The sequence below is a fragment of the Xyrauchen texanus genome, chromosome 34 (genome assembly GCF_025860055.1).
Source record: "Xyrauchen texanus isolate HMW12.3.18 chromosome 34, RBS_HiC_50CHRs, whole genome shotgun sequence".
NCBI lineage: Eukaryota > Metazoa > Chordata > Actinopteri > Cypriniformes > Catostomidae > Xyrauchen > Xyrauchen texanus.
In genome coordinates this window covers 22,214,311-22,358,489 of record NC_068309.1, presented here as the reverse complement: position 1 = coordinate 22,358,489, position 144,179 = coordinate 22,214,311, and the positions used below count along the sequence as shown (strand labels likewise).

The following is a 144,179-nucleotide window of genomic DNA, read 5'->3' as shown; positions in this document are numbered from 1 at the left end:
AAAGTGGCATTCGACTGATCACAAAGTCTAGTCAAGGACATAACTGACTTTTTTATTTGGAAAAAGTCATTTTTTTATCAAATCTAGACAGGCCCCATTTCCAGCAGCCATCACTCCAACACCTTATCCTTGAGTAATCATGCTAAATTACTAATTTGGTTCTAGAAAATCACTTGTCATTATATCAAACACTGCTGAAAGCTATTTGGTTTGTTAAATGAAGCTTAACATTGTCTTTGTGTTTGTTTATGAGTTGCAACAGTATGCGATAGTCTGGCATGTCTTAAGGTCAATATTAGGTCAAAAAAGAAAGCTTTCTCTAGAAACTCATCTGTCAATCATTGTTTTGAGGAACAAAGGCTGTACAATGCCTGAAATTGCCAAAACACTGAAGATTTCATACAAAGGTGTACACTACCATCTTCAAAGAAAAAGGACAACTGGTTCTAACATGGACAGAAAGAGATGTGGAAGGCCATATGTACAACTACAGAGGATACAGTGGGTATGGAAAGTATTCAGACCCCCTTACATTTTTCACTCTTTGTTATATTGCAGCCATTTGCTAAAATCATTTAAGTTCATTTTTTTCCTTATTATTGTACACATAGCACCCCATATTGACAGAAAAACACAGAATTGTTGACATTTTTGCACATTTATTAAAAAAGAAAAACTGAAATATCACATGGTCCTAAGTATTCAGACCCTTTGTTCAGTATTTAGTAGAAGCACCCTTTTGATCTAATACAGCCATGAGTCTTTTTGGGAAAGATGCAACACATCTGGATTTTCACATCTGGATTTGGGTATCCTCTGCCATTCCTCCTTGCAGATCCTCTCCAGTTCTGTCAGGTTGGATGGTAAACGTTGGTGGACAGCCATTTTCAGGTCTCTCCAGAGATGCTCAATTGGGTTTAAGTCAGGGCTCTGGCTGGGCCATTCAAGAACAGTCACGGAGTTGTTGTGAAGCCACTCCTTCCTTATTTTAGCAGTGTGCTTAGGGTCATTGTCTTGTTGGAAGGTGAACCTTCGGCCCAGTCTGAGGTCTAGAGCACTCTGGAGAAGGTTTTCGTCCAGGATATCCCTGTACTTGGCCGCATTCATCTTTCCCTCGATTGCAACCAGTCGTCCTGTCCCCGCAGCTGAAAAACACCCCCACAGCATGATGCTGCCACCACCACCATGCTTCACTGTTGAGACTGTATTGGACAGGTGATGAGCAGTGCCTGGTTTTCTCCACACATACCGCTTAGAATTAAGGCCAAAAAGTTCTATCTTGGTCTCATCAGACCAGAGAATCTTATTTATCACCATCTTGGAGTCCTTCAGGTGTTTTTTAGCAAATTCCATGCGGGCTTTCATGTGTCTTGCACTGAGGAGAGGCTTCCGTCGGGCCACTCTGCCATAAAGCCCTGACTGGTGGATGGCTGCAGTGATGGTTGACTTACTACAACTTTCTCCCATCTCCCAACTGCATCTCTGGAGCTCAGCCACAGTAATCTTTGGGTTCTTCTTTACCTCTCTCACCAAGGTTCTTCTCCCCCGATAGCTCAGTTTGGCCAGACGGCCAGCTCTAGGAAGGGTTCTGGTCGTCCCAAACGTCTTCCATTTAAGGATTATGGAGGCCACTGTGCTCTTATGAACCTTAAGGGCAGCAGAAATTTTTTTGTAACCTTGGCCAGATCTGTGCCTTGCCACAATTCTGTCTCTGAGCTCTTCAGGCAGTTCCTTTGACCTCATGATTCTCATTTTCTCTGACATGCACTGTGAGCTGTAAGGTCTTATATAGACAGGTGTGTGGCTTTCCTAATCAAGTCCAATCAGTATAATCAAACACAGCTGGACTCAATTGAAGGTGTAGAACCATCTCAAGGATGATCAGAAGAAATGGACAGCACCTGAGTTAAATATATGAGTGTCACAGCAAAGGGTCTGAATACTTAGGACCATGTGATATTTCAGTTTTTCTTTTTTAATAAATGTGCAAAAATGTCAACAATTCTGTGTTTTTCTGTCAATATGGGGTGCTGTGTGTACATTAATGAGGAAAAAAAATGAACTTAAATGATTTTAGCAAATGGCTGCAATATAACAAAGAGTGAAAAATTTAAGGGGGTCTGAATACTTTCCGTACCCACTGTATGTACATCAGAGTCTCTAGTTTGAGAAATAGAGGCCTCACATGTCTTCATCTGACAGCTTCATTGAATTCTACCCACTCAACACCAGTTTCATGTACAACATGTCATGACGTCCTTGATGAAAACCTGCTCCAGAGCGCTCTGAACCTCAGACTGGGGCGAGGGTTCATCTTCCAACAGGACAACGACCCTAAGCACACAGCTAAGATAACAAAGGAGTGGCTATGGGACAACTCTGTGAATGTCCTTGAGTGGCCCAGCCAGAGCCCTGACTTGAACCTGATTGAACATCTCTGGAGAGATCTGAAAATGGCTGTCCACCGACAGTCCCCATCCAACCGGATGAGCTTTAGAGGTCCTGCAAAGAAGAATGGCAGAAACTGCCCAAAAATAGGTGTGTCAAGCTTGTAGCATCATACTCAAAAAGACTTGAGGCTGTAATTGGTGCCAAATGTGCTTCAACAAAGTATTGAGCAAAGACTGTGAATATTATGTACATGTGATTTATTTTTTAATTTTTCGTTTTTAGTAAATTTGCAAAGATTTCAAACAAACTCCTTTCACGTTGTCATTATGGGGTATTGTTAGCAGAATTTTGAGGGAAATAATTAATTTAATCCATTTTAGAATAAGGCTGTAACATAACAAAATGTGGAAAAAGTGAAGCGCTGTATATACTTTCCGGGTGCACTGTGTATATATATATATATATATATATATATGCGACAAAAAAAAATTCGACACAAGTAGCTCTCAGCCACCTTTGTTTTTTCAAAAAGTGGCTCACAGAGTAAAAAGGTTTGGAGACACCGGGTCTAAATGAACCGATGCTGGATCCAACGAGTCGACCTGTAAGATTCAGGTTTGGAGTCAACCAGTAGGGGGCGCGAACTCACTGGCGACTCGAAGTTCCGTAAACCCTCCCCCACTCTCACAAGAAGCGAGACGGGCTTCGTCATCGTCAATTATCTGCGAGCTAATCAGCTGCTTCTCAACGGTTTCGTTTTGAAGGTGAGTTTTGACGAACAAACGTCTCAAGCATATCTTTTAAGAGCATTTTCTGTGTTATTTATCTATCCAGTGTGTTAATTGTGCTGTTTGAATGACCGAATCAGCTAATGTGCTCACTCAGCCGTCTGCTAGTCACTTATGTTGAACGTCTTTCTCGCATGAATCAAATATACCGTAATTTAAGCACACACGTATTTTATACGATGCGATTCCTTTTCTTAGCATCCGTAGATTTAGTTGCTTGTTCTTTGGGATTGTAAACCCCTTCCTCTCTGAAGTGCTTCAATCAGTTCCTTGATCGTGGGACTAATCGATACTAGCGTTAGCAAGATAGCAAGTCAGCAAGTCCTATTTAGATGCGTGGGTCAGTTTGACTCTAAATTAGACATTTTCATCGGCGATTCATCCCTCGTTGTCAACGTTGTAATATCAAATCAGAAACTAAACTTTAAACCATGTGTGACATCGTCGAATTTTAGGCTATGCGTCACAGCATTTCGAAAGGGAAAGTACGGTGTTCATCGTATTATTTTTTTACTATTAAGGACGGATCTCTTGACGTTTAAAATATCCCCGTGATTTTTAAATGTTAGGCCATTTATAGATATTATTCAGAGTATTGTCATGGTTAAAATTTGCACGGGAATGAAAAACGAGGCTGTGAAAAATAAACTTACTCAACGAAAAAAGTAAATTAGCTGATAATCTATTCAGACCATCCAAGTTTTTTTCTTCATCAAAACAGAATTTAAGATTTTTAGGATTTCATTTCAGGCCTCCTCTAAACAATGCAAGTGAATGCACTCCATTTTTTGACAGTCTAAAATGCATATTTAGGGTGCATCAAAATAATCCACACGACTCCAGTCGATAAAGTTCTAAGGAACCCATACGATTGATTATTTTGAGAAACAACAAAATACTTAAATGCGTTTTAATTACAAATGTTCGCTTGGGTACATCTGTGACATGCGCTCATGAGAGGAATGACATAAAAATAATTTGTTTGTGTTCAGAAGAACTTTATTTGTCGACTGGAGTCATGTGGATTATTTTGATGCACCCTAAATATGCATTTTGGACTGTCAGAAAATGGAGTACATTCACTTGCATTGTTCAAAGGAGGAGGCCTGAAATGAAATCCTAAAAATCAAAAATTCTCTTTTGATGAAGAAAAAAAGTGATGGGGAGTAAATTATCAGCACATTTTCATATTTGGGTGAACTATTCCTATGCATTCTTTAAAGGTCCTACATCGCATCTAGTTTTAAGAACTTGTTTTCAGATGTATTTTTTTTTTACTTAATTTTCTGGCCGTATGTTTTAGCTGTGTTTTGTCATCTGAATGGCCAACTTAACCAAACAACCCTTTTGAAGAGACTGTATGTCCCTCACTGCCTCGTTTTCATTCCCGCTAAAAATTACATATGGCACTTCTCTGAATAAGGTCCATTGCAACAGGGAAGTTGTAGTTTCTCCAGCATGCATTTTGTTATGTAATTCTAGGTTTAAAGTTGATTTGTATACATTTTTCCTAATTTGAATATTGTTTTTCCTCAGAAACTTCCAGACCTTCCACGTGCAAATCGACCAAAGACCGATTTTAAAGAACAAACAATACTGCCTTTCTTCCCGTCCAAAATGGTGAAGATATTTGTTGGCAACGTAGCCTCAGCGACCACTGAAGATGAGCTCCGTGCTTTGTTTGAGAAGTATGGTGCTGTGTCCGACTGTGATATTCTGAAAAACTATGGCTTTGTGCACATGGATGAAGAAGAGTCAGCGCAGAAGGCTGTCTCTGCTTTACACAAGCATGATCTCCATGGCTCCAACATCACTGTAGAATATGCCACCACCAAGGTACGCAATGCCACCAAGATCTACGTGGGCAATGTTCCTGAAGGTGTCACCGCTGCTAAAATCAAGGAGCTCTTCCAGCCGTATGGCAAGGTGGTGGAATGTGATATCGTGAAGAATTATGCATTTGTTCATATGCAGAGAGAAAGTGATGCTCTGGATGCCATTTCAGAGCTTAACCACTCTAAAGTGGAGGGCCAAAAGATCTTTGTTTCACTCTCTCGCAGTAACCCTTCCAGAAATGGCCGGGGGGAGGACTATTTTCCTCCTCCCCCACATCACTATCCACCTCACCCACACCACCATCCTCACTTTCTCCCACCACGGCCCCCACCCCGTGACTACTATCCGCCTCGTGGCCGACTACCACCCCCTCCTCTCCCACCACCGCCAGCCCGCGCCCTGTACGAGCACGACGTGTATGAGAGGGGGCTTCGCCATGACCCGTACCCTGCCGCCTCCCCTCGTTTTTACGATCGGGATCAATATGACCGACGCCCACCGCCTCCCCAACGACCGATCACTCCTCCCCTCGCTCCTCGCTACTACCGTGACCGCAGCCCTCTTGGCGGTCGCCGCTCTCTTCTGCCTCCGCCTCCCCCTCCACCCTCTTCTGCCAGCTATGGCCGCAGTTTTGCCCGCAATGGCGCTGGCTCTGGGCCCCCTCCCCATTCCGCCTCTGCTTCCTCCCACTATCAGCGCTACTCTATTGGCTCAGGCTTTGATAAGGATGATTATTTGGAGGACAAGTACAGCAATGGCTTCAGCCGTAGCTACTAAGTGTGCTTTGTCTTGGAAATCTGTCTGTCTCTTTGTATTATTTCAGGAGGCAAGTAGTCTAAGAGGGACATACCTTCAGGGAGTTAGAGATGAATTGTGTAGTCATTTGTGATGGTTGTAGTTATTTTAGGCAACGGGTCAAACAGCTAATACTGTATTCCTTTAATTAATAGATTTCCTCCGCCCAATGAAGGAATGGCAACTAAGGAAGTTACATTTTTCTGTATGTTTATATTATGTCATATACTATATTTACCACCATATCGTTATTAATATTTTCTTAAAAGACCCTTGTTTTTCTTTTAATCACTTAATATTTTTAGTTTACTCTAGCATTCACACCAGTTGAGGTTCTACAACACAAAAGATCGCCTGAATGCTTGAGAAAAACAGTATGCTTAGGTTATAGTTACTTTTTCATTAGGTGATATTTCAACAGAAGTACATAGTTTAAGTGTCCATCCAACACTGAAATTAAGTTGTTCAATGTTTATCTGCGTTGTTTTTTTTTTCTTTCTCTATTTAGGAATGATATTGAAGTGCTATCTCTGCCACCATTTTTTGCATGAGTTAGAGAGGCAACACTGAATATCTTGAAATAAGAGAGTAACCAAATTGTATTGATACTGTCCAATCCTGCATAGCAAAGGTTGTCTTTTTTTTATCCACATTTTTGCTCGAATCTGTTCCCTGGACTACTTTATAGGCAAATTAATTTACTATGTTGCTGTTAGAATATCGATGTGAGATAAATCCAGTGGGAAGGAACAGCGAGGAAATGGGGCAAGAGGTGGTTGTGGGTGGAGCTGTATGCCAACTGACTGATCAACCAATCGCATCCTAACAGCAAACTGAGCACATCTCATCCACCAGCCGCTCAACTTTCGGATTCGCCATCGCATCGTAGGATAAAGCACCACCGGTCAAAGGAAGCTCGGGAAAAACAAATGATCAACCACTCGCTGACAAATAAATTTAAAACAACACTTGATTCATTAGAGCAGTTTCTATACTGTATTTCGAGATTACGTTGAATTTGAAACTAGCTCATTTGCCGATATCGCAGACTCTGACAAAGTAGTTTTTAATGATTATAAAGGCTTATTTTGGCATGACATTACAATGGACGTGCTTATGTTTGAAAATATTACTGAATACTCAACATTGTTTTCTGTCTTGTACTACTGCTGTTTGCCTACGATTTCATTGTTAACGTACAAACATGTTTAAAATGTAAGTCTTTAAGCCTGTTTCTCGACTGTATCCGAAACCGCTATCTTTATTTTATTGTCCTCTCGAGCAACATTGCGGTTGTTTGCAAATTGTTCGAAATATATGCTTGCTTTGATTAAACCTATTAAAACAGTTTCATGTTCTGCTAGTCGTTGTCACCATCTAGCCGCCTGAATAAAATGTCGACTGACTCAGACACACCGTTTTTTTATGTGAAGTTTTTGAGTCTCTTTAATTTCTACCTCATGTCCCTCGTTCACGTTCTCATTCGTATAATACAAATGTCCTGTGACTTGATCACTCATGTGTAAAGTGCCAAATAGATTCGTATAAAACTTCACTCTCCACTTGATCCTATCATATAAAAGGCCAAAAAGCAGTAAATTCGATTTACTGTGTCTTTTGTTCTTCCTCAATGAATGATTGTTTGATTCCCATTTTCAAATGACTAGGAGTGGACCACACATGTTTGTGGCTTAGCAGGATTCGTGAGATAAATGTGAAGGTAAGTAATATTTGAAACTGGATAGTTTGAACTTTTGTTTGCCTTGTTGCATGTAATTTTGTGTGTTCATATACTGGCAGAGCCTGTTTGATTTGTTTTGTTACTGGGGACTTTTTCCAGTGACATAATTATCAGAGGATTTGCATACTGTCTTTGAAACACTATCCTCCTTAGTGCAGGTTTTTGTGCTTTCAGTAGAGCCACATTCACACAAGGTCATACTGTGCAATCAGTTTTTAGAGGAGTTTAACATTTCATGACTCGCATCTCATACCTGAAATTTTCTGTTGCACGTCTTTTTTTTTTTTAAAACCCTTATCAGAATCTTCATTCTTACATTTCAGTTAGTTCATAACTGGTGAACATAAATGTATTTTTGTTCAGAAAGGGAAGATTATCAAGAAAGAATCGCAAACATTTTAAAGTATTATACAAATTATTAAAGGCCACATTTAAATGTGAATATAAAGAAAAGCTCAGAGTCAGCAGCTTAGAGTTGAATGAGTGGTTATTTGAAGAACTCTGACAATATGGAAATTATAAACCTTATTAAAAAATGTGAATGGTCCATTATTAATGTTTATTCAGCTGTTACCATTTGAAAGTGGTATTCAGCCGGTTGCTTTTCATTTAGCTAAATCCAAAATAAGCACCTGGCACCAAAATGGGACAATAAATGGCTTTGAAAGACTCCTGGAAATCATCAGAGCTTTTTAAATTTTAGAATCTTAATTGCTGTACAAGGCACAGAAAAAACTCTTTAGAGATTTTACTTAAGATATGGGTCACTTTTAACCAGGAAACTGTGCAAATGGTGTGCTGATCTTGTCCCTGCAGTGACTGTTGAAATCATTATACCCTTTGGAATAGTCACTACTTTTTGTCTTCCAGCCTGAAATCAAAACCATTTAATAAAATAAATCCCAGCTTTATTTTTTTGACATTTTACTTTACAACATTCAAGCAAGGTAAAAAAGGCAACAGCTCCAAAAATGTATTAAAGATGAGAAACTAGAATAACAGGGTTTGAAAATGTGTCATACCCCTGGATTTAATATTTGGTAGAGCTAACTTTTTCTTTAATATCAGCCATCAGTCTGTTTGGGTATGTCTCTACTAGCTTCACACACCTAGATTGGGGGATATTTGCCCATTCTTCCTTGCAGAAATGTTCAGGTTCAGTCAAGTTGTGGGGTGAGCGCAATGGACTGCTTTTAAGTTCATCCACAGGTTTATTTATGTCAGGTCTTTGACTTGGCCTTTCAAGGACTTTGACCTTCATATTCTTAAGCCACTGCTTTGTTTTTTTACAGTGCGTTTAGGGTCATTGTTGTGCTGAAAGGTGAACCACATGCCCATCATCAGTTGTCGAGCAGAGAGGCACAGATTTCCCTCAAGAATTTGGGTGTACATGGCCTAGTCCAAACTGAAGAGAAACACCCCCACAACATAATACTGCCACCACCATGCTTCAGAGTAGGTATGGTATGATTTGGGTGGTGTGCTGTGTTTGGTTTTCTCCAAATGTAGTGCTTAAAGTTCAGTACAGAAAGTAACATTTTAGTCTCATCTGACCATAAAACATTTTGTCACATGGCATCAGAATCATCTAGTGACAATGACCCTGAATTGGCAGCCCAGAAAACAACACCGTGGCTTAAGAATAGGAAGGTCAAAGTCCGAACCCTGACCTAAATACAATAGAAAACCTGTGGATGGACTTGAAGAGAGCAGTCCATCACCGCTAACCCCAAAATTGGACCGAACTCGAACAATTCTGCAAGGAAGAATGAGCAAATATTCCCTAATCTAGGTGCTCAAAGCTAGTAGAGACATATCCAAACAGACTGATGGCTGTCATTAAAGCAATTAGCTATATTTTTTCAAACTATGTTATTCTATTTTTTCATATTTTATGAACTGTTGTTTGTTTTTCCCCCATTGCTTGAATGATGGAAGGTAAAAATGTGTAAGCAAAGCTGGGGAACATTTTATTTTTTAGGCTATAAGACAAAAAGTGACTATGATCATTTTCTATAGGCACTGTATAATTTACTACTGAAAAATTTAAGGATACTGAACCTCATTTTTCTTGTTTATTTGTGCAATGAAAAAGTGTTTGCATAAAGATATCGTCCAATACTCTTCCCCTTTAATAACAATTACATTTAATCTGGTTTATGAAAAAAAAAATCTAAATATCAGTATTAATACAGGCATAGTGTGACATTGTGTATTAAACTGCATAAAATGTAAGTGTTTGTTTTTCTATTTCCTATGTATAATGTAGTGGAGATTTTTAGATTGTTTTAATTATATTTGTTAAGGGTCATCATTGTAATCATATTTTAAAACGATACCTGTGGGATCAGAAATCATCCCACTTTACCTGTATTTATGCTATTTGCTTGCTAAGACCTTCCCCCAACTTCAACCCTGAAACATTCAATTCCAAAACATTTAGAATGTAACAGTTTGGGGCAGGTAGTCTCCTAATATCTTTTTTGTGGTTTCGGCCTTGGTACTTTGGCGCTGACGTGTCAAAATATGATTTCTTGATTGTTCAGTAGTCCTTTTTGTCTGGTACACATGGCACCATCTCCTGGGAGTGACCCATATCCAATTAACATACTCCGGTTTATATAAATATTGCAATTATATCATCAATTGATAACTTTGTAATCTCATAATTTAGTTTATGTTGTCCATAGGCTCCAGTCCATTTTAGATGTGTATCGGACAACTTTCCAAAAAAGAATACAATGTGATATAGGTCTTATGCCATAACTCATCTAACTGTTACTTGTTTGTGGAAATACTGTCAGTCTTTGCAGTACAGAATTTGAGGATGAAATCCTGTGAAAATACAATTAAAATGTAGAAGCAAATAATACAATAACTTTGTCTAAATAGTTTATTTTGGCATCAATGCACACTAATGTTATTTTCCATGTAAGTTATTCTTGTCTATGTCAATAAAGGCAATATGAATTACTAATTTCCAAGTGTCTTTTTTTTAAGGATTTGTGTACTTTATTGAACTGCGAGTGCATATCAAGAAAGTCGTCATCCTCAACGCACACCCCAGAAAACTAAACCGACCGTTCAAATCACCTTGACGCCCTCCTCTGTCCAAAAGTAGCCATGCAGTCGCAGACCCCATCAACCCAGGTCAGGAGTTCCAGCGGATGTAGGAAGTGCTATGAGAAGTTGTGGCGCCGTCGAGGTTTTTATTTTTTTTTATTTTTTTTTATTGCTTTAATCAATATAACATGACAGTCAAACCAACTGAAAGCACAATAAATAAAAAAATATCAAGAAAACTAACAAAAAGTTACATCGACAATATACATAATTCAAAAGGCTATAAATTATACAATGCATATATTATTAAGATTCAAAAGGGAATATTCAAGGCTTTATAAAAGTTTTACTGATTTTTACTCCTGAGTTGTTGAATATGTCTAATATTTAAATCAGTGGATGCAACGCAGTTTGACTCCAATCAGTCGTTCTACTTGCGTGAGTATTCCGCAAGAAATTCGTAGTTAAGAAATTGGCTTCAAAACAGCTAACAGCTTTTGAACAACAATGTTAGTAAGAAAAAATTTCAATAGAGCGCAATAGTGACCGCTCACTTTTCAGCCGTTTGGGTTTCGGAAGTGTTTTCCCGTTCATTTCGTCAATATAATTTTAACAAAATCCTACATAAAAGAGTTGTGAGACATGAACCAAAGGCAAAAAAAAAAAAAAGTATTTTAATATCAGACGATAAAACAAAGGAGACTGTGTACTTACCGTCTTTCTTGAGGGCACAAACTACAATCCCATGAAGCATTGCGAATGACGTTATTGAATAAAAAACTGGGAATATATAAAACTGTTGATTTTAGGTTGTTGATTATAAATATAGAAACAATATATTTTTATATTGCAAAATATACCGATATGTATAAATATATAAGTAGTTTTTTGTTTATTATTAAACTTCAAACAAACAACGTCAATGTAAATTCAGAACAGCAATAATACATATATGTATATATAGAGAGAGAGAGAGAAACATATAGCCAGGGGGGAAGGCTAACCATTATGTAAATATATTAAAGGACTCATATATAATATATAATATATAAAAAAAAAAACATTTTTTATTGAAGTTTAACAAAACAAATAGTAAGAACATACAAAAACGTCATTAATACAGAATACAACATATTAAACAAACAAAGAGCCAGGGGGAGAATCAAATAAATACATTAAAGATAGAACATAACATAATGGTTTTAGCAGCCTTCTTATTTTTAGAGTCATAGATGGATTTAAGGTATTGTTGTGTCTCCTTACCAAAAGCAACAAAGGAAGGTTTAGAATGACTAAATTTGGCTTTATGAATATGATATTTCCCCAAAATGATCAATAAGTTAATTAGGTATACTTCTTCCTGAGTTTTACCTTTGTTAGCATGGAGACCAAACAGCACATCCCTCCATAACAGAGAGAAATTAGCGAAAAGCTTACCAGCAATGTATCGGGACAAATCTTTCCAAAAAGTGCTGGTGTAGGGACATTGCCAGAACAGGTGTACCATTGTTTCTGGGCACACACCACATAAAGAGCAGTTAACACATATGTCAGGTTTAAACCTAAGGAGTAGGGTGACCACCTGTCCCGCTTTACGTTGTACTGTACAGCAATTTTACCCTTTGTCCCGCCTCACGCAAATTGAGCATCTGTCCCGCTTTTTCATTGGACCCTGCCTAAATACACGGGTGCGTCCATAGGCGTACTGTTAACTTATGTCCAATACTGCAGAGGAGAGCAATAAATGCGGCAGTCGATAGGCTATCGTCGTGTGTCAATCAAACTGTTGACTGGCGCACGAACGCCTCCTCAACATTGTCAACAATCTCAGATTGGAGGGCGCGCTGTTTGGTCGGTTAAGAAGCCATGGCCAGTGCTGCGGCCACGAAAAAGAGAAGATGCACTTTTAATACGAATGGACCACAAGATACTCTTGGTTAAGACCCGTAGATGGTGAAGCAGAGAGAGCTTTTTGTATTTTATGCAAAAGCAGTTTTTCTGTGGGACATGGTGGAGAGTACGATGTGAAGCGACATGGTGCAAGTGAGTACCACAGAAAAAAGCACATCATCAAGAAACATGCAAATCAGTGCAATCGTTTTTCAACAAACCAAATGACCCACAGGCTGACAAAGTTTCGGCAGCAGAAGTGACGAGCATTTATCATGCCGTACATCACACACATTCATATCGCTCTACTGACTGCAGCAATAAGTTAGCCCCAGTAATTTTTCCAGATTCTGAAATAGCGAAGAAAATGTCGTGTGGCCGCACCAAAGCAACATCTATTGTAAGTTACACAGAAATAGTTAAACTTTATATAGGCAAGCCCTAAATATTTTGCACTGTATTGACTAGGCCTTATATTTTGTTGAACTTAAATAGGCTAGGCCTAATATTTTTTGTCTTGTATTTTAAGGTGAATTTTATTCACTGAGAGCATTTTTTTTAGTTCCGTAATGCCTGGTCCTTTTGAAACAGTTGATTAATTTGATAGTCCCAATAAAGAGAGATGGATGGAAATTAGTGTTTTGTCTTTTATAGGCCTATGCCTTAAGCTGTAGAAACTTTGGGTGATATTTTGGGTCAGGTAGTGTCTTAATCTTTTAGTTTAAAGTGGGTTTAAAAAAATTTTCTGGGTAAATTAGATAGACAATATATCTTAAGTTTAAAGTTATTACGTCTGTCCCACATTGTCCCACTTTACCATGCTACTTGTCCCACATTTTGTCTGACTGGAGGTGGTCACCCTACTAAGGAGATATTGCTTAGCAGGATAATAACTATGTACAATTTTAAAGGAGATTTCTCTTACTTTATTCGTAAGCAGGTATTTGTAAGCTAAATTTTTTTTTTATTGAATACAAAATTACACATACAACCAAGGCAAATGTTTTCTTTCTACAGTGCGTAAGAATATCGAATGAAAGGCTCAACACAGTTTAACAAAACAGAAATACAAATTTGAAATCATATCTTACATTAACTTAAGGTTAAAAATAAGAATAACTAAAATAAAAATAAAGTTGAAATTTAAAATTAAAAAACAAAAACAAATAAATAATAATAAAAATAAATAAAAATAAAATTAAAATTAAAATTAAGGGGCAATATCACACCAAATCATATGAAATCAAAAGATCAAGCAGCTTCATCGCACTCCCACCTCTCATTCCATCAAGGGCTCTAGAAAAACACTTTAAATCATTTTTGAACATAACAAGTAGTGGGAGGGATTTAAAAAATCTACATTTATGAATGGGACTCATATATAAGTAGTTTAAGGGCGAAGGTGACGTTTACGTCATTCACTGTGCGCCATGCGGTTCTCTGATTGGTTAAGCTTTCTATGTTGTTCCATGGGAACTGTAGTTGTTTACCATGAATTCCTCTATCAATCACGATTTGTGAACAATGACGTTGAGATAACGCAGATGGATGGCTTCAACGGAAGCATATACTGTCGATGAACAACCTCGTTGCTCACGGTAGGTCTGTCTTTAAACATTTATAAGTTACCGTTTAAAATCAATTCGTCTATGGGATAAATTAATGGGATTTTTAACTCGCTCTAACAGTTGCTTTTAAAAGCATAATTTCTCCATGTTACTTAGGTAAAGTTGGTTTTATATTCGCACATTCGCGGACTTCCGCGTTCAATAACTCGTGAATTAAACGTTGTTGCTACACACAACACCTATCACATATAACTACAGATAAAACACCAGAAGCTACAACATAAATTTCCTCAAAACGATCTTTCCTTCGCACTGGACAAAATACATTGATCTCTATGCGCAGGCTGCTAAGAAGGGACCATCTGCAAAGTGCAAACCCGAAGGAAAGCTCGTGATAAAATATTAAAAACAATGTTCTTTGTGTAGTAACAATATTCAGCTCATGAGATATTGAACGCGGAACTCCGCAAATATGCGAAGCGAATATAAAAAGCAACTTGCAGACTTGATCATGTAGGACCTTCAGGACCACATAGCCTACGTGGACAGCACCATGAACATAGTCAAGTTTAAAAAAAAAACCCAACCAGGGTAAAAATAGTTTCAGGTATATTTGCTGCGTATTCACCTAGACTGCTTTAGTGTACTTTTGTGTAGGCTATTGTACATACAGTATGCAAAAATGTTTTATGTAAAACTTACAGTAATTCACCAAAGGGATTTTTTCATGTTCCAAAGGTTGTAGTATGTTCCTACTGACCAGACTGACTTACTACAGGTGAAATTTTCACAATAACTCCCTTACTGTACTACTGAAGGGTTGGGGTCAGAATCCCCTGTCTCTTCAATTTAATTATATATATCCTTTTTATATATATCCTTTTGAATGATTAATTTATTCTTATTAAAAATTCAACAATCAAGTATGTATCCTAATCATTTCTGTATTCATTTTCTTTTAGGTGCATTCCAGTGTGTGCCCTTGGGTTGTGTTCACATGCAAGGGGCCTTTTGATGATAATTGTCTTGGGATTCAGAGAGCGGCGAGAGAGACTCTGTACTCATGTATTGCATATATATTATATATATATATATATATATGTAAGTAAATCAAAACCAAATAATTTACAAGCTTTTAACTTAATGAGGTGCAATGGCAAGGTATCTAACACCGGAGACGTCCTTGGTGAATCTGCCTCTGGCTGGACATTACTTTACAGTCCTTTTTAAAGTCCATCAACTTTTTGACATGTTCAGAAATCCCCTCCTGGAAACTCCCTCTGCATACATTCAGTCTTTTACAGCCAATTGGTCAAACACAAAATCTTGAACTGTCATTATTTCTTGAAGACCCCTTAGGACTTTTGCATATAAAACTCTTTGTCTCTTTGTCCTCTTTTTCTGGACCTTTCCATCATCGCTGTATCTTCTGTATCTCGTCCGCAACACATAGACGTTAATGATGGCATTTTTCTCCTTTCTTTTGCAAAGCTCTTTCTAATACATTTTCAACTCCTCTCTACTCTGCCACCATCATCTGCTTAATAAATGCTTACAACATTCAGTGTGGTATGTTTTTCTTTATAAACCAGCTTCATAATAAAAATCTTTATAAAACAAGTTGAGGTGTTTTTCTTAATAAATTATTTTCTCAATATATGGTTACAATGATTATTAATACAAGTGTTTTACAGTAAACACTTTCTTAATAAATTGTTTAACAACTACTTATGGTACCTTTCATTATAAAACCACTTTTTATTAGTTACAATTGTGGTTTACTATGACCCATAAATACTTCATATACCAAAAGCCATGATTAGAATACAATAATTGCATATTTCACAACAATATCCACATATCTGCATCTATATATCTGTCTTAGTTGACTTGTATAAGTTTGAGGGTCAATTTATACATAATTTCACCTTATTTTCATTAAGTGAACATCTCATGTGTATTTCTTTAGGGAGTGGAGTAAAGGGGCATATTATCTTTCCTGCTTTCCTGGAGTGAAATGTTTTATCAGCCTGTTAAGGTGGACTGCTCTTCTGATAATGAGCTCAGGCCTTCTTCAGCCTCGAAGAGAACTGTTGTTTGTCAGTGTTCTGTGTGTGTGTGTGTGTGCGTTTGATAGTCTTTGCAGGTTCTGAACTTTGTGATATAGCCTAAAACATTCTTGGACCCTGGAAGAAGGTCACCACGGACTTAAATCTCGGAAATGGACGACAAATATTCAGATTAATGGCGATATACCCACTTATCTATCAAAAATGTATTATTTTTTAGACTTTATGTTGTCTTAGCCAATCAGAAGTAAATGATTATGTAATGCATGTCCTTGTAAAAGGTATACTTGTGTGAGATTTGTTTGTAAGGTAGAGTTGGCTTGCGACCTCCTTGTGACTTTGACGCTGGCTCTACCAATTTAACTGCAAACTCTTCTTCAGTAAAATTTTACTTATCTCATTGAATTTCACGACTCCTGGTCTTCTTTCATCATATTATCTGGTCCTGGGACTTACAACTGTACCCCCCCAAACAGTACAATTATCAAATAATTTTTTCCTGTTCCAATGGCTGTAGTGCTTTCCTAGTGATCAGACTGACTTACTACAGGTGAAATTTTCACAATAACTCCCTTACTGTACGTACAATAAACTAATAAGTTCAAGAAAACATTACTGTCATTCCCCTAAAGTATTTTTTCCTGTTCCAAAGGCTGTAGTGCTTTCCTAGCGATCAGACTGACTTACTACAATGTATTAGGTAAAAGTATGTATTATAACTGCTGTTCCTTGTACAACACATTTCTTTCATTGATTAAAGAAATTCAGATACTTTAGATTAATCATATTTTCAACGTTTAAATAAACAACACCCTTATTGTAATGATTCAAGTTAAGTTTTTGTTATGAAGTCCTGAAGAAGTGGATTCTGGAATACAGGATAACGTATGGAATTCAGAACCATGGACAGCGCCGTTTCCAGCGTGCGAAAAACATGTGTTGTGCCAAATTTCAACCCCGCCAAATTATTACCCTCTATTGGTACGTTTAGGATTAGTTATGGGGAGTGGTTAGGGTTAGGATTAGGCAATTAGGGACTGAGTTCAACGGGGGTGTAATAATTTGGCAAGGGGTCGAAATTCGGCACAACACCGGAAAGGACACGCGCACACACTCATCTTATGTTCAAAAATCATTTCTATAATCACAATTCAGTCACTGCAAAGATTGAAAATTAAAAAAACAACAACAACAAAAAAAATAACATCTTACCTTAAGTTAGAATAGAGTATTATGCCTTGGCTTGACTTCGATGTGAACCCAAAGTGTGTGAGTGATACACTCTGGTTTAGCTATCGCTTGCTTGCTTTAGTATGACTTCTCAGTTTCTTCTGTTTGGCGCACATGGTTAATTTGCATACGTGCAAAGGACTGGTTGGCTCCGCTTGGCAAAAAATAGAACATTTGTGAATAAATGTTTTGCATTCTGAATACCGGACATGGTGAGGTTAAAAACAATTTAGTGACAATAACATTTTATTGAGAAATATTTATATTTTGCTTTTGATGCTTTCAGAGGGTCTCACCCAGCTAACACAAATACGTGACTGTTACATAACTGCAACATTTTTAATAATATGGGAGGACATTAAGTGGTCTAATTTAAGTTGTCCTCATTGGCCCAAAACTATTTTAGGGACTTTTTCAACGACATATGAACGATACAGACTCAAAAATGCAAAAATTACTATAGAACAAAGCACAAACGGCAAAAACAGTATGCAAACAGGTTATACATTTAAATGAACAAGGTTTTCCCCAAAAGCTTGACGTCTTCATTTTGGTGGCCCTAATAACAAAGCAAGAATAAGAAAAGAAAAATGCAAGAATAAGAACAGTTCAGTGTTTTCCAATTGAACATTTAAATACACAAAGCAATTAGCATTGAAAGATTGAATCTGTATAAGCAGACAGTTTTGTTTAAAAATCGCTCATATATTTTTTTAAACATTGTCACAAAGTTATGTTGTGGCAAGTGCATTATTTCCCTTTACAAAATGTTTATAACTTCATGACATGTATCACTATAATCTAGAAAACCTTAGTTTGAAATCATTACTTTTTACATTTAATAATACATATTATTTTGTTTTTCTTCTCCTGCAGTCGTGATTACGATCATTTTTTTTTTTAAACTAGGAAACTAGGCCTATTTATGATTATTGCTGAAGGCAGCATTAAACCTCCAAAATGTCAGGTGGTGGTGCAACTGTCTGAACAAATGAACAGACTAAGAAAACAATTTAACATGGTGTCTTAATAATAAAAAATTTAAAACAGTGCCATCATTTTAGGTTTGAAGCCTTTCATGTTATTGTTTTTTTTTTTTTTTTTTTTTATAAATATCAGTAGTTTTAAATCTATTGAGGTAATTGAGAAACTTTTGTCCAGCAATTTGTATATTCTCAAATATTATTATGAATTTACAAGGTAATAACAGTAAACATGATAATGCATCATCCAGAGGAGCCTAACTGATCTCTTTGGCAGAGTGAAAAAGTTTGTAGAGCTCTCTCAAATACTGATAAAAAATGCTAATTTCAAGTATGGGTAGGTTGGTGGTACACTTTCCATGTCAGGTGGTACAACATAATATTTTTGTTGTACCACCTGACATAAAAACTGAAATTAGTTTAAACACTTTAAAATATCATTTAACATCTGAAAATTGTTTAAACACATTGTCTTCAAGAGTGTTGATGTCATTAGAAGTCTTACCAAGTGAGGCTGGATCCGAACTGGAGCTGCTGTAATCTCTAGTAAAATATGCTGAGCATCTTGAGATACAAACAACCAGACAACAGGAGAAAGATTAGCATTGCTGCTGTTCATATTATTTCAGGCAAAAGATGGTCATGTGCACTTTTTACTATTTCATCACATAGTACAAAATTATGATATGTGTTAATTGAATGCTTAGCTAAAGAGATGTGTCTTTAATCTAGATTTAAATTAGGATAGTGTTTCTGGGCCCCCAAACATGATCAGGGAGGTTATTCTAGAGTTATTCCCATAACATTCTATAGGAAATCATCTGATTTTAATGAGAAATCATGGCCCAACGAGTCGTTATTTTAATTTAGTGCATTTTTATGTCTATGCACAAAAAAGGGGCTGACATTTAAGTGTTTTTTAAGGTTAGCACTGTTATGGAGTTAACAGCTGTCAGATCCAGGACCAGATATGATGAAAGAAGACCAGGAGTTGTGAAATTCAATCAAATAAGTAAAATTTTACTGAAGAAGAGTTTGCAGTTAAATTGGTAGAGCCAGCGTCAAAGTCACGAGGAGGTCGCAAGCCAACTCTACCTTACAAACAAATCTCAAACAAGTATACCTTTTACAAGGACATGCATTACATCTTTGCTACTTCTGATTGGCTAAGACAACATAAAATCTAAACAATTATACATTTATACTTTATTCTTTAGAGACATACACATGAAAGAAGTAAAATTTTGTGAACTATATCATGTAAATCACATAGAGGTTGACCCCTGTAACCTTTACTTGGTCAAGAAAAATCAGACACCATAATGCACTTAAAAATATAATGGTAGAAATGCTGACAACAAAATATGATTAAAACTATATATGAATCACTCTTTGAATATAGTAATGATTATATTGTTGAATATAGTAATGATTATATAACTTGATTCACACTTGTTATAGGAATAATGTAAAAACTCAAAAGGATATATAGATATAGTGAAGAGACAAGGGATTCTGACCCCAACCCTTCAGCACAAAATATAATTAATATTGATTAATTATGATTGATTAAAATGAAACTAAGATTAACTCAGTAAACTACATGCATGCATGAACTAAATAATTTTGATCACACATAGTATTTACATTACAACAGTACATCATCAGACATGCTAATTTACATGGATTCAAAACACACCATAATTTTTCAGACAACAAAGCAAAAGCATTTTTTTTTTTGTGAGACATCTCTTACATTTAAGCAAGCTAACATAAACCCTTCTTCTTAACTCTTACAACGGTTATCTCGTACCACAGATCTGCTCTTATCCTTCTAATCATTACCTTGTCACCCTAGGTAATTAAGTTTAAATGTCATCTTCACTGCCACTTTGACTGGAATCATATGTGTCACATACATGCAAATCATGATGACGCGTTTGGTGTTGAAACGTAGATGACACAGCATTTCTAATCAATTTCATTACACATGGCCACAAACACAAGATCAACAAGAACGAGCAAACTATACAAATTACCATCATCATCGCATTTGTCACATTACTAAAAATACCATTAAACCATCCCCATCCAAAAGAGAATGAATTAGTTTCCCGAGTCTTTGACATGAAGGTCAACTTATGTATCCCTTCTTCAATGACATGGCCTTTTGCATCATTATCTGGAATGTATGTGCAGCACGTTTCTCCCACTATCACACAAACTCCACCTTGTGATGCCGTAAGTTGGTCTAAAACTAAACGATTCTGCAGAACCGTGAGTCTTAGTCCTCTCAGCTCCTCCTTGATGCCTTCCATCATAATATGTGTCGTGTCAATGAAAGAAATCAGTTCATACCTGGTTACCTGTACCTCTTCCATTACTGATGCACAAAGAAAGCCAGCAATTTCTCAGCTATGTTCCAGATGTGATGATTTCTTGGCACTGGGCTGTCTTGCACAATGTTAAGCAGTCCCCTTTTCTTTCGTTTCATAACTTCATGTGGTTGGTGCTGTATGACCATTGCTCCTCCGTGCAGTTGAACTAGAGCACATGTTCCTGTCCAGTTTATAGGCAGAGACACATAGATTGTATACCCACACTGCCAGTATGCATTTTCTAGTATTCCTGTGCCCTCTTCATCTGGTACATGCACAGTTGCACAAGCAGCCTTACATGCATCACGTAGGCTATGGCTTTGTGTGATTTCAAGTATTCGAAAGCCATTACAGCTTGTGTCGAACTCCCAACGGCAATATTAGGTTCAAATAAGCATCTATAACAACGTCGTTGTGTGATAGGATTAGTGTCGTTCTCTTTGTAGATTACGTTGCATTTACACTTTGGTGTTTCCCCTAAAGCATAAGTTCCTGAAACTCTGCTGTAACGTGAGATTAGTTGGTATGTTCCGAACAGTTGCTGCCTTGCCAAACACTCTTTTTGTCACCTTCATTGTTGTCCATTCCTTGTTGTTTAAAAAGAGGATAGTATTGTCGTTATATAAAGCTGCTGCCACAGCCAATGTAGCCATGAAGGTTGATGTGTTGTGATCTTGGTGCGGCCACAAGTCCGCTCCAGCGGTACTGTGCGCGAACTGTGTGCACACGTAGCAGTTCAGAAACCCACTTTTCTTTGCTGTATGGTTGGTTAATCTCCACCACAGGTTCGTAGCATATGGATGAGAAGGGCTGGGATGGTCCATCCAGGACTCAGATAAGCTTGCTAAAAAATCTTCTGCTGTTTCTTGTACTCGTCTCGGTCGCAAAGTATGGTTAACTGAAGCAGTACCATTCATCATCATCCTCACAGGCTCAGGATCAATGCCTTTTTTTGGAGTGAGCAGTAAAACAATCAATAATGACAGAACAACCAGTACGCATGTCGTAGCTCTCAGACCGCAGTGTCCAGGAAGTCTCATAGGATGCCATGGTCGTCGGTGTAGCTCCATATTGCTCCCAGTGGCCTTAATTGATCTGGGTCATTCAAGTCCAGCCCGTGTCACTGCGTGTTCAGCTCACAATACACTGGCTGTGTGTGCTTGTCTTTCCCAGAAATAACGACTTTAATTCCCCCCCAAAGAAAGTATGAATAACAATGGAAAGTTACCACAGGCCTCGATGTGAACTTTGTTTAATCTTATCACAAGTAGCGATAGGGTAAAAATGTTGTCCATCTCCAAACTTTCCCATAAGAAAGTTTGTAATCATCTGCTGGTCAGATGAGGTCAGAAACAATGAGTCTGTGAGACAGAGAGAAGGACAGAGGTTTAGTGAGACAGTATTGAATAGGGATGTGGACGGCATAGTCAGACTTTGACACTATCTCTCACACTGTAGAATGGGGAGGCCTAAAAAAGGCACCAAACCTGTAAGATCAGATCTATGGTCACAGGCTGGAGGGATTGATTCTATGATAAAGACGCTGCAGAAAGCTGATATTTTGAATAGAAACACAGAATATTCCTCAGAGATATGGTCCCAACTTGCCATAGATTTACTTAATGAAGACACACAGAAAAATCGGCATTGGTTATGGGTCGTCTGGACCATCATAACCGCAGAGGCCTGAGAGAACAAGAACATCTGGCTGCAGAAGCACCTTTGGAATCCCAGCATCATACCAATGGGACTGAAGAAATCCAACCCGCAGATCAAGGTAAAATAATTAAATCACAATACTAAAATAAATAAGAAGCTTTTACAGTGTGCTTATTTATTTCAATATTTTATATTATTTGTTTAAGATAACAAAAGTATTAAAAGTTTTTATTCGCTTTGGTACTATTTTCTCAAGATGTACATTTTCCAAACTCTTAGTGCTAATATCACAACAGATCATCAAAAGTGCATTTTTTTTCAAACATTTCATCATGTTTTCAATTGTGTAAGTACAATTCACAAAATCACAAAGTATCCTTTCCACAACACAAAATAAGTGTTTCATCTACATAAATGTTTCATTCACAGTCACTGTCTTTCAGAAAGCTCTTACTATCAAACTTTTGATTTGCATCTCTTCTTGTTTAGTTTACTACATTTGTCTATTATTTAATCCAAATGATCTTAATGGTTAATCAATGAATCATTTGGTACACCTATGCATTTCTATAGATATTGATTCAATACACAGTTTCTATAGAACTTGTTTGCAATTTTTCGATATGGATAACCAAATGAATTATTTTTACATAAGTGATTTATAGATATTAACCACCACAATGTTCAAACTGTGTGCACAAGCATGTGTGTGTGTGTGTGTGTGTGTTTGTGACAGATAGAGAGAGAGAGAGATAGAGAGAGAGAGAGAGAGAGAGAGAGAGAGAGAGAGAGAGAGAGAGAGAGAGAGAGAGAGAGAGAGAGAGAGAGAGATATGGATAAATTTGTCATTTGTGCAAACACTGTAAAGCAGAATAGAGTATAAGGGAGAGGAAACACTCAATGAAAACATCAGATTGATCAGAGATGCATCAGTGGAAGGGAGAGAGATGGAATAAAATGCATTTTACATTACAGTATGTATGCCATGTGATACTGTAAAAATGGTAGTTACATTATTGTAACTCAACCTTCATCTGTAAAGGTCCACTACTGTATAGATTTGGTCAAAGAGTTAAATCATTCACTGTATTGCCAGCAAACTCTGTTAGCAAGGAACCTCATGGCTGTACTTCATCACACCTTTTGATAACACACTGGATAATATTACAAACATTATGGATTCAATTACTTCTAATGTGGCAACTGTAGCCTGTATTACTGTATTGTAATTAATTCAGCAACAATGGTGATTTGAAACATGTATCTTGCATTGTTTGCTGTTGAATGAATCAGTTAAAAGTTTAGTTAAAAGTACTAAATTGAAAGAAGATCATACTGTTTCGGGGATTAAACCAAACATCCTCATGACATACAGTTTTTCTCAATCGATTTGGTACATTTCTCCAAACTCAGGTAACTGCTCTCAAAACAGTTAACACAGCAAACTAAACACACTCTTATGTTGGCGAAACAGTTAAGTATTCACTGCACAATGAAACACAGCATTTTATTCTAGTAATGCATTTATTAAAATTCAATATTAACACCAAAACTAAAAGTGTGTTCTCTGTTGATTTGATAACAAATTCAGCTGAAGATACACAAAGAACTAAATGCAAATACATGTTTTTCCATTAAGTTCTTTAATGATGAGTCCAGGTGTATTACAATGAGTTGTCACCCCACAAAAAAAAAAAAAAAAAAACTGCAAATAAAAAAAAAAAACTGCATTCATTGAATCAATTAATTTATTGATCATGCCTCTCAATTACATCTGGCCAGAGAATTTCATCAACATCACAGCAAATATTTTCACGAGTCATGCATCGTGGGAAAAAACGCCTTGAATGCTGTATCCATCCTTGACATGCTTGTGCCCCAATATCTCCACAGGCCTCTTCCATCGCTTGAAGAAGACTTACTTGGTTGTAAGGGTTGCGGTCATGTACTTTCCATCTCCAAGAGGAGAAGAATTCCTCAATTGGATTCAGGAAAGGAGAATATGGTGGAAGGAACACCATCCTGAAACGTGGTGATTCTCAAACCACTCTCGCACTAGTGCTGAATGGTGGAATTGGACATTGTCCCAAACAACTACAAAATTCCGCACCATTTGCTCCTGATCACCCCTAGTGGAAAGAGGATTTCATTGAGGAGATTTAAAAAAATGTAGGAGCCTTGCTGTGTTGTATGGTCCCAAGACAGCATTGTGTGCCACAACACCAGTTATAGAAATTGTGGCACAGAGAGTGATGTTGCCTCCTCGTTGTCCAGGGACATTGACTGTAGCACTACGCCGATCACATTTCTCCCTCTTCTCCTTTTTTTGTGAAGATTGAAGTCTGCTTCATCAATATACAGGTACTCATAATGAGTTGCACTGCTATCCAACTCCAAGATTCTCTAGAGTAAAAAGAACACAAGGTACAATACAGTAAGTTAGTGTTTTACAGTAATGGCATTGATTGCAGTCAATACTACTGTGAAACTGTTGCTGAAGTTTGAGTTCACACTTTGGCGCAGCAGTATACATAGATATGCCTAAATCTTTTCACTTACAGTAGCATGGAATAGTTTGACACATACTTAAAATTCAGAAAAAATATATCTTTGTTTTGACAATAAAAGTGCAGTAATTGGGTTGCACATACTTGAACAAACTGGAATCGCAACTCCTTCACTCTAAAGGAGTTCCTCTCAAAGGGCACTTTGTATACTTGCTTCATTCGGATTGAATTTCTCCTTAGAACACGATCAATTGTGGAGAGACTGCATTGGTGGATATTGTGGAACAGTTGATTGTCCTGTGTTATCCTTTGCTGAATTTCTTTGAGGCGGAGGGTGTTGTTCTGGACCACCATGTCAACAATGGCATGCTCTTGTTCAATTGAAAGAAGTCTTGTTCGTCCACCTGAATGTTCTCGAACTTCAATTCTGAAAAATGTTTGGACAAGCAGGATCATTTACTGTAGAAATCTAGACCTATGTCAAACAAGACTATATGGACTATCATTGTAGAAGTAGAATGATATAGTTACTTACCGGTTTTCCCTCTGAAATGTGCGGATAATTGAAGCCACTGTGGATCTGTTTATATTGGGCTGAACTCTCTGCCCTGCTTCTCTCAGTGAGAGACCATGATTTATGACGTGGTCAATCAGTGTGGCTCTGATTTCATTTGAAACACGCGTGTACCCTATCCTTCTACCTCTCCTCCCTCCTCTTACACCTTGCCCTCCTCTTACACCTTGCCCTCCTCTTACACCTTGCCTTACACCTCGCCTTACACCTCGCCCTCCTCTTACACCTCGCCCTCCTCTTCCTCTCTGTCCATCTCTTCTTATATGTTCTACTCTTTCTCTTTCCACTATACCATTGCCCTCCAATCTATCCATCTCTTCTCCCTCTACTCCTCTCTCTTCTCCTCTTCCTACATCCTCCGCTCTTCTTTCTCTTTCATCCTCAGCTCTTCTTTCTCTTTCATCCTCAGCCCTTCTTTCTCTTTCTCCTACATCCTCAGCTCTTCTTTCTCCTACATATTCAGCTCTTGCTCCTTCTCCATCTCCTCTTCCTCTTCTTTTCCCTCTACCCTGTCCACCACCTCTCACTCTTACACCTCTTCCTTTTCCACTGCTCATTCTTTTTATTGTCTTTTCTCCTCATTCATATTTGTTCTTCTTCTCTTCCCCTTTTGTAGTTGTTGTAATTAAGACAGCTGTGTGAACAATTAGGAAATTGGCTTTTTCTGTGTTGAGTGGATTATTAACTCATCAGATATCAATTTGGGGTTAATTGAGGACATAAGGTGTGCAACTGACTATTTTACAATTCATAGAGTTTTGTTTGTTGTGTTTTGAAAATGGTACAAAAATGCTTGTGATCTTTGTGAAGACCCATGAAAAAGCTGCAAAAGTTTTTCCTGGTATATTAAAGATTTGGTTGGCTGTATGAACTGCTGTGATAACATTAGGGAATTTTGTGCACAGTGTTTTGAGAAAATTATGCTTTTGATTTGTAATTTGTATGAAATGAAGGAGAATTTACTATCTGTTTAGGACAATTACGAAGTGTACAGATCACTGTGTTAAATGTTTTGAGAGCAGTTACCCGAGTTTGGAGAAATGTACCAAATCGATTGAGAAAAACTGTATTACAATAATCTTGTGTTTGAAACAATGATTATGTGGACTGAAAAGTGTATAACTGTAATGAAAGCATGAGATCAGGTTTTGAAAGAATGACTAGCTGTGTTACAAGTGTGATCAGTTTGGATATTTGTACTAAGAGTTTTGAAAATGTTCACCTTGTGAAAATAGTACCCAAGCGAATAAAAAACTGTAATTAAATATAGAAATGAAAGATGACAAATAACAAGGTTCTGTTTGGTCCTAATAGGGATACACTGAATTTTTGTCCGAAAGAGAAAAAAGTCCAAAAATATAAACTGCAACTATGACGCCCCACTTATTTTAATATAGGGATATTTTCTCTTTCATTTTTCTGTTACTTTAAATAAAAGTGTGGTTATTTTATATTATTGCCTTTTTTTTTTTTTATTGAGATTCAGTAAAATTATTGCTTTCAATTTAAAAGTATAATAATAATAATAATAATACTAATACAATTCTAAAAAAAAATTGAAAATAAGAAATTAATAAATATATATATTTGTTTTTTTGGTTGTTTGTTTTTTAAGGACCAACATTTTTATTTCGGTGCATATATTTATTCATTCCTAATATTTTCTTTATTCATAATAAATAAAATATTTTTTCAGTCATTTTCCATTTATAAATGAAATGATTGGTAAAATTTGCACATAACAAAACATTTATTGTATTGGAAAAATGTATTAATTGATTAAAGTGATCTACCACAGATACAGAAGTGACAGATGTGGAAACTCAGTTTGACACAGAGATTTTGAAAAGAGAGACAGACTTCGACTCACAACCTATTTACCAAGAGCCAGATACTGGCTCGGAGGGTCTAGAGAGTACACCTGAGCCCACAAAGGTACAGGAAGGAGAGCCTGGAGTAAATGTTCAGAGACAATGTCCAGAGGTACCAAAACAATTTGTTATCTCTATGAAAAGAAAAATGTGGAATGGGATGAAGCCACGAATATGGTCCTCAAAATTAAGACCACCTTGGACAGACCATGTGTATGACAGCTTTAAAGAACAAAATCCATGTTGTACTCTCTCATTTAAATATCAACATGCCAAGACTCCCTGGAGCAAAAACAAAAAACTTCCATATTTACATATAAAGGCAGTCTGCACATTTTCAACTTGCCCAGCCAAATACACTTTCACAATGCAAAATAATCCTGCTGCACTGGGAAAATGTGATGTGAAAATGTTAGTCCAACAAACTGGAGCTATACACCACAAACTTTCAGAGAAAAAGGCTTGGCCAGCAACCAGACTAAAAAGAGGGAAAATAGCAAAGGCCCTAACGCATGGACCCAGTCAGTGTTTTTACAGCGCACTACAATCAACACCAAACGAGCAGCTCCTGGCTGGGAACATGACGGAATCTCTCAATAAAAAAGTGTTGAAAGTTATAGGCTCAGAAATGAGGAAAAAGGAGTCCATTCACTCCAATGTCATGATGGAAATATACTTAATGCAGACATTGCTCAAGGAATGTGACACAAAATACTTCAAGGTACCAGGCTACGTACAGCTTTTCAGTATGAATCCGTTCATTGTTCATTCAGTACACCGAGCTTGGCATCAGCATTCTTGTGCATCATTTGCGAAGTAAGTCTCCTGTGTCCCTCTATCTTGATGCCACTGGAGGAGTTGTGTCAAAAATACCGGAACAGCCGAGCGTGTGCTGTACTATGCACTCGTTCTTCCAGGGAACGCTAGAGATGCTCCACCTCTTCCCATCTGTGAAATGCTCTCTAACAATCACTCAATACCACCAATCACATTCTGGCTCATGCAATTTACATTGCATTTGTCAAAATACACACAAATAAATGTTCACCAGGTCGAGACTGATTACAGCTGGGCTTTAATACAAAGTGTAATGCTTGCTTTCAACAAAGAGCACATCAGCTCTTACCTCGACAGAGCATACAAGTTCTGCATTGGGAAAACATCATGGGATGAAATGAAGTCATATACTGTCTTGCACATTTGCTCTGCACACATTTTGAAAGCTGTCAGACAGGCAATCTCTAGGCAAACAGATGACAAAGGACTAAGAGACTTTGCCACGTATGCTTTCGCAAGACTCCAAAATGCCAACAACATGACTGAATCAAGAATTGTGTTCCATGCATTTTGTGGCCTGCTCACAACCCCACAAAACACAAACCTTGTCAAAGAAAGTCTGTGTGTTTTGGAGAGTGTCATTTCAAGATCCAAAGAGGATACACTGGAAGAAACTTCCCAATCTGAAGACTGGGAAATGTGTGAAAGTGAAGAGAGAAGACATGCAATGACCATCATTGGCAGATCACCATTCACTGCTTTCTTCCAGCAGATCATGAAAGAGCTGAAGGAAGAAGAGGAAGGTGATGAGACATGTTTGGCCAAAGAGGACAACCCATACTTTTGTCCGGGCATCCTCACTGTCCTCTTTGATACCTACCTTGCCATTTTTCCTCTTTGGAGTGGCTTGCTGTTGGGAGACCTGACTACCGGTAGGTATGAATCTTGTGAACAGGATTTGGTGACAACATTGACACTACCAAAAACAAGAGATACCAATTGTCACATAGAAAGGTGGTTTGGAATTGTCCAACATTCCATAATGCATAAAGAACAAAATGTCAAACCAGGAACCTTCATAAGAAAAATGCATCAGTCTCTGCAAACAAGATATACAGAGCACATCATTCTGCATAACCTTCCTCAAAAGCTGTTGCTCCAGCCTGAGCCACCTCTGAACCTTGATCAGTGTAAAGAAACTTGGATGAAGAAGAAGGAAGAACGTTTCCCAAACACCAAATCCAAATTCTTTTCTGTTCCTCAGAGAATGCCTGTTCCACAAAAAAAGAAAAGAAGGATCCACAAAGATAAGCCAAAAAGCCACAAACAGTCAAGTCCTGAGCCAATGCAGCTTCCTGCAGAGGCACTCCCTGTAGAGGAAGAGGTAATTAAGTTAGTACAACAAATGAAACTATTTATTGTATATATTCAGCTAACTTATTATTGACTATATGAAGTGTGTAACATTCACAGATTGACATGTTATGGACAAAACCGCACAATGAACTGGTTGTAGCCATTGTGAAGTCTGACGATCAGAATCTGGAGTTCCTGTTACATCACGAGGAGTTCCTAACACTGAAGCCGCATGACTGGTTATTTGGAGAGGTACACATATCATAACAAAAATATCTAGTAAATAAAAAATTGTACTATATATACATTTATAAACTATAAAAAATGTTGTACCTAAGAAAAAGTAAATGCCAGATACTAAATGTTTTTTTCTCAATGTACGTACTAATTTAAATAAATTGAATAATTGCAATGATTTATCTTTTTTTTTTCCCAGACGATCGAGTGCTATTTAAGAGCTGTACTTAATGCAAAGGGTGCAAATATCTACCAGCTAAGCCATTACACCACAGGTGTCATTTTAAATGGCCCAGAAGACCAGGTCATATGACAAGGTTTGAAAAAAGTGAGTGCAACTACTTATGATTCTGCATTTTTATATGTATATGTATTTTACAGTACACAAATACGTTTATTTACATTTCTGATATATAGGTCAACTTTGAGCAATATGATGGGGTCATCTCTGTTGTAAATATCAGACACATGCACTGGAGGTTTGTGGTAAGTAAAAATATATTATAAGTAAAAAATACAATTATTGTGTTGTATGACTATTACAGATAAACACTGATACACCCATATATAAATGTTTGACCTTTTCACAGACATTTAATTGAATGACTAATTATTATTTTTTTATATATATATATTTAGTATCTACATGCTACAACTAACACCATTTTCATACTTGACCCTCAACGTGGTAGTAATGAAATGAAACTTGCCACACAAGCATGCAAAAAATTTGTGTATGTTATGTTGTTTAAAAAATCTGTAACCTTTTTCGATCTACAACACTAATATTGGAATATTAGCATATGGATGTTGCTGAAGACCACCACAACCCCACACACTGTATTTTTCCTACAACAGGGAATATTTCAGGAAGAGAGGAAACCAGCATGGAAGAAAAGACTGGGTGGACACTATGTGGAAGCCTGGGACAATACACCATTCGTTCCAGGAGGATGCTTTCAGCTGTGGTGTCTTTGTGATGCAGGTAAATGGAGGGAAAAATAACACTGTTCTCACATTTTCCCATATGAGACTAGTAATGTTCTCCGCTCTCCTTCTAGATGGCCAAGCTGGTGGTGGAACACTTTCCAAAAATTCCTGAGAGCATCAACATAATACCCAGCAAAGAGGAGATGTGCCACATCAGGAAAAATGTTGCCAAAACAATTTTGCAGGCATCAGGTATTGGCAAACTATTTTGAAAGAACAGTTTATTTCCAGAGACAGAGTGATGGAGTATAATTATCTACATTATCATAATCGCAGTGTCGAGAGATGAGTATTGCTCTGTATGTGGACAAAAAGACACTAAGAAAAAAAAAAAGGCCAAAAGGACCAAACAGAGGAGCTCTGCACCTGGGTATTCTTTATGTCATTATTGCCTATTTGTTGAAAGTGAAAAGAAATTGAAGAGAAAATGAGTTTTCACAAATACATTTCATAATTACAACAGTTTCTGAATAAATCTAACAATGTCCTATTTTTCGTCCAGGTTCAGTGTGAATTATGCCAGAGGTGGTTTCATGTCCAGTGCCTCGAAATTAATCTGCCACCAAAAGAGGAACCATGGATTTGTGGTTTGTGTTTGTAAGCTATTCATTTAGAGGAGCTCATGCTAAAAGTGTGTTTAAATTGTAAAAAATATGTATGTATTTGATGAAGCAGAAAAAATACATACGTATATATATTTTCTTGCTTATGTTTTATCAATTTTGCTTATGCTTTATCATTTAATCATTTGTATATTAAATATCATTTAACCAAATCTAATCACTCATATTGTAAGAAACATTACTATTAGGTTGATATGTTTACCATTATTATCATTTGAAATGTATGCTTGCTGCTTTTCTTTTATTCATTTGTATGCCTCAAATGATTTAGAAGTCTGTAAGTGTCCATAGACAGACCACAAATGCTTGAATGTCTCAGAATAAAGTGACGAATGTTCTCTTAGCTAAACCTCTTGTAGAAGGGACATGTTGTGCAGTTCTGTATTGTGTATTGTATTAAGATGAACATAAAAAAAAACAACTTTCTGACTGACACTTTTAGGGTAACAGACAATGTGTGTATGCCTCACCCCACTTGTCCTGGCAAATTATCTCCGCCCCATAATTCCCTTTATAAAACAGACAATATAATTTTCCTTCAATGACTTAATATCAACAAAATATCTCAACATTGCTGATTCCAGATTCATTTCTGGAAGCCGGGCTAAATTAGCAAGCACTGTTACTGCATTCAGATATCAGATACAGACATTAAAGAATACATGAAAAGAACATTTCAGTAATTACACTGGTAACTTCTATAACAAAGTAAAATCTCACAAGCCTAGAGAAGTCATTCAACTCATGTGATATTTAGAAAGAAAAATATTGATGAATACCTTGATAAGTCACTTATTACATTTACATTGAAGCAGCAGTTTATTCCAAAATCCACACCCAAAATAAACATCATGTTTGCTGTCATGTTTTCTGAGTACTTGTCAATAATCTGATGGATTCAGTACCACGGACAGTAATATTTCTGCAGGACTGTAAACAACAATCAATGTACATGAATTGTGTTATTGTTAGAGTTCCATGTTAAACACAGATGTCATACAACAGGAAAACATAAAATAGAGTTTAGCCATTCTTTTTATTCAACACCTGGAGAACACTGTTACACAGTCTTTATCACAGATAAAAACAGAAAAACAGAGGTGAATAAAACAGCAAGACATGGGCTGTAGTATGTTCTGTAGAGTCCAGACAAGATGATCCAACTTGATTTGTAGCAGTCGTCTCGATGCTTTTCAAAACCTTTTGAAATAAATCATATGCCATTATTAAAACCACCACACTTACACAGTTCTTTTTCATTTTTTTTTTCTCAAATAAATAAATAAATATAAACGGTTGTAAAATGAAGCAATTAACTATGTTCAGGAGATTAAACATGATTTTCCTTTCTACAGTCTGGAAGTTCTACAGTTCTACAGTTGTTACCAAATTACAGTTCATGTACAGATTCATTCATTATTATTTCATAAACACATTTTTAAACACCATCATTATAATGCAGGTTTTGTTGCTAAAGGACATTCTATAGCATCAGAACACATAATGTGAGAGATATTTGCCAGTAGGCTACATCTGCAGTTGGCTAAAATGTAGTTGTCTGTTTGCACACGATGAAAAAAATATTAACTTTTTAGACGGTCCCTATCTTGGTTACGACACACATTGAATATTCATCTCTAAAGTACATGCTTAAAAATATACTTGTCCATTTTGATCGATTGTAAAAAATGTTGTAGTTCACAACCTTTGTTGTCAATATCATGTAGCTGCTTCGAATCTGAAAAAAAAAAAAAAAATAGCTTTATTGACTATTTAATTGAAAAAGTTCTTTAACGCGAATGTGCGAATGTGCGAATATAAAACCAACTTTACCTAAGTCTCCAACTTTACTGTTTTTCAGGACAGAAGCGTTTTAATATTTTTAAAACGATGCGCTGCCTGTTACCGTCAGTAACGCTGATGTCAGGAGTACAGATGCCACTCTTGGGATTGCAACATAAAAACTAAATGGTATTTACCTGCTGAACCAGTCTGTCAACACAGCCCTTCAAGCAGGATACCGTGCATTTGACACAGGTGCAGTCTATGGAAATGAGGCACGTCTTGGTCAAGTCCTTGGAGAGCTGTTGCCCAACCATAGCCTTAGCCACGAAGATGTGTTTATCATCAGCAAGCTTGCCCCTTCAGACTATGGGCCCAGGGCAAAAGAGGGTTGCCTGAGCAGTCTGGAACAACTAGGCTGTGAATAAATTGACCTTTATCTGGTGCATTGGCCGGGGGTAGAGGGTCTTGACCCAGGGGATTCTCATCATTCAGAGTATCGGGTACAGAGCTGGGCAGCCCTAGAGGAATTCTATGCCATCGGGAGATTCAAGGCCTTAGGAGTCTCTAACTACAGTACACTGCAGAGCACATTAGGGAGCTGCTCATGACATGCCATGTGCCCCCAACAGTCCTTCAAATGGAATCACTCTGAAATTGATGCCATGTGCCCCCAGTAGTCCTTCAACTGTTGTCAGACTGAATGCCTGTCTCCATACATCCCTCAGTTCCAGCTTTGGTTGACTCCGTGCCAACCAAAGCTGGAAATGAGGGATGTATGTATGGATATAGGCATTCACTTCCAGGCCTACTCCTCTCTGGGTAAAGGAGCTTTCTTGAGTGAGCCAGAGGTAATGGCAATAGCTGAGGTCGGAATCCTGCCCAGGTTATGCTCTGGTGGGCTGTGCTTTAAGGCATGTCAGTTTTGCCTTGTTCTTCACATCCATGCAGAGTAAAGGAGGATGGCCAGGTGTTTGACTTTGAGCTAAAGCGATATAATGTGGCTGGATGCTCTTAATTGTGGAACAAAGTTTTGTAAAAGAGATTAGTAATATATCTTAAGGTGAAACAACATGCTATAGGGCCAAATCTATGATGTAAGCATAAATTCTACTTCTAAATAAAGATGATTACATTATTAGATGCTTGGAATCATTTAATCCAATGGTTAAATAATAGAACACAATCTTCAGCCAGAAAATCAAATAATAACAAATAATAGAAAAAAGATAAAAGTTGATCATTTTAAAAAGTATTTAAACAGCTCATCAGTTATCCAATCTATGTTAAGAAGTATAAATATGTACAAGGAACTTAAAAATGAATGAAAACACGTCAAGTATCAGGCTAAAGGGATGAAAACAACACTTGTCCATCTGTACAACACCTGTCCATCTGGCAGACATTGATTGTTGTTTCACAGACAAGGCTATTCAGACAGGCTGCACACAGCCTGCAGTTGGAATATGAAGGAATCGAAATGCAACAGATACAACAGACAACTTTACAATCCAGAAATATGTACAAAGGCAGTGATGAATTACAAAGCTTTGAAAGTATCAAATAAATATCAAGTTCTTCATGGTAGCATATCCACATCACCACAACAGTTTGGCATTAGAAAACAAACAAACCTGAGATGTACTCTAGCATATATAAACAAATGAACTGAAACAGCTATACCCGTATTATTGTTACCATCACAAATCTGTACTTCACAACTATCTGATGTCACAGTCCTTGAATTATTTGTACATTTCGCAAGCAATCACTCCTGCCTTTAGTCAAACAAAAATGCTTGACTAATTTGCATCTATATATCACATCTATATATATTAATCTATAAAATACATCATAGAACTAATTTCTTTACCAACTATTAATTTTAAATAACATGTATCAATAAATAGTTTTTTAATAGAGGTTTACTTTATAATCAGTACAGAAAGATTGTCCAATGAATTGTTTAATTTTAAGAGAGATTGTCAATTTGAACACTGACTATTAATTAAAAATATGTTATTGCAGTAGTACAGATTGACATATTTTGTTGCTTCATCTAGAAAAAAACTGTCGGAATCTACTTTTGCGCAAGTTTGCTTGAGCACATGGATTACTAAAAGGCCAAGATGGTGATCAGACCAGCCTTCATCTAGCACTGTTGCTTTACTTTGAGAGCAGCTCTCTCTTTTAACTTCATTCTGGTGTGTCATTAAAGCACGGAAGAAGACTTTGTCATTCTCTGCTTTCCTCTTTGGGACTCCAAAGAAATGAAAACCATCCTCGGTAGGTCTGTTTGTAAGCTCCTCTCCCACTGCTGTGCACTCTCTTCACCTCCTAGAAGCAATGAAACATCTTAAATAAAGCCATTATTCCATAAATCCAGCATGTATATATTTCAAGTTCACAAGCTTATACCCTCACACATTACATCTACATAGAATGTAATTCTGTTCACAGCTAGTTTTCTTTAAAGTAACGTATAACGATCACTCACCCCTTTGTCGAGCCATGTGTCAAATTCATCACTCATTCTCCTCAGTTGTCGTCCGTACTTCTTTGCTTTCCATAGTGCAGCAGGAGCGGATTGTGAACGACCCCTGAATGGAACTCCATCTCCAGCTCCTCCATTGTCTTCTGCTGATGCTCCGTCCTGGGGCTCTGTGTCCTGCCAGCGGCTGACTGTATACACCTGAGACTCTGAATAGAGCCGCACACGCCCTGCAAAAGCACATGGTATACTTAAGAACCTGGTGACAAAGATGTTGTCCTTTTGTTAACAGTAAAATGTAGGTCAAAATGTAAGTCAATTTCTCAACACTGTGACTATTTACAGTGTTATTTCCTGTTGTAATGCATATAGTGTGGTTTAGGGAGTGTGACAGAAGTTCTTACCTTGAGGAGCACTGTTTGGCAAGGTTTGCTCCTGATTTTGTGCTTGGCTCTTGATTGTCTCTCCTGGATTTGATTTATTTTTGCCATGCAAAGTGCAAAAATCATCTTGTTGGCGATGCAATTTGTTGTCCATTGTGAGAGCTGGAAAAAAATAACGTTTAAAGCTATTAAAGGAATATTCTGGGTTATTAATACAATTACTATTTAATTACCTATTTTTAAACACGATAAACAATCGTATTTTATCTAATTACACAATGAGGACTCATCGACATTATAGACATTAGTTTTATCGTCTGTTAATGCCTGATCTTTTGTAAAGCTGCTTTGAAACGATGTGTGTTGTGAAAGGCGCTATACAAATAAAATTGACTTGACTTGACAATACAAATTAAGCTAAATCAACATAATTTGTGGAATAATGTTGATTACATCGTCCCTCCTTTTCTAAAAAAAAAAAAGTGAGTTTACTGTGAGGCACATGGAAGGGCCAATTTTTGGAGGGTTCAAAGTCAAAAATGTGAAGCGTATCATTTTATATGAATTCTTTTGTTAAAACTTATGTATTATTTGAGCTGTTAAATGTAGGATTATTTTGGTCATGTTAGGGTTTGTTTACATTACATCGTCATGACAACGAAGTTGTAAAATTGGCATAAATTTACACAGAAAAGGTTAGTAAGTGATTTTATCACACTAAGATCATGTTAACACACATTGTTTAAGTCTTGTGGCTTTATTTTTTTAAAACAGTATTTTAATGTTTATGGATTGACCCCATTCACTTCCATTGTAAGAGCCTCACTGTAACCTCGATTTTTGATTTTTTTTTTTTTTTTTTAAAGAGAAGATGGGAAAAGTAAAAAAACAAAATTGTGGTAATCAACATTATGCCACAAATGCTGTCGATTGAGCATAACGTATTGAACTCGGAACATTCCTGGTATGTTGGACTTGCAAGGTGCTTAATTTAAAACCATGTTGATCAAATGAATGGTCTAATACTTTTTATTATTATAAAGACAACATTTAGAAAGTTTTCTTAATGATAAAAAGTAGTGTTAATGATGAGATTTTTTGTTTTGTTTTTGTAGACCTAACTAATGTGAGATTAAAGTAAAGCAATAACAATCCACGAACATCCACTAGTGTTTAAATATACATACCGGTGGATCTAGACGAATTCCAGGACAATAGATTTTAACGTGTTCCTCTCCCTGAACTCAAGTTGATACTTGTGATATCACTTGATCGTTCTTCCGTCTTATCTCCTGTACAATTAAGAGTACCTTCTCCAGTTCACAACAAATATTGATTGCCTGCATGGCATGTGACACACCCAAATAACAACAAAAGCTGTAAGTGCCAGTTCATGTCAGTTTCATATTTCTATTATTAGGTCACGTTCATCCGAAAACGTAGTTATCCAAAAATAATAAAAAATATATTCCGTTTTCCGTGACATTTAGTCGGAGTGATTGTACTGACGCAGCAAGCAGTAATGTGCCTAATTTATGTCCAGTTGTTTTCGCCACTGTGTGAATGATCTCATTTCGGCTCGGATATTGTTGTTGTCAATGACCGTTTACAGTAGTGGTTCACTCCTCAGCCAATCAGGCGGCATTCGCCTTCTTAGTTTAGCCAATCACAGCCCGCTGCTAGGGTGTTTTGAGCGCTCTGTGATGTAACGTCACTGTTGCGATACGGAGTCTTTGCTGTCCGGTAATTTGTTTACTTAATCTGGGCCCAGTCTCGCGGAGTCTGTTTCGGAGAATTTACAAAGAAAACATTCTGTTTAACTTATTTTGCATTGAGTGCCTTTCAAACTAGTGTAATTTAGGTGGTGCTGTTGTGCACGCAATGTCCGTATCCGTATCAGCACAGGGAGTTTCTGTTTTGCTCAAATTATTGTAAAATTATTACGTTGAGTTTTTGTCGCATATGTTACAAAATGCGTAATGTCTCAGTTTGAACTGTAGATGGCAGAAAATCTCCACGTACTACGGGTATTTTTAGGAGTTGGAAATATCTTTGCTTATGACTCATGTCTGCAGCACATACACATTTATAGGTTAATAGGACCTCCAAATAATGCCGCCCCCCCCCCCACACACCATGTATTTAAGCTTTTGTGTCTTGATATTTAGTTTGAAATCAAATAAACCATTATCTTTTATTTAGATCTAAGAACTAAATTATAGTCATATTCAATTATCTTGGTTCAATATTTGAATAGAGCTTAGTGTGTTGTCATGAGTGTAACAGCCTACACTGTTAAAAAAGTAGAAAGCTAGTTATACTTAAAGGGATAGTTCACCCAAAAATGTAAATCCTCTCATTATTTACTCACCTTCATGCCATCCTAGATTTGTATGACGTTCTTCTGCAGAACACAAACTACGATTTTTTGAATAATATTTCCGCTCTGTAGGTCTATACAATGCAAGTGAATGTTGACCTATGAAGCATATGAAGCTCCAAAAATCACATTTAAAGCAGCATAAAAGTAATCCATATGACTCCAGTGGTTAAATGCAGTTCTTCAGAAGTGAAATAAAGCTGCATTTTTACTTTCATAAAGTGAAAAGATTTTTGGTAAAAAAAAAAAAAAAAACGTAATATTGATCTGTTTCTCCAAAGAAAAAGGAACTCTTTCCGGTGAAGAAATAAAGTCATACACATCTGGGATGGCATGAGGGTAAGTAAATTATAAGAGAATTTTCATTTTTGGGTGAACTATTCCTTTAAAGATATGATGTTAATTTTTTCTTTCCCTTGACTTCTAAAATAAAGGTTTACTTTGTGAGACACTCCTTTGTTATTACATATTAACATATTACTGTGTTTAACACATTTATTTCTCTGCCAAATGTATCTTATTGTTTATGAATGTCTGAGTATGTTTCTTGTAAAACAGACCCTAAGATGTATACATATCCAAATGACCGTTCAGGTGTGCTTAAGTGAAATTTTGGTACATTAATAATAATAAATTGTGTGGATTAGGCTCCCTTTTAGGGTTGTAGCAAAGTAATGTAATGCAATCTTTTCACACTTTTCACATAACTGGGTTTAAGAGGAAGTAAACGCATAGTAGGGTAAAGCAAATATAATTCTTGCTTACCCTTTTGCTCAACAGCAAAATAAAAAAAATCAGCAATTATGCTTTCACAGCTTTGCAAAAGATGATACAAATATACAGTACTGGATAACAGCAGTAATAAGATTACTGTTGGAACTGTCATTCCCTCAGCAGCTGTGTTATAAGCCTCATTGCAGCTGTGGTAACTGATTTTTATTATTTTTTACTTATTCCAGGAGAATATAATACAATGTTATAAATATACAAGTTTGCTACATTTACGTTGTTAAAGAAGGTGGAAACGTGCCATAACAGGTCTGTGAAAAGGGTCAATAGAGAGCACTTGCATTGAATTTGGGGATGCAACAGAGTAATAAATTGTTTAATCTCAATTAGGGTAAATAATGTCTTAGAATTGTGTACAAGATCTTGGTAACAAATATGGTTCCTTTCTGGCAGCTGTTATGGTTTATTAGAGGTTGTGGTGAATACAGGTTTGGGGTGGTATCATCATTACAACATCATGAAGGGTCCTCTATCTAGAACTTCAGTTTATAGCACATTTAGAAAATTAGTTGTTGTGAATTCCCACCATTAGGATCCAGGGACTTTGCCTTCAGATAGCCAGTCAAATAGTTGTATGATCTGTTATGTATACCAGTAGAGTAATGAAGAAGTATGGTAGCGCTTTTCAATAGGTGATAGGCATGGTCAAATTAAACAGTATATGTACTTTATGTAACTTTATGTAACTTAAATATACACATTACTGTGCAAAAGTTTTAGGCACTTGTGAAAAATATTGCATAGTGAAGATGTTTTAAAAAATAATGCAATAAATAGTTTTTATTTATCAATTAATATCATACAAAGTCCTGTAAACATAAAAAAGCTAAATCAATATTTGGTGTGGCCACCTTTGTCTTTTAAACAGCCCCATTACTCCTAGGTACCACCTGGACACAGGTTTTCTTGGTTGTTGGCAGATAGGATGTTTCAAGCTTCTTGGAGAATTCACCAAAGTTCTTCTATCTATTTTTCTTCTATCAATTGTCTCAATTGCTTCTGTCTCCATTTAATCTCAGACTGACTCGCTGTTCAATGGAGGGAATGCCATCTCTTGCAGAGCACCCTGTTCTTCTATTCTTTTCTATTTGCAAATGTAATGTTTGAGTCTAAAATATATTTTTCCTATTGACACACTAAAGCTGAAGATATAAATAACCATCTTAAGACAGATGTTTTTGTGAAACATCTTAAGTGCCTAAAAGTTTTATACAGTATTGTGTGTGTGTGTGTGTGTGTGTGTGTTATATATATATAATTACACAAACACTCACTGAGCACTTTATTAGGAGCACTATGGGCCTAATAAAGTGCCCGACATGGTCTTCTGCTTTTGTAGCCCTTCTGCCTCGAGATGCTGTGCATTCTGAGATGCTATTCTGCTCACAACAATTGTACAGAGTGTTTATCTGAGTTAGCATAGCCTTTATTGCCAGCTCGAACCAGTCTGGGCTGTGTTTCCCAAAAGCATACTAGGTAGATTGTGGAAACCATTGGCGTCAATGGTCTCTACGATCAACTTAAGCTTGCGATTCTTTTGGGAAACACAGCCCTGGCCATTCTCCATTGACCTCTCTCATCAACAAGGTATTTCTGTCTGCAGAACTGCCACTCATCTAATCACCACTTTTTTAGGTGATTAGATGCATTTCACTGCTGCCACATGATTGGCTGATTATATAATTGCATGAATAAGGGGATATACAGGTGTAGTTACTAAAATGCTTAATGAGCGTGTGTTTGTGTGTGTGTGTATATACAGTTGAAGTCAGAAGTTTACATACACCTTAGCCAAATACATTTAAACTCAGTTTCACAATTCCTGACATTTAATCACAGAAAACATTCCCTGTCTTAGGTCAGTTAGGATCACTACTTTATATTAAGAATGTGAAATGCTAGAATAATAGTAGAGAGAATTATTTATTTCAGCTTTTATTTCTTTCATCACATTCACAGTGTGTCAGAAGTTTACATACACTATGGTAGCATCGCCTTTATATTGTTTAACTTGGGTCAAAAGTTTTGGGTAGCCTTCCACAAGCTTCTCACAATAAGTTGCTGGAATTTTGGCCCATTCCTCCAGGCAGAACTTGTGTAACTGAGTCAGGTTTGTAGGTCTCGTTGCTCGCACATGCTTTTTCAGTTCTGCCCACAAATTTTCTATCGGATTGAGGTCAGGGATTTGTGATGGCCACTCCAGTACCTTGACTTTGTTGTCCTTAAGCCATTTTGCTACAACTTTGGAGGTATGCTTGGGGTCACTGTTCATTTGGAAGAACCATTTGCAAGTTAACTTCCTGGCTGATGTCTTGAAATGTTGCTTCAGTATATCCACATCATTTTACTTCCACATTTTGTGAAGTGCACCAGTCCCTCCTGCAGCAAAGCACTCCCACATTATGCTGCCACCCCTATGCTTCACAGTTGGGATGGTGTTCATCGGCATGCAAGCCTCACCATTTTTCCTCCAAACGATGATGGTCATTTTGGCCAAACAGTTACATTTTTGTTTCATTAGACCAGAGGACATTTCTCCAAAAATATCTTTGTCCCCATGTGCACAAAAATATCTTTGTACCCAAAGCTGTAGTCTGGCTTTTTAATGGCAGTTTTGGAGCAGTGGCTTCTTCCTTGCTGAGCAGCCTTTCAGTTTATGTCAATATAGGACTTTGATTTACTGGTGATATAGATACGTGTCTAACGGTTTCCTCCATCTTCACAAGGTCCTTTGCTGTTGTTCATCCACACATGTAAAATACATCTACAGGCACACCTCCAATTCAGTACACCTCTTATCAGAAGCTAATTGCCTAGGCTTGGCATCATTTTCTGGAATTTTCCAAGCTGCTTAAAAGCTCAGTTAACTTCGTGTATGTAAATGTCTGTCCCACTGGAATTGTGATTATAATCCGTTAAAAGTGAAACAATCTGTCTGTAAACAATTGTTGGAAAAATAAATCATGTCATGCAAAGTAGATGACAAAATTATGGTTTGCTAATATTCATAATTTGCATTTATGTGCCCGATATGATGCCTCTGCCTGGCAGGGAGACTCAGTCAAACCACGCGCTGTATTGGTGTATAAATGTCCCCTCCCCACTTTTCGCACCCTGTCTCTGCGTTCTGCACAATTCCATTAGAAAAGAAAATACCAGAAAGAAAGTGTTCATTTACATAGGCAATAACGTTTCCCCGTTACTCCGCCCGTCTCCCCCATCCTCGTGTCTTTTGTGTGATGCTGATGCGAGCGAATAGTTAACATCTTCTCTTTCACTCCCTCTGGCTCATCACGTCCATGTGACTATGCTGACTACTCTCCTAATACGTTTGATCTTTCTTTAAAGAAACGCTAGGATTAGGCATTTTTAGATTTCTATATACAGTGTTTGGAATTATGCGTACGAGCTTCAGTTGGTGTTGCCAAACATCTTGAAGATCTTTCGTCAGTCACTTTCTTTTCAAATTTCGTTCGAATGAAACGTAAAAGAACGTGCTCAAGGGTTTAAGTCGCTTTTACTAATGGAGCAAGATTTGTTTTTGTGAAAAATTGGAATAAGACGTTCTGATGTTTCGTCTCGAGCTTTAAACGTTTTATCTCTGCGAGAAACTTTCTTATGCCAGTCTCGCTTCGAGTCCACTACTTTGACTGAATCGTGTATTTTTATGTTAGTTTTGTATTTTAAAATTTGAAATCAAGAGAAGCACCGCTCAGTTCGCGCGCATCACCGCTGCTCCACGGAGAAATGAGCCTCGCGCACCGAGCTGATTCAATGTGAATTCCGAAGATCAAGTCAAGAACGAGTGTCCACCGGAATTCCGACACCGTCTTTGTAAGTACAACGAAATAACTCACCACATTACAATACAAAACGCACGCACTATTATTTTTAATGGATTCAAACCAGGCGAATTGAAAGCAACAAATGACTAAATAGACAGCAGCCTCCACGTTTAGAGGTTACTTGGTGTCAGAATTATATATTCAGAAATAGCACTGAAACGACAGTATCTGTAGTCTTATCTCACTGTCTGCAGCCTCTGCCTCCCGTTCAAGTATATTCAAAATGTGTTCAAGACAAGTTACATAGACATTTCTTGCTTAAGACTATACACTATCTTTCCAGGAAAGTTCTTGTCAAACATCTTACAGCCTATAGCATGAGCTGCCCAACAAGATGAACATCTGTTAAACACAAGCATAGCTACATCTGTCTCTCAGAGCAGGTAAGACTGAACTCACTCTGTGAATGTTTTAGTTTGATGTAGTTTAATAATTTTCATTCAAATGATCAATGCACTTGATATATATTTTGCACTGGCCCCAAATGTGCCACATAGTTTTCATACTGGCTGCGTGCACTTCGCAGGCACAGTTCTCATGGAAACGCTCTCCTTCTCCCTCTATAGAGGCAGCCCACCTGTTTTAGATAAACATAGATTCATTTGATATGGCAATATTATTTAGATGAAACCATCACCTATTAGATGCTTTGGCTTTGACAATAACTATCCCCATGTGGAGCATCGGGTGTAAATATAAGCGCTACATGCAAATGTGTTTTGTTTTTCTCTACATGGTGCAGGTATTTATTTGACACTCGCAGTGTTTATATAATGCATAAGAGAATGCTTTTCCTCATTTTTGAAAATAATTGTGCTGTTTTTTTTATTTTATTTTGGCTTTATTTTTCATTCAACTTAGTTTAAGTATTAAACTTTTTCAGTGTTAAAATACTTCTATGCAGTGACAAATATGAGTAAGCATAGGTAAATTGTCTTGACAACTGTAAACACTGTGTCTCTGTGGTGCTATAAAAATTATTTAGTTTGTTTTGAGTGACCTGCTTATACCCTGACTCTTTAAACAACAGCAGATAAGGGGTGTATTCAGAAAGCTGTTTTGAAAACTTTATTTATTTTTGGGATAGTGCGCAACAGTGCCGGTCCACTTTTCCAGCTGTCAGGGTTCCGGAAGTATTTTTCCCATTCATTTCTTCCATAGATCTGGAAAAATATTTGTAAAGCATGAACAAAATCAACCAGCTCCGAGGTGATTCGCAACATTACAGATTTTTTTTTTTTTAAAGCAAAGAATTATTTGAAATCAGACAGAGACAAAGGTGCAAGTCTGTGTACTTACCGTCTTTCATGAGGGCACAAACTACAATCCATGAAGCATTGCGAATGATGTAATAGAATATAAAACTATGGAAATATATAAAACTATTGATTTTATGTTGTTGATTATTAGTAGAGAAACTAATTAGTTTGCGTTTATTGCAAAACATTCTCATAAACACAAATATATAAGTAGTTTATGAGTGCAATGATATGCACTCGTCTGCGTCATTCAAAGTGCGTCATGGTAGTGGACGGTTGCTTCTGGGCTGATTTTGCAGGCTTTTGTTGGCCGCAGTTCTATGATTGGTTAAGCTTTCTCTGCTGGATAATAGATCTGCAGACGTTCAACAGGAACTCCACTATAAAAGATGATTTTTAAACAATGATGTTGAAATAACACAAACAATGATGTTGAAATAACACAAGCGGATGGCTTCAACAGAAGCATATATGAAGTTAGAGTTGAAAATCAATTAGTCTATGCTAGAAATTAATGGGATTTTTACTTCCAGAACCAGACTGTTGCACTCTTTTCTATTCGATGGTGCTAGTGCTACGGAAATTACATACTTCAGCTTTAACATTCACATAATTTTAAATAAATGGGTTTCAACTGGTTTTTCTTCACTGCAAGCAGAGACCAAGATAGCAGATATAATTTACTTTGGATATCAAGTGGCAACCCAGCATAAATCAAAATTGTAAATTGTTCAGAATTTAACAAATATGTCCTTGGCATCAATTATTACAATTTATTAATACCATGAACTCCACTGACCCAATAATATGCACATTTATTAACATGACATAAAAACTGAAAGTTGGAAATAGGAATTTATAGTAAAATTGACAATTTTGGTTTCAAAATGTTTCTTCAATTTGTAGTCAGCACAAACCATGTTTATCCTTGCTGCAAGTTAACCTATATTTAACATAGAATTATATATTTTTTTTCATGCAACCTTTCCGTGTCCATGGTTGCATATACCTAATTTTGCTAGCTTCTACCATGTGACATTTGTAATTGTGCCAAAATACCGTTGAGTTTCATTGGGCACATGACGTCAACAACAAAAAATATGACAACAAATGTATTTTTTATATATGATAGAAAAAAATAAAAATATTTAAAAGTTAATAAGCTCATTTATTTTACTATCCTATATTTACAATTACCGGTATATGGTTAGTTTCAATTATATTATTTGCATTTAGCATTGTTTTTTCCCTTCTGTCCACAACCCTAACAGAACACAAACAGGTTTCCCACCTGTTGAGAACCCCTGTAATACAGTGCATTCAGAAAGTATTCAGATCCCTTAATTTTCCTCACATCAATCTGCACTCCATACCCCATAATAGCAACTTTTGCAAATTTATTAAAGAGTAAAACCAGAAATATCACATTGACATAAGCCATTCAGACCATTAACTCTTAGTTGAAGCACTTTTGGCAGCGATTACAGCCTCAAGTCTTTTTGGGTATGATGCTACAAGCTTTGCACACCTGGATTTGGGGATTTTCTGCCATTCTCTGCAGATCCTCTCAAGCTCTGTCAGGTTGGATGGGGACCATCGGTGGACAGCCATTTTCATGTCTCTCCAGAGATGTTCAATTGGGTTCAAGTCCAGGCACTGGCTGGGCCACTCAAGGACCTTCACAGAGTTTTCCGTAATCCACTCTTGCATGTGTGCTTAGGGTCTGTTGAAAGTTGATCCTTCAGCCCAGTCTGAGGTCCTGAGCACTCTGGACCAGATTTTCTTTAAGGATATCTCTGTATGTTGCTGCATTCATCTTTGCTTCAACCCTGACTAGTCCCCCAGTCCATGCAGGTTAAAAACACAGCATGATGCTTCCACCACCATACTTCACCGTTGGAATGGTATTGCGCAGGTGATGAGCGGTGCCTGGTTTCCTCCAGACATTACACTTGGAATTGAGGCCATACAGTTCAATCTTAATTTCATCAGACCAGAGAATCTTGTTTCTCTCAGTCCGAGAGTCCTTTAGGTGCTTTTTAGGTGTCTTGCACTGATGAGAGGCTTCTGTCTGCCCTCTTTGCTATAAAGCCCAGAACGGTGGAGTGTTGCACTGATGGTTGTCCTTCTACAAGTTTCTCACATCTCCACACATGATCTCTGGAGCTCAACCAGAGTGACCACCAGGCTCTTGGTCACCTCTCTTACCAAGGCCCTTCTCCTACCATTGCACAGTTTGGTCGGCGGCCAGCTCTAGGAAGACTCCTGGCTGTTCCAAACTTCCATTTAAGAATTATGGAGGCCACTTTTTTTGTAGCATTCCCCAGATCTGTGCCTCAACACAATCCTGTCTCTGAGCTCTGCAGGCAGTTCCTTTGACCTCATGGCTTGGCTTTTGCTCTGATATGCATTTTCAGCTGTGAGACCTTATATAGACAGGTGTGTGACTTTCCAATTCATGTCAAATTCATTGAAGTTGGACTCCAATCAAAGTGTAGAAACATCTCAAAGATGATCCAGAGAAATAGGATGCACCTGAGCTAAATTTCAAGTGTCGTAAGTAAGGGTCTGAATACTTATGTCAGTGTAACATTTCAGTTTTGTCTTTTTAATAAATTTGCAAAGTTATCATAAATCTGGTTTTGCTTTGTCATTATGGGGTATGGAGTGTGGATTGATGTGAGAGGGGAAAAAAAAAGATAATTTAAAGCGTTGTAGCAAAAGGATGCAACATAATGTGAAAAAATGAAGGGGTCTAAATTCTTTCTGAATGACTGTAGATGACTATTTTAACAAACAGGACAAGATGCATTTGTGAGTGTGAGACCTGCATACTGCTCAAATGACAGACAAAATGACATGCATCCTCACCAGGGAAATCAATTATGCCCTTGAATTTCCTTTGCAGTCGAAGTATCTTTCTGTAGATTACATTTCAGACTAATTATCTCAATTTAAATGAAATGGTGATATTTTTGACCAAGTGAGTGGGCCTCATGCTCACTGCAGGTAGGTTTTAGGCACAGCAAGTACATTGAATGAAAGAGAATATTCATTCACTGATTAGAGATATGCATTGAAGCTAGTACTTTACATCATGGTGTGTCATGAGCAAAGTAAGTGGTACAGGCAGTATGCTATTGTTATTTCAACTTATATCAAGCTTATCTTGGTATTGTTGCCACAATTCATAGACTGGTCTAAGAAAAGCTCATGCTCTCTAGTTGTAAACTTTCATGTGAACTCCTGTTGTCAGAGCCCTTGGTATGCTGGCGTTACTTCCTATCCTCTAATGCTTGGAACCATTACTCACAGCTTGAGCTAATCTTAATGTTTCTGGCAAACTGAAAATAATCCCACTCTTGCTAAAGGCGGAATTCAAAGCGGAAAGCAGTTTGATTTAACTTCTGTTCCTTTGTGATTATCTGGCATGTCTGAACATTTGTACTGCCTCTTGCTTCAGAAGATGCATATATTGTTGGCCAAGATTTAGAAGCTCATTGTGCAGAATTTGTTCTAAACATAACTAAGTCCCATTGGCTTTTAAATACTTCTTCTGTGAGTTCTGTCCAGAGCCCTGTGTAGCACAAGATATGTGAATTAGGTTTGGTGCGTTTGTGTGTAATTGTTTGCCTGTATGTGCAAGAATATTGGATATTTAAATTAAACAGGTGGGCAACCTGTTTGTGTTCTGTTAGGGTTGTGGATAGGAGGGGAAAAAACAATGCTAAATGCAAATAATAAAATGCAACTTTCCCTCCTATCCACAACCCTAACAGAACATAAAAAGTTTGCAGCCCACTTGCTGAAAACCCCTGTAATACAGTGCATTCAGAAAGTATTCAGACACCTTTTTCACATTGTTGCATCCTCATGCTAAAATGCTTTAAATAACAATCTTATATGATATAAGTTATATAAAATTGCACAGAAAACAAAGAAACACATTTACAATGTAAATTTTAAGAGGTTAAGAAATTCCCCATGTAAGTTGGGCCTGGGTAGCTCAGCGAGTAAAGACGGCGACTACCACCCCTGGAGTCGCAAGTTCAAATCCAGGGTGTGCTGAGTGACTCCAGCCAGGTCTCCTAAGCAACCAAATTGGTCCATTTGCTAGGGAGGGTAGAGACACAGGGTGTAACCTCCTCGTGGTCGCTATAACGTGGTTCTCGCTCTCTGTGGGGCACATGATGAGTTGTTCGTGGATGCCACGGTGAATAGTGTTAAGCCTCCACATGCACTATGTCTCCGCAGTAGCGCACTCAACAAGCCACTTGATAAGATGCATGGAATGACAGTCTCTGAGGCGGAGGCAACTGAGATTCGTCCTCCGCAAACCGGATTGAGGCGAGTCCCTACGCCACCATGAGGACTTGTAATGCCCCATTGGGAATGGGGCATTACAAATGCCCAAGGAAGCTTTCTCTGTTGAATTTCCCTCAAAATGTTTACTGTCTTAAGGAAAGTGATTTGCTGTATAATGTCTTATTTTGACTGTACATTCCATAATGTCTTGTAACCACTTAAAAATATTTAATGAATGTTTATAAGACATTGCTTTTGTCACTTTACTTAAAAGCATACATGGAGATCAAATTTGATGTTGGTCATGGTATAATGTGTTATACTCTAAGGCATAACTGTCACAGCGTGAACCCCTTTTGTCTTCTTTATGTGTCCAAGGACTCTTTGTTTGAAATGTATTTTTGTCTTTTCATCAAGCCTGTGTTCCTGATTTCATCCCTCATTGTTTCCAGCTGTCTCTCATTTATTCATTAGCCTTTGTGTCTATATATAGCCCTCATATTTGCCTTGGTCTTCATCAGTTCTTGCTAGTTTGTAATCATGTTAGTGTATGAATGATATACAAAGTTTGCCAGCAAATTGCTGTTACATTTAATTTCACTTTTGCTCAAGTGCTTTATTTTCATAATTATTGTTGTTTCTTCTGAGTTCCCAAATAAATAGTTCTGCATTTGGATCCACACTCTCTCATCTTGTCCTTCCCAGTAGTGTGACAATAAATATAAATAGATAAGTATTATAATGTATTGTAATTGTTGTTACAATTATTTATAATGACTTTACAATGCATTGTAAATATAGGCATCAGAGAAAGTGTTACCCAACAAATGCAAATTTAGTTGCTTTCTCATTGTACACTATTCGGGAGTGTATTATAACACGTTTCCTGCAGTGATCAAAAGAGATTTCCGAAGACCTCATAAAAAGTTTATACTAATTGGGCTGTAAAGTATAAATAAAAATGCTAAAATCCTGTGGTCAGGGAGATAATGTGCAACAGAAGATAACTGAACAGCATTCGTAAACACATAGTGTAAAATTGCTCAATAAACCGTGCTGAAGAAGGTCACAAAAACACTGTAGGAATAAACTAATGTTTCTACTGACATCGTATCAATCTTTTGTCTTTTACTAAAGAAAGGAGGAGCTGCATCTCTTGCTTTGGTTTTTCTTGCTATTCATCATCTGCCATAACACAGAGACAGAAAAGTGCCATGGGAGAATTTAAATTGGGAAACCACAGCTTTTCAAAAGAACATCATTGCCTGTTTTAAGTTTGGCAAAATGTTAAGTTGAAAACTAGGATGTATTTACACAGAAATCTCAAGATCTACCCATTCCTAAACACAATGTGGTTGATATAAGGTTGATATTAACCCTGTAAGCTTGGATTCAAAATAAATAATTATCAAAATATGAATAACTACAGTCTTTACCAACACAAAATATGTATACTTTTAAAGCTTAGAGACTGTACTTCACAGTGCATGTAAGCATTATGATTGAAATTTTGCTATTTTGATAATTTATTAATAATTTTGCACTGTACATGTTCTTGTAACCAGTAAAACCATCAAACTGATCAAATAGCCATGTGTTGTTTGTCATTGGAAAACTCTCAAAGAGTAGAATACAACCAGCCTATTTGTTTTATTTGCAGACAAAAAGTGTATGTCTTTGACACAAGTTACATGTAATCTGGTGTTACTTATAAGCCATGTTTTCACTTATAATATCACAAAAAATAAACAGACCGTAAACAAGCCGTTTACAGACAGTAAACAAGCCCACACGATGTAATCAGATGCATAGATCATTACATAATCCACACAAAGCACAATATGCACACAGCACATAATGTGCTATCTGGCCAAAAATGTTAGCTTTCCTCGAGTACGTTGTTCAGCATCATGGAATGCTAAACCAATTGTATTAGGATGCAAATTGCAGCAACCAGAGGTGGAAGTCATCCAAATATGGGCAGAGAGGATTGTTCACTCTAATTACATATGGCCACCAGGAGATGGCACCAATACATAACATAGACTCAATGATGGCTCAAATGACACAGAATGGATCTTGTTACTCATGCCGGCATGCTTAAGATAGATAGCATACATTTAGTCATTGTTGTATTTGCATGTGTAATTAGTTCCTATGTACAATTATTATGTTTTATTTGTTTGTAGAGTCTTTTGTATACTATGAGATGTTTTAGGGCACTAGGATAAATAATATTTGTAACGCTATAACGTTTGACTGCTTTATCGTATAAACAAAAAAGTATACTCCGTTAAAGGTAACATGATTGCGATCAAAACAAAAGCAGTTTTTCAGAGCTAATGTAAGTCTATCATTAATTAATAAGAAAGGCATAATGTAGAGTCAGCTAGTCATTATTGCAATATAAACCCTAAGATGATGATAAGGCCCTCGCTACAAATCGTAGGGGCTTGTATCACCCCGAAGAGTTTTATTTTATCCTGTACATAGCATGGCTACTTAATAAATAAATGGCCATGAAACATTGATTCGAGTTGAAATTATTTTATTATAATTATTATATTATTATTATGTGAGAAGAACATGATTGCAGAGCGATGTGAGAGACATATCTAGCATAGCTACTGTGTGCGGTAAATATTTTGCCTGGGATAATGGTCAATAATACAGTTTGCAGAATGCTGCATTTGATCAATATGATAAAGGTGCACAAGATTTCTCTTGCCACTATATTTGTGATTTTATAGTGTTTGTATATTCTCTGCCCAGCAAATCTTTAATTGATTCACTACTATAATTAGGCTTATGCAAACCATTAAAACCTCAGTCATTATTACTAAGTGTTGTTTGTAAGTGTCTAGGCTAATGCAGCAAGATAAGTCTGCCTTTGATCTACCTCTTTGTTTTCATGTTGCAAGCCCTCATCCAGGAACTTTAATTTAGATTTAATATCTGAATTTTGTTTTGCTAGTAGCTTTTGGGACGCAGAAAATGGGGTTGTAGGGTGTTGTCTCTCTAGAGACACTCTGATGATGATGACTCAACTTTCAAGTAATTATCTGCATTTTATAGTTGTCTCATGAGGCTTTCATTTTTTCTCACTCTATTCCTTCCTTATTTTCCCTTCTTTCCTTTCTTTCTTATGCCTTCCTTAATGCCAAAGCTGGGTCATTTTATAATTGCATTAATCAAAATCAGTGCAACTTATTGGGAGTTTTGGAGATTCCAAAGCAAATATCCCAGTAAGCTCTGTTGGAATCGTGGGCATGTTATTGTGAACCATCCATCAAAGACTGTCTCTCAGTAGCCAATGCACAAATTGACTTTTTGGAGCTTCTTAAAATTACCTTCCCCCCTTAATGTCATTACACTAGGTCCAACAGTATTAAACTTGCTTTGCAATGTTTCTGTGTGGGTGAGCTTCACGAGTCCAGTAGGTGAGAATAGTTTAGTTTGCAGGTCTGTTCTATAATATACAATGCAACAAAGCATAGTCTGCAGCATATTATACAATATATATCATTGTGACAATGTGTGACAATAGATGGGGAAACAGATCTTGTGCTGTTGTCACTGTCCATGGTGCTTAATCCACAGTAATGGAACATATAAAGATATGTATCATATAAAGATGATACATATTTATATCAATATATAATTATACATAGTTCAGGTAATTAAAATGCTTTACATTCTTGTGGCTGAAGAGTTAATCATTGATAAGACAATACAAAAAGCGGCTTTAGAATACAATGTATTGTTTACCACCATATTATTGATCATAAGTCAGTCATTGGCATACAGTTCACAGCAATCCATTTCACAAGTGAATTTGTAAATCAGTTGGAGATTTATTATGAGGGCTTGTTTAAGGGCCCGTCAATTTATACCTGCATCAGACGTCTCTCGTGCGTTGCATCATAAACATAAAATGTTTAGTTCACTGTTTCAAGTTAAATATAGTTTAATACTCAATCTTTAAACACATCTTGAGATCCCTTAGTTCAAGTGTTTTGAACGCAAGAATGTAATGCAAGTTTGCGTTGTTCTGCCTACTGAAGTTTTTTCACTGTGCGTTGCTCATACAGCTGAAATTTCACTAACTGCCCTCTGGAGTAAACAGGTACTGCAAGCTTGCATTTCCCAGGAATCTTCCTTATTATGGTGCGATTAATTGCGTTAATGTTTTTTTACACGTTATTTGTTGTCAAACTAATCACACTGAATTAAAGCGTTAAATCAACAGCCCTAGTTTAAAGTGATGTGAAGATGAATAAATAATGAGAGAATTTTCACTTTTGAGTGAACTATTTCTTTAATATGGTACAAATGAACCTGAAACAATTTTCTTGTTATATGGGGATCAGCTTGTGTTGTTCAAGTGTTTAAACTGCTAATAAATATTCAGGTTTTGTCTTGAAAATCATTGAATAGTTATTTTATCTTCTTTGTGTTTTTTTTTTTTTTTTGCTTGTTTGGGTTTACTCTTTTGTGTTGAGTCTAAGTCCAGAAACATATGTTAAACAAATACAACTATGTAAATTTGAGTGCATGGCCAATGCATGATCTGGCTGAACATGCTAATTGTGCATTCTTGTGTTACTGTGGCTGCAAAGAACCTCTATACTCAAGGGAGTGATAGTCACATTCAGAAATCTGTGCCATTTAAAGTGTGTTATTTTTCAGGTAAGTTACTATAAATAGGTTTACTTTAACTTGCTTTCTCAGCAATATTACATTTACTTTTAATCATTTAGCAGGCACTTTTATCCAAAGCGATTACAAATGAGGAACATAAGCAATTTGTCATACAAAAGTCAACAATATGTGCAGTATCGCACTGCCCAGTTCCAAGAGTAACTAGAGTAAGATAGAAGCTAGCACAGAAGAAAGCGACAAACAAGGAAAGTTTATTTATTTATTATTAAGTAATTAAATGGGAAGTGCCATTTGTGTGGACTGGTTAAGTTTTTTACACCTGGTTACGCCTCGTTGCGATGGGTCCACCAGGTGCTGCTTGTTCATTGACAGCAAAGATCGAGTGGGGACAACAGAGAAATCTCACCTTCGACATGGACAGTTCACTCTAATGTCGACAATAGCATCTCTTGTGGCAACGTTGAGACTGCAACCACTTGACCGCACACTTGAGTTGTGTCATGAATTGTGGTCTGACACATTTTGGAACGCAACAAATCGAAAACACAAAATTGAGCTTGCATATCTAGAAGTGTCTGCATTCACGTAGCACTGAACTGGTTGCTCAATGAAGTTACTGTACTGTAAAAAAAAAAGAAGGCAAAGTCCTTTAGATGAGACGTTAATGTGAGGTCGTGACTCTCTGTGGACATAAAAAAATACCAGGTTACTTCTCTTAAAGAGTAGGGGTTTAACCCCAGTGTCCTGGCCAAATTCCCCCCATGGGCCAATCATGGACTCTGAATAATCCCCATCCATAAATTGGCTCTATCACTCTACTCTCTCCTCTCCATTATAAGCTGGTGTGTGGTGAACGAACTGGGGCTGCCGTCGCTTCATCCAGATGGTTGAGAAGAGTCCCCTATTCACAAAGGACTGCGCTTTGTTTAGTGTCAGAAAAGCGCTAAATAAATGTAACATTCATTCATACTTGCATAGAGTATTTTTTGGTCTTAAGGTTGTGTGAGTTGATTTGGTCTCAAAGTTTTGTTGGACTGCTTCTAACTGTTGAAACAGACCGACAGAGGGTCTGTTTGAATGATAGGTCAGTACCTAATTTGAGACCCATCGGTCAAAAGATCTAGCTGCAGATCTGTGATTTAAGATTGGGTTGGTGGAACATGGGAATTGGTGAACTGTGGTTCATTGATCCCACCTTCAGATTAAAGAGTGAAAATTAAATCCAGCTTTTTGTTCAAGCCCACCATTGTGTTGGACTTACCAAAGGTAGCGCTGTGATATTGTTTTCTATCACTTCATTTTCATTCTTTCATCCTCTTTATTCCCATGGTGGCATTCTTGAGCTTTGCAGATGGAATACAGTGCTTCTTGTGCTCCCCTCTCTATACCACTGCTTGAATGTAAATTAGGATGTGGAATTTATTGTCAGTTTTTGCCCCTACACTTTTCCCCTCTTAGTTTAAATGGTGCTACAATGTGGGAATATTTTCACACATGACTGGGTGCTTCAATGGAATTTCTCACAGTTAATGATGACTACATTAGCAAGCATGCTTCACACCAATGGAAGATAATTCTTTATTGAGAAACAATTTCTGACACACCTTCTTCCTTCACTTTGTCCAGTGAAGATGTCTATATTGTACTGACAAATATCAAATTGTAGTTTAATTTCAAGTTTATTAATGTTTATTGAAAGGAGTGTAAATTGGTACTTAAATGGATAGTCCACCCAAAAATTTAACTTTTACTCACATCATGCCATCCCAGATGTGTCATCCCAGTTTCTATTGCTAAACACAAACAAAGAACTATTCCTTTAATACACTTAAAATGAGATTTTCTGCAAAACATGCAATAAGTAATCCAAAGTAATCAAATTAGATTTACAATAACTAAAGTTTATAAGCTATTTAAAAAAGGGATGGAGCCCTTTTAAATGTCCTACACAAACGTCCTATTTTAATACACACAGATAATAAAACTGTGCTCATTAAGCAAATTTGCAAGGTTTTCACCGCTGGTGTAAAATCAAATTCTAAAAGGAGGCGATAATATGTCTCAAATAGAGATGTTTTTTAAAAGATTTCACTATATTAAATTTCACCACAGATGAAATACCTGTCTATCTTTACACATGAGCTAATTCTTCTTGACACAGTCTTACTTATGTGCAAATAGTGCCAATCAGAACGCTTCTAGCATGCTTGGGCTATGTGTGAATGAGTCCACATTGGCTCGACATTGGTGCTGTGTAATTACACTACTACAAATTGAGAAAGCGAATTAGATACAAAGAAGTGTATGAATATGAATGGCTTTTACGGGGAGATTTGGCAGTAAACAGTGGTATGTTGTGTGTGTGTGTGTGTGTGTGTGTGTGTGTGTGTGTGTGTGTGTGTGTGTGTGTGTGTGTGTGTGTGTGTGTGTGTGTGAGTAAGTAAGTGAGTGAGTGTGAAAGTGTATGCATGATTGATTGTAAATGGAAAAGGGGTCGCCTTTTGGGTGCTTGTACAGTCTATACAGTCTCATCTACAGTGTCACAATGAGACAATGAGCTAGGACTGGAGGAATAAATAGACACAAGTTTTATTTTTGGTTGGCAAATTCTATATGCTGCCTGTTGAGGGTCCACAGCAGGCGACCTTCCCTGAGTGTCCGTGGTTGAAATGAGAAAGATGACAGGAAATTGGATTTAACGAGATTGAAACAGAAAATGCCATTCGCAGATATAGACCTTGAGGCTGTAGCCTAGTTACGTAAGACCAGCTCAGAGAGAACATTGATTTGCCAATGGCTTGTCAATAGCAATAATACATGACAACAAAAGGCAATATGATGACAAAAAATCCAATCAACCATTTATTGCTTATGATGATGGATCTATCTCTTCATAGACTGAGGCAGACATGTCATTAAAAGCTATTAGAACCCTCATCTGGCCCTCCTTAACGTGTAACCCATCTCGCAAAAGCATTTATCACTCCTCACATTGTCTCGCCCATAAGAGCCCGCTCAACTCAATAAGGAGATTTGTTTTGCACCTGCACTGTTAACCAAACCCAGGAGCATTGCATTAAATACACCTCTGATCAAATTTAAAAATGCTGTGTGCATTTTTTATTTTCCTTTTTGATTTGTAACTAGTAGCCCCTGTACAAATATTTTTATTTTTTTTAAAGAGTAAATAGTTGCTTAAATATATGTATGTCCTCATATGTGGACAGTGGGACTTTAAATAATACCAAGCTATAGAAAGTTGCTTATTATGTTTCCAAGAGTGTTGGTTATTCATGTTTTTGAGACATTACAGCTTATTTTCTGTAAAGCTGCTTTGGAACAATGTGTTTTATAAAAAACTATACAACTTAAAATTATTTGACTTAATTTGACTTTTATGTTGCAATGTTTATTCTACTTTGGCAACAAAATCTCTATGTTCTCTCTTTGCACTGTCAAACAAACAAGTGATAGCCAGTGCTGAAGCATTTTACCAATCAGAAATTTGTATAATTATTTACAAATGTTAATCCAGGTGGCGGAGGACAAGTCTCAGTTGCCTCCACTTCTGAGACAGTCAGTCCACGCATCTTGTCACGTGGCTTGCTGTGCATGACACCGTGGAGACTTGCAGCATGTGGAGACTCGTACTACTCTCCACGATCCACACACCACTTTTTCACCCCATTGAGAGCAAGAACCACTAATCACGACCATGAGGAAGTTATCCCACATGACTCTACTGCAACTGGGCCAATTTGGTTGCTTAGGAGACCTGTCTGGAGTCACTTGCGTCTCTAGGGGTGGTAGTCAGCGTCAATGAAGTTTCTTAGCAGATGTAGGTTTGTTGCTTTTTCTCCCAAAGACAGCATCTGCTGAGATCAGTGCCATGTTGCTTTGTCACATGACTCAGTGCTTCAAAAGTTTAACCCTTTAATTACAGTCCAAGGCAAGTTTATTTATATTACACATTTCATACACAATGGCAATTCAAAGTGCTTTACATTTAAATTTGAAAGAAAATAAAAGATACCAAAAAAGAAACGTAGAACATAAAATAAAAATGAATAAAAAGCAATACACACAATACACATAAAGTGATGTCATATATATATATATATATATATATATATATATATATATATATATATATACACACTCACCTAAAGGATTATTAGGAACACCTGTTCAATTTCTCATTAAAGGGTAACTAAACCCTAAACCAACTTTTTTTAGTTAATGATCTGTAAGCATGGGGCTTTATTAGTACTGGTCATTGATTCAAGTAAATATTTTGACATTTGTGTATAAAGTGTTTTAATTCTACAATATATGGTGTAAAAACATCTGAGTGCTGCCCTCTTCAGGTTGAACGGTGGCTACTGCAGTTGAATTTTCCTATTGGCTGTTTGCGATACTTCGTGACGTAAGCGGTGACAGCTGACGTAAGCGGGTTCCAACTCACCACGCCCTTGGTACGAGCTACCACGCCCATGGCAGTATAAAAACCATCTCGTTTCGTCAAAACCACTGTAGCAAGTCAGGAGTTGGAATTGCGAGTATTGAAAACGATCAGGATAGAGTATTTTAGCATCTATTTAGCATAGCATTTATATAGTTATTTAGATTATTTTGTGTAGCCTAGGTAGTTAATTAGCATATTTGTTAGTGTAGTATTGTTAGAAGCATAGTTAGTTAGTAGCATAGTATTGCGTCAGTTAGGATAACTTCAAGTTAGCGTAGATTATCTGTATTTAGTACAGTGGTCAGGATGGTACATAGGTGTAGTGTTGCTGGTTGCAACAGCACTGCTGGACTGTATTGCTTTCCATATAGGCTTGGAAATTAGAGCCAGGGGTTGCACGCCCTTGTTCTGGAAGACCGCAAGTTCCGCCTAGAGCTGGAGGAGTGTGCAAACTGCATTTTACACGGATTGCTTCTCCAACGCAATGGAGGTGGAAATGGGCTTCTCCAAACAGCTCACGGCTGAAAGCTTGACGCAGTGCCAAACGCTGCTCCTCCTGCATGGACTCCACCACCTCAGCGGCGCCTTGAGGTGAGTGATCATATATATTTGAATCACAATTTATGGTTAGGCTAAAGTTAATCCTCTGGGGTTCGACAAACGCTGTCAGCGATGTGGGAGTGTTAAACGTATTGCACCCTTATACATTGTATTACGGTATTGACTACCTGTATAGTTTTATTTGGAGGTATACGGTTTTGTACATGATGACGTTATGCTTTACGTCACATTCTTCTAAGTTGAGAGAACAGCTAACTGATGTTATGTTCAAGTGAAGCTTGCTAAATAAAAATCCTGCTAAAAGGATAAACATCACTGAACAGCGTTTTGTTTGTTTTTCCTGCACGCGAGTGAAGGTGAATGCGCACTCGGATGCTCAACAGGGAGTTAAAACCGCAGTTTGAGCCAGCGGCTCGAATTGATATGGCTCCGGCCCTGTGTCCACAGACAATTCACCCTCCTCCACTTCAGGTGAAGGTGGGGGAGAAAGGTCCTCGACTTCAAAAGACCGCTCCGTGGCAAAGCTACTTGCGTCACTCCAGTTACTCTCCATTTTAGAGTCTGACAGCAGCTGTCAATTAATCTGTCACTACGGGTCTCAGGTGCACGCCACCCCCCCCCCGCTCAGCCCCGCCCTCGGTTCGTCCCCTCTATTCCCGCTGGGGTCTGCCCACTTTTCAAGCATTTTTCAAATATTGCTAGTGGGTGGAGTCAGACTCTGAGCAGGGGTTTAGTTACCCTTTAATGCAATTATCTAATCAACCAATCACATGGCAGTTGCTTCAATGCATTTAGGGGTGTGGTCCTGGTCAAGACAATCTCCTGAACTCCAAACTGAATGTCAGAATGGGAAAGAAAGGTGATTTAAGCAATTTTGAGTGTGGCATGGTTGTTGGTGCCAGACGGGCCGGTCTGAGTATTTCACAATCTGCTCAGTTACTGGGATTTTCACGCACAACCATTTCTAGGGTTTACAAAGAATGGTGTGAAAAGGAAAAACATCCAGTATCGCGGCAGTCCTGTGGGCTGAAAATGCCTTGTTGATGCTAGAGGTCAGAGGAGAATGGGCCGACTGATTCAAGCTGATAGAAGAGCAACTTTGCCTGAAATAACCACTCGCTACAACCGAGGTATGCAGCAAAGCATTTGTGAAGCCACAACACGCACAACCTTGAGGCGGATGGGCTACAGCAGCAGAAGACCCCACCGGGTACCACTCATCTCCACTACAAATAGGAAAAAGAGGCTACAATTTGCAAGAGCTCACCAAAATTGGACAGTTGAAGACTGGAAAAATGTTGCCTGGTCTGATGAGTCTCGATTTCTGTTGAGACATTCAGATGGTAGAGTCAGAATTTGGCGTAAACAGAATGAGAACATGGATCCATCATGCCTTGTTACCACTGTGCAGGCTGGTGGTGGTGGTGTAATGGTGTGGGGGATGTTTTCTTGGCACACTTTAGGCCCCTTAGTGCCAATTGGGCATCGTTTAAATGCCACGGCCTACCTGAGCATTGTTTCTGACCATGTCCATCCCTTTATGGCCACCATGTACCCATCCTCTGATGGCTACTTCCAGCATGATAATGCACCATGTCACAAAGCTCGAATCATTTCAAATTGGTTTCTTGAACATGACAATGAGTTCACTGTACTAAAATGGCCCACACAGTCACCAGATCTCAACCCAATAGAGCATCTTTGGGATGTGGTGGAACGGAGCTTCGTGCCCTGGATGTGCATCCCACAAATCTCCATCAACTGCAAGATGCTATCCTATCAATATGGGCCAACATTTCTAAAGAATGCTTTCAGCACCTTGTTGAATCAATGCCACGTAGAATTAAGGCAGTTCTGAAGGCAAAAGGGGTCAAACACAGTATTAGTATGGTGTTCCTAATAATCCTTTAGGTGAGTGTATATATATATATATATATATATATATATATATATATATATATATATATAAGAATAAAATAGCAGAACAGGTGTTAGAGTGATTTGAACTGAGAGCAGTCAGTTTAAATTAAATGTATTTAAGCGAAGACAAAAACAAATGTCCGAGCAGAAGGACGCGGGGTCACATGAGGTTAAAGGAATAGTTAAACTAAAAATTGACAGTTTTGTCATGGTGACAGTGATGGTCACTGAGGGTGTCATTTTTCCTAACATCTCCTTTTGTGTTCCTGAAAGAAAGAAAGCCAGATAGGTACAACATGAGATTAGAATGGGTAAATTATGGTGGAATTGTTATTTTTGTAGTTCAGAATCGAACAGTGATGTGTTCTCAATCAGTCATCCTAACAAACCCTTCAGAGCTCTTGCTTTATCTGCAGCTCTGCTTATTATGTATTTAAAGCACTGGATGCTTCCCTGTTTGTTTCAGGCCTGTCGACTTCCCTCCTGCCAAAGCTGCCACAAGAGCAATGAATGCTTTATATAGAGCGAAAGGCTACTTGAAAAACTATGAAGTTGTCAGAACCCACCTTAAAGAACATTAATTCAAACAGCGCTATAGAAATTCATATTAAACATATATTTTGAATGAAAGCTTCCTTGCATGTGTAGATTTTCCAACTCCTATTTACCTCTTCCCCACTCCACGTTATATCCACCTTGACACAAAAGGCAAAGAGGGCCACAATAAAATGAAAGGAAAACAAGAACTAATATGATGTCTGTGATCTGGATTTACAACCAGAATAAAAGATCAGCTTATACGTCTCGCATTTTGTTCAGTTATCCATTGTTAAAGATTATGGAGGGCATGTAGAGCGATAAATGTAGCATATTTCATGAATGTTTATGCGTTAAGCTGGACGTTTCGAGAGAGCGCTACATGATTTCAAAATGCAGGGATCTGGGGGTGGGAGAGACTTCATATTTGTGCAGTACACCGGAGAGGAGGCTGACCCATTTAAATGGCAGATTTGACACGTGTGGTGCCTCACAATAGGGTGAGATAGCTGACAAACTACTGGACTGTGTCAGGGAAAAGAGAAATGTGGGCACCCGGAGCAGAGGCACTGATGAGATCTGTTTCCAGCAAGCATATGCAGAGCTGCTGCATAGAAAACAACATCATGCATCCCAATGTGTATGGAATGGTAGAGCTGTGTGTTTTACATGATTATGTAAATGTGGTGTGTTTTTGTGAGTACATGTGCACTTTTTTTGCCTTCTATAGTTTTTATAGTCATCAATACTGATTTAAAGTGTATTTCCCTCCAAAAATAAAAATGTTCTTATATGACTTTCTTAAATGGAACACATAAAGAGCAATTTTAAAGAATGATGCCGCTTAGTCGCTGATCTCCTTTAAGTTCCATGAAGAGTTACTTAACTTGAGGGTGAGTAAACAATGACAGAAGTCCCCATTTTTGGTTGAACTACCCATTTTACTACCCCCCCCATGGAATCTATGAATTACCTTATATTGAGTATACCTAATTTGAGGACTAAATGAACTTTTTTGAATATTATTGAAAATGGATATCCAGAAAGAATTTGTTTCAATTCCCAAGTCCTGTTCCCATTTCAAATGTGGGACAGAAGGACTTTTATCAACACCAGAAAGCAGTTTATAAAACCTACTTAATAGTGATGTACTAGATTGTAATTTTTTTAATTCAACAATCACAGGCGATGGAGTTGCTCTAACGCGTACGGCACTCTTCAACATGTCTAAGTTGAAGATATTGATAATATAATAAATTGTCATTTAAATTATGTTTCTTTTTAAGTTCTGAAAAGTCAGTAAAGGTGTCATTGTATAGATGATAAACATGAGTTAAAGCACTGGAATGGAATGCCCAATTCCCAATGGACTCTTAAGTCCTCATGGTGGCGTAGTGACTCGCTTCAATCCGGGTGGCGGCGGACGAGTCTCAGTTGCCTCTGCGTCTGAGACCATCAATACGCATATCGTATCACTTGGCTCATTGAGCAAGTTACCGCTGAGACATAGAGAGTGTGGAGGCTTCACTCATGTATGATGTCAAATAGAGCAGGAAGGGATGTAGGGTTCTGTAAAAAAAAGAAAAGTATATCATCAGCATAAAGGCTTATCTTATGCATTCCATTTAACGTCAGTACACCTTCAACCCTAGGTCGTATTGCCATTGCTAATGGTTCAATAAAAATGGGAAAAAGTAATGGCGATATAGGACAACCCTGTCTAGTTCCCTTGCGAAGATAAAAAGGTTCAGAAATAACACCATTAATAATTACTGAGGCCTTGGGAGATTGATATAGTGTTCCAATCCATTTAATTAAGTTTTACCAAACCAAAATGTTCTAAAGTTGAGAACAGGAAATTCCAGCACACTTTATTAAATGCTTTCTCTGCATCTATGGTAACAACTACACAGGGTTTTACATTTGGACTAGCCAGTGTAATCAGAATGTACAGTCGCCTTGTGTTATCTGCCGAATTCTTCTTCCTAACAAGTCCTGTTTGGTCAAGGTGAATCAGGGTGCTGATAATTGTCTCCAATCTGACAGCAAGGGCCTTACTAGTTATCTTTACATCACAATTAATTAAGGATATTGGCCTATAACTCGAGTAGAACAGGGGATTTGTATTCGGTTTTAAGAGTAAAGATATAAGGGCAGTGTTCATAATATGTGGGAAGTATCCTTGCTCATATACTTCATTAACCATTCTAAAAAATAATGGAGCAAGTATATTCCAGAATTTACTATAATATTCAATTGGATAACCATCCAAACCAGGTGCCCTACCACTTCCCATACCATCCAAAGCCCATTTCAGCTCTGCAGTTGATTAGGGTGCATCTAAAAAAATCTGCTGTTTATCCAACCGAGGGCATAAATCTACTAATGAACAGTTTTCTTTGGGGAAGAATATAATTAGCTAAAAAATCTTTAAAAACTTTATTGATAACATGAGCTGTATGCATTACTTTACCATCTGCCGTCAGAACACCCTTAATTAAAGATTTGTCTGTGTTATATTTCAGTTGAGCTGCAAAATATTTACCACTTTGCTCCCCATACTCATAGTTCCCCTTCTGTCGCTCTCTCCACGTTGTGTCGGAGAAGCGACACTAGGGGTCTCTCTTGAGCGCCGATATTCACCTCTGATCTTATTGAAAAGGGCCAATGGGAGTTGGCAGTCGGTATTTGCATATCCCGCCCCCGGACATACGGGTATTTAAGCGGCGCAAATACGGGAGTTCATTCAGAAAATTTCTTCGGAGCCGATGGTCTGTCTGCAGTTTGCTGCAAGTTACACGCCACTTAAACGTTCCTGTTTTCCTCTGACGATCTGCATGCTGTTGGATCTTGACGGCGACAACAGCGGCTTTCTCCTTCTCAGTGCATGGCGTGCACTGTTGCCTCTGAGCGCTCGACAGCGCAGACACGCATACACACACACACACTGTGTATTAAAAGAGTTTTTTACTAAAAGAGTAATTTTCTCTAAAAGAGCAAACACAGCGGTGTTGAACGTCCTTTAAGGACGCCGTCTTTTCAAGATGCCTTTCCGCCCCTGTGTCGTTCCTGGATGCAGTAGAGTGCTCTCTGCTTCAGACGGCCACAGGCGCTGTCTCGTGTGTTTGGGCCGCGATCACACTGAGGCGGCGTTGTGGATGGTTCATGTTCTCACTGCGAGAACATGACCATGACCACGTTAGCGGTCGCGGCTCGCTTTCAACAGAAAGCAAGCCACCCCAGCTGCACCCCGCATTGCTCCTTCTTCCCACGGGATTAAGGACGGTGCGGTTGGCGCTGGGGGATTTGGGGCGGCAGCGGTGCAGTTTCACCTCCCGTTCCCGACACGCTCGCTGGTCTCCGCCCACGCCAGCGGCGATAGCGGCTCGCCTCACGGCCCGGCTGTCTATCCTCCCGAGTCCGAAGCAGATGAGCTCGCCGCTGCATCAGAGAGTGCGGTGTCTGATGCTGAGGACTCCCTGGACTGCCGCTCGGGCCAGCAGGCCCAGGCTGAGGCTGACGCTCAGATGTCCGACATGCTTGCCCGGCCGCCTTGAGCGTGGGGTTGGACTGGAACCCTCCATCCTCCCCACAGCCTTCTCGGTTGGATGATTGGTTCCTGGGGCAGCGCGCCGTTCGCGGCCTCACATCCCCCCGGTCCCTTTCTTCCCGGAGGTGCATGATGAGCAGACGTGTACGTGGAGAGCCCCGCTCTCCGCTCGTCTAGGTGCCACCCGCTCCACTCTCTCCACCCTCGACGGCAGAGAGCGCCACGGGTACGACACGATTCCCCAGGTTGATAGGGCAGTTGCGCACCATCTATGCCCCAGTAGCCCTACCTCCTGGCGGGGTCGCCCCGTACTCCCATCCAAGCCCTGTAGGACAACATCCTCGCTTAACGCGAAGGCCTACACTACGGCTGGACGTGCTGCCTCCGCCCTGCATGCAATGGCCCTCCTGCAAGTCCACCAGGCCAAAGCTCTCAGAAACATGCACGGGGGTGGACCTGATCCTAATGTGCTGCAGGAACTGCGCTCAGCGACCGACCTCGCCCTGAGAGCGACGAAGGCCACAGCGCAGGCACTCGGACAGACGATGGCCACCCTAGTGGTCCAGGAACGCCATCTTTGGCTCAACCTGGTCGAGATGCGTGAGGCTGACAAAAACCGCTTCCTGGACGCACCTGTCTCCCAGATTGGCCTTTTCGGTGACACCGTCGAGGACTTCGCCCAACAGTTCTCCGTGGTGAAGAAGCAGACGGAGGCCATTTCGCACATCATGCCCCGCCGAAGACCTGCCACTACGGGCCCTGCCCCGTCTGCCCGCCAAGGGTGTCCCCCTGCGAGGAAACCAGCTCCTGCTCCGCCTCAACCCGGGCCCAGCTCTCAGCCCCAGTGTCGAGCACTCCGCAGGTGGCACACGCCCCCTGTCTCACGAACCCCCTCCAGGACCCGGAAGGCTCCCAAGCGTTCCTGAGACAGCCGACCCAGAGCCGAAGACGTTAGCTCCGGAGGTGGTAAGACCGCTCCGTCCCCCGGTGGAGGGCCGGGAGGAGAATCCTTTGTTTTTTCATTTGCCACACCCGCTGACGGGGGCTGTGGTACCCACATTCTCAATAAAAGAGCTATTTCCTTTGCCTCTGGGTCACCTGGCCCGCAAATGCCGTTCTCACGGCAATGTGCTTTCAGATCACAACAGTCCCGGTACACCGGACGTGGCGATCCCACCTTCTGCCTGCCCACGACTGTCCCCCGGCTGGCCGGTTCAGACGAGTCCAGAGGCGCCCGGAGGTTGAATCCCTCCCGGCCAGGCCTAGTTCCCTCCTGGGATCTCTCGGTAGTCTTGGCAGGACTCCAGAGACCTCCCTTCGAGCCGCTCGAATCAGTTGGACTCAGGGCCCTCTCTCTTAAGACGGCCCTGCTGATCACGCTCGCCTCCATTAAGAGGGTCAGGGACCTGCAAGCGTTCTCTGTCAGCGACACTTGCCTGGAGTTCGGTCCGGCAGATACGTCTGTGATCCTAAGACCGCGACCGGGCTATGTGCCCAAGGTTCCTACCACACCATTCCGAGATCAGGTAGTGAACCTGCAAGTGCTGCCCCGGAGGAGGCAGACCCAGCCCTTTCGTTGCTGTGTCCAGTGCGCCCTCGCGCATTTACCTGGACCGCACACAGAGCACCAGACGCTCTGAGCAGCTCTTTGTCTGCTTTGGGGGACGGCAGAAAGGGAATGCCGTCTCCAAACAGAGGCTCGCCCACTGGGTTGTCGATGCCATCACACTGGCTTATCACACCCAGGTCGTGCCCCTACCCTTACGGGTCCGAGCTCACTCAACAAGGGGTGTTAGCGTCCTCGTGGGCACTGGCCAAGGGCACCTCCCTAGCAGATATCTGTAGAGCCGCGGGTTGGGCAACACCCAACACCTTCGCGAGGTTTTACAACCTCCGCTTTGAGTCGGTTAGCGTCTCGTGTTTTCTCAGGTCCGAGCCCGTAGAACTCGGTAACACGTGAGACCGACCGGCCGGGTGGATCGCTATGCCCAGCGCCTTTTCCTGACGTCAAGGTAAAGTAGTGCGCCTTCTTCCCAGGGCGCTCCACTCCGAAGTCGGGCCCCTGGTCGATTCCTCCCCAGCCCTCCGGGTCCACGGTTCAGCCGGAGGAACTCGCCGACCCAAGCCACTGCGTGGTACCCTGATGGCCACCCCGTACTGGTATAGGGGCTCCACAGGTAAAATAAGAAGGCCTCCTGTTCGGACTCCCCTGTGTGTAATTCCACGGTTCTGTCCCCTTACGAAGGACCCCGTGTCTCCCTCAGGCAGTTACAGCTGCCTCGGTCGCCGTGCTGTAGCAACTCCCCCCTTTCAAGGCTGGATCTACCACCACACCATACTTTCCACACGAGCCCTAAGACGGCCGTGTGACGTGTCTACCACTTTTCCTCTCCAAGAAAAAGGGCAGGTGTGGTCTCCGCGAGGGTCTGGGTAAGACCCCTTCCCTATATGCGTGTAAGGGCCCCGGCCGTGATTGCTCTATGCGAGAAACACAGAGAGAAAAGAGGCCCAGCCAGGCTGGCCTGTTCCCATGTTGGCAAACATAGCCTTGTTCCCTCCCAGGGTAACTAGAAGGACTCGATGTTCTTATGGGGCATTGGGGAAGGGTACGTGCAGCCAGGTACAGACGATGCGTGGCACTGGATGAAATCCCTGCCCGCCTCTGTATCGGGCGGTCCACGTACAAGGTTCAGCGCATGGCAAGATTGGAATGGGTCCTCTAGTGTCGCTTCTCCGACACAACGTGGAGAGAGCGACAGAAGGGGAACGCTTGGTTATGTATGTAACCTCCGTTCCCGAGGGAGGAACGACATGTTGTGTCTTTCCTCCGCCATGTCACTGAACCGAGCCACTGTTGTGGCCGGACCATTTCCGGCTCCTCAGAAAAATCCTGAATTAACTCCCGTATTTGCGCCGCTTAAATACCCGTATGTCCGGGGGCGGGATATGCAAATACTGACTGCCAACTCCCATTGGCCCTTTTCAATAAGATCAGAGGTGAATATCGGCGCTCAAGAGAGACCCCTAGTGTCGCTTCTCCGACACAACGTGTCGTTCCCTCCCTCGGGGAACAGAGGTTACATACGTAACCAAACGTTCTGTTGTCTTAATTGCAATGCAATGAATTCAGACCTTTTATCCATTATTTGCTTCAGCTCTGCTTTTATATTAATAATTTTATTATGTATTGCTTCTGAAGAGTACATTAATAAGGTATCTTCTAATTGTTGTAACTTAACTTCGAGATCTTTTTCCCTTAAGTATTCTTGTTTCTTTCTTCTTGAACAATAAATTATTATTATACCTCTAAGGACCATGTTAGCCGTTTCCCAGAGTAAAACAGAAGAACATCCCTGGGTATCATTTTGTTCCAAACATTTTTCCCATTCTTTACTAATCAAATAAATAAAAGCTTCATTATTCAATAAGGAGTTGTTAAATCAGCATCTAAATGATCTCTCTAGAGGAGTATTTACCGTACATTCAAAGGAATTCAGGCCATGATCCATTATTAACATTGGATATATTTTACAATTAGTCACCTCCAAAAGCATAGGGTTATTAATTAAAAAAAAAAGCAAATGTGCCAGAATGATTTATGTGGACGTGAATAAAATGTGTAATGTTTATCTTTAGGATTAAAAAAAGTGCCAGATGTCCGAAAGACCCAGATCCTCCATATAAAATTGAATTATTTTAATTTAATAGGGGTTTTTTTTTTTCTTGAAGTCTGGGAACGAACTAACATAGGATTCAGAGCTGTGTTGAAGTCCTCACCGATGATCAGAGCAGATTCAGGACATTTCTGTATTTCCTCAAAAACTTTATTAAAAAATGATGGGCTATCCATATATGTAGTGTATATGATTACAATAGTTACATTTCTAGTTCCAATATCTCCATTTACAATAATATATTGAACTTCAGGGTCAACTACACTGTCACAAAGAGAGAAAGGAACAGTTTTATCAATTATACAGCCACACTCCTTTGTTGAGCATTATAGGATGTAAAATAAACCTGGCCAACCCAATCTGATTTAAGTTTTTGGTGTGCTTTAGGTGGTTTTCATTATACTGACTCACTCTTTAAAAAATCCAAAACCCTTAGTTTTTTATCACTGGCATTAATTCCACAGACATTCCATGAAAAGAATGACAATGTTTGCAACATTAGGAATTAGAAATTTGTCCTCAAATAGAAACATTCAACTGAGGAGGGCTGTCTATTGCAACACATACAAATAATATATATTACCATCCAAGCAGAATAGAGTAGAATATAAAATATAAATCTTAATTTTGGGAAAAATTATAGTAATAATAATTATACCTAACACAAATACACACATATACACCAAAAAAGAAAAATGAAAACAAAAAAAGTATCTCTTCTCTTTCCCTCGTTTTAGGCTATGGCGAGGTATTGGTGGGGGTTAAACATCTTATCCAATCAATCATACCTCCATTTAAGACTCTCATTCGGATGCAAAGATTTAAAACATTTATACTTTATTATATAGCACCATTAAAAAAAGAAAAGAAAAGAAAAATTAAAATTCAAGAGTCTGTCAAATCTGTCAATATAACCACGGAGTACATGCAGGATTACGATAAAGCTGGCCATCAATACAAAAACTGCCTTTCTGTTTTTTAATTTCATCTCCTTCTGCACTGGATACAATTTATTGCGCCTTTCCGCGATCTCTTTGGGAAACTGATCATTCACACCAAAAGAGGTCCCTTTCAATTCCTTGCCCTTGGACTGTTAAAATGTTAAAATCTAGCTGCTATTGATCTTGGAGCAATTTCATTCTTAGTGAGTTTCCCTATCCTGTGTACTCAATGAAAAGTCACAGTTTCAGCCAGTTTCAGTGGTACTTTTAATGCATTAATGAAGAAGTCACAGAGAACTGCTTCAGTGTCATCAGTGTGAGTACACTCTGGTATGATGGTAAAAACCAAGATTGTCTCTCATATTACAACATTGCAAATCCAGAACTGATTCTTTCAAACGTTTGTTCTCATTCATGAGATTGCTGACATTGCTTTGCAATGTTGACACTGTTCCTTTTAGTTCATAATTTTCTTGTCTAATTTCCTCAAATAAATTGTGACTGAATTTTACACTCATTTTTAATTCTTCAATGTCATTTGTGAACGTGTCCAGCATATCAAGTTTCGTAAGTTTTTCGTGGATAGCCAGAAGAATGTCATGACTCACATTTGCAGTCTCAATTCCATCATCGTTGTAAGGAGGGGTAAAGGATTTCTTGATCTTTTTTCTGGAGGGCAAATCCATTGAAGATGTTTAGTTATTTCCATATATTTTTACTGTAGACATTCCGTCAATATATCCATCAATAAAACACTCAAGTTCTTTAATTGTTTCACCCAACATGGAAGCCAGTATGTTTGGGCCTAGACCAATGCTTGATCTCAATTAGTATGGGCAATTTATCCAGTTAAAGTATTAAACTAGATAATAAAAGTTACTTAAATGACAGGATCAATAAGCTATATACTTAAAAGGCACAAGGCTTTTTTTTATTATTCAAAAGAGAATAATACCTGAGAAATTCATTGCCACAGTCTCTTGTTGCATCCTCACTCGCGCACAGAAGTTATTTCTTTCATTACAAGCTGTAAGTTCTGTAAATGCACTGCTCACCCTCCCCCATCTCTGACCTCCAGTATATGGAGCTTCAAAGCTGAGAATTTCTCTAAGATCTCTCTCCCTCTCCCTATCTCTGTTCTGTCTCTATCTCTGTCTATCTCACGTTGTATGCCGTCCTAATTTTTCTCTCTGTTTATCCCTCCTGCTCATTATCTGGCTCTTTATCATTTCCATTCATCTCATCTCACTATGTACTGCAGAATAAAAGTAAAAAATTCTGATTAGTGAGATGATGCAACGATGCTTATGATGTTGCAATATATTTAACCGTATATATAATGTACTATCGAAAAACCCAGATGAATCCTCTTATATAATTGATGTTACAGAATTCCATATTATTGACTCCTGTACAATTGATTGTCTTGTTTTATAAATCATACGGTTGGCTTATACCAGTGGTTCCCAAACTTTTTACAGTGGCGTACCCCTCCAAACATTCAACATCCTTTCACGTACCCCCTCTCTAACGCATAGATAACATTTACACAGTGTATTTTGAAAATATGTATATTTAACACAATTATCTTTGTAAAACAACTCCCTTTTATTAAACATGTTATATTTGTTCATGTTTTTTATGTTCATGTTCATGTCCCATTTGACACAATTAGCAATGTTGAGCTCATTTGCTGAAAAAACATCATGCAACAATGTAAAAACAAGTCTCTAGTGTGTGAACAAATGTGAGTGAAAATTATTGCATGTGAATGTGGAAAATGATTTAGCCACACCGGATGTCTGACTCCTGTCAACACAGCTTATGAACTTATACCATCAGACTCAAAACTCATCTATGCATCTAACCTTAAATACAAATTACATTTTAAACTGCGAAAAAAAAAAAAGAAATAGACAAACTAAAATTGTGGACGACTGAGATGTGCAAGTCTGGTAAGACAGTGAAGTATCAATTTTACTTGCTATCACTAAGCTACATCACCTAGCAGTGTGCTGGGCTGGTGCAAAAATAAACCTGTGTGACGCATGATGCATGAGTAGATGCAATTTTGTTTTCATTGCATATTTATCTGACCTTTATGACAACTTTTTACACTAGAGGGTGCACAAAAGTATTTTTGCCAGTCAGAAAGAACTGGTTTGAATGTTATTTTTAGACTGTGATGAAATTAAAAGAATGGTAAATCTCAGAATTGTATTCGCGTACGTAAGGATTGTTCACCTAAAAATGAAATATGACCTTTGTAGAACACAAAAGGAGAATGTAAGAGACAATGTTTGAGATGGACAGACTCATTCACTTTCATTATATGGAAAAAGATTCAGTGAAAGGGAATTATGAATTAGGCTGACAAGAAAGTCATGCAGGTTTGGAACAGCATGAGGTTGAGTAAATGATGACTGATTTTTAATTCTTTGGTGGACTGTCCTTTTAAGAAATATCACACAAGCAATAGTGCTGTTGTGGCAGCAGATACTAGCATTCATACTGATATTCAGTACAACAAAGGATTGCATGTGACCCTTTTGTACAACAGTTCTTTAAACAAGTTGTTCATATTGAGTAACTTACATTTTAGACACAGTTATATTGTTTTTTTTCCCAAAAGACGCCAAAGCAGGATCAACCACTGCACAATGTGTGCAACACACAAACAGACAGCGTGTTTGAAACATCGCAAACACAGACGAGCGGAACAGTGAAGCATCCAGGGGTTGACATTAACATTTTGACTCACCGGCCACTGTGGATAGTGGTGTTCCAAAGACATTAGCCACTCATCATTTTCACTAGCAAAAATTATTTGCCCCACAAAAAGTGATAAAGGTAACTGGAGACATTAATTGCGTGCATTTATGGACATTTTATTTGAATGAGAATGTTGTGAATTTAGCAAAACATAGGCCTAATGATTTGTCACCTTCAGAATATCTGAAAGCAAACATGGCCAGCTATAAGAGAAGTAGGATAGAACAAGAGCAGAACATTAAATAATTTGTCCAAAATTCATGGAAGTCCAGATTATACATATACATAGATAAATATTGGACTTGCCTTATTGAAAATGTACCATTGTTCTTCCATGTTTAAAAGCAGCATTTGTAATAATTAGTCATTTGTAATAATAAGGTCAAATGCACAGGTAAGTCCATTGATGGGTCCTCATTACTGTGGTTGGGCCAATGTAGTCTTTCTAAAAAATAAACTTTTAGATTTGTTATGAAAAAAATAAGAGCCTAAACCACATTAGGAAAATTTAACTACAACTTCCACAGGTCTAGTAAAAATAAATAGAATAGATTCGCACTAATAGATTTAATAGGAATATTCTACATTTCTGTCATAATACCAACTGCATGAAAAAACGTGATAAATATTATAAGACAGATGATTTGAAGATTGAAAAGTATTATTTATGTTGATACACGCCACAGTGCTGTTTCCTTTTCCTCATCAGTGCTGTTTTAGATGTTTGACTTTCTTCAAAGAGCTCTAATGTAGAAGTATCTGTGTCAAATTTGTAATGGGTTGCATACGTTTTGTGATCTGCCCCGCAACATTGAGGGAAGCCTAGTGGAATGCAGCACGTGACACAGCAGCTCTGACCTATCCTATCTCTGGAGCGTACATAAAGATAATTCGCGAATAATGAGGAAAGCCTGGCTGACCGGGTCTGCTCGTGCTAAAATAATGCAAGCAATAGGCTTCAATTGCACCGCACATAAGACACACCTGCATTTCAGACAAGATGTACATTTAGTTCTTTAAAAGCACAAAACGCAAGATTTAATTTGCTTAGGCGGCCCAAAAGTCACCGAATTTTCAATGCAGGAAAAACTGTGAAAATGTCACCCGCTAAAGTGGCTAGTAAGAGAGATGGAGTTACCCCCCGGTGCCGATATCTACCCAAATTTAGCGAGACGGCGGGTATTAATGTCAAGCCCTGGAAGCACTCCAGTGCTATTATACTAAATATCAGCACTCTTGGAATGCTGTTTATCTAATCAAATTAGAGGACCGTAACTAACCGTTGTATAATTAATGATTAAATATAGCTGCACTGACATTAAAACATCCCTAGCAAAGATAGGTTTAATTTCCCGGCCATTATGACATGCCCTGTCGAGAGATTGAAAGAGCCTGTGTTTCAGAAGAGCAGCAAAGAAAAATAATATACAAATGAAAGAAGAGAACATTGAAATTAAAGGCTTTTACAGGCCTGAATGTGGAGTCATGGGCTGTAATAATGACGAATAAACAGGGGTTGTGTTGTTAAACATTGAGCTGACCTGCTGTTTTTCTCAGTTTTGTCTCTTAATTGGGTCTCGTAAGCCAGTGAGGCACAGATTCCCCATGCTGAGCTGTGTTTGTCGTGCTCCCTCACACCTCTCTGAAGTCCAACATGACCGCCTGCCACCACTGCCCTTAATTAATCATCATTGTTATGTCTTTGTTATATCTGCAAATACTGCCATTTGTGAAACTTTTTGGAGTCATTTTGGAGTTTGAATTAATAGAAAAATCAAAACAGACTTTTTGCATTTTCTCTTTTTTCTTAAAGGGATAGTTAGAAAAACTGTGGAACAGCAATGGAAACATTTAGCAGAATGTCCAAGCTGCTTTTTTTCCGTACAATGAAAGTTGATGGTGACCAGGAACCTTTAAGCTCCAAAAAGCAATACTCCAAAATGTACAACTTTAAAACAGCTTAAAATGAATGTTGACTAACTTTTCACATCATTTCTCCTGTTTTACGGCGTGTAATCGGTCTGTACCAGCCAATCAAAATGATTCCTTATCGTGCATAGCTCTATGTTACTGCTGATTTTTAAAGGTGCTGAAATTAATTTGTATTAGCTGAGTGATAGCAAATCCGACCAATCAAATGCATCATTTTCACATTGGGGGCTTGCCATCATGAGTCTGCACTTTCACAGCCATGACAATAAGGGGTTATGCATTGAACGTGGGATGTTTCCCTTCCTTCAGCTGTGTTTACGCCTTTACCCATGTCTGATGGCAAACAGTGCAACATGTCCCAGCTACAGACAGAGGGTGTAGTCTTAAAACCCATGGAGGATTCTTTACGGCATATTTTCTTAAAACGAATGGACCCGGATTATGCACTGCACACCACTGATATATATATATATATATATATATACATATATATATATATATATATATATATATATATATATATATATATATTAGGACTGTGATAGCACAGTTTTCTGTGATTAATAATCATTAATTATGGTACATAGTACAGTAAAAAAAATCTAAATATAATCATATCATAATCAATCAAAATGTACTTTATACTTTGTCTCAAAGAACGTGCAAGAAATTGGTAAGTCATCTTTTATTTTAATTATTTAAAATATGTACACTGGGTGCCAATAATAATGTACAGATTTTGCTGTTTCGAAAGGAAATTAGTACTTTAATTCACCAAAGTGGCATTGAACTTATCACAAAGTATAGTCAGGACATAACTGATGTAAAACAAATAGCAGCATCACTATTTGAAAAAAATAGTCCCCATTTCCAGCAGCCATCACTCCAACACCTTATACTTGAGAAATCATTACTAATTACTAATATGGTACTAGAAAATCACTTGCCATTACATCAAACACAGTTGAAAGATATTTGGTTAATTAAATGAAGCTTAATATTGTCTTTGTGTTTGTTTTTGAGTTGCCACAGTATGCGATAGACTGGCATGTCTTAAGGTCAATTTAGGTCAAAAATGGCAAAAATGAAACCGCTTTCTCTAGAAACTCATCAGTCAATCAATGCTTGAAAATGCCCCAAAACTTCAGTCTTCAGTCAAAGGACAACTGGTTCTAACAAAGATAGAAAGAGATGTGGAAGGCCCAGATGTACAACTAAACAAGAGGATAAGTACATCAGAGTCCCTAGTTTCATTCTACCTGCTCAACACCAGTTTCATGTACAACAGTAAAGAGAAGACTCAGGGGTGCAGGCCTTATAGGAAGAATTACAAAGAAAAAGACACTTTTGAAACAGAAAAACAAGAAGAAAAGGTTAGAGTGGGCAAAGAAACACAGACATTGGACAATAGATAATTGGAAAAGAGTGTTATTGATCTTAACCCCATTGAGCTTTTGTGGGATCAAATAGACACATTTTTACAGGTATACATCTGTAAAGGATCTTAATGGAAAGAAGGAGGAGAGAACCGGCTTGTCAATATAAATAATCATGACCCAGCCCCGCCTTCCGCCCTGCCACAATATCTTTGATACAAGCATATGTAGACATGCCATAAAATGCTATGAATAAAAGTTGGGCAAAATCATATAGTAGTAGTATCAAATGGGCAGATTCAAATCATTTCAAGCTTCGTTCACCAGATAAACTTAAGTGTGCATTGCCAATACATTATTAGACACTATACACACAGATTTAAAACAAATTGAATGCTGAAGTTTAATTTACTGAATTAAAAATCTAAAACTCTGATTTTCTCTGGCGGCCATTCAGACTCTATGCACGTGCTGGGTCTCTCTCTCGCAGTTTCTGGTTACAGCTTGCCCGTATCTCTCCCGCACCTGGCTCGTGAGTAAAGTAAATCTGCTTGCATCTTTATTAAGCCTGGGACATGTGTTGCGTGAAATGAATAAGCGTGCACTGTACACAATCATTTTCTGTTTTAAGATGTGTAGTTGAGTCGAGCTTTTTTTTTTTTTTGGCTGAACTTTTTCTTTAATCTGCCTCTGTGGCTTTAAATCATAGTTTTTGAACATACAGTAGTATGCCTGAATCCTGAATCCTTATATGATCAGAAAAGACAATCTTTTTGCTAAGGGGCTGCAATCCAGCTGAGAAACGTCTAGTTCTCCGCTGCACACTTTTTCACAGGTCTAAATAAGGAGCCATTAAGACAGATTCATCGGACAGTTAGAACAACTCACAACACTGAACTTAATTCAGATGGGAAAGTGGTGGGTTGGGGGAGATCCCAGTAAAAAAAAATTAAGATGTGTAATGAAAAGGAGGGGTATGAAGGGGAAAATATTGACTTAATTGTTTTTGACAAAACCTTTCTCCTAGGACCATCTCACACTGAGAATCTTGTGACACAGACCCATTTTTGCCCCAAAATTGTTAGAAATTAGTGTTGTTTTGTTGAATGTGTATATACAGGCCCGGATTACCCAATGGGCATTACGGGCACGGGCCCAGGGGCCCATGCGCACTTGGGGCCCAAGCGAGGGGAAGATTTTATTTTTTTTTCTATTTCCGAAAACGGAGCGTATATTTGCACTACGTGCAGGCCCGGTGCCTGTCTTTTTAGCAAAAAGACGCTCGACACAAAATAACTACTGTAGCGTAAGTCGTGAGGTGCATGATGGCTTTTGACGCGTTCGGCCAGAGTTCGAATCCGCCTTTTGCCGAACTCGCTCTTCTCCCTTTTCCCAACACATGCAGGTAGTACTGCTGGTGGTGAGCATTTGAGCAACACTGGCAACAAAACTAGCACTAGTGTAATTGCTAAATAAGTTAATTGCCATTATGCAACGTTTTAGAAAAGTATGAATTAGCAGAATATCCAGTGTTATGAAAACAGTAGGTCAACATACAATGCATTCTTTAATTCCCTGTCTTATTCTGCCCTCTGGCATATCGAAATTAATACAAACCTTAACATAAAGAGACGGACAGTGTTATTAACAGACAGTAAAAATAATACTAATAATACTATGTAAAAAAAATCTGATGAGCCCAGAATATAAACTCAACGTGTTTAATTACACGTTATAAGCATTGCCGAATACACTCAAATGAGATCGACTCAGAAAAGACGTCAATAAATGCACGCGTCACCTGCTACATCTCTTTGTTGCATGCGCAAATTATGATCGCTAATACAAAATACAACATTTTATTCACAAAAATGTCTCTATTTGTAGAAATTGCTGCACATTCGTTGAATTCTGAATTTTGCACACATAAGTTGAAAGCAATTTGTTTGTGGATAGTAGGCACATATCCTAGAAGAACATATCTGCAACATTTATCAAGTTCACGGATAATTGCGTGCATCTGATCTATTAAATTAGTATTATTAATCATTATGATACTAAAATCATAATAAAGTATGTATACTACAAAAAATCAGATGAGTCCAGAATATGAACGTAACGCGTTTAATTTCACGTTAAGTATTTTCCTCCCATATAAAACATTATAAGAAAGCTAAATGTGGCTTTATGCATATTAAAATGTCCCCTTATTATGTCGAAATAACGACTTATTATTATATTGAAATAACGAGATAAGTTATTTTTCTTCCTCTTTTTTTCACCTTAAAAAATGAACTTTGAACAACACAAACACAAAAGCGCCTCAGTGCACTGTCACTGATGGCCATTGAATCTCAGCTGGTCATGGACTTGGATTTTGATGACATTGTAAATGAGTTTGCTAAAAGGAAAGCCAGGAAGAAGTCTTTTTAAGGGCAGCCGGAGAGAGGAGAGGAGGAGAGACAGACAGACAGACAAAAAAGTGAGGAGAGGAGGAGAAAGACAGACAGACAGACAGACAGACAGACAGACCCTGAGGAGAGGATGAGAGGATGAGACAGACAGCCCCTGAGGAGAGGAGGAGAAAGACAGCCAGACAGACAGACAGCCACTGAGGAGAGGAGGAGAGCATGAGACAGACAGACAGACCCTGAGGAGAGGAGGAGAGGATGAGACAGACAGCCCCTGAGGAGAGGAGGAGAAAGACAGACCCTGAGACTGAGGAGAGGAGGAGAAAGACAGACAGATAGACAGACAGCCCCTGAGGAGAGGAGGAGAGCATGAGACAGACAGACAGACCCTGAGGAGAGGAGGAGGTATTGTGTGTGTGTGTGTGTGTGTGTGTGTGTGTGTGTGTGAGAGAGAGAGAGAGAGAGAGAGAGAGAGAGAGAGAGAGAGAGAGAGAGAGAGAGAGAGAACAACTTACATGAAATATAGTATTATCAAAAAAAACAAAAACAAGCTGCTTTATTTTACATTTGCTTTACATTTACATTTAGGGCATTTGGCAGATGCTTTTATCCAAAGCGACTTATATGTAGTACATTTGTCAATAGTTGGACAGGTCATACACCAGCAATTGTAATTTGTATTGTAAGCAACCAATATTATACCATAATACTTACAGCATCTTGTAATGTGTCTACTACCATTTTACTATTATTCAATCATCAAACAAATAATTTTTTTAGTATAAAGAAGAGAGAGTATAAAGAAGAGTAAAAAAGTTGAGTTAAGATGACCTATACTGTTTGCATCCTTTTCATCACAGGAAGAGGAGAGGGGGAGAGAGACAAAGAGCGGCAGCCCCTGTAGAGCCGAGGAGTAGAGGACAGGAGAGGAAGAGAGAGACAGACAGGAAAGCTACATTAATGGGTGTGTGTACGTGTTTGTGTGTTAATTATGGAAGAATTTGATTCATATAACTGGATTGGTAAAGGTGAGGCACTATGTGCTTGCATATGCCAGCTAGTTGCTCGCTATAGGTGTTACCAGTAAATAGTATCCAAAAATACAAAAGCTTGATTGTGTGGGTGGGGTGGGGGGCCCTACAATACATTGTGCCCAGGGGCCTCTGAATTTTTAATCCGGGCCTGTGTATATATTTCGAACAACATAATTAAGAAAATGGCGGAATAGAGGCAGGGAATGTAGGCAAGGATAAATGAGAAGGCTGCTTTGAGACTCATGTTGGCTTAGATGCTCAGATATCTGGGATACTCAGAAGCAAACCTGTCAGCACTGAAGTTTTGACTTTGGGGACTAACTAGACTGGGTTTTTAACTCCCTGTTTTATCTTAACCAGCGCTGCATGCACTGTTGCCTCTGAATTTGAATAACTCTCCCTCTCTTACTCGTACAAAATTGTTTGCAGCTCTGTGATTCCTTTTGTGCCTTTTCATTCACCCGCTCTCCATTATTCTGTTCTTACAATGACACTTTCACCTTCTTAACTGTGAATCTATGGCTGTGTCTGAAACCTAAAGCAGCTGTCGTGCTACCTTGCTGCAGATTCAGATATTAAATAAACAGACTGAGCTTTAGACTAAACCAGGTAATTATTTAGTAACTAGGGGTTGGCTATATGACCAAAATCTTATATGCCAACATGAGTAATTTTATATCATGATAACGATATTTATTACGATTAGTAAAAGTTTTCTGGAAAATCAAAAAAATTGGTTTATATAAAATAACTATATTGTAATGCCTATTTTTGTAACTGCAGTCAGTGAATTAAATACTTTATAAATTAAAACTGCTTCCTCGTTATTTGGAACAAGAAAAACAGTGTCTAAGTAAATAAATAAAAATCATCCTTACCAAAATGCTAAATATAACAGTATGCCACATTTCAGTTTAAAATGTTGTTTGCCAATATTATAATCATTATTTATTATATTATTATAAACTTTGCTCGAGAAACTTAAGATCTACTCAAAGCAATGCGACAAAGGAAATAAAACATAAGTAAAAAAATTATGAATCCAACGAAAATAAACTTCTTGAAGAAAATAAATATCACTTCTTGCAATAATTATTATTTCATAATATTCTTTTGCATGCTTCATTTTGAGTTGGTGACACAGATTGCTTTTATTATGAGTGATTATTGTCATGTGAACCACTGATGTCGCTCCGGTTTTAGTTTAACTCCTCTTCGTTTTCTTGACATGTTTGGGAGTCCTCCCATTCTGTGGAAATTTCAAAATATTCAATGCTGGATAAACCCTGTCCCAAGTTTCTTCAATTCTTTCAGTCTCACTTGAAGCCCTGCCCACTGATAGATAAGCGCATGCTGCACACATGGTTATTTACATGTTGTGATGTACACAATATAGCAAAATTTATCGGTTGACACTTTATATCATCGCCACGATATTTATATCGCCATATCGCCCAGCCCTACTACAATATTTGTTTCTCTTTAGAAATAGATAGATTTTTTTTACATTTATAAATAATTGTACTTCCTTCAACCACTCCTCCAGATGGCATTTTTATTCTTTCAGTGAACAGCCGATTCTGACTTATGAAGGTAACTTAATTGACAGGATGTTTCACAAATATTGCATTTGGATGTGCCATTTAGAGTGCAACAGTGACCGCCCACTTTTACAGCCATATTGGTATGAAGAATATTTTTCACATAAATTTTTTTTTTTATTGGGATTTCATGAAATCCTCCATAAAAGAATCACACCAATCAGCTCTGAGGTGAATCACAACATTATACACTTTGATTTAAACAAAAAAGTATTTGAAAATCGTACAAAAAGTTACAAATATTGCAAATTACATAATTGAATTAAAAACAATTGAAAAATCTAAAACTCAGAATACTGCCTGGGAAGGCAGCATTTTATGTATTTCGGACACATCCTACTCTAAATCATTGGCCTCAGAAGAGTAAACTTGTCCCTCTCGCGGCTCGCCTACAGAGTTGAACCTGCTCTCTCACTCTCTATGAAAGTGGTACCAAAACGTTCAAATTGTATTCCTGCTAAAAGTTGTTGGCGGGATTAAGGTTTTAACAGTCTGCTAAAATCTCTCTATAACTATTTAAAACTGCTCTATTGGTTACATCAATTTCATGTTTTATAAATGTATGCAGGTTTGTGTTAGCAGGCACTGTGGTAGTCAAGCATATCTGGGAGATTTTTGTTGTTTATAAAACTGCTTATAGTTGACATTGGAGGAGATGAGAGACCATATTTTTTGTTTCTTGAAGTACAAATTTGGAGTGCTTGATCTCTTAAGAAAGAGCTGTATGTGTGTTTTTAAACATGAGGAAATCCAGCTAACTCAACTGACTGTTTGGACAGCAATCTATCAGAATGAGGACAGTTATAATTAAGCAATATCATGCATGCAAGAGTGTTGTTGCACTGAAAATAATCTGTAGGTCATAACAGCCATGCTCATATTTTGATATTCGGTACAACAGCATGATTGCGAGTGTGATACATTTAGAGTAACTTATGTTTCAGACATATTTGGCCTGTTAGTTTATATAGTTTTCCTAGGCCAATGAAAAAGAAGCCAAATCAGAATCAGTCATAGAGTTTCGCCAAGCAACACAGTTGGAGTTTCAATGTCAGACAACTTATTGAGCTGTGTTGCTCGTTATCATGGGAATTGAGGATGATGTCCAGTGCTAGAGTCACTAGTGAAATGCTCAATTGCGCGAACACCGCAAATTATAGCCAAAGAGCTAAGCATTAACACTGGAGATCTGTATCATAAAGATACATTTGATCTGATTTTAAATCTAATTAGTCTTCTCCTAAAGCCCTAACCAAATGTGTAAATTACAAGGAAACACTTCCTGGTTATTAAATGTCACGTTTCTTTGTCAAGGTCACAAGCAGTCATTCTTTACTGATACTCCATATTTCTCAATAGCTTGTAACTTGATTTAAAAATTCTAAATAATATTCAAAACAGACCTACAGACTAAATCAGAAACTTTAAAAGTGCATATTCATCCCATTGTAATCTGCGTATCCCATTGTAGTACTGCATTTTCTCTGAGTTAAGCATGAAGCCTCTGGGCCATCAACAGTAGCTCATACTGGGCTTTTTGTTCCTTATCTCCAGACTTACTCACATAGCTGAGGGCTTTACAATGATCCTAGCCATTCCCGCTGTTAGCGTGCTGCTGTGACATGGCCTCTCTGCATATGCCAATTAATGCAATCAGCCTCTAGATTGATGCATGCATCACTTGTGGATCTCCCTAATTAAGATTATGTCATTATTAACTGACCCTCATGTTGTTTTAAACATCTATGACTTTCTTCCATGGAACACAAATGGAGATGTTAGGCCAAATTTTAGCCTTAGTCACCATTCACTTTCAATGCAATGAAGAATATGCAAACAAACCGATTAGTGTTCCTCAAAAGAAAGTCATACAGGTTTGGAATAACATGACGGTCTCTAACATATCCAGTCTTCTTGACACTGAGTTGCGTGTTATGCAGAACATCATATGCTTGCTTGTTTTGTTATGGGACATTAATAAAAGATCCAGTCTAAATGTTGTGTGAGATAAGCCTCCTCTGTTGATGAACACCATTGGCAGAGAGTTCACGCTCTGGGCGCTGAGAACAGCCTTGGTGCTATTTATAGGCCCGGTATCGTGTGTGGCAATGGTGGGTGAGCGTGGCTGATGCCAAGTGAATGATTTGTGCCCAGGGAAGTGAGGAAGGGGTGGACTGGGTGAACACATCAAAGCAGATACAATTAGCCAAGTAGCTATCAAAGCGTTAAGAGAGCACAGGATGCTGCAAAATGTTGATGATATGCATGATTGCATCATACACATATCACACACGCAGTGGTGCGAAAAGTGCACACTCAAGAATTTCAGAATTGCAATGTGGGGTTTGACCTTTCTCACAAATAAGCTGCACAAATATAAGGTCAACATGCAATCAACATTGATGCTATTTACTGACTTAGGACTCATTCCTGGTCTTATAGAGCTGGTCCTAAAGCCTGCTAATGAATTATAATTTTCAAGCAGTGGGTTCCTTCTTGAATTTGTAAAGGGTATCTTAGAAGTTTTCAGTTTTGTAATGTTATTGCTTTCCGAAGTGTGTGGTTATTGGGAACGTTTTTGAAAGTCTCTGTTTTCGGTGGAGGGAAACGCCATTCCAGTGTGAATGAAAGGCTCAAATATAGCAAATTCAATGCATTTTCAAAAGAAAACAGATTAGCGTGGATGTAGCCTTGCTTGAAGAGACTTTTCCCATTTGTTCTACAACATACTGTACATTACACAAATTCATGCCTCAAACGTGAATTTTCAAACTGTTTTGTCCTTTAAATACAAGAACTGGTTGTCCATTGAATTACACATTCATCAACCATGTCAAGTTGATTCAAAACTGAGGTTCCTTATTACTTTGTCAGACCAGATTGCTTTTTTCTGTGAAATCTGGCAACATTGCTTTCGGATTTGCCAACTAATTGACTCTTCGCTTAGCTCTGCCCCACTTGATTACCATTGCTCGCTCTGACAAGCTTTGCTGAACTTCCCAAAGGAATGAATGGGAGATTGCTGTGGACAGTGCAGTTTTTGGCAAAATGTTCTCATAAATGGATATTCTTACTTGGACTGGAATAAAGAGTGACGATGTAAAGCATTTTATCTGATGTTTTTTAGTAGAAATGGTTAGATTACACAGTAATTTGATTGCAGTTGTGGAGACTGAATCAGAATTCAGGCAAACGAATATCACAGTATCTTGAAAAGCGTAATTTGATGCTGATTACACACCTGATAACGGGTATGTAATCAGTGAATAGAAATGCTCATAACGACTCATAACGCACTCAGTTTGATGCTGTGAACTCTTTATTTACTATTGCTTTTAATAAAGACCTCAATCAATACCTAAATGAATTAATGTTAATTTATTAGATTTAATTTACCTGGAAGCAAATGTATTTGTTCTTGCGGATGGTATACATGTTCATTTGGGAATGAGGGTTGATGTAGTTTAATTCATAGCATGCCCTTGTGATTTGTTTAAAGATTTAGAAAAAATAAATGCTACATCCTCTCTTGGTACCTCTTGACACTAGTACAAGTGACCCAGCAACAATGTTTTTTGCATTTTTTGGATAATTTCTATAAAATTCTGCATAAAACTACATAAAAACCCATTATTCTCATTTGGAAAAAACAAGTCTACGAGACTTGTCAGAGAAATGGTAGATGGCAACATTTGCTAAGATAGGATTGGTCAGAAATGCTTTTAAGAAGGGGTTTAGCAAAGGGTCCATAAAAAGTTATGACTGACCAACTATACTGTGTATGATTCATCGGTTCACGTTATTCCAAAGATAAAAAGTTTGTCATTTGTATTCTATCATAAAAATGTATGAACTCGCTCTGCCACCAAAAAATTGTTTTTTACTAATGTCACCGAGCCCTCTTATTTTGCCACCACTCCCTTCCAAATATCTGGCTACATTATGGTATGGAGCATCTACAATTCACCATTCAATTTTAACCATTCAATTAATTGCTGATGGATAAAATCAAGTCCCTTTCTAATTTATTTCTCATTGAATATCCTGCTCACTCCAAATCATGTCAGACTTTGTAAGTAAAATTATTATTATGAATAACATTTCAGGTTGATTTTGATGACCAGGTTCATGTGTTTGTTAGGACAGGAGGCCTGGATTTAGAGTTCAAGCCCCTGTCATTGTCTGAAACACTAGTGGAAGAAATTTCCATTTGCAGCTAAAAGAAGCCAGAGATGCTGATACATGTGCAAGTGTTTCTTAGTCAAGGAGCCAAATGCAGTAGTGGTGCATGTGTGAATCCAGCTCTTGTATTAATTTGCCTCTACGGGGATTCTTCAAGAGATGTTAGCATGTGTTCCAGTGATTGTCACTATTCCAGTGTAGAAGCACAAATGATTTGAACATTAAAGGAGAGAAAGAAAAGTGAGTGAGGGTGCCTAAAAGAGGTAGAAAAAACATTGAGAAAGATTATTTAAAGGGTTTACAGTCCTCAATGTATTTCTGTAACATGATTGTATAGTTTTTGTACTAAGTCATGTTTTATAACATGTTTCCATTTTAACCCAGTAAATAAATGGTATTTCAACATTTTACATTTCCTAAATGTTCTATATTGTAACCTTGGGGGAAAAAATTTAATATATCAGTGTTGATTTCACAAAACAGGCCAACAACTTTAAAACCTATTTGGTTTAAATCTAATCTTCATCTGGAATCAGATCACACATTTTTGACAAAGTGACTAAGAGGGAAATCTCAAAGAAGCTTAGTGAGCACAATATAAAATTGATAAGGGATAATTATGTAATAGGGATCTTCTAAACATTAGATGAGGTGTTATGCAAGGTTGAATGTGGATTTTTTTTGTGTGCCTTATACTTCTCATGCTAACACACAAGTGCACAGTTTGTCAGAAATTATCATGTCGTCATAACGTGTATAAGCCTGACTAACCCATACTCCAGTCTACCGTGATTCATCTGTATATTAGCTGTCTCGTGCTGTTGTCAGAAATAACTCATTTGAAATAGTCTTGATTTTATTTTATTTTGTATGTTTCACAGGTTTTTTTGGTCGTCAACTCTGCAACTGACCTACACAGTTACCTCTACTCTGCCACCATGCTTAATTTGCGGCTTCCGTCCATTCCCTTCTCCCTCGCTCCCTGCCTTTCCTCTCTTCTCCTCCTGATCTTTCTCTTGGGCCTCACCCATCTCTCTCAGGCCAGTCCTGATGTGTCCCATAGCAGCCCAGGGAACTGCTCAGGGGAGGACAGCTGTTCTGAAGGTGTAGTCCTGCCAGTATGGAACCCCCAGAACCCCTCTGTGGGCGACAAGGTTGCACGTGCCATTGTCTACTTTGTGGCCCTCATCTACATGTTTCTTGGCATGTCCATCATCGCAGACCGGTTCATGTCTTCCATCGAGGTCATTACCTCTCAAGAGAAGGAGATAACGATCAAGAAACCCAATGGTGAAACCACCACTGCGACCGTTCGCATCTGGAACGAGACCGTGTCTAACCTGACCCTCATGGCTCTGGGATCTTCAGCCCCTGAGATCCTGTTATCTGTGATTGAGGTGTGTGGGCACAAATTTGAGGCTGGTCACCTGGGGCCAAGCACAATTGTAGGCAGCGCTGCCTTCAACATGTTCATCATCATTGCCATCTGTGTTTACGTGGTTCCAGACGGCGAAGTGCGAAAAATCAAGCACTTGAGGGTTTTCTTTGTGACGGCAGCCTGGAGTATCTTCGCCTACATCTGGCTCTACTTGATCCTGTCAGTCTTCTCTCCTGGTGTGGTGGAGGTTTGGGAGGCTGTCCTTACCTTCTTCTTCTTTCCACTCTGTGTTGTTCAGGCCTGGATCGCTGACCGTCGACTGCTGTTTTACAAATATGTCCACAAGCGCTACCGTGCTGACAAGAATCGCGGCATCATCATCGAGACAGAGGGCGATGGCATGTTTACAAAGATGGATATGGAGTTGGATGGCCAGGGCACCAACTCCCACCACAAGGAGGTCCTTGATGGCATGCTGGCCGGAGTAGAGGAAGGAGGAGGTGGTGGAAGTGGAGGAGAAGAAGAGGAGGCCAGAAGGGAAATGGCTCGGACACTGAAAGAGCTTAAGCAGAGACATCCGGAGAAGGACATGGAGCAGCTGATCGAGATGGCTAACTATCAAGTCCTAGTGCAACAGCAGAAGAGTCGAGCTTTCTACCGCATTCAGGCCACCCGCATGATGATCGGAGCAGGGAACATACTGAAGAAGCATGCTGCAGACCAGGCCAGGAAGGTTGTGAGCTGCCATGAGGCTAATGCTCAGGAAGAAGACCCTCACACCATCTATTTCGAGTTTGAGCCCTCCCATTACCAATGCTTTGAGAACTGCGGCTCCTTAAAACTCTCAGTGACCCGACATGGTGGAGACAGTGGCTGCACTGTTAAGGTATAATTGAATCAACACAGTCGCAGGTTTTACTGTCTGTACATAGTTGTACTGAAATTATATACTGTATGTCTTTGTACTGTGATTATATGGTGATGATATAATTGTCCATGGCCAGAAACCCCTTATGAAAGTCCTAAAAGCAAGACAAGACTCTCAAAGCTATTTTAAATAACTACAACACTTAGGGGAGTAATTTAATGACATTGTTTGCAAATCAGACATCAAATTCACTAATTCTATAATTTAAACCCTTCACTTGTGAAGATCACCAAATCACTCAAGAATTAGACTGAAGTTTTTGAACTGGTAATCAAGAATCAGGTTTTTAAAAATCATAGTGTAATTACCATATTAATATACCAAATTATGGTCTATGCACACATATGTCTCCCAGGTGTCCGTTTGATGTGTTTTCACCTGGAAGATTTTTTTTTTTTTTTTCAATGTTTGCTCATCTGCAAGACGACATTCAGCAAATATCTTTGATATGTTTTAAATGTACCTGAATTTGCAGTTTTTTTAAATGTTTATCAGGTGTTTGTTCACAAAAATAGGAGTGTAGTGCTTTCCAGATGGTACTCTCTTTAACAGACATCTTAGTTTGCTTACTGTATACAATGCTCATCTGCTGTTAAAAGTTAAATCATAGTAGACTCCATGTATAAGAATTATTATGACTTTTCCATACATTTTCCTCACAGGAATCTAAAAATATTTATTGCATTCTCAGCTCATTATCTGTATGACTGTACGAACTGTCCTGTATCTAGGTTGACTATCGCACAGAGGACGGCACAGCTAATGCAGGATCAGACTATGAATTTGCAGAGGGTACCCTTGTTTTTAAACCAGGCGAGACAGTGAAGGAGCTGACGGTTGGTGTGATTGACGATGACATATTCGAGGAAGATGAGCATTTCTACGTACACCTCAGCAACCCTCGGGTTGTCCACCGTGCTGAGGTCGCCATTCTTAATCCGAATGCTGTGTCTCCCGGCAACAGCATTATAGGGTCCAGCCACGTTCCCCCTAAAGCCGCCTTGGGAAATGCTCACACTGCCACAGTGACCATCTACGATGATGACCATGCGGGTATCTTCACGTTCGAGAGCAGTTCCTCACGAGTAAGTGAGAGTGTGGGCATCATGCAAGTGAAGGTCCACAGAACATCTGGAGCTCGGGGGAAGGTTGCAGTACCGTACCACACCACAGAGGGCACCGCCAAGGCCGGAGAAGACTATGAGGAGGTGGCTGGCAAACTGGAGTTCCTCAATGATGAGACTATGTAAGTGAAATTTACTTTAGTATTTACAACCCTGAATATGTTTTATAAATAATTTGTCTAGTGTGCGAGGATTTGAAGGAGAAAGGTACTCTTTTTCACTGCCAAGCTGCTTGTCATACTCCATACAAAATTTTAATTCTACCCCACACTATAATATTTACTTAACTGGCTATGGGGATGTACATCATTTTTAGTATGTATAAGACAGTTTGTCGGTACTGGGACATACTTCCACATCATAAAATTGTGCCTTGATACCATAGACCCCTTTGTTCGCATACTGTTTGCATTTAAATGCAAGCATTAGCATCTAGCTAAATGAATCATGTTCATACATTTTTAAAATGCTGTGACAGATTTTCCCTACCATCTTTCTACAATTGAAAACGATAAAAGCATATTACTCATCTTTTATTGCGCAAGGGGTTAATATTAACCCAAAAAACATTGCATGGATTCATATTTCAAAAGCTGCTGAAAATAGTTAACCATTCAGTCATGCATACTGTTATTAGCGCACTACGTTTTAGGAATGACTTGTTCCCTTGACCTTGTTCCTGTATTAATTTTGTCCAGTTACCCCTAAAAATATTTATGGACAAATCACACTTTAAAATGTTTGAATTTCATTGCACTAAATAACAAAATATCAAACTTAGTGGCATCTGCAAACAAATGACGTGATACCTTTTCTCAGAGATAGCTTCAGTTTTCTGTGCCATTTTGCTGTTAGTTTGACCTACCAATAACTAGATCTGAGCAGGGTTTACTTGGGGGAAAAAAAAGAGACAAATCTAACCCTAAAACAGAAATAGATGCTAGCCAGGTAGAGGCACATATACAGCATGAGTTAGAGCATTAGAGCCAGAAAGAGAATAGATAAAGAGCAAGGGATAAAGTTGAACCGATGTGTGAAGACTGGCAGTGAGCCTGAGAGGGGGAGATGGAGAATGACAAAGATACTGAGTCTTTTCTCAATCCTGAAGATCGATATTGACCTGCACATCAAGCACACAGCACTGCTATGCATCTGGGGTAAGCAGGCCAACTGTAAGAGAGAAGATGCTGGAAGTGGAGAGAGAGAGGCGGGGGATGTGAATGGCGCCTGGCTTGTCAGGTTGTAGGTAAAATACTCAAATGGCTTTTGGGAGGAATGTAGCATTCTGAGTCATATATAGAGAGAATTTACATGAAACATGAGATATCTGATAAATAAAGTCACACATTAAATTTTTTTGAAGTTCCAGTGGTTTGTATGTTATGACAAGGAACAATTTGACTGCATATACATGCACAAGTATATTCCAATATTAATCAGCATTTGGTCGTATTCTGATTATTTAAGTGTTATGTAAATGCATAACCATATTACCATACCAGATTAAGCAAATACTTGATTTCTAGATAAAAATGCCTGTGCTTGTTTTAAACAGAATGTTGGGTCATGTAAACACCTTTATCAGAATACCCACCATATCTGAACATTAATTTATATTAGTGTAGTCAAACCCAAACTAATTCTGTTTGATATTGATGTTTTGAAACAAACTATTTATTTATTTATTTTTCATTTTGCAAACATTAAAAGAAACATCATGGCCTACATTTGTAAGAGTTTCCTGACCTACATTTTACATTTCATCACACTCTTGTGTGTTATTGTTTAAAGAGATGAAAGAGAATGAAAGAAGAAAGTTGATTCAAGGAATTGTACACCCAAAAATTACAATTCTATCATGATGTACTCACCCTCGTATTGTTTCAAGCACTTTCTCTCTTTCATGGAAAACAAAAGGTGCATTTTTGAAGAATGTCCTGGCTGCTCTTTTTCATATATAAATAAAGTGATTGGGGACTGGGATTGTCAAGCTACAAAATGACAAATAAGTGCCATTAACGTGTAATAAGTGTCTTCTGGAGACATATGATTGGTTTGTGTGAGGAACTGACTGAAATGTAAGTCATTTGTCACTTAAATATCTTACTTAATATCCCTCTGGAGAATTTGGACTTTAAATGAATATATCACCCAAAAATGTTAATTCTGTCATTATTTACTCACTGTAATGTCACTCCAAACCTGCATGACTTTCTTCCGTGGAACACAAATCTTAAATTTTTAAAAAGTCTTTACAGGATATATTGCCATATTGAAAGTGAATAGTAACTCTGGTCTGTCAAGCTCAGAAAAAATAAATAAAATAAAAGTAATCTAAACCAAATAAAACTTAAAGATAATCGAACTCATGCACTATATTCCAAGTCTTCTGAAGTGATACGCTCACTTTGTGCAATGAACAGAATGAAATTTAAGTCGCTATTCACTCTCATATCAACATTAGAGTGAGTAAATAATGACAAAATGTTTGTTTTTGTGTGAACAATTCCTTTGAAAATGCTGTGCATTTAACTGTGGTCGATGACATGTTTTAAGCAGACCACAACTAAAGGGAAATGAGAGGAGGGAAGGATGGACACATTGACGTTATTAGTTGAGAATTGAGACAGCAGCCAAATGAAGAGAGACATAGTGGTGTGTAGGGCATCGTGGGATGGGCAGAATTAAACTATGATGTGATGAAGCACAGGCAATAATTCAGATAGAGAGAGAGAGATGAGGTGAGAGGCAGGTGCTCTGGCGTAGGGAAAGGTAGAATGAGGGAGGCACAGAGCAATGAGAGGGTGATTTGATTTGTTGGAATTGTTCACTCATATTGTTCAATGTGCTGGCTAACTGAAGAGGGTTACAGATGTCAAGCAGTGTGTGTGTGTGTGTGTGTGTGTGTGTGTGTGTGTGTGTGTGTGCATGTGTGTTTCACACTGGATGTGACATGATGAAAATCTTGTCTATCATGGAAAGATAGGAGTTGTGTTTGAGTGTAAGTTCAGTCCTGTGGGGGTGTGAGTGTTTGTATTTTTGGATGAGGGTGAATGATTGTGTGCTTTGTGCGAGCTTGTGCTGTATCTGTGGATGTGCGTGAGTGTGATCGCTTTTAAGAGCATGTTGGGGGTTGGGTGAAATTGTGTATGTGTGTGGGCAGATTAGTGAGTATGACTGCAGATATGATTTTCTTAGTTTGTGCCCATATGAGAGAAACATCACAGAAATGAGATAAAATGGATATCAGATGGAGACTTTTGCTTCAGTATGTGCTGATTAATGTTGATCTAATTGGTGGACCTACTTACTGTAGCCATGCTGTTCACAAAATAACCTGCAAAATTAAGCTGGTTTTGCTGGTCGACCAGCATGGACTTTAAAATGCCGGTTAATGCTAGTTTTTGTGACTGCTAGGAACACCAGAATCCCGTTCTGGAGACCAGCATCCAAAACACAACATATGCTATAACTGAGAACTCCACTGTGTTTCCTTAACTCTGAATGAGCAACCTCTGAGCAATATAAAACCTGCAAAAACCTGTTAGCAAGTATTTTATGTGTGTGTACTTGAAATGTATGTTTCTAAACTTTCAGTGTTTTTGGTGCTTTGAACTTCAATGTTCCATTGCAAGTAAGTCCACTTAGCTGCATACAAGTACAGCTCCTATTTATTTGAATGGGGAAAGACTGAAATCTCCAAAGCGTTTGGTAAAAATTCCAATAAAGTAGCAAATTTCAAATCAGCAGTAAAATCTGATTACAATAGTATCATAAATTGTGCTTTTTATCTCAGATCACAGAAAAAAATAAAAGCTTTTTTTTTTCAGGCTGGTCCAGCTAATGTGCATACGCATTCTCGATTTGACTGGCAGGCGATTTCTCTATCAAAAGGGTAATTGGCTCTTTTACCTGTAAGATGGACTTCCTTTTCTACACCTGCCATATTGGCCAATCCAATTTCCCTCATTCATTTAAATGGTCTGTCTTAGCTAAACTGTCTCTGATTTCATCCATTGCTTTTTTGTGTATTCTTAACTGGTTTTATATTTTAGAGCATGTGTATGTATCTGATTAAATTTGTTTGTGAGTGTTCTTCTCTTTGTGAGTCTGTCAGTGAATTTCTGCTGACAAGACATCTGAAGCACCTCTGCCAGACAGCACAACAGAAGCTTAACTCTTATTCCCTGTGCTGTCACAATTCCAGTGAGCTGACACCCGACAGCAGCAGACCAGTGTGTGTGTGTGTGTGTGTGTGTGCAGGATTGCAAAGGGGGCGCCTGCTTTTCAAGCAGCTAATGAGGAGCCGTGAAGACTGGGCTCAAATTCAAGTGTGCATTTTAGTGTATTCTTTCCTATTAAAGAGGAATGACATACAGTGAATCTTAAACACTCACATTGCACCCTGTGCTCCGATTACAGGACGTTCCTTTCACCCTCTCCCCCACTCCCACTGTGATTCACTGTGTTTGTTCTCCTTTTCTCATATGAAAATGACATTCCTTGCCAAGAAAATTAAGTTGAAATGGCCTGAAGTGGGCTATGAGGGCGCTTATGCAAGCGCTCATCTCAGTGCAGGCAGAGAACATGCAAAAGGCAGAGGCTTAGATGGCGCTCTGTGAGAATAAAGAAAAGAGCAGATCAATACGGAAAGGGTTCCTAAAGGGTTCCGTCGGCTCTGTGAGTTGTGGGGTGTGATGAATCGATAGTGACCCAGCCTCCTGACACAAACAATCTGCATGCTGAACATCACCACTGATTTAAACATGTGGAAACAGGTCTTAAAGGAATTGTTCACCCAAAAATGAAAATTCTCTCATAATTTACTCAGCCTTATGCCATCCCTGATGTGTATGACTTTCTTCAGCAAACCACAAATTAAGATTTTTAGAAGGATTTATTTTGGTTCACACAATGCAATTGAATTGGTGCCAAAATTTTGAAGCTCCAAAAGTCAATCCATATAAATTCAGTGGTTAAATCAATGTCTTCTGAAGTGATATGATAGTTGTGGATGAGAAATAGATCAATATTTTAGTAAATGTTTACTACAAACACTCCTTCCTGCCCAGTCAATCTCCACTTTATCTCTCACTTTCACATTCATCTAGTGTTTTTGGTGATTCACATTCATCATGTATTTATGCACACACCTTCCATATCACTTCTGAAGATATGGATTTATCCACTGGAGTGTTATGTATTACTTTTATACTGCCTTTACGTGCTCTTTGGTGCATCAACATTTTGGCACCCATTCACTTGCATTGAGAGGGCTTACAGAGCTAAAATGTTCTTCTATAAATCTTAATTTGTGTTCTGCAGAAGAAAGAAAGTTCATACACATCTGGAATGGCATGAGGGTAAATGATAAGAGAATTTTCATTTTTGGCTGAACTATCTTTGGGAACACGTTTAAGATCTTGTTTAAATACAGATTCTGTAATGTATGGCATTACTAAAGATGTGTACAGTATTTTTCTTCATCACGTATCCTATGGGCGATGACACCTATTCTAAAGTCAAGAAAACACTCAGGACATGCAGTTGCACAGTATCAAACATTGAGGGCGTGCATGCACAGATCCAAGAACATACACATCCATGTATTAATCCAAACAAACTGTCCATTGTTTAATATTTGGCATTTTCTTTTACCATAGATGGAAACCTGCAAGCGTTTTCAGACAGCTCAACTGGAGACAAAACATCTTTGTATCATATCATTGCTAAAATGTGCATTTGAAATGAAATGGAGCAAATCTTTTCTCTTAATAGAGACAGCACTGATTAGCATTTTGTTGTTTGTTTTCTTGTTGAAAACAAGTTTCCTGTGCACTTCATCAGCCAGACTTCTCACAAACGCACACACAATTGGGTGAACACAGAAGCCCTGCCAAGCTCTGAATGTTTGAATCGCTCTGTTAATGCTTCCACCATAAGCTTTGGCTTCATATTCAGTTTAATTGAGAAAGCCATCAGGCACAGTGATTCACCATCAGATTAGTGCATCTTCGTGAAATTATATATCTTTAATCCTGTAATATCTTTTTATTCACCCTCAGTTTCTCAGTTTTAACATGTAATATGCAATATGAGACCCTCAGCCAAGTGCAACCAAATGTCCTTTAATAAAGCAACATATCCGATTGATCTTACAACCCATAATTTAAAAGAACATGTATTCGAACCGTCCTGTGCTTTGATAGGTTAAGAGGGAGGATATCTGAGGAGGCTTTGTGTTTATGATATTGTGGCAAGTAATGTCAGCATCAAAGCACACCACGGTACAGCATGAGAATAAAAATGAATCAGCCATTACATTTCAGTCAGTAATGATTATTGGTGTCACGGTCATCACATAAACTTTCAGAAGTTATTTTATTATTATGAAATTCTGATATTTCTGAGAGATTCACAGTGGCAGCGGGTATGGTGGTGACTCCCAGCTATTCCGGTACTTTCGATAGATCTGTCTCTCATCACATTTCAAAGGATCACACTGAGCATTTTTTTCCCCCTTTATTCACCCCATCTCATACATGCAATTGTTAGCAGATTTTCATCATTCCATTCATTTCCTCTGGTGTCAGAAGATGAAGGAGAGAGCTAAGAGACCAGGATATAAGCAAAGCAAGAAGCAGACCAATGGAAATGAAGGAGGGCAGAGATTGTGAAATTAATGTTTGAGAATGAATAGCTTTACCAGTCTATTTATTCTTCAGTTGTTCTGAAACATTTACTGTCAAAAACAATCATAATACACCTTACAAACCTTACAACTAGAAGAACCAAATGGAATTCCAAACACTCCAGATCTTGTCTAGATGGTGACCAGTGGCAGCTGGTGCTTTTCAAAAGCAGGTAAAAAAAGCTAATCAAACTACTACACAAACATTGAAATTTCTTGGTGAAAAAAAAACATTTTTTGCAACAAAATATCAGATTATGAATGCTGAAATAAATGTGTTATGTCAGATATCTAATAATTATGAGTTTCTCCAAGCTGCTGAACACTTTGCACTCAGCAGTGGCACTTTAACATTTCATATGCTGTCAATCATATACATCATGGTTTCAATTATTGTAAATTTGTTGCGAGGTTCCACCTATTCGAGAGCTTGACCAATCAACATATAGAGAAGGTAGGCTTATAGGCGGGACAAAATTCAATTAATTGAAAGCCCAATGTTCAATAGCCAATCAGATTCAGATCCAATACAGATCCAATACAGTACTCATGAGCTTCCATAGATTTCCAGAGAAGCACGGCATCCAGGTGGGAAAAAACATTATGTGTTTTAGGCCTCTCTTCCAATCAGCATCTATTTTTTTCACCATTGACTTCAATGATACAAATATCTGCCATAGACTCCCATTGAAGCACGAGTTCAGTGGGGCTCTATGGGTCATGCACCACTGTCTTCTATGGGCATATATATATATATATATATATATATATATATATATATATATATATATATAGTAAGAAAAAAATTATTGCATTAGAACTAGTAAGAACAAGTGATCAAGCCCAGCTGCTGTTGTGTTCTCTCAACCCAAATATGGAGCTTCTTCCATCGCCTCTTTTAAAACAGGTGGGCTGTCATTTTCTTACCATTTCACTCTCAAAGTACCATCTGATGTTCAGGATGTTTACTGTGATTTGATATAAGTTTTGTTTGAAGACACAACTTAGATTCTACTATTCATTGTCTCTGTGAACAAAGAGCTTTCCTTGGCTGGATGTTAAGTAGAGAATTTGTTGAGGAATTGAGAATTGATGTTAAGTGATGACCACAGGAGACTTTAATTTGAATCTCTCCTTTCTTTCTCTCTTCCCCTACTATCGTACACTCCCTCCCCAACCTCTGAATTAAGAATTAATACTTAGAGTTCTACGAGTATCTTTTCAGCATGGCACAATTATGATATTCTTGCGAGTGCTTTGAAGATGGGGGCAGAACAATGCAGCGAGGGCTTAGGTTCTATTTTAATTTATCAGAGGAATGGCATTACTGACGCAAAAATCATTTTATCATCCTTCTGTTTTCTGCTTTGTCCCTTCTTTTAATGGAGATAATTGTGCATTACTTTGTTTTTGTTTTTTAGGTTTGGACCTCAGTAATCTTTCCAGTTACAACTATAATTTGATTTTATGGTGCTTTGATTTCAAAAGCTCTATTATCAGAAGAAATCTTATAAATTTGAGCATGTACATTCTTTTTCATATTACACTTTCAAGTATATGTTAGTTGTACTTTAATGCTACAACATTTGAATTCTAATAGGATAAATGTTGTGATTGTGTCTGTTCCAATATATCCCACTCTACTCTTGCCTGTAGTGATATGCAGTATGCATATTTATGAAGAAGCAGTCCTGGCTCACTTCTAGCAACCCCATGGCACTCTCCCTCCCATTGCTCGCAGGTTTGGATAGCGTCCATTTGGTCGAACCACTTCCACTTTTCAATCCAGTGACACTGGTAGTGAAGATTCTCTCTGACCAATCAGTGATATGTAGGATTTTGATGTCACATTTAGTATCGACTCGGCTTGCTTGGAACGTCGACCGAGGTGGTACTAAAAAAGTATCAGGTACCAGGTACTATCCACAGTGAAAAAGCCCTATCGGTGCCTTAGGCAAGTTAAAACATGACTAGAGACAGAAAACAAAATGCTTTTAAACATTTATTAGTTCTTTATATTCAAATTACATATGACATCTTAGTCTACTTGTAAAGTTTTTGTTTAATGTGCAAGGGAATCTGGGTATATACACTCATTGAGCACTTTTTTACATTTATTAATTTGGCAGAAATTATTAGAAACACTATGATCCTAATAAATTTCCCGATGTGGTCTTCTGCTATTGTAGCCCATCTGCCTCAAAGTTCAACATGTTTTGCATTCTGGGATGCTATTCTGCTCACTACAACTGTACAGAGTTGTTATCTGAGTTACCGCAGCATTTCTGTCAGCTTGAACCAGTCTGGCCATTCTCTGTTGACCTCTCTCATCAACAAGGTGTTTTTGTCCACAGAACTGCCATTCACTGGGTGTTTTTTGTTTTTGGCACCATTCTGAGTAAATTTTAGAGACTGTTGTGCATGAAAATCCCATGAAATCAGCATTTACAGAAATACTCAAACCAGCCCGTCAAGCACCAACAACCATGCCACAGTCTAAATCACTGAGATCAAATTTTTTCCACATTCTGATGGTTGTTGTGAACATTAACTGAAGCGCCTGACCCATATTTGCATGATGTTATGCATTGCACTGCTGCCACACGATTGGCTGATTGGATAATCGCATGAATATGTAGGTGTACAGGTGTTCCCAATTAAGTGCTCAGCAAGTATATATTTGGTTGCACCAAAGACCCACATCCACAAATAATTTGGATTAAACTGAATATTGTCATCATCAACATCCATCATGTCCATCAAAACAAAATATTTATTGAAAAATTACACTCAAAATTCACTTGGCTCAAAAAATCTGACAATATTGACCCTGAATGTGTACTGGTGTGTGCATGACTACACAGTATCTGAAAGTCTGATGTGTGTACGTGTCGGTGTCCCATTGGTGCTGCCGGAGTGGTGCTGGTGTAGTGGGCTAAAGTACAGAACTGGTAAGCAGAAGGTTGCAGATTTGATCACCACCATTGTGTCCTTGAGCAAGACACTTAACTCCAGGTGGCTCCCGGGGGATTGTCCCTGTAATAAGTGCACTGTCGCTTTGGGTAAAAGCATCTGCCAAATGCGTAAATCTAAAATGCCTCCATACTGCCAGTTAATATCAGAACTGATATTTCTATCTTCTAAATTCTCATTCTGTTCAGGAGCTAGAAATGGCCCCACTCCTCCAACACACAATTGTCATCTTCTCTCGATTTATCTACGTCTACTTCTTGTCATGCGACATCTTGCCGCTTTGCCTTGCCATACTTCATCACTGGATTTGTCTCGCAGACATTTTTTTGTGCCAGCTCTATGAGCAGTTCTGTTTGAAGACTTTATGCATGTGAGTGGAAATGTAAAATTAATAATTTATAAACAGGGTGAACATGCCAGTATTTCTCTCTCTCTCTCTGTTTCTGCACTGTTCTGTTTTCTTGGCATGATCCCATCAACCTGTTTGTATAAGTCGAGAGAATGGCAATCAGCTGAGCTGGAAAAGAATTTGTGCATTTTGTCAGTCAAAACCTTGCCTGTATGCTTGTGTGTGTGCATGTATGTGCAAGTATGCAGACTGAAATAGACATCCACCCACAGGTCATTCGAGACGGTGAGATTGAACTTGACTACAGGGGAGTGTTGGATAGACTGTAACAGATAGCGAGACTCTGGGACTGTAGGACATCTCTTTTCTGATGTACTTCATCTTCCACTCTTACAATATTTTAACACTCTCTTGTTGTCTTTATGGGTGTGGTTAGCCCGCCTTTTAAATATAAGTCATCATTCACATGCGCATACACACCCCCATTACCCACTCTCGCCCTTAAACACATCCCGACGCCCACACATCTATTTAGCGCACTGACATGCTTTTTGTGTCAATGCGTTGGCTGGACCTTTTATGACACTGCGGCTACAAGCATGCATGTGAAACAGAGTCACGCTGTTGTATGCGTCCTCCATATTTAAGTGCAGTTGTTTATCCAACGTTATTTGTTTTTCCCTGGTGGCAGTGGTCCATGTGCTCATAAACCGACGGTGCAGAAATAAAACACAGCGCGGTGTGCTGTGATGCAGTTCACAGGAGCTTATAATGAGCGACCAGGGACTAGTGTGCTTGCTCAGTCCACTGGTGATTCTGTTGCTGCCATACGCTGCAAGTGTGACACAAGTGTGTGCTCACAGACAGACATGCACACACACAAACATATGACACAAATACATCATTCAATTCTGTTAATGCCTCTCAGCACTTAGTTGGGAGTCCAGGTGCCGCAATGAAACACACTTGCACAAAAACACAAATAGACAGAGACACATTACAATATTCTACTGAAGATTGTTTTACATTTACAATTGTGCATTTGGATTTTGGTAACATTTAAGCAAGGTGTAAATGCAAATGTGTTTTTTTTCTGCATACAGCTATGTAAGCTATAATTATGTTGGGGACTGATGTTATTTACTAGATATTAGGGATGGGACGATCTCTCGATTCAGTTCGACATACAATGTGAAGTACACAATTCAATATCATTTCTATTTGATATAACACTTAAATGAAAAAATATTAAAGACATTTTTTTATTTTCTGAATACATTATCATCAAAATAAAGTTCTTTAATAAACAATATAAATGATTAAAGTAAAAAAAAATTAAAGTTTTTTAAAAATAGTGGGGTACATTCAAGCTGATCAGGTGCAGAACAAGCAATAGAACTGAGCAAAACCTGTCCTGAAATTAGTTTTTTGTTTGTTATCATTATAAGAATACAATTTTAACGGTAAAAATAAAAAAATTCTACATTATATGAATTAATATTATATCATGAAATTGTATATATACTAATTATATGAGCTATCACTGTTTGAAATAATGTGTCAAATTTACAAGTAATAACACTGAGTTTTCATTCATTTGTATAAGAAATGCTTAAAAGTGTCACTTTAAGGGTTTAATGAGCGGCTCACAGTGTTCTGTTTCAGTGAACATTAACGAGAATCGTTTGGTTTCTTTAGCACATCCATGCAGCATGAGATTAAAATGAATAGTTCTTTTTATTTTTTTATTTGACTGTAAAGAACAGAAAGGATATTAAGACACAGTATTCAATGAAAGTGGAGTGCGCTATCTTTGATGGCCACACATTACACGGAGGAAACGATCTGCTTTATACTCCAGAACTTTTCATCAAAACAAGCCGATTTTCCAGGTATTCCAGAAGTTAAATTTCTAAAAGTTAAATTCAAGCATTTTGAGAACCTTGTATGAACCCCGTAAACAGTGTAGAATAAAGTGCAGTAGAGAGAAATCATGTTTGACGGTCATTTCATTACATGGACAGAAAACAATGCTGCAAATGTCGAAATATCATGTTATGGTTTGTCATTTTGTTGGTTTACGATATACCGAATTTAGGAAGTATTCAGACCCATTCATTTTTTTCACATTTTGTTATATTGCAGCCTTATGCTAAAATGCTTTTAATTATACATTTTTTCACATCATTCCACACTCCATACCTCATAATGACAAAGCAAAAACCAGATTTTTTATAACTTTGCAAAATTATTAAATATAAAAAAATGACTCTTGAAATTTAGCTTAGTTGTATCCCATTTCTCTGGATCCTCTTTGAGATTTTTCAACTCTTTGATTGGAGTCCACCTGTGGAAAATTTTATTAATTGAACATGATTTGTAAAGGCACACCTGTATACATGTATATAAGGTCTCACAGCTTAAAATGCATATCAGAGCAAAAACCAAGCCATGAGGTCAAAGGAACTGCCAGCAGAGCTCAAAGACATGATTGTGTCGAGGCACAGAGTTCCCAAGAGCACAGTGGCCTCCATAATTCTTAAATGGAAGAAGTTTCGAACAACCAGGAGTCTTCCTAGAGCTGGCCGCCGGCCAAACTGAGCAATCGTGGAGAAGGGCCTTGGTAAGAGAGGTGACCAAGAACCTGATTGTCACTCTGGTTGAGTTTCAGAGATCATGTGTGGAGATGTGAGAAACTTGCAGAAATACAACCATTACTGCAACACTCCACCGTTCTGGGATTTATGGCAGAGTAGCCAGACAGAAGCCTCTCCTCAGTGCAAGACACATACAAAGCACCTAAAGGACTCTCAGACTGTGAGAAACAAGATTCTCTGGTCCCATGAAATGAATATTGAACTGTTTGGCCTCAATTCCAAGCGTCATGTTTGGAGGCAGGGTCTGGGGGACTGGTCATGGTTGAAGAGAAGCTGAATGCAGCAAAATACAGATATATCCTTAATGAATATCTGGTCCAGAGTGCTCAGGACCTCAGACTAGACCGAAGATTCACCTTACAACAGGACAAATAGCCTTAACCACACAGCTAAGACAACTCAAGAGTGGGTTAGGGACAACTCTGTGAATGTCCTTGAGTGGCCCAGCCAGTGCCCGGACTTGAACCCAATTGAACATCTCTGGATAGACATGAAAATGGCTGTCCACCGATGGTACCCATCCAACCTGACAGAGCTTGAGAGGATCTGCAGAGAATGGCAGAAAATCCCCAAATCCAGGTGTGCAAAGCTTGTAGCATCATACCCAAAAAGATTTGAGGCTGTTATCGCTGCAAAAGGTGCTTCAACTAAGTACTGAGTTAATGGTTTGACCGCTTATATACATTTTGTTTTTTCTTTTTAATATATTTTTCTTTTGTTTTTTCTTTTTAATCAGCAAAGTTATCAATAATCAGTTTGTTGCTTTGTCATTATGGGATATGGAGACTAGACTGATGAGAAAAAATTTATAATTGAAAGCATTTCAGCATAAGGCTGCAATAAGGGGTCTGAATACTTTCTGCATGCACTGTATATTGTACCAAACCTACTATATATAAAACATATTTTATATTCTTCCCTGCAAAGGCAAAAGACAGTAACTACACATTTTGTCAAAGTTAAAGCTACACTATGTAACTTTTTTATTTTTTTTATATCAAAATATTATTAATGAGAGAGTGCAACAAAAATCCAAAAAAGTTTGTTGTCTCAGTGAACAAGAAAAATTGACCATGGATCATTCAAAATGGCAAACCTTGTTGTAAAAACAAAGAAACCCCAAACAGAGCAGAGTCTACATGCAAAAAGGGAAAGTGACAGAATTCGTAATAAAACCAACATCGACTTGGATTTTCAGAGGTGACGACAACTCCGAGATCTGAAAGGATTTAAAAGCGACCCAGAGATGGTAAGATATTTTATTGATATGGTTTATGTATAGTTGTGTAATCATACATGTGTAGTGAAATACAATAATTATTTTCTTTATAACGGCAATCATTTATATAAATAAATCCTTTAATCCTAGGCTTGCCAAGGACATGCAAGTCTTGAAATTATGTTGACCACTGGTTGGTAACAATGACAATTTATAAATTTGTTACTACCATGGTCTATTTGGCCATAATATCATGTAGTTATAAAAACTTTATCAGAATAGCAATCGTTATGTCTAATGTTAACGAACATTGCCTAACTTTTGTAACATCATTTACTTCAAAACAACAGCATAATATATGGCACTTATCTGCTTAGATGACATGTTTTCAGATATCCATCTTTTCTTTTCTTTCGTTATTTATTTTTCCATTCATTCTGATAAGATGTCCTGTATTCAGTGTACACCGGTGCCTCGAACCACATTCATCCACACAGAGGAGCAGAGCCAAACCACAACCAAAACAATGTCCTTCTGCAAGATGCATGCAGTTTTATTTTTCAACCGCTAGAGGGCCAAAAGTTACATAGTGTATTATTAGTTATGACCAAAGTTGGGTTGCTTAGACAACATGATCATAAAGGAAATCGTTCATAAAAAAGTTAATGTACCCTTAAATTAACCCCATTTTGCCAAATTACTGACAAACACCAAATTTCAACTATGATCACCTTTCCCTCTAGCATTATTGATGCAGGTTCTAATCCCATGTGAACCAGGAAGTAATTGTGTTCATGTGAACAATGGTGATTGCGATTCTGAGCTAGCATTTTCTCTATGAAATTATAATTTTTTACTCCACTGAAAGTTATTTTTAGGGTAGGGATTGTTGTAAGATTAATAAAATATGCATTCCTGTTGGCTTTGTGACGTGAATCAAAAATAAAACACACCTCGCTTTTGGCGCCACCTTGTGAAAACACTTCAAGCTTCCGCAACTTGGGGCAGTGGTTAGTTTTGGTAGGCACAACCCAATTTCAGAAGCAGAACTTTTGACCTTCTGTTTCTGTTTTCACAGTGTGATCAGTCTGGTGATTGAAGAGATGGGGGTGGTCTGTTTCAGTGGCCTTACTTTACATTTTTACATACAAATTTTGCAGGCAATTTTATACAAAGAAACACAAGGTACTTACTGTATTTTATCAGTATGCGTGTTCCCTGGGTGGCATGTGGATAAAAAAGCAGAAGGGAGTAGATACAGTGATAACCGGGACAGAGAGAGTTGTGGCTGTGAATTGGGTGGTGAATGGGGTATCCAGGCTTTTGTCTGACCCCCTCTAGCTCCATCCTTGGCCTACACTACAATGCCAAAATACTACACTCTTACACTGCACTCACACTCTTATTACAGTATAATTATATTTACTGAGTCAAATGTAGATCATTCCAGTTTAACGCAAATCTTCTATATTTCATCACAGGCTCTTTTAAGCCTGTCGGCAAGAACTTTAAAGCTCCCATTTTTGCATTACACTGTATGGTCCAGAAACATTTTGATGAGAAAATGAGAAAGGAAGCGATTAAGGAAGATTCATACTATAGCCAAAATTGAATAAATCTTTTGCTAACTTGCTGCGGATATTTGCATACAGTCACCCAATAAAATGCAATTTTGTGGTGTTATGACTGGGTGCAAACCCGAGCTGCCTTTATGTGATTATTTATATAGCTGTCCCCTTTTCTGTGTTTTATAGAATCCTTAGAAGCTATAATTAGGCCCCATAGAAAGAAAGGGAGATGTGGGAGATTTATATTTTCTGTAATACCAGGGAAGATGAGGGAGGGAAAGGATGATAGATGGATCTCCATTAACATTTGCTCCTATCTCCCTCTCTTTTACTCTTTCTTCATGGTCCTTCTATGCCCTGTCTGGCTCTCGCCCACATGGTTTAAGTTAAAACAATCAGGGACTACAGAAGTATATGATTCCAGTTCCAGGGAGTGAACTATGCTCAAATTAATTACATTCTTCATCTCATCATATCGCTGATCTCTCATTCCCTTGTTCTCTCACACACACACACACACACACACACACACACACACACACACACACACACACACACACACACAGACACACACCCACACACACCTCTCTTGTAATTATGAGTCTTGTCTCTGAAATTGAGATGCTCCCTAAAGCCCTCTCTCTCTCTCTCTCTTCTTTCCCCTCTTTAACTACCTTTCTCTTAGTTCTTAATAAGCATGTGATATTGTTATACAATACATACTCAAACTTTCGCTATATAACTTCAAAACTAAAAAATGAAAAGGGAAATCTTGTCTTCTCCAACTATTTCTATGGGTTTTGAGCAAATATTATTCCAGGAATATTAGTATACTCTTTCTTTTGTAATCAACTTGTTCTAAGTCCAGTGAATTGTGTCATCTTCATCTCATGTCGGTTTGGGCTTAAAGGAATATTCTGTATTCAATACAAGTTATGCTCTATCTAGAGCATTTGTGGCACAATGTTGAATACCACAAATATTATTTTGACTCTTCCATCCTTTTCTTTAAAAAACAAAAAAGCCACAAATCAAAGTTACAGTGAGGCACTTGCGTTAATTCTTCTGTTAAAAGTAATGTAATATCTGAGCTGTAAAGTTGTTTAAATTGTCATTTTTACAGTAGTTTTAGGGTTTGTTGACATTAAATCGTAATGTCAATGACACAAAAAAGATTAGTAAGCAATTTAACCAAACTATACTCTAGTGGCTATACTTTTGAAACAGCGAGTATTTTAATGTTTACAGATTGGCCCCATTCACGTACATTGTTAGTGCCTCACTGTAACCCAGATTTTTGCTTTTTATTAAAGAAAGGGACAAGCCAATTTAAAATTTGTGGTTATCAATATTATGCCACAAATGCTGTTGATTGAGCTTAACTTATATTGGGCTCGGGACACTCCTTTAATACAGTGTTTGTTTGTTTCCATCTTTTTCCAGACAGGCTGCCAATATGAGAAGATTGTGTGACCATGTAACATGAATGAAGGGGAAAAAGAAAGATAATACCTATTGATTTTGACCAATGACATTTGTTTCTGGCCCTGAGCGACCTTACTTTGGGACCCTCAACTACTTTACCCGGCTCATATGCTCAGGGTCAGCTGCAGGATTTCTTTTTGGGGTACAGGCAGAAATAGAGAAAACCACATCCCCTCACCATAAACAATATACAGGTGAAACTCGAAAAATTAGAATATCGTGCAAAAGTTCATTAATTTCAGTAATTCAACTTAAAAGGTGAAACTAATATATTATATAGACTCATTACAAGCAAAGTAAGATATTTCAAGCCTTTATTTGATATAATTTTGATGATTTTGATGAGCTTATGAAAACCCCAAATTCAGAATCTCAGAAAATTAGAATATTGTGAAAAGGTTCAGTATTGTAGTCTCAAAGTGTCACACTCTAATCAGCTAAACACCTGCAAAGGGTTCCTGAGCCTTTAAATGGTCTCTCAGTCTGGTTCAGTTGAATTCACAATCATGGGGAAGACTGCTGACCTGACAGTTGTGCAGAAAACCGTCATTGACACCCTCCACAAGGAGGGAAAGACTCAAAAGGTAATTGCAAAAGAAGTTGGATGTTCCCAAAGTGCTGTATCAAAGCACATTAATAGAAAGTTAAGTGGAAGGGAAAAGTGTGGAAGAAAAAGGTGCACAAGCAGCAGGGATGACCGTAGCCTGGAGAGGATTGTCAGGAAAAGGCCATTCAAATGTGTGGGGAGCTTCACAAGGAGTGGACTGAGGCTGGAGTTACTGCATCAAGAGCCACCACACAGAGACGGGTCCTGGACATGGGCTTCAAATGTCAAACGTCTTACCTGGGCTAAAGAAAAAAGAACTGGTCTGTTGCTCAGTGGTCCAAAGTCCTCTTTTCTGATGAGAGCAAATTTTGCATCTCATTTGGAAACCAAGGTCCCAGAGTCTGGAGGAAGAATGGAGAGGCACACAATCCAAGATGCTTGAAGTCCAGTGTGAAGTTTCCACAGTCTGTGTTGGTTTGGGGAGCCATGTCATCAGCTGGTGTTGGTCCACTGTGCTTTATTAAGTCCAGAGTCAACGCAGCCGTCTACCGGGACATTTTAGAGCACTTCATGCTTCCTTCAGCAGACAAGCTTTATGGAGATGCTGACTTCATTTTCCAGCAGGACTTGGCACCTGCCCACACTGCCAAAAGTACCAAAACCTGGTTCAATGACCATGATATTACTGTGCTTGATTGGCCAGCAAACTCGCTTGACCTGAACCCCATAGAGAATCTATGGGGCATTGCCAAGAGAAAGATGAGAGACATGAGACCAAACAATGCAGAAGAGCTGAAGGCCGCTATTGAAGCATCTTGGTCTTCCATAACACCTCAGCAGTGCCACAGGCTGATAGCATCCATGCCACGCCGCATTGAGGCAGTAATTAATGCAAAAGGGGCCCAAACCAAGTACTGAGTACATATGCAGGATTATACTTTTCAGAGGGCCGACATTTCTGTATTTAAAATCCTTTTTTTTTATTGATTTCATGTAATATTCTAATTTTCTGAGATTCTGAATTTGGGGTTTTCATAAGCTGTAAGCCATAATCATAAAAATTATATCAAATAAAGGCTTGAAATATCTTACTTTGCTTGTAATGAGTCTATATAATATATTAGTTTCACCTTTTAAGTTGAATTACTGAAATTAATGAACTTTTGCACGATATTCTAATTTTTCGAGTTTCACCTGTATATATAATAAATAAAATTCAAAGCAAAACTTCTATTGCGGTGAAAGGGAGAACACAGCAAATTTTGCTTTTGCATTCCCATTTGCTCCAACAGCAAAAGAAAAACTCCAATATTACTTTTCCATGACTTTCCAAAAGAAGAGAAAAGCAGTGAGCTACGACAGTCAGAAGAGAGATTGTTAGCCGATATTTGTCACTCCCTCAGCAGCTGTATTAGAAACCTCTTCACAGATGTAATAACTTTTATTATTACAAAGTATACAGTATGGTAATAAATTTACACTAAATAATGTAAAAATTGAAAAGACAAAACAGTTATCATAGATTTACACTCCTAAGGCATAAATGCATCATCACAGTGTATGAAAAGGATTTATACAGTTATGTCATATCGGAATGCACCTACACTATATTCCGGGGTAGTATGTATATAGTATATGTATAAGCAGTACATTAAATGAGTAGGATGTCCAAATCCTTAGTAGTCATGTAACAGTAGACAAGAAATACCCTGATGACCTTCTGTATCCGCCGAGATTCTGAAGTATGCAACTTGTGTACACTTTAATATCCCATAATGCCATGGGAGCTGAGGAGTAGGGATGTTTGATTTAGAGTTTTTTGGAGTCGACTCTGTTTCCCGACTCCAGCTATTTGAGTCGATGTAATCGACTCGTGACATATTTTCACCCACCAAAATTCAGGCATGAGCAGAAAATCAGTGTAATTATAAAAATCATCAATAATTTTCACTCATATAGCTTACTCAATCAATTCACTGCTTAATGTGTCCAGTTGCTGCTCTGTGATTTGAAGTTTTTCTGTAACTCCTGGTCAGTTTCTTTACCCAAATTATTACCCTAGCTGTAAGTGGGAAGGGAGAAGCTGACACTACATGGCTCCATGCTGATGGAAAAACAAACTGCACATATATTCTTGCTTTATTTACTTTAATAATTATCAATAAACATAGAATGGAGACATAATTAATAAGAAAACTATTAATTTGGACAGTTGTTTTTAATTGAACGTGTGGTACGTGAAATCGTTTTTTTTATGGAATGTGGCGAAAATTTAAAAACGGCAGCTTTTTAACTCGACAGTCTTGACCTCAATGGATTACACAGCAGTGGGTTTAATTAAGCTATTTTGGTGTGATTATTTCTTTGAAAAATATCACTAGCTTACCCTTCTGTTTAAGATAATAGTGTTTCCTTTTCCACGTACATTTACATTTATGCATTTGGCAGACGCTTTTGTCCAAAGTGACTTACAGTGCAATTATTACAGGGACAATCCCCCCAGAGCAACCTGGAGTTAAGTGCCTTGCTCAAGGACACAATGGTGGTGGCCGTGGGGTTAGAACCTGTGACCTTCTGATTAACAGCCCTGTGCTTTAGCCACTACGCCACCACCACTCATATGTGTTCTGGCAATGGCTCTGTGAAGATTGCAATCTTTATTGCACACTAAATTTTGTTTTTAATTTCTTTTGTAAAATGTTTGGCATCAATACAAAAACTCCTGCTATTATAACAGCGCACTTTTAGTACTGTTCAAATTAGTCTAATTTAAAGACATTGCATAACTTTACTTTAAAATGACCAGTAACAATGTCATTCCTTATTGCTGCTCATATCCAATTTTATGAAGGAAAATAAATAGAAACAGGCTGGGAGTGGAAATAATTTATTCCATTGTCAAATATAAACTTGAAAAATGGGAAGAATTCACTTCTCCAACCACTGCCCCATGCATTAATAAAAAATTCTACACAAAGTACAGAAAGTTTTAAAATCTGTCACATACCCTCTCTCTTTTTTGCACGCACACACATATCATCTCTCATTCAAACACACATATTGAAAAAATTAGTGTCCCACCAACCAACAGGTATTTGTAGAGGATGTGATTGGTTTTTAAGAATGCTAATTCATTGATTTGAGCCAATTACAACGACCTGTTTGTAAAGTTACGAAGTCAAACAAAATAATAAATTCCTGTATTAGAGTCAACTCCGATTCTAGTTGAGGAATTGACTCTTTTGGAGTCGACTCCCCATCACTACTGAGTAGCAATTTATTAACTATTTATTTCCGCTTTTGTTGTTAGTACATATTATATATGGGTCAAAGGAGAATGCCCATGTTCCCGGATTCATTATCTCTGTGAAAGTCTTTTAATTACTAACCTGCATACCTAAAGAACGTACTTTATTGGCGGTTGAGAAGTAAGCTCTTTATCAAAGGCAGTACATACTCTGAAATTATGAAATATGTGAGCACTCACGGTACACATAGTGCATACAGTCATAAAGCTGCAGGCACCACATATCCTGAATTTGATGGTGGTTCTGCTGAAAGGAGCAACTATTGCAACTGGTTATCACAGAGCTTTAGCAATCTAGAAAGGATTCGCCAAGGTAAAGCTCCACTTGAAAGCAACCATAGTGATGTTTATCTCTGGCAAGACAAATAAATGCCCCCAGGCCTAGATGGCAAAACCAGTCTCTCACAGCTGATAATGCTATGTCTTTCTGCCTTAAAGAAGACACCATGCCTCCTAGAACCTACAAAAATCGTAATTTTGTTTTACCAAACAGTAATCAACCATGCCCGGCGTAGCATCCAGACATAATAAGCCTAGCTACACCAGTCACTTATATTCATTAAAGCAAGGCTTGACTTCTCATAACAAAATCAAGGCCAACAAGCAATGTTAGTGTGGGGAAGATTAACATCAGGGCCAAAGACGATCAATAGTTAATAAATAAAGGAGGATACCCTAATCAGACCTGTGACATGATGGAAAGCTATAAAGAAAAACACTTAGCATGAGGAATGAGAAAACATGCTATATTTGATTCTTTCTAACTATTAATCTCATGAGACCAGCGAGACATGCTCTCGTCAGCAGTGTGAAAGTGAATGTTTCCCAGAGTGAGGGATAGAAATGGAGAGATAATCAACCTAATGTATAGCAGCTAGCATCTGGAGCGCTGTCTAATCCAGCTGCGCTTCATTAAGCTGTACTTCAAAGACACTGAAATGTGACGCAGATGAGGGTGGAGGAGTGGGGATCTGAGGTAGACAGAGACTGAATTTCTCAAGAGTTTGTTCAGATCAGTCATGTATTTATTTAACCAGAAAACCATGACACCCCTTTGTAAGGTGCTGACAGACATTTGCTCAATGTGTATACTTAGCAAAATTACTCATTTTAATCTCTCATTACTGTCTGGCACACTTTCTGAGAGGCTGTCGCTGAGACAGCACTGGTGAGGAAAGAGTTCATTGGGCTGCATGTTGTAAATAACAATAACAAACATAGAAAAGCTGTGTATTTATGATCACCAGGGCTATTATTGAATATTAAATATAAAACTAAGATGAGAAAAATTTATTTGAATGCATTTTCGTACACTGAAATAAAATAGCGCATAATTAATGAAAAATTAAATCAAAACTAAAACAGTCTTTAAATATACACGTTTGATTCACAGAAGTTTTTGTCTTAAATAGTCACAATGCCACATTTAGATTCACATTAGGTCTGACAATCAGCAAACATATTGTTTTGTGTTGGCCATCCACAAGAATCAACAAGCAACCAGTATAATAAGTCGAAACAGTTTCCTGTGACTGTGAATCCTGTGTAGAGACCAGCCTGATCTGACTGTGAATTCGGCAACGGTAGGTCGAAAGTTTTTCAGCTTTCTAGGTGAAATGAAAGGCGGTACGACAACTGTGTGTTTCATTTATTTGAACTCAAATCATGACTTCAATGGATGATTATGACTTTATAAGCACTTATTTTTCTCTTTACTACACAGAACCTGCTATGTTATGATATGCCATATTATGATATATGTAGCACCAGAAGAAAAGTTAAACACATCCGAATTGATGCATAGATGTCTGATAGGAGATGACGCTTGTCAGTAACTCAGCAGGATGGGATAATCATGTTGGTAAATTCTGATTTGGCTTCTTTACTCAAATGTCCTCCTTATTTTACAAGTAAATCTAAACTCTGGCAATATTTTGTTTTTACATTTATTTATTTCTTTACAGATAATTACTAAAACTTACACCAAAAATGAAATAGAAATGTCCATAAAATATCTAAACAATTGATGAAATGAACTAAAACTAAACATACATGCATAGTCAATTACAAATTGAAATAAAATTAAAATGTGTTAGAAGTTAGAAAACTATAATGACCTACCAATTGTAAAAAGTTTAAGAGATTTCTTTTGGCTGTCAGGGTAGCTGCTGTGTCGGAGCATTCTCTTTCTGTGCTTGATTTGATCCATTTGGATTGTAATGGATTTACAGCATAGGTCCACTGTCAGCCTCACCTCCAGTAGTTATTCCATTTGCATCATAAAGCAATGCTTCTGAATATGTTCTTTGTCTCTGACACACACAGACCAGGAAATCTTCACAGCAGAGAGGGAGCAAGAGAGAAGATGAAGAGAATTTATAAAGGAAGTGAAAGAAGAACTCTGTTAACTCCCAGTGACTGGAGGTGATTTACTTCTGGATAGGGTTCATAAGTGTGTACATTTGTGAAAAATTCAGTTAATGTATTCGGAAGGTGTTTTGTAGAATCTTAATTATTTATGCTGTATAATCCCTGCTGAAAACATCACCATCAGCATACAATATGCAGAGTTGTGGATGCTGGTGTGTTGGTGTTTTGGCAGCTTAACTAGCTTAAAAGCTACACACTACACAGGAATTCTTGTTTCATTATTTTATTACAAATGAACAAACTACCAGTACAGAAAAATCACATTTTAGTCACCCCGAGTCACAATGGTTACCTCTCGAGTTCGATTTGGCAGGAAATTTTAGGCTCCCGTCATTCATGCTTAGTTTACGTCATGTCCGTAACAAAGAAAAGAAGGTCTGGTGGCAGATTTGCTCCTTACTCTGACTACAGACTTTTTCGGACATACACTCACTTTTTTTTTTTTTTTTAGCACTTTATTAGGAACACCTGTAAACCTAGATATGAATGGGATTATCTAATCAGCCAATCGTGTGGCAGCAGCGTAATGCATAAAATCATGCAGATATATGGGGTCAGGAGCTTCAGTTAATATTCATATCAACCATCAAAATGGGGAAAATCTTTTGATTTCGACCAAGGCATGATTGTTGGTATCTCAGAATGCATAACACGTCAAATCTTGAGGCAGATGGGCTACAACAGCAGAAGACCACATCAGGCACTTTATTAGGACCATAGTGTTTCTAATAATGTGCTCAGTGAGCACTTTATTAGAAACGTATTTTATTTTCTTACTTACTTTCTTACTTATCTTATTTGAAGTGACTCTTATCAGCTAGTCTGATCCACTCTGATATGGTGAACACAGGCAACAATGGAGTGAACATATTTGAATGCAATTTAATAAAGTAAAAAAAATTGCAAACTGTAGCTAGACCTAAACTAATCAGCATGGATATTAGTGCGTATATGTGTAGATTGATGATTTTATGAGTGTATGTATTGCGGTACAGTTCAGTCTGAAGCTAAACAGCATTACAGTTACACTCAACAAATGTTCAGTGCAGCTGTCTGGTGTCCCTCTGACTCACAGCAAATACAACTTCCCCTATACTGGGGATTCCATCACCCCCACCTTATAAAATGTGTCTGTCTATCCATCCATCCATCCATCCATCTTCAACCGCTTATCCGAAGTCGGGTCGCGGGGGCAGCTGCTCCAGCAGGGGGCCCCAAACTTCCCTATCCCGAGCCACATTAACCAGCTCTGACTGGGCGACCCCGAGGCATTCCCAGGCCAGTGTGGAGATGTAATCTCTCCACCTAGTCCTGGGTCTTCCCCGAGGCCTCCTCCCAGCTGGACGTGCCTGAAACACCTCCCTAGGGAGGCGGCCAGGGGGCATCCTTACCAGATGCCCAAACCACCTCAACTGACTCCTTTCAACGCAAAGGAGCAGCGGCTCTACTCCGAGCTCCTCACGGATGACTGAGCTCCTCACCCTATCTCTAAGGCAGAAGCCCGCCACCCTTCTGAGGAAGCCCATTTCGGCCGCTTGTACTCGCGACCTAGTTCTTTCGGTCATGACCCAACCTTCATGACCATAGGTGAGGGTAGGAACAAAAATTGACCGGTAGATCGAGAGCTTTGCCTTTCGGCTCAGCTCTCTTTTCGTGACAACGGTGCGATAGAGTGAGTGCAATACCGCCCCTGCTGCCCCGACTCTCCGGCCAACCTCCCGCTCCATTGTCCCCTCACTCGTGAACAAGACCCAGAGGTACTTGAACTCCTTCACTTGGGGCAAAACTTCATTCCCTACCTGGAGTACGCAGGTAGGAAATGAAGTTGCGAGATGGTGAAAAAGTTAAAAGGAGGCTCTTATTTAAAGAAATGTAGACAAAGAAAGTTGGGGATGACAAAACAATGCACAGTTTTCATCAGTGAAAGACTATATTATATTATGCATGCAGATTCAGAAAGTTACAGATTCAAGGGTAAATCTAACCCTAGCCACTTTCACAGACAGCATTGTAAACACAAACAAGAAAGATCCATCTGGTTTCCTTTCCATCTCTCTTATAGATAATACTCACTCACTTGCAAGCATCCCTGAGACACCTCTGTTCTCTATCCCAGATTTATGAGTTTGGGGGTAAGAAGAAAGATAGAGAGACAAATAACCCACTCTAGTTATGCATTTTGATAAACTCCCTATAGCCCCATGGGTGTGGTGCTAGGGGGTCTACCTACTTCTCGCCACATAGTGTAGATGGAAATGGTTACAGGTACAATCTGTCTATCCAATTGTCTTTAAATCTCTTTCTCGTTTTCTCTTAATATTGTCAGTCTCTCAACCTCTACAGACCTCTTTGTTGTTGTACCTGTAACCATTTCCATGTGTGGCTAGGGTTAGATTTACCCTTGAATCTGTAACTTTCTGAATCTGCATGCATAATATAATATAGTCTTTCACTGATGAAAACTGTGCATTGTTTTGTCATCCCCAACTTTCTTTGTCTACATTTCTTTAAATAAGAGCCTCCTTTTAACTTTTTCACCATCTCGCAATCTCTCCTCCTCCCCCTCTCTTACTCCCTCTCTTTCTTTCCTTTACCTAAGGCCTATACTTTTATCAATAGCTACTTGTTGCCATGCCAACCCCCTCATTTTGTGTATTTGTTGTCCTGCACAATGCGGTGTGTACAACTGCCTCATGTGCTCGCCTTACTGTGTGAATGCATGAGAATCTTACCTGCGCCACAGTGCTGAAGGTGCGTTTAATGACTCATTTAGAATGGAGCTTTTAATGTTCCACCTCCTGCGCTCTCTCTGTCATCTCTGCAGCCCACATGCGATCTATGAAGACCCTCTTCAGCTTGACAGAGCCCAGTGCATATTTTTATTGCAAACATTGTTAATGTACTCGCCTATTATTGAGTTGACACTGTGTGTGTGTACATTTCTCCCATGACAACTTTAGATTTTGCTTCCACTGAATTGCACAGGAAGTGTTGTCTCCATTTGTGCTGAAGTGTGTGTTTATGCACTGCAAAAATGACTCCGTATTTTGTCTTATTTTCCTGTAAAATATCTAAATATCATTAAAAAAAAAATTACAAAATAGAATCTTATCTCGGATTTTATGTATTTTTCTTAATCCATTGGCAAGATGTAGTGTGTGTGTGTGTGTGTGTGTGTGTGTATGTGTGTGTGTGTGTGTGTATTGTAAGCATAAACCTCACTCAAATGTCTTATCTTCTTAAGCTCGTGCGACCCTGCATACTCATGCGTGGACATTGTATTTTGCCTTCGCTATAAGCAACGCATAATACGTTTATTTAAACTGACTGATCTCAGTTCAGAAGGATATGTGCTGTAGGTAAAGTGTTAAACTTTTGACATATGTAGTCATGTGAAAAACAGCAGTGCTGATCACAGCTGAGTTTGTCTTTGCAGAAATGGCAACAAAATTACATCGGGTAAGAAACCTAATTCATTTTTTATATCGAAACCTGTCAGGAGATTAAAGTCTCTTGTTTCATCCAATATACCATTTTAAAAATTTGAGCGATTAATGCCACGCTACCAAACACAATGTACAGTAATGTGTACTTTAGTAAATTTTTTCCTTAAGAAATCATATATTTACTGTGCATTATCACATTGAGAATCTATGCAGGTTCATCCAAAGCTGAAAAATCTGACTTTCTATTATTTAAAATTTCACAATTTAGTCCTGCTGTCCACATATGTTACCATCAATTTTGAGGAAAACTCTATTTACGCTTTTTGTCATACAATGAAAGTGAATAGTGATGACAAGCTCCAAAATGGACAATACAATTTTTTAAAAATGAATAAAAGCTTAGGAAAAGCAGACATTACATCTCATTAACTATATTCCAAGTCTTCAAGCCATCAAATTGTGTGATGAACAAACCAAAATTTAAGTTATTATTACGCTCAAATGAAATAATTGATCAACTCCCACCCAAAGCACCAAAATGAAATATTTAGAGTAAATTATGACATCATTTTTTACTTTTTGGGTGAACTATTCTTTTAAATTAATTCCCAGTGGTGTAAGAAAATCAAACCTAATGAATGATCTTCTCTGAAAACAGGTTTTAATACATTATGTAGGGCTGTCAGTTGATTAAAATATTTAATCAAATTAATTACATGAGGTGCTGATTAATTAATCAAATAATCACAATCACATATGTCTATAGTTACTGAGATAAAAGACCCCAAGTAAACATAATTTAGTATATAATAATTACAATATTTATAAATATAATATATCATAAATACTATAACAGTATTTATGTAATACATTACATTACATATAAATATATTGTGGCAGCAGACAAGTTAAGCACTTCAACAATACAAAAGTGGCTTAAAAGTCAAAAGTTTGTTTTATTTCAATATCGCTGAACATATCCCAGTTATTGGCCTACTGCTGCTTGAGCTATATAAAAATTTTTTATCTCACTTTGAATGTGTTGCATGTCACTAGTTTTCAGCATCTTAAGTCATAAGCACTGTGTTTTTAGGATTCTGTGTGGAGTTAAATATACTTCAAAACTACGCTCTATTGAGCTCGGACCAGCTTTCTTTGAGCACAAAAGCACATATGGAAGGTTGTGCAGTCTGTTGCTCTAGTTGGTTTGACGAGGCGTGTTGCCTGAACAGCCGGAGTGCTAACTAGCCACTATTGCCACAGATTCGTAAAACACCAAAGTGGTACATCAAGCTTGAATTGCTCCAATGGGAGGAACATTGCTTATTATAGAATTTATTGACGGATCGAGGCAAGGTTTATTGAGTTTTTCACGTTATTTTTCTTATGATTAATTGCACTAAATGAACGTGTTATATTGACAGTTGTAAATGTGCCTTATAAGTGAATTTATCTTGTTTTAAGGATATTTAGATATTTAACTGGAAAACGAGACAAAAAACTGATTAAAAATTAATTTTTTGCAGCGTGTTTGTATGTATTCATGCTTGTTAGTATGTGTACAAACCTTCTGTATACATCCGGGCTGAGCATGTGAGTGTGCAGTGAATTGATTTGGAAGTTAGCAGCTGTGTGAATTTCAGACCTCATTAAGGTCTCTTGTTAGATTTTTTTATTTATGCATGTCTCTTGCACATGTCTCTTTCTTTGTGGAAAGTGTTTGTCTCAGAGAGGAATTGTTCTAATTACTACCCGAGAGTTTCAGTGGGGTTAGCATACCTGTTCAATGAGATGACACTAATGTTAATGTCTGGTCTCATTAACGATGTTTCCATTGAAGGTTTTTTTTATTTTTTTATTTTGGACAAAATGTGTAGTGCATCAAAACGTTTATAGATATACAGTGCATCCGGAAAATATCCACAACGCTTCACTTTTTCCACATTTTGTTATGTTACAGCCTTATTCCAAAATGGGTTAAAATCATTTTTTTCATAAAAATTCTACAAAGAATACCCCATAATGACAACATGAAAGTAGTTTGTTTGAAATCTTTGCAAATTTATTACAAATAAAAAAAATATTTAAAATCACAAGTACATAAGTATTCACAGCCTTTGCCATGACACTCAAAATTGAGCTCCGGTGCATCCTGTTTCCACTGATCATCCTTGAGATGTTTCTACAACTTGATTGGAGTCCACATGTGGTAAATTCAGTTGATTCGACATGATTTGGAAAGGCACACACCTGTCTATATAAGGTCCCACAGTTAACAGTGTATGTCAGAGCACAATCCAAGCCATGAAGTCCAAGGAATTGTCTGTAGACCTCCGAGACAGGATTGTATCGAGGCACAGATCTGGGGAAGGGTACAGAAAACTTTCTGCAGCATTAAAGTTCCCATTGAGCACAGTGGCATCCATCATCCATAAATGGAAGAAGTTTGGAACCACCAGGAATCTTCCTAGAGCTGGCCGGCCGGCCAAACTGAGCGATCGGGGGAGAAGGGCCTTAGTCAGGGAGGTGACCAAGAACCCGATGGTCACTCTGACAGAGCTCCAGCATTTCTCTGTGGAGAGAGGAGAACCTTCCATAAGAACAACCATCTCTGCAGCACTCCACCAATCAGGCCTGTATGTAAACAAAGATTGAACTCTTTGGCCTGAATGGCAAGCATCCTGTCTTGAGGAAACCAGGCACTGCTCATCAACTGGCCAATACCATCATTACAGTGAAGCATGGTGTTGGCAGCATCATGCTGTGGAAATGTTTTTCAGTGGCAGGAACTGGGAAAACTCTGTGAATGTCCTTGAGTGACCCAGCCAGAGCCCAGACTTGAACCCGATTGAACATCTCTGGAGAGATCTGATAATGGCTGTGCACAGACGCTCCCCATCCAACCTGATGGAGCTTGAGAGGCCCTGCAAAGAAGAGTGCCAAGTTTGTAGCATCATACTCAAAAAGACTTGAGGCTGTATTTGGTGCCAAATGTGCTTCAACAAAGTATTGAGCAAAGGCTGTGAATACTTGTACATGTGATTTATTTCTTTTTTATTTGTAATAAATTTGCAAAGATTTCAAACAAACTTCTTTCACGTTGTCATTATGGGGTATTGTTTGTAGAATTTTGAGGAAAATAATTAATTTAATCAATTTCGGAATAAGGCTGTAACATAACAAAATGTGGAAAAAGTGAATATAGCTGATGGAAACACAAATTATCGCAAACATTTCACAAGTGTCAACATAATATTTTCCTGTCTTCGACACGTGCACAGAGAATAAATGAATGGCCACTCTTTGCGATTAAATTAATTACGTGTATAGTCATCTGTTTATTTATAAATATATATATATATATATATATATATATATATATATATATATATATATATATATAATTTCTATGCACAAAGAAGTTTTAAATTAAAAATAAATACACATTACTCTGAGAAAACTTTCAGTGTGCTTTTTGGAACACTAACAGAATAAAAATTATTTTTATCTTTTGAAAAAATGCCAGCAGATCCTGTATTAAATTGGTAAAATGTCTGCACATATATAGCGACTTTATTTAACCTTAGCGGTTACGAAAGCGCATTACACTTCTTCTCATTCACACACACACACACACACACACACACACACACACACACACACACACACACACACACACACACACACACACACACACACACACACACACACACCAATGAGAGCCATTGGGAGCAACCTGGGTTTCAAACACTTCGGCATGTGGAGTCATGTGGGCTAGGAATTGAACCACCAACCCTGCAATTAGTGGACAACCCACTCTACCACCTGAGCCACAGCTGCCTCATTAAATAAATTACCAAATGAAAAAATTATATTGTCAGGCCTATATATACTCAGCAAAAAAAAAAAAAAACATCCTCTCAATTTCAACTGCTTTTATTTTCAGCAAAATTATCATGTGTAAATATTTGTTTGAACATAAAATGATTCAACAACTAAGACATAAGCTGAACAAGTTTCACAGACATGTGACTAACAGAAATGGAATAATGTGTCCCTGAATAAAAGGGGGGTCAAATCAAAAGTAACAGTCAGTATCTGGTGTGGCCACCAGCTTCATTAAGTACTGCAGTGCATCTCCTCCTCATGGACTGCACCAGATTTGCCAGATACTCCCCCACTCTTCTACCAAGGCACTTGCGATTTCCCAGACATTTCTGGGGGGAATGTTCCTAGTCCTCACCTTCTGATCCAACAGGTTCCAGATGTGCTCAATGGGATTGAGTTCCGGGCTCTTCGCTGGCCTTGGTGTATCGCTCATTCCTTCGATGATAAACTCGAGTTCGACCATTACCCCTTGTGAGGCAAAACTGCAACTCTAGCAAAGTTGGGTGTGTGCCCATAGGCGATGTTGTTGCCGGTGATGTCTGGTGAGGACCTGCCTTACAACAGACTTCTTAGGGACAATTAGGGACATCTGGGAGGTGAAAGGTACACAATTGTAAGGAAACAGCTTTAGGGCAGATAAACCAAAACTTATGCGACAAAGTGTTTTCACTTTGTTGATAACAAAACTAGATTATTGTTCATTATTTCCTGCATTCTCTTATCCTCATCTGTGTATTTTAGCCTGTCTGTGTCCATTGGAATGTATCTCACTCCCTTCATGTCTCCTGATTTCCCCTTCCAACATTCAGGCCATAACAATCAGACTTCAGAAGAGGTTCATCCCACAAGGGCCACTTTAACACCTGCAATTAGCATTTTTAGTGATTGGGTCACAAAGATCAAATTGTAATCGAATTACTCAAACCACTTTTGGAGGTGGTCAGGGATTGATTCAGATCACGTTTAAAGATATCCAGAAAATGTCTTGATAAGTTCCGTTTTCTTTCCTGGTCTGACATACTGGCTAAGTCTGAAATGTGGAGGTTTGACATGTTTCACATCCTTTCGACCTTCATCTGGTCAGTTTTTGAGGCCAGCAAAAATTAAACCTGCCCACGATATCCCAATATCTTACCTGTGCAGTTCGCTGGTTGATTAAAAAAAAAAACATGGCATTTGATGGAGTGAGTAAAAGCAGTTATTAGTTAAAACATTTCTAGTTTATATATATATATATTGGTTATGCCTCAGACTCGCTTGAATTTGTCCTAGATCATTGACGCTTTGGATCATTAGATATGACGATATATATTAATTTTCTTTGTCCTTGTATTTAATACTTTCCTGCATATTGTATGGCACTGTCCAGCACTGTAATGTAGTCAACAATTTTACAGGTTCATTGGAATATAGCCAGAAGAACTGCAGAAACAGAGAGAGGGAGGGAAAAAGAGAGTGTGAAAAGAAAGAAAAGGTTGATGGGTGGATGGGAGTGAAGACACATGCAGTAATCATGTGAGATAAGCATGGTGGTCTAATTAATAAAGAACAAGTGCTAATGGCTGTAATTATATATGTCTGGCCAATGGAGGCTGCAAAGCAAAGCAAGTTGAGATGGGAAAGAGAAGATTAGTGTTCACAAGTAATAGAGGGATTACAGTGCAAACAATTGAGAAAATGTTTGTTTGTGTGTTTACACAGCGGATGTACCTGAGCATGCTTAACATATTGATTTCCCATGTAAAAAAAATATATAAGCACTGCCGCTGTCCCTTCCTTTCTTCATAATTCATGAGCTGTAATTATCAGGATCCTGTACACCTGAGTCTCTTATCTTTCTTTCTGTCCTCATCCCCTTTTCTCTGTTTTCCCCTTCATCATTTGTTCTCTCTAAAGACTTACTCCACTCTTTCCTCTCTTTTTGTTTATGTGTCCTAAGGTGTGGTGCGACAAGATTCCAGCGGCAGGCAATTTTTCTGTCCACATTGAAAGTGAAAAATGCTGCGCTCTCACAACGACATTCTTGTCACCTTATAAATACAATGGAAAACATTACAACCTGTCTACACCAGACGCGTACGTTGACATGACACACCGCGGCAGCTTGAGGCTGTCTACACAGGACGCATCAAAGTGAACGTTTCATATATAAAACATTCAGTTTATTTGTCTTGTTGGCAGGAGTAGCTCCAGCGCATGCAGTGCAAAATGGAAGGGGACATCCGTTTACTGCAATGGACGTTTCCAATGTAGACAACTTCTCGCACCGCACCGCACAGCTGAAGAGCCTAAAACTAAGGACAAATACCTTGTATTTTCACTATGTATATGATGCTTTGGATAGAGCGCCAGGAACAGTCCAGGAAATAAAATCCTATTAATTTGCTGCGAGGGGAATAGATTTTTAACAATAACTTATAAATCTTAAAAACAGTCAGCATAATTTCAATAAAAAAATTGTCCTGAGGGGAAATGATCCACCAGTTAGAGAGAGAACTGTGGCGAATTAAGCACGCTAAATGAGCTCTGTAGTGACCACCAACTTCAATGCTGCACTATGAATGATGCAATCGAGAATGTGTCCCTACACTCACAAACTACTTGTATATTTGTATATCTGAATATTTTGCAATCAAATTTAAATATATTATTTATAAACCTATACAATCAACAACTTTAAATCAATAGTGTTCTATTTTTCCATTGTTTTTTAATTTGAATATTTCATTCATAATGCTTCAAAAGTGGGGAAACATTTTTCCATTAAGGGCCATTTGAGTATTTACGAAATTATTCGCAGGCCATACAATTGCTTGCAATTTCTGATTGTGGGTTGAAATTAATGTACACATTCCGTTACGTGCTCACATACCAAAAACACTAAAAGGTCTGTCTATTATACAATATTTTGTGTTATTATCATTTAAAATTATTTTTAAACATTACTGGAAACCAAAAAACATTTCAGGTTAATTGAATCTTCATTTTTGAAAGTAAATTTTTGCTTTTCAAATTATTTCTCAAATGGTCTCACGGGCCGGGTAAAATGTTCCCGCGGGCCTTATACGGGTGTTCCCCACCCCTGCTCTAAAAAACTTTTTTTCCCCCCAAAACAAATTTTATATTGTGATTCACCTTGGAGCTGGTTGGTTTGGTTAATAGCTTATAACTCTTTTATAAAGGATTTTTTTTAATAAGTATGTAAAAAAAAAGTATGGTAAAATTACTTCCGGAACCAAGAAGGTTGAAAAAGTGGGCGGCTGCACTCTATTGTGATTTTGATCTAATGAGTTTTTGCTGTGGGTGGGGCTACCCGGCACAACGCCATATAAATTGAAACCAAGGGACTCAAATGATCATGGAAGAGATAATTTGGATAACATGGAAAAGATAGCTTCCTACTAACATTTGTCGCTTTGTCATGTTGCTCCTGTTTAGGACACAGTGTTACATACTTTATCTACCCATTATGTAAGCACTCGTATGTCTGTGAAAGAGCACCTCATGATGAAAGCATTGTATTTAAAGCATTATATTTCTATGCAAACATCATAATAATCAAATTCACTTATGTATTAAATCAAAAACATTGCAAACACATCTGCTGAATGTCATTATAACATCTAACAGGGAGCATTTTAGTTTCATTTTGCAGTTGAGCATTCACACAAAGAATTCCTCAGATGAAAATCTTAATTAAAAGTGTAGGCTAATTTTATTAAAACTAAAATAGATGTTACCACACAGTTATAATCTGTGGTTAGTTAGTGCTACCTGCTTTTTACACACATTGGTTTTTTTTTTAAATAGTGCAAATACATAAATATATATATATACATTTTATATATATATTTAAATATATAATACATACACCCTTAATGAAATACTAACATACGTATACAGCAGCATGTTTATTGTGTTTATCTAGAGTCCTGCAGACACCCTACACCTACTCCTAAACCTAACTCTAACCTTTGCTTACAAAAATGTATATTGCTTTTACTACATTAACCATAGGAACAACATTGTATTTTGTAGTAAATCATAGTAAGCACAAAATGAAACATGGTTACTATATTAACGGTACTGTAGTAACATAGTGGATAATTACAATGAAACTATGGCTTCAGACAAAAACATGGTTACTACAATATTACTATAGTAAAACCATAGTTACATTTTATCCAAATCGAATCTTTCTCTCAACTCCCCAACCTTCACCATGACCAAATCACTGCAAGAAAATCAACCTTTATAATAATTTGTATTTATTATTATAAGTTGTATTAAATAAATATTAAGAGTGAGGACAGGATTGGGGACAAAATGGGATAAAGGTAGAATCGAACCCACGTTGTCCGCACAGGAAAAGCACATCTACACCGTTGTTACACCCAACGCCACTGCAGCGAATCTAACAGAGCTTTACTTCAATTACTGTTTCCACCAGACTATGGAGTGCAAAAAACCATGCTGGGTGCAAATAGTCAATCCATTAAATTAATTAAATTATCTCTGCCTACACTTTTTGAAGTTGTACAGCATTATTCTAGTCTGTATTTATCAACCATGACCAGAGTGTTCTGTGTGCTAATAATGACAAATAGTGATTAGACATGGCTAACCACCTGCTCCCTTATAGCACAAAAAACTCTGTATTTTAAATCCAGTTTCTAAAAATCAGGGCAGCTCTATGTTTCTACCTCTCTGACTGAATCAGCTTTCCTGTTTTAGTACGTCTGTTAACATTAATGGACTCAAGAGAATGGGAACATAATGTACCCTGTACAGCAACTTTCTGCTAACAAGGGTTTCCACTGATGGAGCATAAATTAAATATACAAAGTCAGATATGCTGAATTCGCCCAATGTTAGCTGGGATAGGCTCCAGCCCCCCGCGACCCTGTACACAGGATAAGCGGTTGACGATGGATGGATGGATGGATATGCTGAATTAAATCATCTCTGTCTTAAATAATTGTATGTTTTGTGTCATTTTGTGTTACTTCTCTTTATATTCGTATATTGCAATGGACAGGCCACATCTGCCAATAACGAGTGAATTGAGAACATGTACCAGCCACAAATATTGCATACCAGCCCTGATTTGCATTATTTTTATTAACAAATGTTGTTGTTGTTTTTTGTTTTTTTTTTGTCCTTATGATTTGCATTATTTTTATTAGAAACTTTTGTTTGTTTTTTGTCCTTAAGACAGTTCAATTATTTACATTTTCCCCCCTTACATATTAGAGACAAACATATCAGGTTATTGTGTCACTTGTATTGTATCACATAAGTTAACTTACATACTGTATACAGTCTCCATCTCTCTGTGTAACAAAGACACATCAGGATTTGTTCCTAATGTTGTATAGCCTATTTGTTTTGATGTGTCTCGCAATATAAAGTTTATCACCAAAAAATTAGACCTCCTAGATTAACTTCTGATGGTACATTTTTCACTGAGGTAAAAGTCATTAGAAGATGCAGGAATGATTTCAAATGTTTTCATTAGTAGACAGACTCTTGACCGCTTGACTGGTGTTAATTTGAAACCTGACACTGGATGTTACATTCACTTTTTCCCATTGCAGTTCTTTATTCAAGCCTTTATCGATCATTAGCATAGACTACATTGTCTTTGCCCACCACAGGAAGATGCTGGAGGTGAAGATCATTGATGATGAGGAATACGAGAAGAACAAAACCTTTACCATCCATCTGGGGGAGCCAGTGCTGCTAGAGATTGGACAGAAACATGGTCAGTTATGGGAGCAGTTCACAAACATCAAAACACTATCTTCAGGGCTCCCTGCATTTGTGTTAGAACCCAAATTGTGTTAGATTTGTGTTATCCATTCCTGAATAATTAAAGAACAGATCTGATAGACCGGTCTTTGTGTGAATGGAGTAAAAAATGGGAGTAATAGAGGGACATTGAATGGCTGAATTGTTATAATAGGACTGCAGGAACTGCCAGTGACTGGTCTCAGTGCAAGCGGCCATGTTGCAATAATATCTCCAGGCCATTTTTGCTCATTTACCATGAACTTACTGCTCTAATTTAATGTTCGTCCTCATGCTCTTCAAATTGCTGTTCTGTTGAAGGATCCAATTTAGAATGTTGTTGATGCTATTTTTATAACAATTTTATATAGTTTTTTCACTGATTGCCTCTCTTCTTTCCATTTCTCTCTCTTACACTTCTCTAGAATTTACAAGGTGTTTTTTATTTCATGCACATATGGAGCATTTCTACAACTTTTTACATGATGGTTAATTGTTATAAACACTAAAGCTGTGTCCCAAACAACACACTATGCACTTATAAAATGTACTATGCACTCATTTTCAAAGTGTAGTATTGTCCCAAACGTAAAGTTTTTTACTACATGGAAGCATTCGCCGTTTAACAGCTGACAGAAGTGACGTTTCAAGGGTATTTTATGTGTTGCCACTAGCTTTAGCGTGTTAGCCAACCTCAGTTCAACACTTGTATCTTAAACAACGTGCATACTCACATAGTGATGGTAAAGCATTCAACTCACATTTGTAAGGTGCTGTATCACTGAAGCTTCACCAGCTGCAACATTCTTCATTATTTACAATTGTTTTGTCAGACCAGCAGAACAGCTAGGTAACTCCGCCCCTTCCGCTATCTATGGCAAGCCGCATGTGCTAAGTGCATTAAGTGTCCAACATTCCAAACTCCATTTTGAAGAAGTGCATAATTTGGGTACTTAAAGTACACTTCTTTTTGTTGCATTTTCAGTGTAAACATACTACTCGAATTACTTACACTACAAAATGGCATAGAATAGTGCAGAAGTGTTCGGTTTGGGACGCACCTCACGTGTGCTTGAACTGTCTCAGCTGACCTCTGTAATACATGTGTAAACACTACATGGCTCAGTAGATTTTCCATGTCTTCCACTGACAGGAGACTCTAATGATAACAAGCCAGCGGTGGGGGCTGAGGAAGAGGAGGTGGCCAAGATGGGGTGCCCAATTCTGGGAGAGCACACCAAACTGGAGGTGGTGATAGAGGAATCCTATGAGTTCAAGGTGAGTCATGAGCAGTGTTGGGGAAGCTACTTTGAACCTCATATCTTAAAGTAGTTAAACTACTCGAAAGTAGTTAGCTAATCTACAATTACTAACAAAAATGTAGCTCACTACATTGAAGCTATTAAGAAAAAAGAACCATCAGATGATATCATTTATTATTATTTATTTAAATAAATAATATCACCTGATTGATATATATATATAACCTTGAGCGACCCCACGCACAAAATGGATGTTGTATTTTGGCTTTGCTATATGCAATGCATAATTTGATTAAACCAACTTGTTCAGGAGACTCTGTCAGTTAAGGGTTAAACTTTTGACGTATGGAGTCATGTGACAAAATAACATGGTGCGGATCATGAGTTTGTGTTTGGAAGAAACTCCAACAAAACTACATCTGGTAAGACACCTTATTAAGTTTTTACATTGAAAACTGTTTGAGACTCTAGTTCCATCTGACATGGCATTTTTTAAATTTGAGGTATTTATCTTGAAATGCCACACTGCTAAACACAATGTACAATAATGTGTATAATAAATAGCACAAGCTTTCAATAGAAATCCTAAATGTAAAGATTTTAAAGAAATCCTAATATCCTAAAGATTTACACACTTGAGGTAAATTAATTCACTAAATAGGGAAAAAGGGAGCATCCTATAGCTTTCCAATGAAGCCAAGTGCATTCAATCCAAACTTTCATCAAAAGTTCAGTTTCAGGCTGCAGATGATGTTTGGACCCAACATCATGGTTGACAGACATGGGACAATGATAGATACATAGATTCCGAATTTATAATGTATAACTTAATTTAATATTAATATGGTTGGCAGTGATTGGAATTAGTTATGCCAATTTCTGATTGGTAAAATGCTTCAGAACTGGCAATCACTTGTTTGTTTGATAATGCATAGAGAGAACATTGAGATTTTTTTGCTTGGTATTATTTAAAATCTCACAAAGTAGTCCCCCTGTCATCAATTTTTAAGAAAACATTTGATGACAGGGTGACAGTGTTTTTATTATTATTGTTATTTATTTATTTTTTCTCCTGAACATTTGGCACCAGATGTTTTACATGAAATCACATTTCCACTAATTGTTTTTGCAAGGGTGATGTATTAGTATAATTAATGTTATGTTCACCCATTGTGTTTGTCCTTCATTAATTTTGATAATAATTTTTTCAATAGTTTTTCACAAATTTCAGACTGCAAATAGTCTATTAACACTTTGTTTAACAAGTTGTGAATTCTTGTTGACATAAAATTGCATTATGGATTGTTAGCAGGTGTTAGGCATATGATGGAGCAGAAAACTTTCAAAAGACTTTAAAACTAAAAACAAAAATAACATCCATGCTCCAGACAAAATCACACAACTCTCAGTTCCACATCCACTCCATCCACTCTGCTCAAATTATGTGGTCCTGAGAGTCGGGTCGTGTCTTTATTTGCAGGACAATACAGCTTTTATGACTCTGCCTTACCTGCTCTATCTCTTAGATACATGCACAATTTATAAAACACTAGCTGTCTGGAATCCTGCCTTCTTTCGCATGGTGAGAGTCTCAATACAGGTAGGTTAGGTATCTCAGGGTTTTAGAACAGATTTTAGGCAGATACATTGTGCTATTCCCTCTAAGTTTATCCGCCGCACTTGAAATGTAAACAAGTAAATGACTCAGACAATATTCGAGAAAATACAATTCTGATGGGGTGTTGCCTGGATTCATATTAAATCTATGACATGTCTAGTATGGAGACACATTGGAGAGGGGTGGGATTGGTTTACCTTGTCATTGTTTTAAATCTGTGTGTATTTGTGTGTGTGTTTGTTCAGAATACTGTTGACAAACTAATAAAGAAGACTAACCTGGCACTGGTGGTGGGCAGCAGTAGCTGGAGAGAGCAGTTTGTCAGTGCTGTCACTGTCAGTGCAGGTCAGTGTCTTTCTGCCATACTCTTATCACGCATACACACAGCTCATCAGCCTGTAAGTTCACTAAAACGTTTTATTCATATTTATATTCATAACAAGTTTCATATAATACCATCCTAACCAGGCTTAAATGTGTACCAGCAATAAATTGCTCCATTTTAATTAATTAAACACTCTATGTTAATTAATAAATCAAACCATGATAATTAAGGGTTTTGTACTAAACAGCTGCAACAGTCAATATTACACAACTGGATATTTTATCAGTCTCTTGGCATCTATTTTTGTTGTATTTCATTGCATTACACTGGATAAGCCTACCTTCATTGAAATCTCATTTTGGGCAATGACAATCAAGGAATTCAACTGAACCTAACTGAATTCAAATATATTATTTGCCAGATTTACTAATTATTTCACCTTGCTGTATACTATATACCTTGACTGTATGGTTACCTCCTCAGGTGATGATGATGAGGAGGAGAGCGGGGAGGAACGCTTGCCCTCATGCTTTGATTATATCATGCACTTCCTGACGGTTTTCTGGAAGGTTCTGTTTGCCTTTGTACCACCCACGGAGTACTGGAATGGCTGGGCCTGCTTCATTGTGTCCATCACACTCATCGGAGTCCTGACTGCCGTTACCGGAGATCTGGCATCTCACTTTGGTTGTACAGTAGGCCTGAAGGACACCGTCACCGCTGTGGTGTTTGTGGCTTTAGGAACATCTGTGCCCGGTGAGTCTGTGAAAGATTTTGTCTCTCAGTAGTGCCACCCATCTGATCTATTCCATCTTCCATTTGCTCCAGACATGATTTCAGAAAAAGGGGGAATAGGATCAGGACATGGCCCAGGCCGGATTCGAACCCAGGTCCCCATAAACAAGGTTTTCATTTGTGATCCTTTAGAGCCACTTTCCTGAAGAGTTAAGGGTTGAAACTAAACTCTTCAGGGAAATGGCTTTCCAGGAGAAGAAAATAGGAACTAACATAGCTTATACATTATGTCATGAGCAAATGTGCTGCCTTCTGTGCCACAGCTCCAACCTTCACCCATGATCTCTGATAGATAAAGATAAAACCCCAAGGATATCTTAAAGGTGCACTCAGAGATATTTCTGTTTACATTCCCTGCCACTTAGTGGCGTAGATGCATCATCATGCAAAAAACATTGTCACTTAACGATACCATTGTAAAAATGCGCTATTCACAGTCATCCATGATTCATTTACTACACAATTTAAATTATAGGGGATTATTCAGTGATATTAAGCAGGTCATATGAACTCAACATGGCGGCACTTATGAATGTCCCCACAGAACCATATGTAGAATAAAAGATCTAGGGATGCACAGATATGAAAAAAAATTTCCGATACCAATTTTAACACAACCGCTGTCAATACCGATATTTGCTACTTATTTTCTCATCACATCACACTTTTACTTAGGAATGCTTTAAAAAGAATAATAAAAAAAAGGTACAAATGCCTTTTTTTCTATTCTAACAGTAAATAATTCCAATATATATAATTTCAAATATATACTTAATATCATTTCCGATATCTCAGAAGTCAAAGTCTGCTGGTTTCAAAGCATTTTGGATGGTTTCCCTAATTTTGTAGCCTATAGATAAGTGCCCCTTTCACAACTGTCACCTCCATTTATAGAGTTTTTTTCTGCATTACGTGAGAATGAGAAAGGACAAAAATATAAATATTACACATTCTTAGTGCCAATCCTTCTACATATTGTGGCTATTTTTATTTTTGTATTTTTTCATTTTAATTCAAAGTGTTTTTACAAAATGTGTTACAAATTAATAATAAATAAACAATCGGTTTTTCATATCAGCATTTTCATGCTTATTACCGATATGCCGATGGTTCTAATTTGGTCAATAATTGGCTGCTAAATATCGGCAGCCGATACATATGGTCTCTGTTTAAACACTAAAAAAATATAATCTTAAGTAAAATTTGTTTATTCCTAATAACAGCTTTTTCTGTCTGATATGACCAGAGTCTTCATCTAATGTAATTGTACATCATTTTAAACACAGTTTCCCTAAATTCTATACTTCTTTAACTTTTTCTTTCTGTTTAAATCTTTCGAAATTAGCTAAATAACTGACTGGACCTTTAAAGTATTCTGAGTCTAATGTTTTGCCTGAAGTACCCCATATCTACCTACTTTGTTGCATTATCTCTGTTTAGCCTCTAACATGTAGTGAATTATGAGTACTTACTATTACATTTTTCTAATTTGTCTTTCCATGATGGCAACAAGCAAATTTTTTGTAAGTGTGTGAATGTTGTATTATATTTATAGGAAGAATAATTATGTGGACTATTTAGAGGAGCATGATTTGCTCCAGAGCTTCAATGTCCGTGTTTGTCTTTGTATTAGATGAGATCAGATCGATGTATTTTTAATCGCTTTCTACTCTTAATTAATCTACAAACAAATAGAGAAAAACAAAAAGTTTATTCTGTCAGATTTTATTCCTTGATGTTTACAAGCAAAGCATCACAGCTGTTTCACAAATCGCATGCCTGAAGTAGCGTGTGAGTATGAGCTTTATCCTGTCAGGCCTTCAGAATTTCTGCAGAATCCCTCAACAGTGCAAATGAATGAGCAACTTCAGTCAGATTGTCAGATTCATCAGCCAGTCAGATTGATGTGGGTGTGATCTTTAGGATTTGTCCCGGTTGAGGCCTTTTTAGGCCTTGAGTGACGCAATCAAGCTTTAAGTGACGTACGTAATTTGAAAGTGAAGAGCACAAGATCTTGCGGACGAGTTGGATGTCATCACTGCTGGTATTGCCGTCAAGATAGAGATCCTTATGGATTTAAAAACAAGAGATGTTCTGCATGACCGTGCGATTGATTAATTTTTTAAACAGGAAAGGAGGACTGATTTTCACTTCAAGTAAATTGGTAAGTGCTTTTTGCATTGTTAGAGCAACATCAGGAGTTTTCTAAGTGTAAAGTAGGCTGCTTGAGCATTCAGTGTCAGATCAAGTTTTGAAAAGTAGTGTTGTGTTCCATTCAACTTGGAAAGTGCAATAGAATGCATCTTTAAGTCAGAATTACAACTTGTAGGCTCGTGCAGTAATTCTCAACTCCAATTTCGCTGAGATGCAGGTGCATGATGTCACACAAACATGTCGGCACTCAGTAAGTTATAAACATTCACTTTATTAAGTAATATCGATAAATGAGTTAATTTCTACATTACATGATATTAAATCTTGTTTAACAAACGCCTCCAGAAACAGGTGTATAATTAAGAAATATCACACGAGCAAGAGTGCAATATGGCCCTACATCAGCACTGCTGTGATTCGGCCGCAGGCATGAGGCCGTAGGCCGAGCAGTGATGATTTAGGGCCATATAGCATGATTGCGAGTGTGATTTTGCTTATATACAACAGTTCAATGAATAAGTACATTTTAAAAAATTAGGAAAAACTGAGTACGGTCATAAAACGCATTTGTGCATGGAACTAATTTCTTACGTAACAGATCAGAATCTGCCATTGCTGGTTCAAACCAAATGATGCGTCCAAGCCTTAGTTAGTAATTCAAAAATGCCACTTCAGAAATAGTACAGGGCTTGTGCTGTTTCTAACAAGTTATTGGATCCTATTTCACGGTAGCCGGTGCGTGACTCTTTAACTTTTTTAAAAGTCCGATAAGAGGTAAGCGCCTTGAGTTGTGTAATTAATCAGTCTATTGTGTCTCTCAGCTGTGATGAGCCTTAATATTGAAGTTGTTTGTTTAAAGCTATTTCCTATCTTTAGTAGTAATACGAGCGATCACGGAGTGCTGTATGTAAACACTGGCTGACGCAGATTCACTTCATGTCACCTAACTGGCTCATATTACACATAAAAATTATTTTTCCACCATCTGCTGGCTATCATATAGAATGTAAAAAAAAAAAATACATGTAAAAAAAGACAAACAGTCTCTCTTAACAGATCTGCTCTACTCTTACCATTTAGTTTAGAATGGCACGAACAAAAGCAGAGTGATTCACACACAGTGAAGCATCGGAGTGCTGATGGTGTTAGACCATCAGTGCTCATGGAATATCTCTCATCCAATCAGATTTGATGGCCAGAAATAATTGTTGTATATAATCTCTTTTGATAATCGCACTCCAGTAGCACAAACAGTTGGGTTGCTAGGAGATAATGAGAGTCAAACCCCTGCTAAGCTAACGGGAGCCTTGCAGTTTCCTTAAACATCATCTTCTGAATATCGGGGAATGGAATGCATTTATGGTCGGTGATATCAAGTAGGAATATCCCACATCCAACTTAAATGGAATGCAGCATAACCGTGTACCCTGATGAAACAAAATGTATTGTAAGCAACATTTAAATTGCAAATATTATTAGATAGATTTTTCCAGGTATTATAGACCTCCTTGATAGATTCATCTGAAAAATTATGATTTTTTTTTTAATGTCTTTTGTGTTTCACAAAACAGTCATGCTGCAGTTAAAATTAGGCTTGCTTGAGCATTAAGCGTTGTTTCAAGTTTTGGCTTTCATGGACGAGTTTTTAAAATGTCAATTGGAATTACTAGTTAGCTACAACATACTGTATGATTCCCAAAGGCATAGGGTGTCTTATTCATTGTGAAACTGTGAATCTTAATGGCCTTCATTACTTCTTAATGGCATGATTCACACTGAAGGCCTAGACTTAAAATGCACGGCCCGCAACTACTTTTTCTTAATGGTATCGTTAACCCAAAATGTTTTATTCTTTTGTCATTTACTCAACCTCATGTTGATTACTGATTTTGGAAGCAATAGTGAGGGTTAAATATTGATTCTGTTTGTATATGTTTTGCATATGTTTTTTGTTTAACAGATGAATCAATAAAAAAAATGTAATCACTCAGCCTCATGTTCTTCCAAATCTGTATGACTTTTTTCTTCAGTAGAATGGAATTTTAGAAGAAACATCTGAGACAACATTAATACATAAATGAAACAAAACTGAAGTCTTCTTGAGCTATGAAACAGTAATCCTTATGAGCAAAATAAGCACATAGAACTCCAAATTCAAACATCCCCCATCCCATTTGTTTATTAAATATTTTGGCTAATTTGGGTATGTTTTCAGATATCAAAAAGTATGTAGTACTCTTAGCTCCATTTAACATGTTTTACTATGTTAAATCTGCAGATTTTATCTAAAAATCAGCATAGAAAATGTCAAGTCAACAGATTCCATCTTGGCCTGTTCTTGGTTTCTTCCAATTCTCACCATACCTCTTTCTACTTTCTCTTCATCCTTTTCTCACACTGTCTCTCTGCAGACACCTTTGCTAGTAAGGTGGCAGCCATCCAGGACCAATATGCTGATGCATCCATTGGTAATGTGACGGGTAGTAATGCAGTTAACGTCTTCCTGGGTATTGGGGTGGCGTGGACCATCGCTGCCGTGTACTGGCACAGCCAGGGCAAAAGCTTCCAGGTCCCGCCTGGCTCACTGGCTTTCTCCGTCACCCTCTTCACCATAATGGCACTATTATGTGTCCTTATACTGCTGTACCGCCGTCGGCCCTCTGTGTCTGGGGGCGAGCTGGGGGGCCCGCGAACCGCCAAGCTGCTCACTGTCTTCCTCTTCCTCGTGCTCTGGCTCATCTACATCCTGCTGTCCTCGCTGGAGGCTTACTGCCACGTGCCTGGCTTCTAAGGGAGAAAATTAGAGAGAAGGATGTACTCTTTGCTCTATAACCCCCCAATCATTCTTCCTTTCTTCTTTTGTGTATACACTACATAGCAAAAAGTATGTGAACACCCCTACTTAAGGGTTTTTGAAAGGCCCCTTAGTTCCAGTCAAGACAAATCTTAATGCTATGGCATACAGTGGCATTCTAGAGAATTGTGTGCTTCCAACTTTGTGACAACAGTTTGAGGAGGGCCTTAATCTGTTCCAACCCCTGTGCTCATAATGAGATGCATAAGGAAATGGTTTACAGAGTATGGTGTTGAAGAACTTGATTGGCCTAATAAGCCTAGACCAGAACCCCACTGAACTCCTTGGGATGAATTGGAAAGGCAACTGCGAGCCAGGCCCAATCACCCAAAATAAATGCCTGACCTCACTGAAGACCTTGTGTCTGAATAAGAGCAAAATCCCACCTCAATTTTCAAACATCTATTGGAAAGCCTTTCCAGAAGAGTGGATGCTGTTATGGAGGACCAACTCCCTATTAATGCCAATGGTTTCTATATTAAATCCTCAACAAGCACATATGGATGTGGTGTTCTGGTGTCCACATACTTTTTGCCATATAGTGTATGAGAAGTCTAGAATGGGTGTTTACATATGTTTTTACTTGATAACTATTGTTTACATTGAACTTGCATCCTGTCACAAACACTTAAATGGATATCTAGTTGGGCATCAGTGGAGGATGATGGAGGCTCTGTGGTTTCATTCACATCTTCTGTCACCAACTGGATATTCAGACACAGCAACATTATTCTCTCTAGAATACTCTCCAGAGAGGCCCTTCAGCGTTTTCCTACTTTACTGCTGTTTTTTTTTTTTTTTTTTAAGGACAGTCCTTAACATCTCACTTTGATATTCTCTCAGAAATCCCTCTTTTATTTATTTAATTTATTATTTCCCAGCCAGTGTCAATAGACTCATTCCCACTGCAGAGAGTTGGGCATGCTTCACATGGTCTCACCCCTAATTCTTTCTATACCACACTGTTTAGACCTCAGACTCCACCCGTAGTACTACCAATACCACACATTTTTCACCTCGAACTTCACCTCTTGCACTTCATATACCACATATTCTTAACCTCTGACTCCACGCTAGTTCAACCCATACAACACATTCTTCACCTCTGACTCCACCCCTAGAATTACCTATAATAGGCCCTCTTCAACTCTGACTCCACCCCTAACATTACCAAAACCACACCCTCTACATTAATGACCCTGCTCCAACACTACTTATACCTTCTTCACCAATGACTTCGCACCAACACAAACTACACCACACCCTCTTCATTTCTACTTAGTTTTAATGTCATGTGCTTGTGTTGTAGATTTTTTTTTTAAATGCTCGTGTATTTTAATTTTTATTTTTTTTACCATACTAATGAAAATGTATTATAATGTGAAAAAAAGGACTATTGGAAGAAAATTTGAATCTTTTTTCAAGCTTTTCTGGCTGTTTTTTTTTTTTTTTTAAAGTGAATAAGAACACAAGAGATGCACATTTTGCATGGCACAACATTAGTGTTAGAAGTTGAACAGAGACCAAAAGACATAGTTTACAATGGAACAGTGACATGAACCAAGGTATTGGTGTTTATTCATGTGATATTTATTGATATTTATTATTATCAACTATGTATTACTTGGGGAAATATTGTAGACTGTATGTGTGTGAGAGCATGTAAAAGAATGGGAGAGTGCAACAGATTTTAAAATAAAACGTATGAGTGCTGGGTGTGCCAATCTGTCGAACAGTGTTCAATGTCTTGTGCATATGAATATGAGTGACTTAATGTCTGAAACTTTTGTCTGCAACTGCCACACTCAGGAGTTTCGGGCTCCCATCCTGTCTAGTCCTGAGCTTCTGGTACCTTCACCAACATTCATGAATCTACAAAAGACTGCAGCTTGTTTTATGGTACATTAGTTCCTCTGATGGATTTGGTCCTAGGTCATGCTGTGAGATAGCAGTCTGTCCTGTCATACAAAGCCATGTTCTGCAGCTCTTCTGTGTAAATGTAGAAGCTACAAGCAGAGTATTCTGCGTTTTTAAACTCTTTTATTCTCATCTATTATTGAAAAAGGCATTTCATCATTGAGTCACATACTTTAGTAGTGTGTGAATGCAACAAGGGTGCCTTGATATCAATAAGACATTGTCTTTAGGCCATGGGTCTGTCACTGAGTTTACACTTTTTTCTAGGGCATGTTTTCACAAGAGTCTGACAAGGAACGATGGTTTAAAATTTTGAATTTATTTCTGTTAGCCTCTACACTTCACTATATTAACCAGAGCTGTATCTAATTATTGAAGCTCTTCTCCCGATAGGATCACTGCTACCTAATTTGTGTTTTGTGCATGCTTAATGTAAAAATGGATTGAGTTTCAGTTCAATTTATTTTGCTCTCTCTAATCAGTTTCTTCCATCTTGTCCTTATCAAATGGGACTTGGTCCATTTCCAGTCAGCCAGGAGTTAAACAAGCTTAGTTAGTCCCAGTTCCTATCTCTCCCTCTCTTCCTGTCTCTATCCCTTTTTCCTCTTTAATAAGTAATATAGTGATTACGGGTTTCAGTTTGCAGATATCACATAACTGTTAAGGGTTTAATGTGTCCCCACTTTCCTTGTTATCAGCCATCTGCTTGGCTCAACCTAGGACAAATTCTATAGGAAATGCTTAGTTTTTGCTCCAGGACATTTTGACGTTGCTTACGATTAGGGGTCCCAATTGAGCAGTGTTTCAAACTTTTTAATGCAATGAAAAAGCCAATATTGAAAATTATAAGTAACTGCCTGTAGGCGGATTTGTGGGAATAACAGTAATAGTGGCCAAATGCACCATTTCAGATATGTGTTACCTGTTACAAAGAAATTGTACAGGGGAATATTTCCATTGGTTCAAAAGAGGCTGGTCTGTTGCAGACCTCCATTATAGTGGTAAAGAAAAAATATAAGGGCACAATAAATTCACAGTCAGCTTTCTACAGAAATGTTTGAAGCTTACCACTCCAGAGTGACACAAAAGTGGGCGGAAACAGGTGTATATATGGTTCACATTTTTACCGGCATATGTGTATTTATACTTACAGACTTTTCAGTGACACTAGATTAAGGAGATATCACTAGGTGACATCTCAAAGGTCATTGTCTTTCTGTCATTATGTTGTCTGATATTAGTACTGTAGGGTTGGTGGGGGATCTGCTGGTTTGTAATTATTGCTTTATAAGTTTATTCACCTCTCTCCCCTTGTACCTGACCACACAGGGTTAAAAAAAACAAAACTAAAAAAATAACTTTCTAGTTAAAAAATTAACTAGAAAGTTAAAGAAGATAAAGCTACTCCAAGTGCTTAAGATCTGATTTGAATGATATCCCTGAGGTAAGCAGATTCCTTTTAGAGAGCAGTAATATGACTCCTGGTAATGTTGTATCGACAAAATTGAGTATTTCTATAAATTACCTACAGCAGAAAGGATTATGGTGGGGGATCTCCATGTAATGATCAAAAGCCAGTAGATAAACTTGAAGATGAAGGAAAATACCATATGAGACTTGTACAATCCACATCGAAAATACCTTGAATATTATACTTTTATGGGGACTGGCAAGGACCATATCCACATTCAATTCATTTATGCTGGAACACAAGGTGACGTGTGTAATTTCGGTACCATTAGTGACACCAAACCTAAATGCAAAAATGTAAACATGTTTCCCAAATACTCCCCCTGTTTTCCTTTGGTCAGGAGACAAATAGTCCCCAATCTCACGCCATTGGCTAATTACATTTTGCTGTGTCAGGCTTGCTCAAAAACAGAGTTATATTATGATAGTTCATGGGCAATGGAGGAGACAGGAGACAGCGAACAGTCAATGTACAAAAACATTCAATGTATTTGTATTTTATTACTCTCTCAGTGTCAAACAAAACTTAAACAAAAAGGGCTCTTGGTGGCTAAAATATACCTCATAATTAAGATCTCCAACATGTCATGTGACTTCAAAGGGTCCTTGCCACTTGGAAAGTAATTTGGAGCTCGAAGTGAGCAACAATACAAGTATTTTATCTCCCTGTGCGAATTTGCGTAGTCGAGTGCCCCTATCGTACAGTTGGCATTGCCGTTCTTGTGCTTGGAGCAAATTCTCCTGTATTAACTGCCTCAAAGTGTGGAGTTTTGCTCTAAGGTCAAGAACGTATTGAATTTGGTTTTTGCTATTCGAAGGGCTTTCCTCCCAAGCTTCCCATATGACGTCCAGCACGCAACACAGCCGATGCCCATACAGTAGCTTGAATGGTGAAAACCCTGTGGAGGCTTGTGGGACCTCTCGTACTGCAACAAACAGGGGCCCAAGCCACTTCTAGCTTCTTCGTGTATGAACTTATGGATCATGTTTTTTAAGGTCGTATTAAATCGTTCAACCAACCCGTCAGTTTGCGGGTGATAAACGCTGGTGTGAATCAATTTAATGCTTAGTAATTCGTATAGTTTGTGTAGTGTATTGACATGAATGTTGTGCCTTGATCAGCGATGATTTCCTTTGGAATGCCCACTCAGAAGATAATTTTAATGAGTGCCTCCACAGCACTACATGCTGAGATGTTGCATAGAGGCACTGCATCCAGATATCACGTTGCATAGTCCACCAGAACTTATACAAAGAGATGGCCACGTGCAGACAGCTCTAATGGCCCAACAAGGTCCATGCCATTTAATTCGAATGGAACCTCGCTCAATGGCAGAGAGCGCAATGGGGCTTTTGGGGTGGCCGGTGTATTCCCCAACTGACATTCACGGCACTCCGCACTCCATTTGCATACGTTGCCGTGAATGCCTGGCCAAAAGAAATGGGCCATTATATGTTTCAAAGTCTTTTCATGACCTACGTGACCAGCCATTGGTTTATATTCAGCTACCTGGAAGAGTGTTTCCAGACGGCTCTTTGGTACTAATAGCTGAGTTGTATTCTCTTTGGTCTGAGTGTCCTGCATTACTCGATACAACTGTTCTTTGATGATGGAAAAGGACGTGTATGTGAGCACAACATTTGGCTGGAGCTGTTGACCATCAATTACTTTCACTTGGACAGAGGCATGCTTGAGGGACTCATCAGGCAACTGCTCCAGAGGGAAATACCCCTCAGTGAAGCCCCTGAGTACGGGAATTCCCTCGTCTGCGGAGCAGACGTCGACGGCTCTGGCACCGCCTCTCCAGCCATAGCGTTGCATGTCATACATGGTGACACCACTTTGCAGGACCCATCCACACACATTACCCTCAATAATATTTTAATGCCAGGCCAACTGGTTCCCAGAATTAGTGGATGGATGAGTTGGATCATGCCTCGAGAAAGCTGGGAGACAAACTGTTCTAGTACCACCAGATCGACGACATCCACGGCGTCGCAGGTTCCCTCAGCCAGCATCCATTTCTGGCCGGCATCCCGGAGCTGTTGGGGAAAAGCGAACGGGCAGCCGTGCCTCTTGAAGCTCAGGGACCTGAAGAGCTGATGACTCTGTTCGGTGCTATGACCAACTCGTTGCTGGATGGCTTTCCTCAGATGTTGATAGTTAAGGAGGCTGGCAGCAGGAAGTTATTGTGCCACTAGCTGTGCCTCCCCGGAGAGTATGGGCAATAAGCAGTTCCATACCTCTGCCATTTTATTCTAGGAAGTCTAGGAAGGCCTCTGTGTTGTCATTTGGCCCCATCCTCGTCAGAGACACAGGTGGGCTGGTCGCAGTGCCAGCCCCCTCACTGGCAATCAGGTTCCGCAACACCTGCAGGTCCTGCGCTTGTCCCGGGAGCAGGGCTTGGAATCGTTGTTCCTGCTCCAGGCGTAACTGCAAGAGGGCTTGGTGTTGGTCTTGCTGTATGCTGGCGAGGGACTTGATAAACTCTTCAAGTGGTGTAGACTCCATAACGGCGTTATCCTCCAAATCCCGGGGTTTGGCACCACTGTGATCGTATCTGAGTTTGGAGACAGCAAACAGTCAATGTGCGTATTTTATTACTCTCTCAGCATCATTCAAAACTTAAACAAAAAGGGCTCTTGGTGGCTAAAATACACAAACAGGTCAACAATATTTGTTGTATAGCTACTCAGGAACTGTCTCTGATCACTCTCTCACTTTGACGCAGTGGCGTGCCTTTTCAGGTCTCCCTCCACCATCACTATAATAAGTTTGAGTATTCACAACTCAGGTGACGAGCCTTACCACTCTCGCTCTCCCACAGACTGACACATGACCACGCCCCCCATGCCACAACAGCATTTAGACTTTTTGAGGAAATCAAGATAAGAATGGCTTACCTTGGCATATTAAGGTGGGAGAAAGTATTTGAAGATCAACAAATTACATGCTTCACATTTATAATAACAATTCAAAAGAATAAGAAAACTTAAAGAAATATATTAACTTCCATTCCAACACTGGAATTAATATTTTTTGCTTATAAAATATGAATCAACATTATTTTCAGTTGACTATCTCCAAGCAAATGGCAGTGTAATGGTTCCGTAGCAGACAAAACTCCCCTCAAAAGCACTCGTGAATGAATATCTAATATTCATAGTATGTCATAGCATGCTTGATTCATTGTCGTATGCCAGAGTGCTTGTGCGTCATGTGAGAGTCACCAGTCTGTCACACGTGCTCCTTGTGATACTTCAATCTAAAAGCATGTATTTTCTATATGCGTGCATTTGTCCTCTAATATTGCATTTATCTTTAATCACAACATTGAAATATTTACAAATTAAAAACTATTTGTGCTTTGGTTTTGTATGTAGTTCTATTTGATAAATTACTGTTTAAAAATAGTTTTTTGTTTTGTGTTCTTCTACTTAGTTATTTGACACTGTTATTATCTTTTAGATCCATTCTGTACTGGGACAAATTTATATTGTGGGTATAAAAAATGAGAGCTACATGAGTACATTATCATCACAACAACAGCAACAAAAAAGGAATTTATGTTCTCAATGTTATAATTGAAAGTATGTGTATGGAAGAAAGAGTGTGATTTTACGTGAACTCATGAGAGCTGTAATGTGAAGGGGAATTATTTTGCCAAAATATGGAGAATGACTTTCTGTTTGTAATGTGTAAAAAAAAAAAGAAAAAAAAAGTTTTTTATTTAATTTAATATTGAGTACATTAAAGTTGGAATTGTATATTAAGAACAGTCTTATTTAGTCTTTATTAAAAAAAACGTTGTGTTCTTACATGCAAATGAAAACAACACACCTCGGTTAATCTACTGTCCATTGTCTCTACATGGACTTTTCTTAAGATTTATATTCAACCCCTTAATTCATGTTCTGGTTAATAAATTATATAATCTAACATGTAGATTCAATGTAAAGTGGAAATGTCAGCATTTTTAGTGCAGCATACCTTTGATGAAAATAAAGGTTTTGATGCTTTAAAAGTGGTCCACTAATTTCCCAAAGTTTGTGAGGAGTAATCCACATTTAATGAAACTTTCTGTTTCCAAGTTCTTGTGTTCTCCAGTATGTTTGACAGATGGCTCCTGACTTTGTCCCATCCCCCTGCAGACCCATGAACTGCACAGTAGTACAAAATAGTCATTAGAGGAAATGAAAAGGAAGAAAACAGAGAGGAAATGCTTTGGAGTGTAGAATATAAATTCCATTCATCATTACAGAAATCCTCATAAGACAAGAACAGAATGACAAAAAAGATTTAAAAAACAGCCTGTTAATGAGCTATAAACACCATGTGTGTTGAAGTAAAAATATGAGACATTGCCAATGTAACATACTCTCAATTATTATTTCTTAGGAACTAGATGAAAGAAACATGTTGATAAGTATCTGTGGAGGCTGGGCCAATGTAGTATAACCGTTTCCCCTAAAACTTGACCACGAGCATAAAAAAAGGTGTTTAATTTCCTACATGTTGGTCGTTATGATGCCAATTTGTAATCAATTCAACTGTAAAAAGAGCACAGCAGACTACCTGCCATCAGGAAAATGAATGTTTCCCAGTGATCTCTTGAATTATGCAACATAACAGATCAAATTTTCAGATTCCTCCATTATATTTCATTCATGTTAACATGTCTCTTCCATTATATGAAAATGGGTATTTGACATGAAATACTTTCAGAAAGCTGACATGTCCTGTTGTGACATGTTATACTCTATCTAAAACTATTTCAAACAGCATTTTGTTCTTATAGCCTACATGCAGATTTTTATGACCTCACTTTGATTCTGAGACTGCATTTAATATTTTTACAGTACTTTTGAAAATGTATTTGTCACACAGCAAGATTTTTTAAATGGACAAAGAAGGCAAATAGTGTTTAAAAATGGTGAAGCCTCACAGCAGGTGCTCGGTTTGTGTCCCGGCTCAACCTGGGCCATTCTATGCAGAGTTTTCATGTTCTCCCTATTTTTGCGTGGGTTTCCCCTGGGTGCTCCGGTTTTCCCCACAGTCTTCAGGTCAAGTGAATAACAGACGCTAAAATTGCCCATTGGTGTGAGTGAGGATTTGAATGCGTTTGTCTGTGTATGTTCGCCCTGTGATGGACTGGCCACCTGTCCAGGGTGTTTCCCTGCCTTCGGACCAAGACAGCTGGGATGTGCTACAGCACTACCTGCGACCCTACCTAGGACAAGTGGCTATAGAAGATGGAAGGATGAATGGATGGAAGCTTTAAACTTAAAATTGTACATTTATACTGCAAAATATCCATATTCCCTTACAAAAAATATTTTGATGTCAAATGTGTACTTAAATGCTTTTTTTTTTTTTTTTGTGGTGAAATAAACACAGCACAAAAGATTAAGTACCGGTACTTTCTACATTGAATAATTTAAAGCGTGAACTTGAAAATATATAGTTAATTCTTCATTCAAATTTGTAAAAATGAATGCTCTAGCTTATAAATATTATTTGTTATTGTTTATTACTTTTACAATGTATCATCATGTATTAATCCAGAAGTGGAAAAACCTTGTCATATTTAATTGCTAATTTGAGTCAAAATAAGCTTACTTAAAAAGGTTTAAGGTCACTTAAATAAAATAAGTACATTTTACTTAGGTGTTCCCAGCATGCACTGGGCATAAATAATTAGAGTTTCACTGTTTGCAAGTTTATTTACACTTTTTTATTGTTTATTTTGTTATGTTAAGTAACTTCTTGTTTTGTGTAGTCTTAAATTCATTTTCTATTTAAAATTACCGGTTTATGATAAAAAAAAAAATATCTGTTGATTTTCACCATCATGGTATTTTGTGCACCAAGTGTTGAGCTCTGTGTGTATGCATCTAATTTTTATCACAGGTAATGTTGGGGTGGTGGTGTTGTTTCATATACTAATATTAGTATATGTATTAAAAAGGAAAATTAAAAATGTGACGTTCTAATAAGATGTTCATTTAATTTATACTAAGGTTATTCAAGTAACATGTATATCATATTTGTAAGTAATGGTTACTATATTTACTCTAATTTTTAAGTTACATTTACTCACTCACTTTAATCAATATTACATAATAAAATTAAGTAGATTTTAATTAGTTTTATACCATTAAGATTTACTTGGAAGAACTGTGTGCTAAATCTTACTAGTCCATTTATTTCTGTATGGGTCAGTCAATGTTTTGAACAACATTTATTTATTTTTATTTTTGTGAGACTAGTATTTATATTTTCTATGATATAAAAGAGAGCCAGCATTTTGTGCATTGAAGAAAGTTGAATGAAAAATGCCATAAAAAAGAGAAACCTTGCTCTTTATTGGAAACCAGAAATCGAGAGTGAAAGGCCATGTTCAATAATGCATTGAACAGGAGCACATTTCCCTCATAACAATGCCATTGCTCTGCACTATATCCTGGACCTGCTTTGAACTCGAGCACTTTTTGACTGTCAAATGAGAAGCTTGTTTTCTTTTAGATTTTCCAACTTAGATTTACTGTACCTCTTGGAGCACCATGCGTCCTATTTCAAGTAGAACAACTCTAAGAATAATATATAAAGTGACTGTTTTGTAAGTCCATGTGTGCTTTTGTGCTAAAAATTTATATTATATAGGACAAGGTATTGACATTGAAAGCAAGTACAAAATGTTTTCATATTCCACTGCAGGAAATTAGACTTCAGTGTTACCTGAGTCTATGCTAATTGTTTGTTACCCATAGACTCCAACATGATCACATGAGAAGTTGACATGTTGTTATTGAATGTTCAAGTACCCTCACATCAACCTCATTCTGCTGAATTAATGACAAGCACCATATACCATCTGACATTTTTGCATCAGATCCAGCATCCACCTTCTCCTGTGGCACGATAGTGTGTTGTGTCTGCAGTGCTGGAGACTGGGTTATCATCCTGTGTTGAAACCAGGAATGAATTGCTTTTTCCTAATCAGTGACAACTGCAATTCTGAGGTTCCATTTTCTCTCTAAATCCCTTCCATTATCTCTCTATAAGTATACTTTCATCTTTAGATTTCATCTTCAGCAGCATGCTCGAGCACTGAACGCACGCAGTCTGATTTTTGAAGATTTTTTGAACACGCAGAATGTGCCTGGAATTTTTTGCACTAATTAGTGGCTCCACAAGGTGGCAACACTCACATTTGAGCCTTTGCTGTCAAGCAAAAGTGCTAGAAAATTTAATTTCCATTAAACAAGAGGAGGCGAATGTGGATGTGCTAGTGTGAGGAGGCCAGAAGATACCTGCATTTGTACAACTGGAGTCTGAACAATATAAAGATGTGTCTAAACTCTTGAAGATAAATAGTCCAGTATCTTATAGTACTCATAGCGCACATGCGCCAACCACCAGTGTATGGACGCACGTCAAATAAAGTATACTCTGAAAGGCTCTCACGCAGACGGCAATCATTCGCATCAAAACTGAATTATACTCTGGGTTTAAGATTACATTTTTACGAAATGTTTTTAGTAGTTTCAATTTCGGTAAGCATAAACCGAGTTCGGCTCAATAACAATTGAACTACTGTTGCTGAACTCACAGTGAGATCAGTCTGCAACCATCTTTAAAAATCACATGAAATTGCTTCACAAGCACAGTTTTCATTCCTGTGATGACATATTTCCTATTGAGACAGGAAGTTTCCTGAAGAGTGATTTGCTAATTGCTAATCGGTTGTAGGGTATAAGGATGAAGGTATTCTATGGACAAAAAAGTACATAGTGCAAGATGATTTATCAATAATTTTGGCATG

General features: G+C 38.1%; 2 protein-coding genes, 1 long non-coding RNA gene and 1 pseudogene across 4 annotated transcripts; all 4 read left to right on the top strand.

Annotated features, from left to right (window-relative positions):
• Positions 1-3,062: 3,062 nt before the first annotated feature.
• LOC127627419 (RNA-binding protein lark-like) lies at positions 3,063-7,158 on the top strand. The gene is made up of 2 exons (XM_052103769.1): positions 3,063-3,155; positions 4,716-7,158. The coding sequence occupies exon 2, from the start codon at positions 4,797-4,799 to the stop codon at positions 5,790-5,792; it is 996 nt and encodes a 331-aa protein (XP_051959729.1). The 5' UTR covers positions 3,063-3,155; positions 4,716-4,796; the 3' UTR covers positions 5,793-7,158.
• Positions 7,159-12,446: 5,288 nt separating this feature from the next.
• On the top strand, positions 12,447-16,546 carry LOC127627420 (uncharacterized). Of its 2 annotated transcripts, none has more exons than XR_007968548.1 (2): positions 12,447-12,657; positions 15,035-16,546. It is a non-coding gene; the product is annotated as an uncharacterized LOC127627420 (long non-coding RNA). The 2 variants fall into 2 exon arrangements; XR_007968549.1 differs by lacking the exon at positions 12,447-12,657 and adding an exon at positions 14,017-14,102.
• A 12,821-nt stretch (positions 16,547-29,367) lies between these two features.
• LOC127627551 (uncharacterized oxidoreductase Mvan_2161-like) lies at positions 29,368-34,157 on the top strand (annotated as a pseudogene).
• An 8,374-nt stretch (positions 34,158-42,531) lies between these two features.
• Positions 42,532-134,265, top strand: LOC127627732 (sodium/calcium exchanger 1-like). The gene is made up of 8 exons (XM_052104247.1): positions 42,532-42,985; positions 85,060-86,442; positions 87,216-87,730; positions 123,826-123,932; positions 125,112-125,236; positions 127,084-127,183; positions 127,647-127,919; positions 132,524-134,265. Exons 2-8 carry the CDS (start codon positions 85,117-85,119, stop codon positions 132,901-132,903), a joined length of 2,826 nt encoding a protein of 941 aa, XP_051960207.1. The 5' UTR covers positions 42,532-42,985; positions 85,060-85,116; the 3' UTR covers positions 132,904-134,265.
• Positions 134,266-144,179: the final 9,914 nt, after the last annotated feature.

Excerpts from the sequence above, each read along its gene's own strand:
- LOC127627419 (XM_052103769.1), top strand. The coding sequence starts at position 4,797 with ATGGTGAAGATATTTGTTGGCAACGTAGCCTCAGCGACCACTGAAGAT.
- LOC127627732 (XM_052104247.1), top strand. The coding sequence starts at position 85,117 with ATGCTTAATTTGCGGCTTCCGTCCATTCCCTTCTCCCTCGCTCCCTGC. Across the intron at positions 123,933-125,111 it reads AGAGATTGGACAGAAACATG|GAGACTCTAATGATAACAAG; the intron begins GTCAGTTATGGG and ends TTCCACTGACAG. Across the intron at positions 125,237-127,083 it reads AGGAATCCTATGAGTTCAAG|AATACTGTTGACAAACTAAT; the intron begins GTGAGTCATGAG and ends GTGTTTGTTCAG.